Source organism: Ursus arctos, chromosome X (assembly GCF_023065955.2).
Source record: "Ursus arctos isolate Adak ecotype North America chromosome X, UrsArc2.0, whole genome shotgun sequence".
Taxonomy (NCBI): domain Eukaryota; kingdom Metazoa; phylum Chordata; class Mammalia; order Carnivora; family Ursidae; genus Ursus; species Ursus arctos.
In genome coordinates this window covers 102,695,997-102,818,454 of record NC_079873.1, presented here as the reverse complement: position 1 = coordinate 102,818,454, position 122,458 = coordinate 102,695,997, and the positions used below count along the sequence as shown (strand labels likewise).

At 51.8% G+C, this 122,458-nt stretch overlaps 2 protein-coding genes, 1 long non-coding RNA gene and 1 pseudogene across 11 annotated transcripts; 1 reads left to right on the top strand and 3 right to left on the bottom strand.

The window, feature by feature from the left end:
- Positions 1 to 4,180: 4,180 nt before the first annotated feature.
- On the bottom strand, positions 4,181 to 14,346 carry LOC130544131 (uncharacterized). Its single transcript, XR_008960147.1, has 2 exons — positions 14,063 to 14,346; positions 4,181 to 6,913 (listed from the first exon to the last, which is right to left on the bottom strand). It is a non-coding gene; the product is annotated as an uncharacterized LOC130544131 (long non-coding RNA).
- ELF4 (E74 like ETS transcription factor 4) lies at positions 6,025 to 52,993 on the top strand. Of its 5 annotated transcripts, none has more exons than XM_057314410.1 (9): positions 6,025 to 6,090; positions 38,938 to 39,219; positions 43,088 to 43,259; positions 43,680 to 43,772; positions 45,152 to 45,343; positions 46,252 to 46,335; positions 46,411 to 46,603; positions 47,150 to 47,527; positions 48,428 to 52,993. In XM_057314410.1, the coding sequence occupies exons 2-9, from the start codon at positions 39,148 to 39,150 to the stop codon at positions 49,230 to 49,232; spliced, it is 1,989 nt and encodes a 662-aa protein (XP_057170393.1). In that variant the 5' UTR covers positions 6,025 to 6,090; positions 38,938 to 39,147; the 3' UTR covers positions 49,233 to 52,993. The 5 variants fall into 5 exon arrangements, with proteins under 5 accessions (XP_057170393.1, XP_057170396.1, XP_057170394.1 ...); XM_057314411.1 differs by lacking the exon at positions 6,025 to 6,090 and adding an exon at positions 6,745 to 9,508; XM_026520576.4 differs by lacking the exon at positions 6,025 to 6,090 and adding an exon at positions 13,853 to 14,161.
- Positions 27,588 to 29,095, bottom strand: LOC113270998 (40S ribosomal protein S11-like; annotated as a pseudogene).
- Positions 52,994 to 58,470: 5,477 nt separating the features above from the next.
- On the bottom strand, positions 58,471 to 119,439 carry BCORL1 (BCL6 corepressor like 1). 5 transcript variants are annotated; one of them, XM_057314396.1, is made up of 15 exons: positions 118,632 to 118,771; positions 118,001 to 118,080; positions 100,561 to 100,690; positions 95,817 to 95,907; positions 92,253 to 95,531; positions 86,965 to 87,130; positions 85,615 to 85,695; positions 83,230 to 83,619; positions 79,108 to 79,331; positions 74,804 to 75,025; positions 72,567 to 72,733; positions 71,512 to 71,657; positions 64,086 to 64,163; positions 62,970 to 63,123; positions 58,471 to 59,201 (listed from the first exon to the last, which is right to left on the bottom strand). In XM_057314396.1, the coding sequence occupies exons 3-15, from the start codon at positions 100,644 to 100,646 to the stop codon at positions 58,919 to 58,921; spliced, it is 5,367 nt and encodes a 1,788-aa protein (XP_057170379.1). In that variant the 5' UTR covers positions 100,647 to 100,690; positions 118,001 to 118,080; positions 118,632 to 118,771; the 3' UTR covers positions 58,471 to 58,918. The 5 variants fall into 5 exon arrangements, with proteins under 5 accessions (XP_057170379.1, XP_048069652.1, XP_026376356.1 ...); XM_048213695.2 differs by lacking the exons at positions 118,001 to 118,080; positions 118,632 to 118,771 and adding an exon at positions 119,351 to 119,439; XM_026520571.4 differs by having other exon boundaries at positions 118,001 to 118,765.
- Between the last annotated feature and the right edge of the window lie 3,019 nt (positions 119,440 to 122,458).

Genomic DNA, 122,458 nt, shown 5'->3' with positions numbered 1-122,458 from the left:
TGGCTAAACCTGGAGACTGACTCCTTGAGGGATTGTGATCGCTCAACTCCGATCTCCACTTCTCCATGCACTGTCCCCCAAACTAGAAATCTGCTCTCCCCTCACCCCCTTCACCTAAAATAGGCTTATAGATACACCTCACTTTACAGATGATTTCCCCGAGAACAGAAATCAGAGTTTCATAAATCAACTCATTTTTTATATTTCAAATTAACTTTTAAAAATCAAATCTTGGGGCGCAACTCTTGATCTCATGGTCATGAGTTCGAGCCCCGTGTTGGGTGTAGAGATTACTTAAAAATAAAATACTTAAAAAAAAGAATTAGCTGCACTAGGACAGATTCTTACTATATGTATACAGGTTTAGTGAAATATGATCTGATGCATGGCACATCCAAATCCATACGTAGAAAACGCACCTAGCATCCAATGAAATAAGACCGATTCTGCAGTACTCATTGCTGCTTACAAAGATGGCGGTAGTTCTAAGACCCTGAAGCGTTTCACAAATCATGTTTTAAAAGATGAAATTGTGATTTGTCTTTTTTTAGTGGTATGTGCAAGGTAGCCTAATTTTTTTGACAGTTGTTATCCTTGTATAGAGTGTCACTGTAATTCAGTTAAGTAAAATGAAATGATATACTCATCTAGTCAGTGTTCGTTGAATGCCCACTGTGAGTCGGGGATGTCAGAATAGGAAGATGGAAGAAACATGGCCACTTCAGGAAATCCTGGCGTCGGTGAGGAAGGCATACACGTGAATGCAGGAGTATCATTCAGTGAGATGTGTCCATAGAAAGACACAAAGTACTGTGGACACGTCAAGAATGGAGCTCAGCCAGAGCGACCGTCCTCAGTCGACCACTGCTGCTAGATCGCTTCCTAAAGCGTCGCTCAGTCCACGTCCTCCCAACCATACCCCCAGCTGAAGAATGTACAGGATTCCTTGTCATCAACCACACCAGGATACAAAGTCTTCCACAGAGCTCCTGACCTCAGGCCCGTCTGCCCCCATTCAGCCTCCTTTCCCACAACAGACCCACGTGCACATGCACACATACACGTCTGGTTTAAATTAACACCTTTAAACTTTTGTTCGTGTTCTCCACATCTGGAATGTCATCCCTATTCCCTTTTACCTATCCCCTCCTGCTCACCTCTCAAGGCCCAAATGAAATTGCACCTTAGTAAGGTGGTACCAGTTGGATCAGTGCCCGTGCATGATTTCATCTCTGAACTCCAATTGCACCTACCTTTGAACTTGATTGTTCATTAAGTCATTCTCTGCCTTATTAACATTCACTCCCTGAATTGATAGTAAGCTGTCCCAGAACAGAGACTTTTTTTTCTCAGAATGAGGACAATGTGCCCCATCCCCCCAAACCCCAGCAGAAACCTGAACAAGTCCTCGGTCGCTTGGTTGGATGATGCTAGATAACAGGGCTTACTGCAAAAATGACCCTCTGCCTTGTAACCTCTGTTCTCTGTAATCCAGGTTATCAGACCCCCATCACTTCACCCACTGCTGAGACTTGCCACAGATACCCAGCATGCATTTGATCTCTCCAGGCCCCCAAGGATTGCAGGGACCTATTTCTAACCAGACAGACAAGGAGCAGTACCAGTTGAATTCTGGCCCTTGAGAGCTGGTCTGGGAGCAGCTGGGCCACAGCACAGTGCGATACAGGGCCAGCCACACCCTGCAAAGAAGGGTGGGGGCTCCGCCAAAACACTGGGTGTTGGGAGCCCACCCACTTGACTTCAATTTCACTTTTCTTTGCCATTTTACAGATGATATCCGATGGCACCTCAGCACCACATCATGGTGGTACTAGCCTTTGCCTGGCCGCCTGTAAGGCACCCAGGAGATGTCCTCATACTTTAGCTGGAGAGATGGACCTGAGTGAAGGAAGCACGTGTGACTGGAAAGGAGTCAGAGTAAGCCTCTTAGTGGAGGATGAGGTCAACATACATGACTTTGTTGTCGTTGTTCTAATCAACAAGGCTCATTTGGGAGACAAGAGGCCTAAAGCAGAAGGGGATGGGGGTGGGGAGTCACAGTGACCTACTGCAGGCTGCTTCCCTGAAGGAAAATCAGCAGCTTCTCTAGAGACCCATTTATACAAAGGAACTCTCCCCTCCCTTCCACCACTACCCCTTCCCTTTCCCGCTCCTCTAAAGTTTGGCTGCTGCAATATCCCCTCTGTCCTTCCCTGACTCCACCTAAAGCAGGGCACCCTTGCTTCCCTGGAGATTGTTGGGACTCAATCCCAGTGCCTTGCTCTCTCGGCAGAGGGGAAGTCCTGCTGGGCCCAGAGGTTGAAGTAGAACCGCCTCTGGACTCTTTCCCGACTTATCAGGGAATTTCTGGCGGGCACAGGCACATGTACACAAAACCACACACATAGACACACAGCCCAAGCCAGTGATGACGTTCCCTTGCCTGGCTGGTTCTACAGATGGGTGTGACCGGGTCAGAGTACAGGGAGGGTCGAAATATTTAGATACTGGACTGCCAAGCCCTGGTTGGAAAACAGGGATCGTCTCAAAACAGATAGTTTGAGAAAGAGAAATGCAGCCCCTGACATCCGGAGGCTGACCTGGGACTGTCGGGGAGGCAGTGGTGTTGCTACAGAGGGCCTGGCACTCACTGTTAGGCCCGGGTATTCTGTTTAACGTAAAAAGATTCACAAGACGTTAGCATCACACATGGCCACTCTGACCATGGTGGATGCAGACAAAAACAGGATCACTTCATAATCATGTGTGAATACAGACAAAAACATGAACGTTGCCCAAACCACAGAAATGACCAACACCCGCCCACCCCCATCCTGTCTAATGTGAGTGATCCCTGCTGCCTCACCAATTACAGCCTGAGCCTCACTCTCGTCTGCCCTCCTCTAGGATAAAATTTATCGAATAAGGCACCCAATCGTTGGATTATTCGTGCTTCTTGACAGCATCCAATCCAAAGCAAAGTCCTGCTTCCTTCAGCCCTCCTCCAAATCACCCAGCCTGGCCCAAATCCTCTAATAAATCCTTTTTAGTACCCTTTTCCTGACACACCCTGTCGTTCCCCATGTGCATTCCCCGTCAGGGCAGTGAGCAGTAAACCTAACTTGTCCAACCCCAGGAGTGTCCTGGTGGTCTTTGGCTGCTGGGTGTTGGCAATTTGGAGACAAAAAGCCAAAATATCTGCCAGAAGCCCACTACCAGGCAGAGACCCTCATGAATTTTGCCTCGTCTTGTACCTTTCCCAAGACGCCCCAGTGGAGCCTCCAATGTCTGTGTGTCACTTGGGAAAAGCCCAGGAGTCACATCTGGTGTCTGTGGACAGAGGTGCCTGGCTTCCCAGGCAGGCTCCCACCTATTGCGATGCCTTGGCACTTGGCACGTAACACAGAGATGCTTCTGGAGGAGCCCCAAACATGGGCATTGAACTTATAAATACACAGACTCCTACATGGAGTTATTGGTCAGCTAGCAAACATGTGCCGCACGGTTACTGCATGCCACAGTACGATAGGCCCCGGAGATAAGAGGATGAGTAATAAGTAAGAGGACTCCTGCCCTCATGGCCATATAACCTAGTGGTGGTCGCAGGCAGAGCAGCAGGAACCATCAGTGCAACACTGGTGCTGGGACTACGCTGTGTGAGTTCAGATCGGAACTTTGTGACTCCTCACAGTGCTTTACTCTCCTGCTTCTATCTAGTCTAGGCTTTTCTTTCACTGACCAAAGCATTCCATCCTATAGTTGTATCCTGTCATCTCTATGAACAAAAATACGAATATGTTTACTATGCTTAAGTGAACATGTGTAAGATGCTTATTACAGAGGATGGAGCTGATGTTCTTTGCTAAAGAGAATACACCTCTTTCTCTTCACTTTTCCTCAGCCCCTTCCTCCTTCCTTCCTCTCAGAATGTCTACAGTCTCCCCCGCTTGTTTTCCTCCTTCTTGTGGGTCTTCCTCAGGTTCCAGTAAGTGCTCTCTGCCCATGGTTTGTTTTTTTTTTTCTCCCAACAGTGGAGCGCAGTGGAAAGGGCACTCCTGGATGTGAGTCTCAGCTCTGCTGTTCGAGCCTGGATGGCCCAGGGCAGCTACTTACCAAGGTCTCCGTAGCTTCATCTGTAAACTGAGGGGAACAGAGTAGATTACCCCTCCACCCTCAGTTCTTTTTTTTTTTAAAGATTTTATTTATTTGACAGAGACAGCCAGCGAGAGAGGGAACACAAGCAGGGGGAGTAGGAGAGGAAGAAGCAGGCCCCCAGCGGAGGAGCCTGATGTGGGGCTCGATCCCAGAACGCCAGGATCACGCCCTGAGCCGAAGGCAGACGCTTAATGACTGAGCCACCCAGGCGCCCCTCCACCCTCAGTTCTAACCTCCTGCATATGGAAAAGTCTCTCAGGTGCTTGTTCACCTTGCAATGGGCTCAGTTGCCTTTCATCTCTAAGGTCTAGAGCAGATGCTAATGGGACTCAAAGCTTTTGGCAAGTGTCTCCCCATATGGCCTCTGCTCTCCCTTTGGCTCAACTAGATTAACAGGTTTGGTTTTTTGGGTTTTGTTTTTTAGTTTATGGCTTGTGATTCGTCTCTGACCCGGCAAGTTACAATCAGAACCCCTACAATCCCTAGAAGTTGCACTTTGCCTTATTTGCTCTCCATGGAGAGGTTGACAGCCTGAAAACTGGGATCCATGAAAGGTGGCATCCTTCAGCCCCTAAAAAATCTTGACTTCAAGCCCAGAATTTCCCCAGGAAAGCTTTATGGCAGGACTATTCTTAGCCATGATCCTACCACATACATCCCTACCCAACCATTTAATGGTTCCCAATCCCCAACAAACACACCCTGCAGAGCTGGTGGCTGGATAGCCACCATAACCCAGGGCAGCCATCAACTTGATGCCGATGGAAGAGCTCACAACACCGCCCCTCATGCCACATAAGCCCTGAGCCCCTAGACCAGCCTGTACACCCACTTCGCTCTTGGTCCATGGCCATTTTCACATGGTTATGGCCTTGGCAGAAACCTGCCCTGAAGTGCAATGACAAGCAAGCCAAGAAGCTTGCAAGTTTACCACCCAGCTCTTACCGTAGAGACAGCTGGAAACTGTATATACAGGGAGGGAAAGAAAATCCAGTAACATGATTTGCTGGGTGGACAACTACCCCTCCAGAGGGGAAGGGGAGCTTTAGGTGTTTCAAAGGAGACCAGCAGAGCTCCTCCAGCTTGAAGCCTACCCTGAGCAGGCCTTGAGGCCCTCAGCCACCTTGTTAAGACTAATATCCAAAGCAACTGGTGTGGGATTCTGGTCTTCCACTCCAGCGGGAGTCCTCAAACTAATGGCACAGTGGGGGTGGGGGGGAGAAGGGGAGTGCTGCAAACAGGGTATCCTTGGTCTCAAAGTCACTGCCACCTCAACCTGGACTGGCCAGTACCAAGTCCTAGGAGGAAGGGCCACAGTGACCTTTCAGGTGATCAGCTTGATTTAATGCAGGGGTGGAGGGCAGCTCAAGGCTCAGAGCACTCTACACTTGTCCCTTTGGTGGCACAAGCCCTTGTGCAGCCATTCATTCCAACAGGAGGTTCCAAAGAGACCTCAGCTATCAAGGAACTCCCGGCCCAGAGGAGGTCCCCAGACGCCCCGCTCTCAGCAGGTGTGCACTGTGTGAGGTGGATAATTGCCAAAGAATACCTTGGTGGGAATTTTGCCGGAGGTTGCAAACATGCAGCTCCCCCAGGGCACTCCCTGTGCGCCCCAGAAGAGCGCGGAGTGGCCGGGCTGGGACAGAAGCGCGGAGGTCTCGGTGGGAACTCTCGCCCGCCACTTCTCTCCCAGCTGCCCCACGAAGTCCTCCCCGGGAGTCCTCCCGGAGCCGCCCCTGCTCGCCAGACGGGACGGGAGGAAGGGGGGGCGGGAGCAGGAAAGAAGGGATTGAGGGGGAAGTTTCAAGGGGTGTGCCGGGGAGGGGGGAGGATTCTCATGAGTCAGCGGAGCGGGCTCAGTGTGACTTCATTGCTTCCCGAGAAAAGGCGCCCGGGGGCAGGAGGCCGCTCAGAGTGCAGCAGCAGGAGTGGAAGGTCGGAGCCCCCGGCCGCCTGCGCCGGGCAGGACGTGGGACAGAGCTCAGGGATGGCCAGGTCGCTCGGGGCTGGGGTGGCGAGGGGAGGCCGCGCGCGGGCCAGGAAAGCTCCGGGCAGAGGAGCGGACCTCTCCTCTCCTCCTCCTCCACCCTCGCGGTCGCCAGTTCCCGCCTCGGCCCGAGACGCTGCGCAGCACGCGTTCCGCCTGCAGGTGGCGCCGCAGAGGCACCTTGGGCGCACTGCTGGGGGTCGGGGGTGGAGCTCAGCCCCAGCGGGGATCCGGGGCTCGGAAGGCGCGCGAGCCCAGAACCGGGGGGAAGCGAGGGAAAGGCGGGAGGGGCCGCCAGAACCTCCACAGCCCCTCGGGCCCTGCGCTCCCACCCAAGTGGCGGGAGAGTCCGGAGATCCGACCTGCTGCGCTAGCGCCGCGGCGTGGGGCTGGCTCCTGCGTGCTTCTTAATAGTCCCTTGGGCCACCTCCTGAGCCCCGCAGAGCTTGGGGCGGCTCACCTTCAGCAAAGAGATTGTGGCTGAGGGGCCGGCTTTCCTCTTCGGGGATGGCGCTCTTGACCCGCGGGCAGTAGAATGGAAACTTTGAGTCGCGTCTCGGGCGTTGGGGGTGGGTTTCCCTGAACAGCCACTCTCTAGCCTGGCTCCCCTGAGACCCAGAATGCATCTCCTGAACAGGGGTAGACTGGGGCTGGGGCTGGGGTGCAGTCTGGAACCAGGGCTCAGCCTAGGTGAGGGGCAGGGGTTCAGCTTTGGGCTGGATGTAGGCCGATGGTTAGGGATTCCGCGCGTCTCAGTCCAGTTTTTGGCAGCTATAGAAGGAAAAAAAAAAAGCTAAGAGGCCCATTTGGGGCTCAAACTTGCAACCTTGTTCTCAGTAGATAGGGCTTTGTGTTCTACCTCCTTGCAGGCCCTAAGCTCTAGAAGTCATGATACTGCTGACCTTCCCGTGTTGGTTGATGGTTATGTGGTGGCTCTTTAGTTAACATATTGAGAGTATCAAGGCACAAAAATAACCTGTGGCCAGACACCTTTAAGCTGAAAAAAAAAGAGTTGTTTGGGGCTCCGGCCTCATCCTTTCCAGAGGCTCCAGTGGCTATTCCCATGATACAACTTCACATAGAAATCTATGGGTAGAGTGTGTCTCCCATTTCTGTGCCAAGCTATCAAAGCTATGCCCTGTGCCAGGACACCGCTTCTCCTCTGTCAGTCAGTCCGGCTCCCCTGCTTTCAGGATGTCCAAAGCCATCTGAGAAAGTTATCCTTAGGATTTTCCATAAAGAAGAGGAAAGGGGTAAAAAAAAAAAAAAAACACCAAAGCATCCTAAACGTTTCATTGTGTCTCACTGTGTGCCAGGAGAAATACCATCTGTCTCCTGCCCAGACCTCAGAGCCGGGGCCTCCTTCCTACTGGGCGGTGCCCAGCTATTCCTGGAAACCCCCTCCTTTGGACTAACCCCCTCCCCAAGGTGTCTCCTCCCAGAGCACGACCTAGGAAAAGGATCATATTGTCAAACTTGGTGTCTCCAGCCCCTCTTTGGGTTCCTAACCTGACCTGTGGCGGTCCTCAGCCTGCCCACTCGCTTGATGCCCTCATGCTGGCTTCTCCTCTGGGGAGCAGGGCCTGAGCTGTGGCCTCTCCCTCCAGCCTGGCCCTGCGCCCCACTAGGTGACTGGGAGAGGATCTGATATACTAATTTGTGTTAATGTGATAATGGGCGCTAATGGGGTCACGTGCTAACCACAGGCCAATTTCTAGCCCGGCCTCACAGCCTCAACCCGGAGTCGAGGCTGTGGGGATGGGAATTTCAGGCTGACTAATCTCCACAGCCCACTGGAGGGGGCGGGGGAGTGGGAGGAACCGAAGCCCTGGGAGGAACCGAAGCCCGGGATGATCCCAGAGTGCTGGTGCCTCGGTTTCAGTTTCATCCTTGGCTGACACTTTCCTCCGACGAGTGGAATTGCTTTGGTTTTCCTCCAGCCCCTCTCCCCTCCCCAGCTGCCCCCCTTTTGGATCACTAGCTTCCCTCGGCCAGCCCTTCACTTTGGAGGGGAGAGATGGGAAGATAATTTGGCAGTGATGAGGAAAAAAATGTACACGTAGACACCCTCAGACACACAGACTCACATACCATGCAGCCTTGCAGACACACACACATGCGCACGCCCTCCACAAACACACACGCACGCATGAGGGGACTTGCCACTCACATCCAAGAGTCAAGCTCACATGCGTGCATGGGTGCACACACACACACACACACACACACACACACACACCCTCCCTGCCATGGTTGCACCCTCACTCATGTCTGAGAGACCCACACGGACACACACATAGGCCGGCAAGGCCCCACAGAGACCCGTTCCACACACAGACCCACACACACACACTCTCACACACTAACCAGCAGCAGCAGCCGCCGAGTTGGATGGCTTCCTCAAAAGAGGGCTGGAAAGTTTGTTTGCTGCCAACGAAGGGGCCTAGACATTCCGTGAAATGACTCATACTGCACCTTTATAGACATTAAGTGTTGTGTTTTTCTGGATGAAACAACAACAACAGCCCTCGACCCCCGTTGTGATGGCAGGGTGGGGAAGCTGCGTGGCTGCGTTCCTGTTGGGTTTCCTTCTGGTGCACGTCTCCGGCTTGCCCTTGCCTCCTGTGGGATGGGGCAATCCCCAAAGAGCAGAATTCCCTACCTCCTGATACAAAGCTCAGCCCCGAACCGCCCCTTGGCAGGATGTGGAGTGGGGGAAATTCGGGCTCTCCAGGCCCCCTCACAGCCTCTCCCGACTCCTCTACTTCATCCCCAGACCCAAGGATCTGGTCTGGCCTGGTGCCCCCATTCTGATGTCCCAGTCGGAGCCCTTCCTGATCTCTCCTTCCATCCAAGCACCCCATCCCCACCTCTCCTGGGTCTGTGCGTACTGCCACTTCCGAACACAACTCCAGGGGGCGCCATTCACCATGTGTATAATATGTAGCACCCCATGCCATGTGACTGGTGCCTCACTCCCTCCCCTGAGCCTTTTCTCCATCTGAGAAGGGAACACCCAGCTTAATGGCTGCCTGTTCCCTGTCCCCCAGCACACTCAAGGGGCCACAGAAATCAGTTGGTGCCCTCCTCCAGGAAAGACGTTCATGTTGACATCCCTCTGCACCCCCATCCCAGTCTCTGCCCCCTAGCAGCAGCCCCTTGGGCCAAGGTCCCCTTAGGCCCACTCGTTTTTCTCTTGCAGGCGGTGAAGGGAGGCTCCAGAGGGCTATGGAGTACAGTGAGGCTGCCAGCCACACAAGATGAGTGTTGGCCTAGCAGATGGCAGAGGTTGAGGAGTTAACTCTGGCTCACTGGACAGTGCCCCAAAACTCCGGATGCCACGCTGCCTCTGATAGGTGCCCCAGAGTAAGTGCCTGCCCTTGGCCCTGGTCCCAGGGACTTTTCCATGCTGATTCCTGGCTCCAAGATAGGGGCTAGAGGCCAGTAGGATTAGACTTCAGGGAACTTGTCCTCATTTGCTGAACTCTGCTCGAAGCCACTTCTTCCTTATCTTTGGCAAATGAATCAAATGATTGGGTCCCTCCTCCTCCCCCCACCTCAAAAATCTCCCACCAACCCAAGAGCGCTGGCCTGAAGGGCATTGAATCTCTTTCCCAAACACTAGGCCCACTCCCAGCAGTGCATGCGGTGCGGACAGCGCCTCCTAGCAGCCACTGCATCCAGGATGGACATACGGAGCCCTGACTCAAGGCCCACAGCACCTGCTAGGTCAGGTTGTCATCTCATTCCAGGCAAACCACCGGAACTGCTGTCCAGCCTCCAAGAAGTGAAACCCGGGGGTCCTCTGAAGTTTTGTAGGGGATCTTATGGTGTCAGAGCCTGTCCGGGCCAAGGCCTGGAGGGGAAATGTCTAACTCTCCATTTTAATGAGAGCAGCGTGGGGGGGGGGGGACCAAGTGACTTTCCAAGAGCCTCAGCCAAAGAAGGTGGCTGGCCAGATGAAAGTCATTATCTGGGAACTCGCTCCCAACTACACCTTCCCATCTGCATGCCTGTGCTTTCGCCTGGGCACAGCAGCTCCCACCCCCATCAGCTCCCATGATGGACCTGGGCAAGAGACGGCCATCTGGGGAAGGAGCACTTTGGTATAACCTATCTCAAGGAATTCTTATCTTTTGCAGCTACCCAACAATCTTTTTTTTTAAGATTTTATTTATTTATTTGTCAGAGAGAGAGGGAGCACAAGCAGGGGGAGCGGCAGAGAGAGAAGCAGGCTCCCTGCTGAGCAAGGAGCCCCATGTGGGACTCAATTCCAGGACCCCGGGATCAGTCCTGGAATCATGACCTGAGCTGAAGGCAGACGCTTCACCGACTGAGCCACCCAGGCGCTCACTACCCAACTGTCTTTTTAGGAGAAACACTTTCTATGCTGCTCAGTCACAACCTGGAACGTAGGGATTTCTGTTTCCCATTTGGAGCTTTCTAGGGCCTTTCCATGTAAGCCCAATAGAGACAAATCCGGAGTTATTGAACATATCAACAGAGGAATGGTTGCTGTTTGCACAGAAAGGATTATAGGGGGCTTCTCAGCTTTACAGGCGGGAGGATTTTTTTTTAAACTATAATTTCTCTCCTGGCTTTTGAATATGCATCTCATTCTGAAAGTCTGATTGATGGGTGACTTTTCTAACTTGTGTCTGTGGTGGAAAGTAAGGGCCATGGCTACAGAGGCTGTGGCACTGTGGTATTTTGTTCCAGCACAGGTTTGAATAGAATTTGTTGAGGCCGAGGGGTTAAAGGAGGGGGAAGCAAACAGCCACCTTGTCTGTAAAGAACCTGGGGTGATGTGCAGAGGAACATAGGCACTGCTTGAAAGAGGGGACAAAGAGGGGCTGAGAAAGCTGACAAGGTGGAAAGGCAAGTTGAACACAGGAGTGACGAGCGAGCTAGCCCGGCACAGGCTATGGGCAGCCAGGAGGCCCTCTGCTCTTGGAAGGACACAGGTTCTGAGGCTTGAGAGGACTGAATCAGAGTTGGAGGGTGGGGGTGGGGGTGGGGCAGGCTGGAAGCAGAGAGGCTGAGAGTGCACACACTGGATGGTGCAGCATGGCCTGGGCATCCACGGGCAACTCGAGAAGGGGAATTCCTGCCAAGTCAGGGAATGAGCCATTGGCAGAGACAGCATGGCTGTCGTCAGGAGTAGTGATCTCAGTCCGTGGGCCCCACCTGGCTGGGGCTCACCCAGTGGGCAAATGGAAGAGCTGAGAGCCAGGTGGGGAAGGGCTGGCAGGCTGGGGAGCAGCAAGGTCATGGAGAAGGGCAGCCTGGCTGACCTGGAGCCATGGAGCCGGGGAAGTCACTCCTGTGGACCATGGCTCCCCAAGGGGAGGTCAGCACAAGATTTTCATCAAGGGAGGGTGGGGTTTGCTTTGGCAGCAACTCCGAGATCCTGGGGCTGTGGTTAGTTCCCAGCGTCTGGGGAAGGTAAGAACTTATGGGATTCCCACTAGTGGGCTCCAGATCATTGGCAGGTATTCAGGCCAGTCACCGGTTAGCTGTTAGCTGGTCGGTACAGTGCCCTCTCCCCCTGCCCTTTCCAAGAGGAAGACCTCTCCTCTGGCTTTTCCATGCCTTGAGGCTTCAGCTCTGGTTTAAACCACAAACACTCTTAGGAGGGATCCACCATTAGTCTTCAGCAGCTTCTGGCCTGGCCTTATCAGCCTTTCTCCTGGAGAGCTGGGGTTGAGAAATTTGAAATGAGGAGGACGATGCTGCTGAAGGCAGCTAACATGGACTGAGGGCTCACTAGGTACCAGGCACCACTGCCATAAACATAGGTCATCTCATTCAGTTGTCACCACAGCCTTTCTTTTCTTTTCTTTTTTTAAAGAGGGATAGCAGGGGTTGGGGGCAGAGAGAGAAACTTAAGCAGGCTCCATGCTCAGCCAGGAGCGGAGCTGGATGCAGGACTCAATTTCATGACTCTGAGATCAGGGCCTGAACCAAAATCAAGAGTCTCATGCTTAACTGACTGAGCCACCGAGGGGCCCAATCACCATAGCCAGTGTAGGTTCTTATTATCCCCAACTTAAAAATAAGGGAAGTGAGGCTCAGAGAGTTTAAGTGACTTGCCCAAAGACACACAGCTGGTAAATGGTGCAGCTGGAATAGGAAACCAGGTCTGTCTGATGTCAGGGACCATTGAACTCATTGCAAAATGGAAAAGTGTGTGTGTTTGTATCTATTAGTGAGTCTCAAGGTCAAGATAAAGGGAGCTTAGGGATGGCTGGGACCTACCACGATTTTGAGAGGGGAGCCTCACGGACAAGAGACCAGCAGAAAATGGTGTGGCTCCAGGATCAGGAATCCCCTGGGGAAAGCATGGCCACTTAGAAAAGAAAAAATGGAAATCTGCTCTTGGTGCTTATTCCAGGGACTTGATGTAGGTAGGCAAGAGATCTCAAGGGCCAGTGCCCCAGTCCAGCCCCTAGGTTTTTCCCTCGGAAACCTATAATCTGCAGCTGCCTTCACTGCCATCATCCACCACCATTCCTGTCCCCCAGTCTTGTGCCAGGGACCATCCTTTCCCAAGGCTGGGGAAGCAGGCTGATGCTGGTGATTGAGCAGGTCCCTGAACTTCAGGCCCTTTGGCCACCCCTGCCATTCATAGGGCCTTCCTCCTCTGAGGGCCCCTTCAGCTTTCCTGCTTTCTGCCAAGGAGCTGCCAGGGCTGAGACTTGGATGGGCCCTTCCTCCAGACCATGTAGAACCATAAGAAGTGACTATTTCTAGCCATCTCCCTCACAGAGCCTCCTAGCTGTGGGACCAGGTGGAGTGTGGGGGCTTGTATGGATGTGGAGGCAGGTCAGAGGAGAGGGTAAAGGGGAGATAGAATGGGAGCCTGGGGTTCATGTGGATGCCTCAAGCAGGGCAGCTTGGCTTTGGAGAGAAGGGGGGCACCAGCTTTTTCCCAGCACCCCAACTCTGGCTGCCTCTGCACCTGCTGTGGCAGTCCCCCACCCCAGCCCTTCCCCTAATTCATATCCGCCTAGTCTCCCCCACCAGGAGCCCTAGGATCACTTCCCTAAGAAGTCCCCCAAACTCTCCAGTCACCCCCAAGCACACGATGATACATTTGGCCCAGGATTCCCCAGTGTTTGGCATCTTGCTCCTGAATTGTACCCTCTGGGCATCTCCTGGCCTCACCACCCGCTCCGCCCGCCCCTGCCCTCCTGTCAGGTCCGCACACAGCAGGCGCTCAATAATCTGGAGTGCAAGGGTGTGGGCCAAAGGCGTCAAGCCAGTGGCGTGTGCAGGCCGAGCGGGGCCGGACATAGCCATCCAGGGTCCCCGGGGAATAGATTTCTCTCCGAGGCATTGTGTGGGGGCTTCCCGCCGGGAAGGGCCCCGACAGGGAGCTGAGAGCCCCGGACCCGCCGCCTGCTAGTGGACCGAGGGTCGCGGGCCAAGAAAGGGGTGCGCGACGTGGGCTCTGCGGGGGCCCTACTCTCGCGGTCGCGGGGGGCGAGCGAGCCGCGAGGGGAAGGAGAGGCCGCGCGGGCCCCTGGCACGGCTCCCCCTGCCGTGCTGGCGACCGCGGCGGGCCGGGGGTGGAGGGGCGCTGTTTCCACCAAGACGCCTCGTCCCTCCCTCGCTCCCTCACCCACCCCGCCCGCCCGCGGTCCCTCCCGTCGGTCCCTCCCTCCGGCTCTTCCCTCCCTCCCGCCCTGCCTCCTTCGCGCCCGCCCCAGCCGCCGCCTGCGGGGACGTGTGTGTCTCTAGTGCAATTTCCCCTTTCGCTCGGGTGTCTCAGTGCAGGTCTCCGCCAACTCGCGCCCCCTCCCCGGGCGCCCCCGCCGCCCCCTCCCTCGGCTTGGCCCTTCCCGGCGGCCACCCAGCTCCCCCCTGCACTCCACCCCGCCCCCCGGAGTCGTTTTATCAGGGGCGCCGCCGTCTCACCTGGTATTTGCATCTCGCCCTCCAACTTGCCATTGGCGGCGCGACGTGTGGGAGAGCCCTGCGCCTCGCCCGCCCGGACCAGCCTGCCCCGGCGCCGAGGTGAGTCACGGGCGCGGGGCCGCGGGGGCAGGCGGGCAGGGAGGAAAGAGGGAGGGAAGGAGGGAGGGGGACGGTGGCCCCGGCGGCCGCGGGGACCGACCGGGCGCCGCGCTCAACTTCCACTTCTCCTTTCGCCGGCGCCGAGAGCCCGGCGCCACTGGCCCGGCCCTGCTTCCGAGGGGAGAAGGCGGGCTGGGGGAGGGCGGGAGGCGGCTGGGGACCCTCGCCTGGGCCCCCGGAGTGGGGAGGGGACCGCAGCTACTGACCCCAGCCCGGCGACCGAGCCCGCTTGGCCTCAGGTACGTCGATGGCGCCGGTTCTTCGAGCCTTCGGGGACCTCGAAAAGTTTGCCTGAGGGCGGGATCTGGGACGCTGGGGCCCCGCCGTGTCGGGGTTGGGGGCCCAGGGAATGGTGGGAGAGCCGCGGCGTGTTGAGTCCCGCCCTTGCCTCGCCCCACCGCGTGTGTGTTGGGAAAACCGGGCTTCTGAGCCGGGGTTAGAAACGGAATCGAATTCCCGAGCCAGGGTGGGAGGCCAGTTTTCCCGCGCCCCGGGCCGCGGGCGTTCCGTGACAGGGCCGATCGTGACAGAAGGCCCCCAAAAGCTCGGTGCTCGAGGGCGGGAGGTCAGACCGTGTGGTGGCGGGGCTGCCAGATTGATCGGGCGGCCCCTAGAGCCTCTGGGGCCAGGCGCCTTAGTGTAAAACACACACTCACTAGTGTAAAAGAGACGCGCGCGCGCGCACACACACCTATGACTTGGATGATTGGATCGCCAAAATAGAGACCTCTTGGCAGGGGCCAAAGTTTCCGTGTGAGCAAGAGTCCAGCCTTCCCGCTCCCGCGTTCCCGCTCTCCCGGTTTCTCCCGCCTCTCCGTTCCCTCCTCTGCTGCGGGCGAGGGGATTTAGCAGCCACGCAGCGCGGGGTGCCATGCCGGCAGCGCCTTGCTTTGGGGAACTGCTGAGGCGGTATCCGTTTTATGAATTTCTCGTCTCTCCGCCGCACCCTAATTCTTCTGCTCTTTCCTCGGGACTGTGTGTAGGTACATGGCCTTCCTGACCAGCGTCACCTCCTGACCCCTTGGTACCTCAGCTCAGTCGCGTTCTCCCTGGCTACCCCCCCCCCCACACCCCGCCCTGGGATTTGATGGTAGTTTGATTCCTGCCCCTCATCCCTATGCTCGAGATAGAGGCCTGTCTGGTCCTGCAGCTTCTTCTGGTTAATGTTTGACAGTTCATTGTGGCTAATCATTTTAATTAGCTCTTAAAGTGGGGAGGAACAGTTAACCTTGGACTTCTCGATTTTGGCCTGGTGGGGCCTCAAATGGGAGGAGTGCTAGGGAGGTGGGGAGGTAGGAGCGGAAGTGAGGTCACCACCCCAGGGCCTGAGCCACCACTGCTTGGCCCCAACAGCTGGTGGGCACGCCCATCAGGGACTCACCCCCTGCAAGCTGACCCCTGGCCTGAGTGCCAGGTTGGAGAGGGGTGAAGGGAAGAGATCTAGATCTCCCCCTGGGGGAGACAGGACACTTTGGCACTAAAAATACCTAGGGAACACAGACGCCCGGTGAGAATGCAAATCCCTCTTCCCAGTTAGTTGCACAGGGTTTTACCGGTTAGAAGGCACTTTCTCAACCAATGATTCAGTGGACCCAAAGCAGAAACAGCCTAGTGAGGGAGCTGTCTTGAGTGAAGTGAAAGACTTAACAATCTTGGAGGACTTGTTATCCTGGCTGGTGTGGGGAAGAGGCTGCCTTGCATGTGGTTGTTTCTGGGGCCGGGTTCTGTTCAAAGCCTGGGATGTTTTTTTGGGGGGGGGTTGTTGAGCAGGCTCCACGTTGCCACCCTCACCCAGCCTCTAGCTGTGAGCCGAAGGAGTGGCTTGTTTGCAACTATGTCTGGCATTCCTCCCACTGCTGCACTGTTTGCTCGGTAGTTGCTCTGGAACTGGCGCCCACCCCTGGACAAGCTGGGGGCCTGAAATCCACTTTCCCCCTGCCTAGTGCTAAGTGGTGGCACAGTGGCTTCTGTCTTCTCCGTCTTATGTTGGGATCTAAAAATGAGGGTGCTGTGGTCTGTCATTCACAGACCTGATTGATAGACTATCGAAAAATGCCCCTAGCCTGCAAAATTCAGGGCTTTTGTCTCTGAAGAGGCCCCGCCAGGCGCAGGCTGAGGGGATTGCTTTCCCCGGGAAATCCCTGCTCCTAAGCTTGGCCTTGGCCCTTGCCACCCCCCACCCCCAACCCCAACTTTCTCATTTTACTTTCCATCCCTAGAGCCAGACTGTCTGGGTCTAAAACCCAGCTTTGTTATTTACTAGCTATGCAATCCCAGGCAATTGTATGCCTCAGTTTCCCCATTTGTCAAATGAGCCCTACCTCATAAGGTTGCTCCGAAGATGAAATACATCAATACACATAAGCTGCTTATTAGAACAGTGTATGGCGCATAGTGAGCACCAACCAGCATTATGGTATTACCTAATACAGTGCCTAAAACTCATTCCACTCAACAAACATTTGCCAAGAGCCAGTCCCCATAGCGGGCATCAGTGAAGTGGCAGCGAGAAAATATGGAGTTGAAGAAGATGCCACATGCCTTCCAGGGTTGCGTATAGCTTCTGTTGTAGGCCAGAGTTGGGGTGCAGGGTGTGGGAGGGAGCCAGGGAGAGCGTCTAGGTCATCTATATGAATAACCATAATTCTTTTTTTTTTTTTGACAGAGAGAGAGACAGCCAGTGAGAGAGGGAACACAAGCAGGGGGAGTGGGAGAGGAAGAAGCAGGTTCCCAGCGGAGCAGGGAGCCCGACGTGGGGCTCGATCCCAGGACCCTGGGATCATGCCCTGGGCCGAAGGCAGATGCTTAATGACTGAGCCACCCAGGCGCCCCATGAATAACCATAATTCGAAGTCAGGCTGGAATACATGAGCTAGTGTGGGGATCCAGGCATCCCAGACTTGGAGGCTTCTCCTTGCCTGGGGACCCTAGCTGGGTTCTGGTCTGGATGCACCCTTTGAGCTGTTTTGGAAATTGGATAAATGGTGGGGAAAGGGGGACCTGGTTGCTTCATGGGCTGCAGGTAGCATGATTTGTTGGGTCCCAGGGCAGGACGGCATTACTTAGCACACCCCCCAAACATCCCTCTAGCCCTCTGGCACACCCCCACCACCTCTCGGAGGTCCCCTGCTGAGCTGAGAAGGGCTTAGGGCAGCCTTCTCTTCTCAAGCTTGGGCCAGACCCCAACCTGGGCTTGGTTATCTCTCCAGGATTCCTAAGCTGCAAAGAGGTTTTTGGTTTCACTGCCAATTTATTCCCTTTGTGGTTCTCAGACTGAAAACTAGTTCTGCAGGGGAGAAAGGAAGCTCATCCGAGGTACCCAGAATCCCATGGGCACTTTCCTAGAGGTCAGGGGCTTTTCTCATCAACACCAACCTGCCTACAAATCTCTGGCTGCTGAGCCTCGCATGGCCGGTAATAGTGGCTGCGCCAGTAATGCCCTCTAGCTCAGGCCCCAGTGCTGGTTGCCAAGGAACTGCTGGTCGGGGTGCTCATGAGGGTTCTGACCTCACAGGGGCTGCTGAGTTTCAATTCAACAGCCATTTATTAACACCTACTGTGTGCCCAACCTGTGCTAGGCGCTGTGGAGGAGACGAAGGAAGGAGGTGGTGGGGGAAAGATGACTAAGACACTGAAACAATCAGAGGCGAGGACAGGCAGCCAGATCAGTGGCTGGTCAGGTGCTAATTGTGCTTCTCGGAGCAGGGGCCAGAGGCGGCCAGGGCTCTGAGGCCAGGGCTCTGAGGTTGGCGGTTGGAGGAGGGAGGGAAGGCTTTGTGAGGCGCGAGCTAGACCTTGAAGGAGGGGCGGGGCAGTGCGGGGGAGATTTGGCTGGGCAGAAAAGGGAGAAAAGACGCCTTTCTCTGTCTTCCCTAGCTACAGACTGACCTTCGAAGCCTGAATAATTGTTTGGCAAATGCATGTCACATAAAGGACCAGGTCAGCCAGTGTGGGTGGCTCAGAGCAAACCCCCGATCTCCACTCCAGGAGATAGAAAGTGGCCAGCCCAAGCCCGGAGCCCAGGGAGCCCAGCATGTATTGATAAGACACAAAGGATAGGCAGGCTTCCCTGCCACCCAAGCTGAGGGGATTTCATTTTGAGCTCCCCACCCCCACCAACACACACACACACACACACACACACACACACACAGACACAAGCCCTGGGGGAGGTGGGTGGAGAGAGGGGAAGAGAGGTAGAGGGCACTGAAGGAACTGGAAAACTGACAAACCAGTGGTGTTCACAGCGGGCATGGGCTGGTTGGGTCCCACCTTTCCCTAGGGTTCTGGGATTTCTCTGAAAGCCGGGAGGTTCCGGTGGAAGACAGATTTTCATTTCTTCTGTCAGTTGGGAACCCAGGAGTCTAGAGAGTCCCACATATTTCTGCTCAGACCACCTGGGCAAGGGCAAGGACTAGCCATATATTTGTTCCACTGCTTCTGTGTCTCCCATGGCTGAGTGTAGAAAGGAACCTATTTTTTGCTGCCTTTAACTGGAGAAAAACAGCCGGACACACACATATCCTTCCCTCCCCCGCATCATTTTTCCTCTCTCACTGCCCTCTTTCCCTGCCCCCTCCCCGGCACGTTGCAACACCACGGGGACACACTAGAGTGCCCTGACTTCTTGGCTGGGAAATCATGTCCTAAGGTGAGTTTTTTGGCAGAGACCCCAGCCTTCTATAGGAGGAGAAGGAGGCTCAAAGAAAGGTGTTTCATGCAAAAGGGTCTGCAACGGAAAGTGCTGGAACATTTCTTAAACCAACAAGAAGAAAGAGGTTAAGCAGCTTGCCCAGGTTGAGCAAGCTTTGCCTTAGGTTCCCACCTTCCTGGTAGACCATTTTATTGTTCCAATGCTGGTACTTCCTGCTTCTCAGTCCATCTGCCCTTCCTGAAGCTTCCTTTCCTCTTCTGGTCTAACCCAATATCCTTCCAGAGAAGTGTGTTGTCTAGAAGGGGGGACAGCACAGGCTCTCTGTGTTCTCATTCTAGACCTACTGCTGACTGACTGTGTGAGTATGGGCTAGTCACTTCACCACGCTGGGTTTCAGTGCCCACCTCACAAGTTCGCAATGAGGATTAAGTGAGATACTGCATGTGAAGCCCTCAGCATGGTGCCTGGGACATAGTTACTGTCCCACAGGTGTTAGCTGTTGTTATTCCTGTGGCTGTTGTTGTCGTCACTTCCCTTCACACACCCTTGACTTTGCCAACTCCAGGGATCAACCACTTCTCTGGCAGTGTTGGCAGGGCCTGCCATACCCATTCCTAAAACTGAGAGGGAGATTTTCCGTACCTTTCTGCTAACGCTTTGTTAAGTCTGCCATCACACAGAGGAAGGAAGGGACGTGGAAGAAGATGTGTTTGTGGAATAGTTTTTCCGAGTGGTGGGCAGTGGTCCTTAATGTTTTTATTAACATTGCCATCTTTATCTCTTCGCTACTCTCCTCTTGAGTATCATTTGCTGCAGGAATAAGAAGTTAGTTCCTTTGAGAGAAGGCCTCATGTTGCACCCCTGACAAGAATTTAGCAACCATCGGTCTGTTGTTATTACCCTGCTGAGTGTAGAGTTCTGGGAGCCAACTGACCAGCCACTCCTCACTTTCTCCTTCCTTTTACTAGAATTAGATGATGTGTCCATTCTGGGCCAATGCCCAGAGGCCTCAGGTTGGAGCTGGGGCACTGTGTTTGCCTAGAAGAGTTCCCAGGGGGCTGTGTGCCATCCCCATTCGAGGCCTCCCAGAAAGTACTTTGGAAGTTCCATCTGCCATCAGTTGGATTGTGTTTGCCCAGGAAAAACTGGACCACCCATGGACCACCCCTGAGCTACTTACTCAGTCCCTTGGTCTCCGCCCCTCAGGTTAGAACTGCTAGGCCTTGGGGGATGGGAGAGTGGGCAATTAGTCTTAACCTCCCCAAATTCCCGATGACCTGATAGCAAGGAGGTACTTAGACATAGATTTAGGAGATAATTTGTCTTTTTCCCATAATGCCCCCAGAGGATAAAAGAGGCTAGTTCAGCTCTGCCGATTCTGTGAGAATCCATGCACAGAAAACACCTGTCTCATTACATTAGGTGACCACTTTCTTGGTGCCACACTGATCAAAAACAACAACAACAAAAACCACCACAGCAGTCTCAGCCTCCTGCTCTGAAGGATCTAAACCCCAGTTCTAGATCTGTAGTAATACACATGCACTTAACCCCATAGTGGGCTATTTGCATACTGTAATATGGTTGCCATTGTAATGATAATTAGCACCTCTATCTCGGTACATAATTATCCTTTCTTTGTAGTGATTAAAGAGCAATTCAAGACTGTGCAGGATTAAGAGACTCTAGTCTCCTAGCAAGTTTGATGATTATAATACAATATTGTTAGCTATATTTACTATTCTGTTTATTAGAGCTCTAGGGCTTATTTACTACTCATTGTAATAGTTTGCATCTTCTAGAGTTTTATGTAATGGAATCATATACTACGTACTCTCTTTTTTCTATGGCTTCTTTCATTCGGCATATTTAAGATCCGTCCGTGTTGTTACATACATCCATATTTTATTCCTTTTTATTGCTAGGTAGCATTCCATCGTATGGAGCTACCACACATTATTTATTCATCAGTTGATGGACATTTGGTGCCTTTCCCCCCCATGTTTGGCTATTACAAACAAAGCTGCTATGAACATCTGTGTACAAATCTTTCCATATAGCTACATATGTCCTTTTCTCTTGGTTAAATACCTAGGAGTGGAATGGCTGAATCATACAATAGTTGTAGGTTCAACGTTTTAAGAAACTGTCAAACTTTTTCCAAAGCGGTTGTACTCTTTTACATTCCGGTCAGTAGTGTGTGAGTTCCAGTTGCTCTGTGTCCTCACCAACACTTAGTGAGTCTTTTTAATTTTAGCCTTTCTAATAGGTGTGCAGTGGTATCTCATTGTGGTTTTAATTTGTACTTCCCTGAAGATGTACTTACTTGTCACCAATATATCTTCTTTGGTGACGTATTTGTTTAAATCTTTTGCCCATTTTTAAATTGATTTGTTTGTTTTTCTTGTTGAGTTTTGAGAGTTCCTTTTAGATTCTGGATACAAGAACTTTATCAGATGATACGTGCTTTGTAAAGGTTTTCTCTGAGTCTGTGGCTTGCCTTTTCATTCTCTTCATAGTGTCTTTTGAGGAGCAGAAGGTTTTAATATCGATGAAGTCCAACTAATCAATTTTTACTTTTATGGATCATACTTTTGGTGAGGTTTCTAAGAAGTCTTCACCTAGCCCAAGGTCACAAATATCTTATGTTTTCTCTTATAAGTTTTATAGTTTTAGGCTTTACATTTTGGTCTTTGGTCCATTTTGAGTTAATTTTTCTATATAGCAAGAGGTGTGAATTCACATTCATTTTTTTCTTTTTACATATGGATATCCAATTATTCTAGTACCATTTGTTGGAAAAGCTATTGTTAGGCTACTGCAGTTGTCCTTATATATGTGGGCTTATTTCTGGACCCTGTATTCTGTTTGTTTTTTTTTTAAGATTCTATTGATTTATTTGAGAGAGAGAGAGCACAGGAGCAGGGGCAGAGGGAGAGGGAGAAGCAGGCTCCCTGCTAAGCAGGAAGGCTGATGCAGGGCTTGATCCCAGGACCCTGGGATCATGACCTGAGCCGAAGGCAGAAGCTTAACGGACTGAGCCACCCAGGCGCCCCTCTACATTCGTTCTGCTGATTGATCTGTTTATCTTTCCACCAGTGCCAATTTTTTTGATTACTGTAACTTTATAATCATTTTTGTTATTTTTCAAAGTCGTTTTTGCCTATTTTAATTCTTTTGCAATTTCATATGAATTTTAGAATGAGATTGTCAATATCATTTTCTTTTAATACTCAGATTTATCCTACTTACAATAATTGTTATAACAGGTATGTTTGGCTGTGCTTTTGTGATCTTATTTTATAATCATGGGTGACCCTGATGTAACTGTCACATTAGAAGATGCTTAATCTTTTCATTGATATTCTTCAGCTAAAGAGTTCCATAAGTTTACAAAGTTATGTATTTGCAAAATAGGACTGTATTATTTGCCCTTCATTTATGAACCACGTTTGGTGACTGGGTCCATAATTATCTGCTCCAAAAATCATTTTATAGATGCTAATCATATCCCTTTCCAACCTTTTCTGTCTAGACAACATAACACCTCTTTTTTAAAAAACCTGGGTGCCTCATTTGGTTAAGCATCTGACTTCAGCTCGGATCATGATCTTGGGGTCCTGGGATCAAGCCCCATATTGGGCTCTGTGCTCAGTGGGGAGTCTGCTTGTCTCTCTGTCCCTCCCCCGGCTAGTGCTCTCTCTCTTTCTCTCTCTCTCAAATAAATAAATAAAATCTTAAAAAAAATAAAAAAGGTTTTCTTCATATAGTTACCCTCACACCCCATTCTTTTTTTCTTTCAATATTTATTTATTTATTTATTTATTTATTTATTTATTTATTTTTGAGAGAGAACGCAAGCCAGGGGTGGGGGCAGAGGGAGAGGGATTGAGAATCCCAAGCAGCCTCTCTGCTGAGCATGGAGCCAGTCTTGGGGCTTGATCGCAAGACCCCAAGATCATGACCCTAGCTGAAATCAAGAGTCAGACTCCTAACCAACTGAGCCACCCAGGCACCCTACATACCCTATTCTTCTGAATTATTTTAGGTCTTAGACCTGATCCAGGATCATGAAATCTTTCCAGACAGTCCAGTGATGAGATCAGCACCTAATATTCCCAGGGTGGAAACACCAGGATTTTGTACAAAGGGAGATGAGCTGATTGATCATCAGCTACCTTCTCGATGCAGCTTGGAACAAATGACTCTAGCTGGTGTATGCTTCCCCAAACAGAGACAGGGAGCAAGAGAGGCCAAGTAGTATTTGAGGCTGGAGACCTTTGTCCCCCAACTCCATCCCTATCTCCACCCTTAGATTATAGCTCTCAGATCTGTCAGGACCTTGGGTCTCTATTGTAGAGATCTCACTTGGACAGACACTTTATGTGAACTTAATTCATGAGTGCCCAGATCTGTGCTAGAATCAGGAGAAGAGCTAGGTCTTGGTCCCATGGATTTGACTGCCTGTTGGGGAAACAAGTTACACACATGAAATAATTAAAGAACAGTTCAAGCCTCTGTGGCATTAGATCTTGTGCTCAAATTTGGGCTATCAGCATTTAGAAAAGGGGGCTCCATAGGTGTGCACTCTACTTATCAGGGTGCAACCAGCTCCATGGGTCTGGGGACCTTGGTTGGGACCTTGCTGGATGGGCATTATTTGATTAACCAAAACAGAGCAGCAAGGGCATGGCTGGCCTGAGAAACTCCATGAATGAGCCTGGAATGTTCCCTCAGGGGACCATGAGGAGACCACTGGGCTTCAAGCCCAGGCTTGAGTTGGGAAATCATGGGAAACAATGCTGAGTAGGTAGGGTGGGGTCAGACTGTGAAGGACCTTTGGAAACCAAGCAGATGAGTTTGGATTGTAAACCTCTGCCAAGTACGGCTGGTATGGCCACAGCCATAGATCTAAATGTGTGCCCTGGAGTAGGAGTTGGCGACAGCTCAAAGACTGAGGGAGGAGCTCGGCAGAGGCAGGGCCACGACTGGAACTTCATCTTCCTTACACCCAGTCAGTGGGCTTTCTGCTGCACCAGGCCTGGTTGTTAGCTTTTCGAAGGCTTTCACATCCACTCCATACAGCTTCCTAACAGGGACCACAGGCAGGGGGAGTCGGTGGTGAAGGCCAGATCGCTCCATGGCTGATGGTGTGAGGGGAGGCAGAACCCCTGAGAAATATCCACCTGGCCCCAGAGCCACTCTCTAGACTAAGGCAGGGTAGCTCCAGATGGCCTTTTTCAATGAAAATGTGTTAGGAGAGAGGTGATGCATTAACCTAGTATCACCCACTAACACATTAACACTAAATGGTTTGTGATTTTTCAGAGTGGTAGTGAAGTCATTCCTGGGGAGATGGGATGGTGGCCTATGGAGTCCGGGCTGCTACTAGGGTCAGTCAGAGAGCTCTGGGTAGCATGAGGTCTATACTGGAGAAGGGGACAGGAGGTCCAAGGCTGTGGGAGCCATGTGACTTGGCATGCCTGTGGTTACATAGCCCATTAATGGCAAAATTGCCTTAGCAGAGGTTTTCCAAACTTGCCCACCCAAGAGCCCCAAACTATTGATTTATATCCTAGAGGCCTAGAAGGACACAGTCTCATAAATTTTTTTGAAGTATGGCATTTTATCGTAAGTGTGACTGTTGCAAACTACTGCCTAAATATATTTAAATTGACTTATCAGCAAGCACCATGGAAGCTGCTGAAAGACTCACCGGGTTGCCTGCTGTGTGGCTTGGTCAGCTTTAGCAAGCAGGCCCTGTCTCTGTGTGACCTGCTTCTGGACAGATCAGAACTTACACTTTCAGGATCTTTGCCCAAAGTGCTGGAAGGCATATCCGCCACCTGCAGCGTGTTCATTTGCCTGCTGTCCCCATCCCTGTCCCCCTCAAACTTACTTGATGGAAAAATCTAAGCCCTTGTGTCCCTGGGGAAAGTCGTTGTACTTGCTCAGTGGTTAGCTCTGGCCTTATCGCAGCCTTTGGTGGGTGAGTGGATCCCAGGGTGGGATGGAGACAGTGTGGAGCTCATGAGACTCTGAAGTGGGTATGGATTGGCTGAGGCTGTGCCCACAGATTCCCTAGCCTTCCCTCCTCCACCACACTCCCCCTGTCGCCCCTCATTCTGTCCCTCCTTTAGCTTGGAGTGTTTACAGTACTTCCAGTTAGAAAAAAGAAAACCTGCCTGTACTCTCAGAGCCTAGGGTTGCCCCTGTTCATCTCTTGGTGGCTGAGAACAGAAGAGCCGTCAAGGCCTCCAGGCCAAAGTTATCCTTCTCAGTGACCCAAGCATCTCATTCCTGTCCCCATAGCCTGCAGATAGAGATGATGACAATATACAAAGAATGCATGCCCTCCCCCAGCTTGGGCAAGGTGGAGAAAGCGCTATGAATATTCAGATTTCACTCCGGCAGGCAGCAAGCCTTCATCCACACCCCCAGCCTGCCAGAGGTGCAAGGGGGGGTTCCAGGCTCGAGTGCCTGTAGTGACGAAACCACAGCAGGTAGGGCCCTGGGCAGGCTGTCTGGGCTGGGCGGGGCGGGGCAGCCGGCTGGGTGAGGCCCAGATTCCCCAGGCTGATAAGACAGCCTGTAAACACCCAGCAAGGGGAGGGGGCAGAGGGCAGGCGACCAGATGGCAGGAGAAGGGGGGAACCGGAGCCCAGGGCTAGCGGCAGGAAGTGGGGCTTGATGTGGAAACATCCTGTCCAGCAGGGGCTAGACCAGTGGCCATCAGCGATCACTCCCTCCACCAAGGAGGCAAGCTCAGCACAAGGTGGGGCTGCCTGGGCACCAGGCCAAGAACCTGGTTCCCCACATCTCCAAAGGACATGATCAATGGGTCTCTATTATGGGTTATTCTACCACCTAACACTGCTGGTGGGGGGGAGAAATCAGGACCGAGCTACCTGCCCCCGGCTCCCCCACCCCAACCATGGAGAAACTCAGCAGAGAATTTGACTCTCACAGGGAAGTCCTGGTCATCACTATCAGCGAGAGCATCGATTGGAACACCTAATTGTGTCCAAGACCTCCTGCAGCCCTCTGAGAAGAAGCACATATTTGACACGCCATTCTGTTTCATCTTGTAGTACTTTATAATTAGAACCTCAAAGGGTCAGAGCTTGTGGGGACTTCTGCAAGGGAGCACCAGACTCATTTGCTTGACTTTACAGATGGGAACACCGGGATCCAGAGAGGGCCAGGGACTTGGTGACGCTATGGCAAACCTAAATTAAAGCCCCTGGTCTACAGCATTTCCCACTGCCTACCCTATTGCTTTAGGCCCAACCACCAGCCCTCATGCATGCGGCTGGTCCTGCTTTGCACACTCGCTCAACCTCAGCATTTATCCTTGCTCAGGGTTGTGGGGAGGCTGGTAGGAGGAAAGATCCTCAAAATCAGAAATCAGAAGTCTGGAGTCTGCCCTGAACTGCTCTGTCAACTAGCACATGGCTTTGAGTGAGCTGCTGCCTCTCTCTGGGCCTCATTTTTGTTTGTTTTGTTTGTTTGTTTGTTTGTTTGTTTGTTTTAAATAAGAGTTTAATTAGGGGCATCTGGGTGGCGCAGTTGGTTAAGCGTCCGACTCTTGATTTCAGCTCAGGTCATAATCTCAGGGTTGTGAGATTGAGCCCCCAGTCAGGCTCTGTGCGCTGGGCATGGAGCCCGCTTAAGGATTCTCTCTCTCCCACTGCCCCTCCCACCCTCAAAATAAAAAAATAAAAATAGTAATAACAGTTCAATTAGATTTAGTTCATTACCATACAATTCATTATACACTCAAAGTATACAATTCAGTGGCTTCAGTATAGTCAAAGAATTGTACTTCCATCACCACAATCCATTATAGAATATTGTCATCACCCCATAAAGAGACTCTATACCCGTTAGCAATCACTCCCCATTTTCTGCCATCCTCTGGGCCTCAGTTATGAAGAGATACTTGCTACAGATGTATTTTGGGAGAAAAACCCAGCAATATTGATTAGGTAAATGGGCTAACCCAGCTTACTGGGAATTTAGATAGGAAGAGAACCTACCTCAAGAAGAATAGGGTGGGCCTGGTGATAAGCCCCTGACCATGGGCCTGCCATCTATGAGGTGCTTAGGGCTGACTTTCCATAAATATTTGAATGAACATGTGAATCAATACCCCGAGATAAGAGCCCAGACTTACATTATGTGTAAGCTGAGAGCAAGTGTATATTTATGGGGCAGGACCATGACATGGGCACTCCGGGTCTGGATCCAGGAACTCTCTGGAAACTGTAGGCTCCTTGAGGTAGGTATAGGAATAGAGTCAGCATCCTTCATCAACAGATCTGGAAGCCTCCTATTCCACTTCCTCTTCCTCCATAGTGGGCCACAGGGGCTCAACTTGTCACCATTTGGGTGCAGACATGGCCCAGAAAGTTAGGATTCACTTATTAGATGGAGCCTTGGTTGGGATTGAGGCCCTGAAGTGGTTGGGTTACAGTCCTGGGAAGCTTTTGTTGAAGGAGCATCACAGAGGTCCTGAGCCTTCAAAGTTGTGTGTTGTGAGTGAGCCCTGAACTAGGGATCTGAGCAAACGGTCACCAGCATGGGACAGTGGGAAAGGCACAGACTTTGAGATCAAGGGCACACAGCCCGGGTTGGAGTTCTGCCTCCATTCTTTTTTTTTTTTTGACTGGGAAAATTATTTTGTCTGGAGGTATGGACGGATGTCTAGTCTCAGAACTTCTGGAGTTGCTTCTTGATGCTGGCAGCCTTGCTGACCCTAAGCATGTTGAAGAGCACAGTCTTGCGCAAGGGCTGGCACTCATCCACTGTGACAATGTCACCAATCTGGAGGTCCCTGAAGCAGGGGACCGGTGTAAAGACATGTTCTTGTGGCATCTCTCAAAGCAGTTGTACTTTTGGATGTAATGGGTGTAGTCTTGGTGGATGACAGTGGTCCTCTGCATCTTCATCTTGGTCACCATGCCAGACAGAATCTGCCCTCAGATGGAGACATTACCAGGCAAGGGTCATTTCTTGTCAATATAGGCACCCTTAGTGGCCTCCTTGGGTGTCTTGAAACCCAGACCAATGTTTTTGTAATATCGCGGGAGTTTCTTGCCAGTTTCTCCAAGCAGGACCCTCTTCTTATTTTGAAAGATGGTCAGCTGCTTTTGGTGGACACCCTCTGTCCGAATGTCTGCTATCTTCTCCTCCTGAAAAAAGGTCTGCCTCCATTCTTGACAGGCGGTGTGACCTTGGTCATGTTACCTAATCTTTTCTGAGCCTCACTTCTGCTGTTTTTAAAACGGAACTATTAAAATAGGATTATTACTAAAAAAGATTTCACTGAAAATGAAGTTCAGAGAGCATAGTAGTTAGAAATAAATCTAGGTTCTAACCCCAGCTCCGCCACTGACTAGCTGCTTTGTAAGGATGTTGTAAGAATTAAAGGAGATAGCCTAGGTGAAGTGCCTGGCACAACGCCAACCCCCTAGCTCATACCCAACAAGTGTAAATCCCTGCCACCTTCCGTATGCACCACCCTGTCACCCTGTAATTTTTACTGTTTGGCCCCTCTCCCCAGATGCAGAGGGAACAACTTGGAAGTGCTATCAGAGGGCACAAAAGAAAATCTTATCCACATTTAAACAATACCCACACCCCTCTGCTCCTCCCCCAGTGGGCCCATGGCGAGGCCACAGTGGCCACACCCTCCATCCCAGGCCCAGCACTAGCTCAGATCGGTGCCAACCCCACAAGCACTTGCCCTGAGCTGGCACTGACCTCAAGTGCTTCCACACTCCACCCAGACTAGATGCGCTTTCCAGACACGTGCCACCAGCTTGGAGTCAGGCTTGTAACCAAACCCTGGCCCTGGGTTTGCACTGCAGATGTAGGGAGGGGCTGGCAGAAGCCCAGGTGCACATCCAGATGTTGTCTCCAAGGCTTCCTTGGTGTCCCCCATACCAGCTGTGAAGCAGTATTTACTCCGAATTGCAGGGGTGGAGAAGCAGGCTTGTGTGGGGCGCTATCACTGGGCCACTGGGTCCTATTTGCCCTGGGTGGGGGGTGGCGTGGAGGGAGAGGGGACAGGGAAAAGAGAGACTCTGTTCTCTTGACAGGAGGCCTGGCTGGGCAGGGCTCTCAGCCTAAGTCACAAAAGGATGACCTCTCAGAACTGAGAGAGGTATCAAGACCTCTTCCCATCCATTTTTTGTTGGCTCACCCAGTACCATCATGTCTAGGGGTCCCCTTAACTTCTCCTACTGCTGCTTGGACCTCATGGAACAATATCGTTACAGGGGGACCAACGAGATTGTGCCTAGCCATACACGGCCCCCATCCCAGGCATCGGGGCTTCTAGAACTATTATCATGTACTTGTAACCTGTCCTCAGGAGGACCGGCAGCTAGGCAGAGGTCCAGGGCCTCAGGCTTCTCCTGCTCCTCTGACCCATTGCCTTGGGAAGGCCTGGCAGAGCTGGTCACATGCCTGCAGGATCCCTCACAGGCACATAGCCCCAGTGCTAGGAGCTCCACCTTGCCAGGGCAACTGGGAGGTTTTTACAAATACAAGTCACCACACCAAATCAGTAGCAGCTATGGAATGTGATAGCTTCCTGTTCCATCACCCAGAAAATGCGGCTACCCTTGACCCACATGTACTATAATACTTTGTTCTCCATTGTTATCTCTGTCCATTGGTGCTGGGGACAAAATTATGCAAAATTGTCAAGGAGCATTGATTTCCGTGTCACCAGCCCCTCCCAGTTAACCCTTATCGTCAGCCTGCTTTCCCCAAGCTCTTGCTTCAGCCCATCACGCCATCCTAAGACCCCTGGGGCTGCTCCTCAGCCCTGGTGGACATTGACCTGAGCACATAGTCCAGTCTTTCATCCCATCCTCGAAGGCCAGGAGCATTCTGCACCCGGCCCCTCAAGGTGATAGCTAGGTAAGGTTGATAAACCCACTTCTCTTCCAGTAACAGGAGAGGGTTTGGCAGAGACAGCCGCAACTCCCTCCCAGTCCCCACGCCCCCCAGCCCAAGCAGGCTGGCAGTGGAGCTGTTGGGGCGTCCCCTTGTGTAGACAGCTGTCTCCTCAGCCTTCCTGTGAGGGATCCTCCCCTCTTCCCCTCAGGGCCCCTCCCCTCCCTGCACTCTCTGACTTGTGTGGGGCAGGGGCGGGGCGGGAGGGCCTGCAGGCCCTGAAGGGGAAACTGCTGAAACCCCTGGGACAGGAAGTGGCAGAGAGGGGCTGTTTCCTCTGGCAGAACAGGGGTGCGGTGAGAGCTGGCCCTAACCCCTACTTGACTGCCTGTCTGCCGCGGGCCCTGGGAGGCTGGGGAGAGCTGAGCGCCCTTCTTTCCTTGGCTCCGCCCCCACAAAAAAATGGATGCTCCTGGCCCACGGAATCGGAGGGGTGGGGGGCTCTCAGAGGAAGCCATCTCTACTTTGATGGGAGAGGACTTTAGAGAGAAGGGTAGACAGGTCAGCTAGAAGGGTAGGGTGGGGCGGGGCAGGTGAGTGTGGGGTGAGGGGGGCCCACAGTGGCAGCGGAAAACCACAGCTGGGCAGGGGGAGCCTTCTGTAAGCTCTTATGCTGAGAGAAGACGATCGGGACCGTGTCTGCTCAAAACTGTGTGAGTTGGAAATGCAACAGATTGCTGACTCTGAATCATAGGGCTAGAAAGGACCTTAGAGCATCCAGTCCAACCCCCTCACTGTGCCGCAGAGGAAACTGAGGCCCACAAAGCAGAAGTGACTTGCTCAGGGTGACACCATGGGCAGAGCCGGGGCCAGGATTTTCTTTCTGATGAAAATCTGCCGAGTTTGTGTTTGGTGTTCCACATCTCCTTCCTGGCACCTCTGAGTGCTCTGTGACATTCTTCTCAGAAATGAACTTAATCTCTTCACACTGAAGGGGTGTGAAGCCTTTAGTCCAGGAGCCAGTAAACTTGTCCTGCAAATAGATTGTAAATATTTTAGGCTTTGTGGCCCATATGGACTCTGTCACAACTCAACTTATAATGCAAAAGCAGCCACAGACAGTAGGAAAACCAATGAGCCTAGCCGCATTCCAATAAAACTTTATTTGTGGACACTGAAATTTGAACTTTGACTAATTCTCATGTGGCATGAAATATTATTCATCTGTTTATTTTTTCCTAATCATTAAAAAATGTAAAAACCGTTTTTAGCTCATGGGCCATCCAGAACAGACAGTAGTCTGGATTTGGCATGTGGGCCTTAGTTTGCCAACCCGTACTTTAGTCTAAGAAGTCAATCTAAGGTGTCGGGAGGAGGGGGAGAGAATATACTTGGTGGGGAGGAAGCAGGTAAGGCTGTGAAAAGGAGGTGACATTTGCTTCAGATCTTGACCTCTGTGTGGGAATTGGAGCTGCAAAAATTGGGGAAGGGCACAGCAGGCCTAGGGCATGGTGTGAACAAAGGCACGGAGGTGGGGAAGTTGCTGCAAAACTTAAATGTGTTCTGCACATGTGTGGCCTCATTGTTATTTGCCAGCCCTGGGTCTTTGGCTGCTGTCTGTTCTCACCAGAGGAAAGGGTTGGCTATATTGAGGATGCTGAGAGACAAAGAAGAAAGGTCCCCTGGGAGTCATAGCAACTGGCTGTGTGACCTTGGGCAAGTCATTTTTCCTCCCTCAGGAACTTGGTGTCTGCAGTTGGACGATAGGACGGGTAGATGCCATGATTTTTCAGGTCCCTTTTAACTTTGCTATCCTGGGACTCTGAGTCAGGAAGAGGCTTTGAGTAGTGTGGGTGAGGGGGAAGGAGGAACCCCAGGAGTTCACAGTGACATCAGAGCTCAAGCTGCCTCCCTGACTGCCTGAACCCTGATAGGCTGTCTTTCCACCTCCGCCCTGCACCCTCCTGTCCGTGCAGGGAACACTGGACTACCCTTTGCTTTTGCTGGCTTGGGAAGTGGCCAGTGGCTGGGGAGTGGTGGGGGTGGGGTGGGGAGGCATTTGGAAGGGGCACCAGAGCAGGCAACGAACTCAGCCCAGCCCCTGCCGTCTGGGGGAGTCCCAGATCTGAGCAAGGAGCCTCCGCGTCAGTTTCTAGGACACGGGCTGGCAGCGGCCTTGACAAAGAACATTGTCCCTTCAATAAAAGTTATCTGACTTAATATCCTGTTGGTGCCGAGTCACAGATTACCCCAGCTTCTAAAAAAACCCACTAATGAATTTAATTAGTCTCTGGTCAGTGTTTCTGTTACCCCCACGTCCCCCTACCAATGGAAGCAGGCAGGCCTTCCTGGGGGCAGGGGTGGGGTGTGTGCCATTTGAGGCCACCTTTCATTCATCACATGCCACTTTCTGCCACAGTCTTGTATCTGGGTTGCCAGCTTCACCAGCCAGGCCTGCTCCTTTGGCCACTGAACACCTGTAGAGGTCCCTCCTGCTGATGGGGTTTGTGTGTGTGTGTGTGTGTGTGTGTGTGTGTGTGTAGCAAAATGACTCTCCAGGTCCTCTTCTTCCACCTGGGTTTTTCAAGATAATCCCGACTTCAAAATGTCCAAGGCGAGCTCATCTTCTTGCCGTTATTTCCTGCCCCAATCACTTCGTATCTTTTAACAGTCTTTACAGTAAGAACAGGCTCCACATCTTGGGGTCCCTACAACTACTGTATTACCCCATACTCTGTCATTTTATTCCCTTGGGGTGGCTCTGGGCTTCACCTTCTGGGTTCCAGCTGCCCCACTGGGTCTCCTTCCATCTACTCCACTCATACACTCACACCAAACAGATCTGCCTAAAAAACTGCTTGCCTTAGGCCCCTCCCTTGCTCAAGAATCTCCAGGAACTCCCAGTAGCTATCTGTGTTAAGTTGAAATTCCAGCACCTGGTGGATCGTGGGCCTATGCACTTATCCATCTGATTTCCCTGACCTCCCAGCCAATCCCTCTCCCCCATAGCCAAGCTGGTTTCCTCTCTGTCCCGTGAGGTTTACAGTTGTTGGTTATGTCCTCCTTCGCCCTCATCTCACCCCACCATCTCCATGTCCCTGTCTTCCTACTCATCCAGGTAAAGATATGCTATTTGTCAAGTGACTGTAGTCAGAAGGACACAACTCAGACCAGGAAATTGAAAAACATGTTTGGGACATAAGGAGAGTTTTTACCTACATTAACTCACTGGCCTTGCACGACAACACTTTGAGCTAGGGAGGATGTCCCCATTTCACAGAGGAGGAACGTGACCTGGCCAAACCCCAAGGCAAAGCTGGATCTTCTCACGGGGAGGCTCATGCCCTTATGATCTGCAGGGACTTCTGGGGTCCCTTCCTAAGCTGTAGCTGGCAGCTCACCATACTGGGGTTCAGTAGCTGCTCTGGACTAGGCCCATAGCTTTCTTTCCTTCTTTCCTTTAGTGTGTTCTCCTTGTAATTGGCCTGTCCTCCACTTCCCAGAAGAGCTTAGTGACCCTCTTGGTGGGTCCCTGGGGCGGTAGAGATGAGGATGTGGATGTGGCCGCAGGCACCTCCAGGGGGTGCTCTTTTGGCTTTCTCAGGCAAGGCCCCTGGGAGTCAGGGCGGCTGGGGAAATAGGTTCACTTTGTCAGTAACCCTTCCCCCCTGACCCTCCTCCCCTATTGGGTCTTCTGTAGAGCTCTTCTTGCCACATAACCACAACCCCAAGGGCTGGGGCGGGGTGAAGGTGACGAGGACTGGGGACTGGGAGCACCTCTCCAACCAAAGTGGCCTGCCCCTCTCCGTGGGGCCCCCAGCCCCCACCAGGAGCCAGCCCCTTCAAAACCAACAACAAGAAGCCTCCAGCCCCACCCCGTCTATGTTCTGGAGCCAACGGGGACTTCCGGGGGCTTCACGGGGCCCCAAACCCCCTTTGCTCTCTGGGAGGTCACCTGAAACTCATCTTATGGATGAGTGATTTTTAATTTCCAAAATGCTTTCCCACCACCATCTTCATTCACCCAAGCCTCCCCAGTGAGCATCTACTAAACCTGGCTTAACCCTCAGCCGTCCCCCACTATAAGGACGACAGGAACCACAGCCCAGAAAGATGGCTGACTTTTCCCGGGTCTCACAGCTGGTTGGGATACAGCCAGGAGAGGGCTTCCTTCCTCCTCCCTGCAACCTGGGCAGCACACACGGTGGGTGGGGCGAGCTCACCGATCTCCTGGAGAAAGGGGGACCCTGCCACCTCCTACATCCCTAATCGCCCCCTCCACTGGGACACCTCAGGGCCTGGGAAGGTAGAGGCTAGACTGGAGCTACGAAAGGACAAGGGCAGTTGGAGATGAGCTCTGGGCCTCACTTACCATTGGAGTTGTGGCAAGCCCTACACTGGAAGCAGGCAGTGACCCAGGGCCGAGGAAGGAAACTGGGTTTCTTGTAAATAAGCAAAGAGAAACCCCAACCAACAGAGCTTGCAAAACCTTTATTTTTTTCCTCCCTCTTCCTGATTTCATTTCGAATGGAGGGGGTGGTGAAAAGGAATAGAGGAGAAGGAGCTGACAAAATAGTTGTGGCTGGGGCCCTTTTGCTGGGCATTTGCTCAAGGAGGAGGGCTCTGCTCGCTGATGGGAGTCAAGGCTGTGGGGGAGTCCCACGGACCGATTACTTCTGCTCGTCCATGGCTACAGACTGGACCCCTGGCTCTGGCCCTCTGACTCTTACATACCGCTGGTCACGTGGGGCAACATGCAAATTTGCTTCTGGATGACTATTAGCCAGAGGAGGGGCTGTTTTTAAGTAGAGGGTACAGCTGTTCCTGGGGTAGTTTCCATTTTGTTTGTGGTTGTGGGGGAGGGGCGTTGAGAGAGTGGGAAATGGCATGAAGGAAATTGTCACTTCCTTTCCAGAGAATTCCAGAAAGGTTTCATGGAGGACTGGGTATTTCAGGAGTGAGGGCTGGCTCTGAGAGGATGAGGAACTGGAGAAGGAGAACTCCGCTTTGTGGCCTGGCTGACCATCTGGCCCCCATGTTTCCTGGCGTGCGTGAAAATACCACGGGTGTTACTAGCAATTCTGTGAGAGCCATTGGCTTAGCTGAATGGGTGTAGATTTAAACTCGCTCCACGGAGACTGTGGATGTGGCTTTCACATAGGGGCTGCTTCCTGTATGCAGAGGAGGCCCAGATGGGTGGGTGCTGGACACCGCTTGACGTGCTCCAGTGACAGCCCCAGCAAGGGTCTGTACATCTGAAGGGGGCCCAGCTGTGATGACGCAGGAGCAGCCCAAACCACTTCTATTTTGCTATTTTGGTTTTGAAATGCAGTCAGAACCACAGTGAGCCAGAGGTGTGCATTTGCAGCCTGGGGATGTAGGCGCCTTCGCTTGCTTGCTCCCTCCTGTGGCACACATTCGCTCACACAGAGTGTCCGGGGCCATCTGCTCTCCAGACGCTTTGCTTTCAGCGCAAGTAGGACAGGCCCTGGGAGCCAGGGATCCTGCCGTGGCCTCCAGGGGAGTGAAGGGAGTGGAGCTCTTGCCACCCTGGGAGCTGACTCTAACTGGAGCCAGCTGTGATCTGTACAGTGATGGGGTGGGTGGGGAACTTCCCAGGCAAGTCTATGACTTGAGCCAAGTGTCTGTGTGTACCCACCTAGCGCCCCGCTCACCGTCAAGGCAGTGTCCGGGGCTCGCCACCGAAACCGTGTCTCAATGTGTCTGTAAGGACATCAGGGAGGAGCGCCCCTGGTGTGGGCCTCTCTGGCCTCCAGCAGGGCGGGCCTTCTGTGGTGGTGGTTTTTTTGGTTTCAGGTTCCTGGGAGAGAGAGGTTATTTTGAGGGACTTGGGGGGGTGGTTCACTCCTCTGCTGGGGAGAGTGAGTGAACATGCAAATGAGCCTCTCCCCACCTCTCACTTTCAAATCCTCAAACATCTGAGGGGGGAGGGGCAAAACTTTCTGGACTGGAAGGTTCCATGGTGGGGCTGGGATGGGAGTTTTCCTAGCCTCGGCCAAAAACGTAGGACAGCTACTTCCTCCCCCCTAGCTGGAGGCTGGAGCTCCGGCAGAACAGGACATCAGGCTCAGCCTTGGGTCCTGGGTGCAGCAGCCTCGCAAATGCCCCCAGTCCTGGGTCAGCAGAACCCGCACCAACCAAGTCCTGAATTTAGGTACTTAGACGTGTGGACCCTTAAAGAATGCAATTGGATTCGTCTCTTCTTTTATTTCAAAGCTCTCTGCATCGATGGCCAAGGATTCCATCTAGTACAGTGCGGGGCTCCCTTCCCTCCCCCACCACCTCCATATTCTGCGGCTGACGTTTTCTTCCTGGGAAACATAGGACTGACTTTTCCGTGGCCGAGGTAGGGGGGAGCCGCGGTGGCAGCCCGTCCCAGCCCCCGTGGCCGCAGACTGCTGGAGCCAGAACTAGCTCGGCTTCGTTGTTCTTCTTCTCACGAAGGCAGGAGTGGTGGAGGAGGAGCCCACGACAGAGCTTGTGGCACTGCTGGCCCGACCAGAGACCCTCGTGCACAGACCCCAAGCTCGGAACGCACGAGCACACCCTGCACACAAGTAAATCTGTGTGCACACCCACAGTGAGAACTGCTATTGTAAATTACAGTGCAAAAATATACAGTAACACACACACACAGAGCACACATTTCTCTCTCTCATAAGCCTGGGTATGCAGCACGCACCCCACAACCAATGTACGCACGGGTGTTTTTTTAGAGAGGGGCTGAGCAGGGAGAGGCTGAGGGGGGGAGAGAATCTTAAGCAGACTCCCTGCTGAGCACGGAGCCTGCCGCGGGGCTCGATTTCACAGTCCTGAGATAGCGACCTGAGCTGAAATCAAGAGTCAGATGCTTAACTGACTGAGCCACGCAGACGCCCCACATGGATATACTTCATGCCCAGAAAATACACCTCACTGGTACTGACTGATCAGTATCATTCATTCATTCGTTCGTTCGTTCGTTCATTCATTAGTTCATTCATGTTTTTGTTCTGCAAACATAAATTGAGTGCTACATGCGAAGCACAGTGCAAGGTGCTAACGTTTCACTGATGACCAACACAGTTGTCCCTGCCCTCAAGGAAGCCACTGCCTAATGGGAGAGGTCAGGAAGGTGCACAGAAGGTCTGCAGGCAGAGAGCACCAGTGAACTCACAAACATGAAGTGCTGTCTGTGAAGAGAAGCCAGAGATGAGCAAACCTGGAGGGAAGGGCTGCAGCGGAATGACCTCGTTGGGGGGAGAGGGGGCAGACACCGGAGTTTCGTGTTTAGACAAAGTGGGATTAGGTGAAAGTGATCCCTTTCATTTGATTAGTATGAGAATGCTTCCTGGGGGCAGACAGCGGCTTGAGGGAGGGCGGGGAGCTGCGGAATGCAGGCCTTGGGGCGCTTTGGCTGGAGGAGACAGACCTTCCAAGCATAAATGGCCCTGGGAGGCTTCTCAGGCGGTCCACAGGAGACCGGGTCACAGGCAGGGCCGGGTGGGGGTAGGGTGGGGTGGGAGGGGTGGAGCTCAGGCCAGACGATATTTTCCCCAGGCCTCCTCTTCATCCTAGCAGGGCTGTCTCATTGACCCAGAGGGAGACTCAGACCTGACAGGTTGAGTGGAGCGACTTCTTGAAGTTTTGTGTTGGGGGGGTGGTGGAAAGGTACGGGGAGGGGGGTGAGGGTGGGGGTGGTGAGCGGGCGGAGCCAGCCCTGTGGGCTAACGGAAAGGAAGTGGGAGAGGCCTGGGTGTCTCCTGTGGGGGAGAGCGGTCATCAGAGAGGTCACCCATGGTCCTCCTCCTTTTCCTCCCCTTTGCCCCTCTCTGAAGTTCCTCATTTCTTTCCGGGCCAGGAGAAGGCTTTGCCACCCTGGCACTGCCAGACCTGGAAGGAAGGTGTGTCAAGGAGGTAGGAGTCAAGTGTGTCGCTCCTGCTGTGGTGCGTGGACTCAGTTTTTCAGGTATTCGCGGTTGAACCGGGCTGTTCGGAGCCCCACCGCATGTCCGCACACACGAGGATACCATTAAAAACAACCTGAAGGGCCAGAGCTGTGGTACCTGCAAGTGGCAAAGCCAGGGTGCTCGGGAGGCGAGGAGCAGAGCGGGCCGGCAGGAGGGCCGTGGGGGTGGGAGCGAGACACGCGTGACACCACAGCAAACAGCTGGAGGCCCGGTGCACGCTGTCAGCACCAGAGGCACTGGGGAGAGGAGAGACATGTGGGCTGCGGCAGACAGGTTTCCTGGAAAAGTGAGGGGGGACTGAGCCAGCCCGGGAGGATGGGGAAGCTTCTGTGGGCCCCTCCCCGAGCTGGGGCTCTCCTCTCAAGTTCCCAGGGTGACAGTTCAGTCTTGAAATTGAAAGCAAAGCTGAACCAAGAGCGCAAGCCCACACAAGGCACAGAAGCCATCTTCTCCAGCAGGTGGCGGTGGTGGCGGAGCAGCGATAAGTGCGCAGGGCCTGTGGCCCACCTGTCTCTCTGTCTCGGGGCTCTCTGGGGGCGTGGCCAATTCCGAGAGTCTCCTCCCCAGGAGCAGGGTCAGACCTGCTCACAGTGAGACGTTTCTTCCTCTATAGACTCTGCCCTTCAGAGCTAAATGGCCCCCACTTCCAAGGTAGACGGAGCCAGGCAGGGTCTGGAAGAGCACCTGGTACCCATGTGTCCCTGACCCACACCCTCTCACACAAGATTTTTTCTGAGCCAAGGGAATTTTAAGGATTCTTCATGCTGCTGTCCCATCTGTAAGGACGGTTGGGGTGCCCTGATTTCCCCTGTGGCCACACCCTGGGGATTAATCTTCAGGGTGGAGAGAGCCCAGAGTCCCTCTATCTGTTACCTCCAGAGGAGGCAGGAGAGAACAGAAGGAGGATTCTTCACGGCCAGCTCAGGTGCAGACAGACAGCTGCTGACAGACTGACACTGAGGCTTGGCCATTTCCCACTGGATGCAACTCAGTTAACTTCCTCTTTTTCCTTTTTTTTTTTTTCTTTTTACCTGCCTCCTTTCTTCTTCTCCTCTCTTCTTCCAGCATCCTCCCCTTTTATCAGTCTGCTGGGTGGCAGGGTCCCTGCTGTTGGCTAGCCGTCCTGGGAACAAAGCTCAAAACAGGTGACTTACTCATTGCCCCTGTCTCTCCCTTCTCCCTAGGTCACTCCCATGGTTGGCCCAGCCCAGCATGCAGCCTTGAACCTGGCATAGGCCACCACCTACTCCAGCTCTCTACACCCCCTATTTGACTGTGACTCGGGGTATAGGCTCTAAGTTCCAAGGTACCTGAATAGCATCTCTTTGTCAAGAACACCCCCGCAGCTCCAGAGGGCCCTGCGAATCCTGCTGTCAGCTCTCTGAGAAGACAGCATGGCTATTACCTTGCAGCCCAGTGACCTGATCTTTGAGTTTGCAAGCAACGGGATGGATGATATCCACCAGGTATGGCCCCAGAGAACAGAGCCCGGTCAGCCAGGCAGACGATTAGATAGACGCAGACAGGCCAGCAGACAGCAAGCCACCCAGCACCCCCAACTAGCCAGGCAGCAAATATTGATCAAGCACCTACTAGGTCCAGGCCACTGGGCCCGCATGCCAGCCAGACTGTGCGCCGGCTCGTCACTCTTGCAGCCAGTCCGTAGTCCTCGGGTGGTCACTCCATGTGCAGTCACCAAGCCAGCCGTGCGGCTACGAAACACAGCAGCTGGGCTATCAGTCGGTCAGCAGTGTGGGCTGAACATGCAGGTGCGCATGGACCCTCATGTTCACGTCTGTCCCCTTCCCTTCACCTGCAGTGTCACAGTGAGAAAGCTGCCGGGACAAACACACAGCAAGAATGAGCTCTGCCAGCTGGCCTGACAGGGCAAAGACCAACCCCCGGCCCCTTCAGACTCACGTCTCTAGCCTGGTTGATGGGCCCTTCCATAACCATCTTTTCAGCCTCGATCTGAGGATTTAGATCTGGAAATGGGGTTCTCTGGTGGGGGAAAGGTGAAAAAGAGGACAGAATTTCAGCACTTGGGTCCCCACCGCTCCGTATCTTGCTCTGTACTGGGGCCGAGAGGGCAAGTTTTCCATGCACTGGGCTGTACCCACTGGATGGTGTCTTGGCACACCCATCGCTACCCTCCACTGGTCTCCTTCCACAAACTGGAGAGGAGGCAGCCAGGTACGGTAGAAAGAAGATTAAGAGTCAGGAGTCCTGGTTTCTGATCCCAGTTTGGCCACACTGTCACGTGGGCAAGTCCAGTGACCTACCCTATCTGGCTGTCGTCTTCCCCTCTTCACCAAGAGGAGATCCAGTTGGATTATCTCTAAGGGCACCCTAGCCTAGTACTGATGCTCTCTGTGCTGAATCCTTGTGAGGACAGAAAACTTCGTCCAACCTCTAGCAGCCTACCCAGGGCTGCCCCCTAGTGGGCATTGAGCACATTGTACTTTCTGTCCCTCTGAGTCTTAACCTCAAATTGTGCTGTCTTACCCAGTACGTGTGGTGTGCCTAGGCTCGTGGAAGGCACCATGGGAAGAGAAGGGAGGAAAAATCTAACCATACCTGGCTCTCGATACTACTAGTCATTTTTGCCTGTTTCTGGTCAGCTCAGCAACTGTTACTGTTCTTCATGGAGGCTGTTCTTCCCTCCCAATCCCACACCTGCCCCTCCACCCTCAGCAGACAGCTTCTCCTCCAATTCACAGAGAAGCTCAAAGCCAAGGACACCCTCTGTTCCCCTCCCTCCTCCTTTGTACTGATAACATCACTGTTACTGTTTCCTTCCTGCTGATCCGGGACAAAGAAGTATCCCTCTTCCTTCCAGCGGTATCTCCTACCCATACGTAATCTCTTCTCTCCTGCCTCTGAGACCTCAACCCATTGGTCACCTCCAATGTCTCTCTCTTAAATCCTTCAGATCTTCCAGACCTTTCTCCTCAATCTAGAACATCTTCAGGTCTCCCCAGCCCTAAAAGAAACCCTTCTCTCCCTTCTACCCACCTCCTTCAAGAAACCACCTTCTTAACTCCTTTCTGTTCATCAGTACGGTCTCCACCCTCTGTGCTTACGTTCTCACCTCCTTTCTCTCCCTTTTTAGGAAAAAAATTTGTATTGAAAAATGTATCATTAATACAAAAGAGTGTATAACTCATATATATATATATATATATATATATATATATATATGAATAATTATAAAACGAACACCCATGAACTCACCACCCAGGTTAAGAAATAAAAGCATTACTAGTCTCCTAGAAGTCTCTGATACCTACAACACTGGATGAGAGCGGACTCTACACCAGGCCTGTTCTATGTGCTTTTTGCACATTGATCTGTTTACACAACCCTATGGGGTTGTTTAATATGACCACCCCAGTTTTATAAATGAGGAAACCAATGCACAGCGAGATCAGTTAGCTTGCCCGAGGTCCCACTGCTGCTAAGTAACAGAACTTGCTTTCAAACCCAGGTTGTCTGGCTCTAGATCAGGACAATCCAGTGGAATTTTCAGAGATACTAGAAGTGTCCTGTATTTGCCCTGTCCGGTACAGGGCCACTGGTCACCGGAGGCTGTGGAGCACTTGAACTTTGGCTAATGCAATCGAAGGACTGGACTTTTAATCTTGAGAAAGTTTTACATTTACATTGAAATAGTCACTCATGCCTATGAGTACCATATCGGACAGATGGCTCTCAACTCCGTGGCCTTCATCACTACACCCGACTGCCTGTCTCAGTCCGTCCTCTCTGAGATCCGTTGTAATGTGCCTTGGGACCCCAGCAGTCCCCTGAAAGTCTAGCCAGGGTGACTGCCCAGTGGTCAAACCCAACGACGTTTTATCAATTTTTATTTTTCTGCATCCTTCGGGAACATTAGGCAGAACTGAACATTCTCATTCTTTTTTCATGAAAAACGAATTAACAGCCCCATGAAAGAAAATTTGGAAAATACAGAAAATTTGAAAGAAGGGAAAAAAGTCACCCAGAGTCCCACAAACAAAATATAACTATTATAAACGTTCTGGTATAATTCCTTCTATACATAATTTTGAAAAAGAGTTGCAGGGCGCCTGGGTGGCTCAGTGGGTTAAGCGTCTGCCTTTGGCTGAGGTCATGATCCTGGGGTCCTGGAATCGAGCCCTGCGTTGGGCTCCCTTTTGAATGGGGAGTCTGCTTGTCCCTCTCTGTCGCCCCTCCCCCCTTCCACTCATGGTTGCTCACGTGCACTCTCTCTCAAATAAATGAATAAATTAATCTTTTTTTTAAAAGACAGTTGCAGTCACACTCCTTTTTTTAAAAAAGCTTTTATTTATTTATTTTAGAGAGCAAGAGCACGAGCAGGGGGAGGAGCAGAGGGAGAGGGAGATGGAGAGGGAGATAATCTCATGAGCACAGAGCCCTACACGAGCGCCCGATCCCAGGACCCTGAGGTCAGTACCGGAGCTAAAGCCAAGAGTTGGACACCTAACCGACCAAGCCACCCAGTCACCCCAATCACTCTCCTTTTTTCATTTAGGTTTGTTTGATTTGAGAACAACTATGTCCTCCAGGGGGCAAATTCTCATCCTGATCATTGTGTCCACGCTAAGGGATTTAGTGACCACCCTTTTGAGCTCTTGGACTCATATTTTTGACTCACCGATATGTATCTCCGTGTTAAATATCTCAAAGGTACCTCAGACTCACCATAGCCAGACACTGTTCTCCTTCTCTTTCTCCAAAAAGCTGTTTCTCCTTCACCTTCACATGAACAGTGTCCCCTGCACCCAGTGAATCAAGCTGGAAATTGGAACCCTCTCCCCCATCCAGACAGGGACTGGGCCCTAACCTTCTACCTCTATAATGTTTCTGTTCTTCTGTCTTCATTGCCAGAGACTAAGCCTTAAGATGTGCACAGTCAGAGCCTCTAACCCTGGATACCCAACCCTGACTGTAGGCTGAGTCCCTCACCTGGCTATAGATTGAGCCCCTCACCCTCACCATTGACTAATCCTTTCCAACTGGCCTGAGAAGGAGCCTAACCATTCTCATAGACTGAGCACTAACCTTCGCCATGGATTAACCCAGAACTACAACCAACTAAAGATGCCCGCCCTTGATTGAGTGCAGGTGGTACAGAGCTAGCCCATCTCTGTTAATCAAGAAGCCACTCAAAGCATCACCTAGTGAGGTTGGACCCAGAGCAATGTCATCCCAGACAAGGGAGAGCCTGAGGGCTCCAAGAATTAGGAATTGCAAGAAGGGCCAGATTCTGGTAGGGAGGGCTTCCTGGGAGAGGCAGGTGAGCCTTAAACCGGATCCCTGTCTTGTCCATAGCTGGAAGACCCCTCAGTGTTCCCAGCTGTGATCGTGGAGCAGGTACCCTACCCCGAATTACTGCATCTGTACTCAGGACTGGAGCTGGACGACGTTCACAATGGCATCATAACGGATGGGACCTTGTGCATGACGCAGGACCAGATCCTGGAGGGCAGTATTTTGCTGGCAGGTTTGTTTCCTTCCTGGGCAGGGAAGTGCAGAAGAGAAAGGGGTTCTGTCGTCAGGGAATATCGTAGCCCACAATGGCTTTCCATGACCCCACGCAGCAAGGGCAAGACCCGCCAGAGTGGGAAATTAGATAGGGTGGTTAGGACAAGCAAAAGGTAGCACCACTTCATAGAGGAGGAAACCATCCAGACGGATCCGTGGTCTTTCAAGATGGAGTGGGACTAGGAGTGGAGACCAGCTGGGGTGAGTGTAGAGAAAAGGGGGAGAGTTACAGTAGGTAGCACGCTAACCCCTTCCAGGTCCCTTGGCTCCTTAGCACTGTTCTCTGGCCTGGCCCCGATGATGGCTCTACCCCTGCCCTGAGCCCTGAGGGAACTTTTTTTCTGCCCCCTGCACCCCACACCGTGGAACCTGGAACCAGATGACAATGAAGCAACCTCACAAACCATGTCAACCACTGAAGTCTTGCTCAATGTTGAGTCTCCCAGCGACATCCTGGATGAGAAGCAGATCTGTAAGTGTGAACCCTGGTGCCTTAACTCAAGGCAGCAGAAGATGCCGTTTAAAAATATCACATCCGTGTACTGGATTCGCAGGCACATGTGTGCGCAGGCATGTGTACTCACAGCCACTGACAGCCGTGTAAGCGTGCTCTTGAGCTGGGGCGGGAATGGGGGGGGGTGCAGAGGGGCACTGTAGACAGGGGAGAGGTGGCCAGGGGTACTTTACTTTTCCAATTTTTAAATTGTAGTAAAATACACCTAACATAAAATTGACTACCTTCACCATTTTTCAGTGTCCAGGTCAACGGTATTAAGTACATTTGTATTGTTGGGCAACCATCACCACCGTCTATCTCCAGAAGCTTCCAGCTTGCAAAACTGAAACTCTTTGCCCATTAAACACTAACTCCCCATTCCCCCCTCCCCTCACCCCCTGGCAGCCACCACTCTCTGTCGCCATGAATTGGATTACTCTAGGGACCTCACAGGAGTGGAATCACACCGTAGTGGTCTTTGGGGACTGGCCTATTTCATTTAGCATAATGACGTCAAGGTCTGTCCATGTTGTAGCATATGTCAGAAATTCCTTCCTTTTTAAGGCTGCCTGCGATTGGCCAGGGTGACTCTTCGGTCCCCTCTGCTCTCTTGCCGGGCCCCCCAGGAAGACTGTGCAGGGCTTGGCTCATTAGAAGTATGCCAGGCTTGGAGCTCAGCCCCTGTACCTCCCCAGAAGGCCCCCAAGGTGGGCTCCTGCCCCAGGCCCCCCTTAGGCCTTTGCCCGACTCATGGACAGGAGGACCTCTGGCCCTAACTGTCCTTCCCCAAGGGGGATGCTGGGATCCCACGGGGTGGGGCGGGGGAGAAAGCCCGAAGCTGCCAGTTAAGAGTCCCAGCACTTCTGTTCCTGACCCTGTCACTAATGTTCACTCAGGCTTCAGCAAATACTTACTGAATGCCTACACGTACCAGGCACCAACTTGCTGTGTGACCTTGGACACATGCCCTGCCATCTCTGAATCTCAGTTTCCTTATCAGGAAAGCAGAGGAGTTGGGCTAAGTGATATCTAAGGTGCCTTCCAGTTGTAGAACAAGTGAATGACTAAATCGAGGTGGCCCTTTACCCTGGGTGTTGCCTGGAACTCCCCCACTCCCAGCAGTGGCTGTAAATGTGGCAGCCGTGATTGGGGCCAGCTCATGCCCACAACCCTGCAGATGTTTCCTCTCCTCATGGTGTGAGACACATGAGGCATTTTCAGGTGTATCCTGTATCTGGGGCTGCGGGGACCAGCTCCTCCGCCCTCCCCAGGAGACTGCCATTCTCTTAAGTGCCGGGAGACCACACTCCCACCCTGCACTGGGCCTCAGGCACCTCAGGCCTTTCTCTTTGCAGTCAGCACCTCCGAAATGCTTCCAGACTCAGACCCTGCTCCAGCTGCCACTCTGCCCAACTACCTGTTTCCTGTCTCTGAGCCTGATGCCCTAAATGGGGCAGGTGACACTGATGACCAGGAGGGGCATTGTTTGGAGGAGAAGGTCCCCAGAGAGGAAAGTGCCAAGAAGACTGGAAAATCAAAGAAGAGAAGTAAGAGAGAGAGAGAGAGAGTGTGTGTGTGTGTGTGTCTTTGTGTCTGTGTGTCTGTCCATCTTGTCTGCCTGCGGGGGGTGGGGGTGCGGTAGGAGGGGGCGGGTCAGGGAGACAATAAGGGATGAGTGGGTGAAGGCTCACAGACACATTCAGAGGACAGCTCTCTGGTGTGACAGGGATGGATGAAAAGTCCTCCCTTCTGTACAGCCTGGCCTCATCGGTTGGCCTGCCCATGCCTCTCCTGCCAGCCCAGCATATATGTAAACGCTTGCAGAAATGCCAATGATCCCAAATGGGTTGAATCCTAGTCTGGGTGTTCGGACACCAGGCTTGGCCCCATGGCCAGGCGCTGGCCCTTTGGGGCCCCCTGCCTGTAAAAGACGCCTTATGCGGTGTGCTTATCTTCCTCTCAGACCTTGTGGAGCTTAGGCCATTTGTGGGAGAGGACTTTGGGCTTTCCCAAGCCCAATGTTATTGATTTCCTTAGGCAAGGACTGCTTGATAGTGCCTTGTCGGTGTGGCAACCAGAGCCCCAGTCTCACACTTACCTGTACAACAGCTGCACCTTTAGGCCGCCTTCTCATTTCCAAAATCAGGCTAGGCGGATTGGGTTCTTCGAAAGCTGACTCATTTGTCAGCACTACACTGGTTGGCCACATCGGCGGTGGTGTTCTGGTGTACCTTTGGGGCCTGAGCGTGAGGGTGGGCCACCAGGCGGGTACAGGAACCTGAGGGCTGTGGTTGCGGAGAGCGATCCTGGGCCTCTGGCCCTGGTGACCTGGTTCTTCCTTGTCTGCCGTGGCACCCCACTCGGTGAGCTCCATGGCCCTCCCTCTTGGGAGCCTGCCCTGGAGCACTCCGTGTGCTCTCAGCCTCATCACGCTCCCCCTGCCTTCCCCTCGTAGTCCGGAAGACAAAAGGCAGCCGCAGTACCTCCCCTGTCACTGACCCCAGCGTCCCCATCCGCAAGAAATCGAAGGACGGCAAAGGTACAGCTGGGAGTCAGGCCAGGTGGGAAGGGGTCGGGGTGCCCGGGCTGCTCCTCATCACCTGCCGCTCTACAGGCAGCACCATCTACCTGTGGGAGTTCCTCCTCGCGCTGCTGCAGGACAGGAACACCTGCCCGAAGTACATCAAGTGGACCCAGCGAGAGAAAGGCATCTTCAAGCTGGTGGACTCCAAAGCTGTGTCCAAGCTGTGGGGGAAGCAGAAAAACAAGCCCGACATGAACTATGAGACGATGGGGCGGGCGCTGAGGTAGGAGCTGCCGGGGCAGCGAGTCCCCACCTGCGAGCTTTGTCAGGCTCTTCTCGTCCAGCACGTCCCTCCTGCTTCGGGCCGGCTTGCCCCTAAGCCCGTCCCCAGACCCCTTCTGGGAGGCACAGTCCCCTCCCTCTGAAAGATCTGTGCTAGCCTTTTCTCTTTTTATAGCAGAAGAGCCTTTTAGGGCCTCCCACCCCCACGAAGGGCATTCCGCCGGCCCGAGCGCTAAGGAGACAGGCCCGAGTTACCCATCACTAATCCTGCAGGCTGGGGGATGGCTGGGCTCCCCACCAGCCAACCCCGCTCATCCTTCACTCCCCTTTGTCCTTTGCCCGAAAGCAGGGTGGGGCTAGCATTTGAAACCCCTTTTCATGGCCCTTTGTGTCCTCAGGGCGAGATCTCAGAAATTTCATAAAAACCTTCCAAGTCTAAGAGTTGGCCTTACCCCTTCGCTTGATCTGGGGCTCCCATCTGGCTGCCTGGCCCTGGAGGGCAGTGAGTCCCTGCCTCACTCCCCACTCCCCGCCCCTTGTCCCCCAGATATTACTACCAAAGAGGCATCCTTGCCAAAGTGGAAGGGCAGAGGCTGGTGTACCAGTTTAAGGAGATGCCCAAGGACCTGGTGGTGATTGAAGATGACGAGGAGAGAAGTGAAGTCACGGTGGCCTCCCCTCAGGCCCCCACTCCCTCCACCTCCTCCACCGGCAGCACCCGCCGAGCCAGCTCCAGGGTCTCAGCCAGAGCTGCTCCGCTGAGCAAGGGAGGCCCTTCCTGGGAGAAGCCAAAGGTTCAGAACGTTGGCTTACAGCCGTCTGCGAACCTGGAACTGGGACTGTCTGTAGATGAGGAGATCCCCACTACCTCCACCGTGCTGGCCTCTCTGCCAGAGAGCCAGGCCAAACTCACCAAAGCCGGGAGGTAAGGGCCCCAGAGTCATTGCAAGGCTTCCTGTGGTACCTCATATGGGAGGGTGGGTGTGGAGTTTTCAGTTTGCAACCTCTTGCCAACTTCTGCTGTGTCTCCAGTCTCACGGGAACCTGACAGAATCCCTGGGAAGCCAGTGGGGCGCTTGTTGGTCAAGAGAGGAAAAGTGACTTGCCCACAGTTGCACACCAAAATAATGGCAAAGCCAGCACTTGACCTGGGCGGCATCTGTCACCAGCTGGGGCTATTTCCAGTGATCTCAGAGTGCTCCCCCCGCAGCCACCAGGGACCTCCACATTGGGGCCCATCTCCCCAAGCCTCCTCCACTCCAGAAAAGAGGCAATGGAGAATGTGACAGAGATGCCCATTCTGCTTCCCTCACGCCCTCCAAGCCCCCCTGGAAAGCCCTCGCTGCTGCTTGTCCATGCCAAGCGTCTCCACATTTTCCCTGAGAAGGTTGGGTTTTGAGTTCCGTGTATGTGGCTCTCACCACACTTGAGGGTGAGGTGCCCTTCTGAGGAGGGAAGGTGATAGAGCCGAGTGGTGAGGAACAGGAGCTCTCGGGTCAGAAGGCCTAGGTGTGGGTCCCTGAGACTAGCTGTGTGGTCTAGGGTAGGTTACATAACCTCTCTGTGCTTCCCGTTCCTCAAACTGTAAAATCAGATTATTAATCTCATTCAGTGCGCGGGCTGTTTGGAAGATGGAGGGAAACACCGCATGCCAGTCCTTTAGGCTGACTCCTGACTTGTACTAAAGTGCTCAGCAGATGTTCGCCGATGCAGCAGCAAAGACAGAGAACGCCTCCAGCCAGCTCTGTTCCTCCCGTGCTCTCCTCCCTAGCCAGCTGGGAGACGCCTCCTGCCTTGACCAAATCTGTGTTCTGTTTCTTCTCAGTGCTTCTTCACTGGCCAGCAACATCCACCTAGGAGTGGCCCCAGTGGGGTCAGGCTCAGCCTTGACCCTGCAGACAATCCCACTGACCACAGTGCTGACCAGCGGGCCTCCGGCCAGTACTCCTGCTTCAACACAGCTTGTTCTCCAGAGTGTTCCGCCTGCTTCAACTTTCAAGGACACCTTCACTTTGCAGGCTTCCTTCCCCCTGAACACCAGCTTCCAAGAAAGTCAGGTGGCAGCACCAGGGGCTCCGCTGATTCTTAGTGGTCTCCCCCAACTCCTGGCTGGGGCCAACCGTCCGACCAACCCGGTGCCATCCTCCGTCGCAGGGGCTGGACCGGCAGGGCCCAGCTCTCAGCCCCCTGGGACTGTCATTGCTGCCTTCATCAGGACTTCCGGTGCCACCGCAGCCTCTGGGGTCAAGGAGGGGCCACTGAGGCCCTCCTCGTATGTGCAGGGCATGGTGACTGGAGCCCCCATGGAGGGGCTGCTGGTTCCTGAAGAGACCCTGAGGGAGCTCCTGAGGGATCGGGCTCACCTTCAGCCACTTCCAACCCAGGTGGTTTCAAGGGGTTCCCACAATCCGAGCCTTCTGGGGAACCAGACTTTCTCATCTCCCACCCGCCCCACTGTTGGGCTAACCCCAGTGGCTGAACTTGAGCTCTCCTCAGGCTCAGGGTCCCTGTTTATGGCTGAGCCTAGTGTGACCACCTCTGGGAGCCTGCTGACCAGATCCCCAACCCCAGCCCCCTTCTCCCCATTCAACCCCACTTCTCTGATTAAGATGGAGCCCCATGACATATAAATGAAGGGGTCGGGGGAAGTGTGCCTCACCAGGCCAAGTTGAGCAGCATTTTTATGTGGACTTCCTATAGCAGAGACTGACTGAAGCAGGACACTTGCCCTTACTTTTCGGTGGGATCTCAGTACACCAGATCCCCTGTCCCTGACCCCTGCCCAGTGTCACCATGGCCAAGCCATGCCCAGTTTGAGTGTCCCTGGCATCAGACCATGGCCTTCAAGAGCACTAGGGGATATGCTCTTGTCAGGGTAATGGGCTGACTGGGTGATGGAGGGAGTACCTCCTGAGAAGTTTGTGGCCAGGGTTGATGCAGGGGCTCCGCGGGGGCAGTCCTTTTGTGGGGCTGTTTCACCGTCTGCGTTCCCTCCACGGGGAATTTCCTATCCCATATGTGAATATCTCTGTATGTATTTGTGTGTACTCGTGGGTCTGTATCTTGGTTTCTTTGGGGAGGACGGGGGTGTAGCTGTGAGGTCTTCAAGGGTGTGTGTCTCTGTGGGTCAGCTGCAGAGATGGGGATTTTTTTTTTTAAGGGAAAGCATTCTCTAGTTCCCTTTGGACAAACCATTCAGTTGCCCTGAGGCTGTGGGGTACAGGCTGGATACCCCAAATTGGGAGAGATGTCACAGAGCTGGAGCAGATCCAGGGTAGGAGAATTTCTATGGGCATGTGTGCTGGGGAAGACGGAGTTCAAAGGGACAGGGTCAGACCCGGATACAAAGTCCCCACACAGGGCTGGATTAATTGAATGTTTGTGCCAAGGGCCTGAGCTGTAATACCAGCCTTCACTGGCACATTGGCCTATCCCCCCTGATCCGGGGATCCCTCTTGATGAGTTTCCCCCCAGTATCTCCCTGCTGTCTGGCGTGGCTGGGGTAGTAGTGTAGCAGTGGACACTGGGGCTGCCTCCCTTCCTGCTCATGCATGCCTGCTGCTCAGCCTGCCTTCTACTCACCTTGTAGGTTTGCCAACCCCCACGATGGCTACCACAGACCTCGAGTGGACCGTTGGCCCTCATCTCCAACTCTTGCACCTAGCCCTCACTCATACACCGAGAAGACAGGAGCCAGCAGATGTGAGCCCCCATGACACTTCTGTCTCTACATGGTTCCCTGCTTCCCTCTTTCCTCTTTCCGAGGACGTTTCAACCCAACCTCTCTTAAGTGAACCCCTCGGCTTCACTCCTCCTTCCCCATCTTGGAATTAGCTTGCCTCTCTCCAGCCATATTTGGGGGCAAGGCTAAGAGCTAAGGCATGTCAGCCTCAGAAACGATTCTGTGATCTGGTGAATTTGGTTAATGTGAATCAGTGCCCCAGGACCTTGGCTATGTTCTCAGTAGAAAACCAACCACTTGACCCAACTACCTCCCCAGGTTGTTTGATCTCTCCTTCTGGTCGCTGCCTAGCCTCCTGTGTTCTCTCCCGCTCTTTTCTTGTTCTTCCTCCTTCTCTCCCTGGAACGGAACCATTTTTGGGTGTGCAGGTGTATTTATTACATGTCTCCAGCACTTGGCATTAAAATGACTTTTTCTAATCTAATCTGTTTATGATGACAAATTCCTGATGGTGGAAAGTGAAACATCCCGTGAAAGAGTCCCCTTCAAAAAAAAAAAAAAAAACATTGCACAAAGGCACTGCATGGGTTAGGGGTGGCCCTGCCCCCCCCCCCCAATTTCACAGAACTCATCATCTGAAGGTCATTGATACCGTTACCGTGACATCAAATGTCTTCTTCACAGTTCTCAGTCCCCGTGAGCCCTGGCGGCTCGTGACACTACTTGCAACCCCACTCCTGCAGCGGCCGCACCCTGGTGCCATACCTGTGCTGGTGCCACACCTGCCGCTTTAAGTGTGGGCGCCCCCCATGGCTCTCTTCCGTTCTTCTGGCTCTGGCTTGGCTCTTTGGGGACGGGTCTGAAGTCAAGAGCGGCAGCCCCTACTTTTCTCCTCTGCTCCTGCTTCCATTTCTAGCAGCCAGCTGGACATTTCCGTCCAGATGCCTATCGTGCCTCAAAGACAGCCCCTCTATCAAAAATGGATTTAAAAAAAATGGATTTTAAAGTCTTCACACACACACACACACACACACACACACACAACCTTTCCCCTCAAAAAACAAACAAAAAGCTGTCATGACTTGCCTATTTCTGTTCATTGTACCACCATTTTCCCGACCTTCTAAGCTTGACATTTCAGAGCCATCTGATGGCTTCCTTCATTTGACCCTGTCCCCTCCCCCATCTCCTGAAGTCCAGGCCGTTTGTCGTGTCTCTGAATCTGAAATCTCACCTTTCTTCCACATTCCGGGAGCCTGCAGACCAGCTCAGACTTACCTAGAGCTCATCCCCCCTCCCAGACGCATCAGCACGCACCACCGTGTGACCTGTCTCATCCCCTCCGATCTGCCACGGCCCCAGTTCTGTTCTTTCTCTGCTAAAAAGCCTTCAGTGGCTCCTCATTGCCTGTAGGTAGGAGTGATACTCAAAATACTGAGCCTCCCATCTGTTCTAGGCAGCTGGGCATTAACCCTGTATTTGCTGAATCTCGAGGCAGTCCAGGGGTCCTGGAGGAGGGAGGAGGGAGCACTTTATGGCTCAGAGCTGTAATTCCAAAAGCAAGGTCCCAAGTCATTGACCTGGCAAGGCCTTCACCATGAGGTCCCAACTGACTTCCCCAGTGGTCGCTCACTTTGTTTCCCTGACCCCCAAAGTACTGCTCCAGTCAGAGTTAGGGATTTGCTGGCCTTTCAGCTTGCCTCTGTTTGAAGTTTCCCACCTTTGAGGTTTTGCTTTACTTGGTTCTGCTCAACCAGAATGCTCTGCGCACCCTGCTAGTACTGATTAAATCGTATCCATCCTTTAAGACTTGATTTGTGGAAGCTGCTTCCCGAGACCAGCCCTACCCTTACGTGAGTTCTTCATTTTAAATTCGTGGCAATTGCCACTCTTTGGGCAACTGATTGCGAACAGCCTGTGACATCTCCTCTGTTATAATCACAAACTGTTACTTAAATCTTCAATGACCTGGACCTATTGTGTCTCCCCAGTTCGTGTGTTACCTTCTGAGGGGCGGAGGGGGGGCGTATCACCCAAAGAGCAGGGCACACAATGAAGCATCTAGTGAGCACCAGCGAATATTACTGATTGAGCTGGTGAGAGATGGGGACCATCTGAGGCTAGTGACCTCTGACCTCCCCTCTGCACAGGCACTCACCCCAGGTGCTCCACTGCCCAGGGCCAGCCCTCCCTGGCTCAGTGCCCTCATGGTACCCCCACTCCCAACCTTGCACCCAAGAGTTGTTACTACTTTGAACATCCCCTGACCCTAAAGAAACTTCCCTGTCCAGTTTCTTTTCCTAATTCAAAGTGTTAAATTAGCTAATCGGGTCAACTAACCTGTGCTGATCTAGTTATGGGAGAGGGCTGGAGGAGACCCTCAGGAGACAGGCTCGTGTTCACCAGAGTCATGTGGCAGCAACATCCTTGCCTTTGCCATGGTGTAATGGAGTCAGGAGACATGCTCCTCACCGCCTAGCAGCCGATGTATTGCTCCTTCCTCTGGGCTCCCACAGCACTTTGTGTATACCTCTTATTGTAGCACTTAGCACATGGTAGCTCCTTAGCTGTGTGTTTATGTATGTTGCCCCTCCAATAGACTGTGAGCTCCTCAAGGACAGGGACTGTGTGTTAGTCACTGATGTATCCCCAGCGCCTAGCACAGTGCCTGGCACACAGTAGGTGCTCAATAAATGTTTATTGAAAGAATGAATGAATCTTGTCTCTGATCATGGGGATTTCAGCCCTAGACTGTGGCAGGCAAAAGGGGGAGGAGAATAGTCCATACCTGGGGGCTTTCACAGCCTTTGGACCCCTCAGGTAACACTGCAGGCAACACTGCAGGCAGCTGCTTCCTTGCCCGGGTCTATGCTCCCCCCTCCCAACAAGGATCCACGAGGCGCCCGAGCCTGAGGCCGCTTCCAGCTGTGCTGTGCTGTGCAGTGCTGTCAGCGGGAGCCGCGGGCGACTCCTGAACTCCCGCCCTTTGCCCCGCCCCCTTCCCCGGGACAGCTTCAGCAGTGTTTCCTCACCCCTGGGTGGAACCGAGTGGCGGAAATGTCAGGCCCGACGGAAGGGGCGGGGGACAAGTTATTTTCACCATCAGAGGTCTTTCTGATGCCATAACGTATTTTAAAGGCGGTTCGGTTGTCGCTGGTTCCAAAGCTGCTGGACCCGAGGTGGGTGAGCTCATTCTCCTCCCGCGCTCTCAAGCCTGAGAGGCCCAGAAGGTCGCAGCCTCCTAGAGCTTCGGCCCCAGGCGCGCCGGACACGGGGACCAATGTCCAGCAGGTGGCGCCGTCGAGCTGGCGATGGAGGGCTTGACGGCCCAAGAGAGCCCGGGAAGGGAGAGGTGGCTGGGGTGGGGCCGGCTTCTGCCCGTCCCTCCATGCAGACTCTGCGTCCCCGACTGCCCCTGGGCGGCTCCGGCCCCCACCAAGGCCTTCCAAGACTCCGGAGCTTCGAACTTATCCTCCCCCCCCCCCACACACCCCACCCCTCCACTTTCCAGGGGGAATTGAGCAGGACTCTGAACGCCCTCTCCCCATTGGCCCGCCGCTCCCGGCCCCGCCCCCCCCGGCAACCCCCTCCCCCAGCCTCCTGGAGCGGCAGGTGAGCACGCTGCGGACCCTGTCTGGCGCGCCGGCCGCCGCTCTTCCCCGGTGGCGGGGGGGAGCCGCCGCCGCCCCCCACCGCAGGGCGCCAGGCCCGGCCCGGCCCGCCTCCCCACCTTGGCCTGCCTTTAGCTGCACGCCCGCGGGGCGCCGCTTTCCACCTGGAAATCGGAGAGCGAGCGCGGCGTCTGATTGCCAGCAGAGGGCCCCGACCGCCCGCAGCGTGAGCCCGGGCTCCCTGCGGGGCCGGTGCGGAGCCGGGTAGGCGTCCACACCCGGCGGCCCGACGCCACGGCGTGCCAGCTCCCCTCGCGGTGGAAACCCGGGTCTAGAATACGTGGAGTCCTGGCCCGCCCCGCTGCGGGGTCCAGAAGGCCCGAGCACCGCCCCTCCCCTGGGCAGCTAAGTAGGCCGCCCTTGGGGCGGACCCCGTTCCCCCTAAAACACACACACACACCACACTCACACACACACGTCTTAGCCGGGGCGGGACACAATAGAACACCGAACAAGCTTCCCTGTCACAGGTTAGATTATGGAAGGGGCAGTTTACTGCCCAATTCGCCCCCCTCCAACTCAAATGCGGATGCGCGGATAGCGGATGGTCCTTTCGCCGGAAATACAGAGACTTGAACAGGGCCTCCCTTTAACCCTGCACCCCAAAGAGGAACGTTCTGGTAAAACCATCATTAACTGTAGGCCCATGACCTCGGCACGTAGGAGGAACTAACTTCAGCCAAACAGCCGTGTTTGCTCAGTACGATTCTCCTCCTTCGTGGGTAAATGGAGCCCTATTTGGCAGACGGAGGAATGAAGACAGAATGGTTAGGTTCTCACCCGAGGTCAGCCTAGGTGCTAAGTGGTGGAGCCGGCTCCTTCCCCTAGGCCGCATCAGAATAATGAGCAGATCCATTTAATAAGAGGGAGGCCACCGCCCTCAGCCCCGTCTGGAGCAGGGATGCAGACCATATCACAGCCCATACCCCCTGCCTTGGTCTTCCCACCCTGGCAGAGGGGCAGTGAGGGGTCTCTAGGAAAGGTGTGGGGAAAGGAGCCCAAAGGCAAGAGAACAAGGAACTGCTGGTTGGTTTTGCTTTTAACTTGCCTCCTTTCTGCAGGGAAGTAAAGGGCTGTGTGTGTCCACACAGCCAAACCCAGATGCCCATGGCTGTCCACGGCTCCCCAAAGGCCCCTCACCTATTCCTTTGGGGTCATTCTGACTCTGCCCGCAGCATCTTCCCTCCTGCCTTAAATGGAAAGCCTTACAGTTAAGTACCCTCACCACTCTCCCTTCGTCCTTTCTTCTGAATCTCAAGCGATTACCTTTCTTCCCCTCCGTCTGGCCCACCTCCAACACATTTTTACCAGTTTATTAAAACAAAAGCAAGAAACCCCTCTATCGTTACCCAGTTTAAAGTTTTCCCATGGTTCCCATCACCTAAGGCAAAAGTCCAAGCCATGCTCCTTGGCATGCCTGGCAGGACTCCTGCACCCTCCCTCCCCATCTGTCCTCTCCAGCTGCAGTGACACTCAAGCGGGTTGTAGTTTCCTGCACATACTACCCTCTTATTTGTCTCTAAGCCTTTGCTCTGATTGTCCCCTCAGTTCAGAGACTCTTCCCTGCCACCCCTAATTCCTATTTTTTATAAAGATTTTATTTATTTGAGAGAGAGAGAGAGAGAGAGAGAGAGAGAGAGAGAGAGAACACAATCAGGGGGAGCGGCAGGCAGAGGGAGAAGCAGGCTCCCTGCTGAGCAAGCAGCCCAACACAGGACTCCATCCCAGGACCCTGAGATCAAGATCCAAGCCGAAGGCAGATGCTCAACCCACTGAGCCACCCAGGTGCCCCTAATTCCTATTTTTCTACTGAAGTGTCAACTGGGCACCCTCTCTCCCAGGAAGTCCTTCCAACCACCCCAGTGCTCCTGCCTATGCACTGAATCCTTGCACTCACCATATAGCTTTCGTGACCTACTGACATATCTGATTTCTTAACTGCAAGTTCCAAACAAAGGACTGAGCTCAAATCAGTGCAGTTATATGGTTATTTGGGAACATGAGAAAGCAACTGTTCTAGAAGCATCAAGATCAGCAAGGGGGTAAGCAAAGGCCAATAAGGATTAATGCTGTGGCTCAAAGGAATGGATATTCCTCCATCTGGGCAGAAAGACCTGGGTTGAAGTGTGCTCCTAGGGCTTGAGCAAAGGGCAGCTCACAGTTCACTCCTGGGGTTGGTGAACCTCCAGCTGGCCAGACCCACAGATCCCCTCACCTGTACACTGACAGGGGTCTTCAGAGACTTAGGCCACAGTGAGAGGTCCTAAGAATATAGCTTAAACATCCCAGGCCTATCAAACATCTCCTTCCCCTCAACCAGTAACAGGCCCATTCTGGAGCCAGCAGTCAGAAGGAATTGGAACTTCTACCATGGTTTTTCAGAAGTGGGAAGAAAAGGTGTAAAATCCAGGATGGGCATCTTGCCTCCATAGTAGCTGGGTCTTAGGAAGCCAGAACCATGGAAGGACTGCACTGTGCAGGTGGGCAGGGGGAGCACGGGCACAACAGTGAGGGAGTAATAAGACTGTGGGGTCAGATGCGGGTGTGGGCGGCCCAGGGCAAGGGAGCCGGCAGGCAGGTGATTTCCTTGAGTTACAGAGGATCATTCCTTATAGCCACCTACGAGGCCTCCTCCTTCCAGTCCTGCTACCCCTATGGCAAACAAGGAGCACACACACACACACACACACACACACGCACGCAGGTACTCCATTCTCCCCACCGCTCCCCACCCCCCCAAGGATGTGCCCCTGCCTTGCCTTTTCTTTCCAGCTCTTGCCCCAGTGGCCCAAATGTTCACTAGCCCCGCCACCTTGTCCTCATTCGTTGTACCCAAACTGCAAGGCAGGATCAGGGGTTTCCCACTGACTTCATCAGGACGCCCATCTGCTTTGACCACAGAAGAGCCAGTACGGGGAGAAGAGTAAAGACCGGAGACAGAAGCCCTGACGCAGGTTTTCAGTATGCAAGTGTTTTTGACTCCACAGCCAGTTGCTTAAAATGAAACATAAAGGGCAGCCAGAGTACACACCCAAATGCAAAAAGGTAAAGGCAAACATAAAATAAACCACATAATACCATGAACCCCCACAAAACCAAAAATTAAAACCCAAAACCCCTCAACTTTATATATATATATATATATATACATATACATATATATACATATATATGTATATATATATATATATATATTTTTTTTTTTTTTTAAAGGGAGAACAACTGTTCAAAACCAACTGGGCAGTATGGTGGGGGTGGGGAGCAGTCCTACAGAAGGGGGCCTAGAACTTCCCCCTGGGAACAAAGAACAAACACAATACAAAGAAAATAACCACCAATGCTCCTGCATGGGTCAGGAGTCTCCAGAGAACAGATTGTCCCATCCTCAAACTGGCTTTTTTTTTTTTTTTTTGCCTTTTTTTTGTCTTTTTTTTTTTTCCATTTTCTTCTTTTGTTGTTGTTGTTTTAGCACCTGTACAATAAAACTGTACCATCTCCAACCAGAGCCGGCCACAGCGAGGCCCTCCTGCCTTTGGATGGTACATACTCTCTACAAGGATTGTTTGGAAAAAATAGCAATTGGTAGAAAAATAAGAACAACGGTAGGAAAGACAATGCCACAGATGGGGCAGGGGCAGGAAACGGCCCAAGCTCCTCCCTCTCTCCCTCTTTCTCCCAGAACAGACCCAGTGCTGGAGGCCAGGAGGGAGGCCTGGCAGGGCCACACAATCAGCCCCAGGTCCCTTAGTGGGAGTGGAGCCCAGCTGCAGCCCGGCCTTCTGCCCTCGTCTAGGAAACAGCTGGGGCCTGGAGCTCACATCTGGCAATCCATCCCAGAGCCCTCTGCAGATTCCGAAGGAGAATGGGGGGCAGAGGGAGAAGCAGGGAGGAGAGAGGAAGGGGGTGCTGAGTCTGGCAAGGGGGAGAGGTGAGGGTCAAGGGCTGGGAGCTGAGGGGCTCAGCATCCAGAAAGGGTGAAGGCAGGAGAGGGTGGGTGGCTGGAGGAGGGGGTGGAGATGCGGAAACAAGCCCATATTGCGCACTCTGCGCTCTGAGGGAAGCAGTGAAGGAAGTGTGAGGAGGGGGCGACCTTAGTCTGCAGGCCCACTCTGGACTCTCCCCAAACAGTCACCCATTAACCCCCCACCCCTCACAATCCACCCCTCCCCAGACACACGAATCTCAAGACAGTAGGGCTGCTGCAAAGAGGGGGGTAGTGAAACAAAAACATGGGGGGGGAGCACCAAAACCTCAGGATTACCCTCAACCCCCAGCTCCAGGCCAGCACCAGCCGCCTTCATTAGTCACAGGTTCTCGCCGCCCCCCCCCCCCGCCCCTCCTGCCCCCTCCCCAAACCCGGGAGTCACTTTGTCAGAGGGAGGGAGCAGCTCCAGAGCTGATCAAGAAAGACAAAGAAAGGAGGTGAAGAAGAAAGTCCCTCAATACAACAAGTTGTCTCAAATCGTCACAGTGATACAGACTTATCAGAAACCAATGAAACAATACAAATTAAATACTAATAAAATAAATACTATGGAAGACAGAAGAACACAGGGGAACGGAGGGGGTGCTCAGAGATTTGGGCTTTTCTCATTTCTCCTCCAGACAGGCCGAGGCCACCCAGGGCCCAGGTGTGGTCTTGGTCACACACAAAAGAGGCCAGTCCAAGGCACCCTGGCGCCACCTCCCACCATCCCCGGGACCTCTTGTCCTCAGACGTGGAGTTCAACTTTCCACCCCCATCACCAACCACAACAACAAAGACGATGACAGGGAGATGAGAACTAATCATAACGGGAAAAAAAAATCCAGTCACTAATGCTGGCATTGATAAGGCGGCTTCTTGTTGGTCCGTATTATTGCCTCATTCTGCAGTCTGGTGCTCGGTGGGGGAAAGACATGGGAGGTGGGGAAGGGCGAACTTGGGAGAAGAAAGAAGAAAAGGGAGGGGCTGTTTCCCCGGTCAACTGTTCCAAGGCTGGAACTCCACCTCGGACCCCAGGAGCCGAAGGAGCTCTGGCTCGTACCGCACCAGCTCCACAGTCTCAGAGGAGCCTGGGGCCGATCTGTCGTCCATGCCTCCGGGCCTCTCAGCTGGGGTCAGAAGCTGACTGGAGGCCACCTGGCGGTAGAACTCGGCCTTGGGCAGGGTGGCAATTTCAAAGTGCGGGAACCGAGCCTGAAAGATCCTGGAGGAAAGCTTCAGCCTCTTCAGGACGTCGGTAAAGAGGAACCAGTTGCAGGGCCTGGAAGAGGGAAGAGTAGGAGTTAGGGAGGGGGTGCTGGCGGAAGCAGTGGGTTGCCAGGAACACTCCGGAAGGCCCAGGAAGGCTGCCAGTCTGGCTAGCCCCCCCACCAAACTGAACCCTGGCCTCCTTGGGTGGCACCAAGGCAAAACTCTCCAGCTCCAGCACTCAACCCGTGACTGACCTAGTCCCAAAAAGTGGGAGCAGGAGGAGAAGGGACCTTCCAGAACCTAAAGCTCAGAGCAGGCATCCCCAGGCCTTCCCCCGCACCACACAACCTGGAATTTACCATCTATTGGGACCAGTTCTTCCCCTGCAACCGACCCCTGCTACCCGGTCTGGTCTGGTTTCCCTTTCCTGTTCTCACTCCTGCTTCCCCTGCCTCCTTGTTCTCCGAGACCTTCCCCAACAGACGGGGAGCCGTGGAGAAAGGCCTAAACTGCGGGTAATCTAAAAGGCATTTCTCTTTGGCTCTGGAATGCATTAGACAAGTTTTTTCTCCAGCGGCAGCACCGTCCTTTCCGCAGGGCTGGAGCTCACATTACAGCCAGTCTGACTTTGCTGAGCATGGCCAAGGCGGCAGCCTGGGGACAGCTGGGAGGGGTGCTGGAGAGGCTGCTCAGGGGCCACACGCTTCTTGCTTTGACCAAACCAGGAAGACACGCTGCATCCCCACGTTAATGGTCCCCATTCCACGCCATTCCCTCCTCCCATGGCACTGTCCTGCTCCCAGTGGCTGCACTGGCCTCCGAACTGGCTTCCCTCTGCCAAGAGTCACTCTGCTGCTCCCCCACCCGCCCTCGCTGGATCCTCTGTTACTATTCGTTTTCTAAAAAGAAAAAGCCAACCTTCTCACTTCCTGAACTGCTTTCCATGGATTCTCAGTACCTCCAGCAAAAAACAAAAACAAAAAACTCCAGAAAACAAAATTAAAAAAAAAAAAAAACCTCCAAATTCTTTACCATGATATTATGGCAAGACCTTTCAAACATGACCCCATCCAACCTCTTCAGCCCAGTCTCCCCCCATAACACACACACACACACACACACACACACACACACACAGAGACACACTCACACACAGTGTATTCCCCCCCCCCCCACCCCACCAAGTGCCAGCCATTGGATGAAGGACAAGCCCTGTTTTCTGAACTTGCCAAACTTGTGAGCCTTTGCTTGTACCACGCCCTCCATCCGGCTCTGGGGCCCAGCTCGGATGTCGGATCACTGGTGAGGCACCCCCCCCCCCGGGAAACTGGCTGCTCATGCCATCTTCCACAGTCGCATGGCACTTGGTTCACACCCCTTTTATAATACTTCTAACACAGCCCATTTCAGAAAGGCTAAAAAAGCAATGTAAACTGTGGTTCTTGCTGTGGCACAGGAATGGGGCTCAGGGTGGATGGGAACGCCTGTTAGTCACTTGACACCCTGCTGAACTGTGTGACATTTTTGTAGTAATCAATCTGCTTTGGACATTTTGTCTTTTAGTCGAGCTAACTGTATACTCGTCTGTCTCCTCCACCAGACTGGAGAGGCTCTGAAGGCTGTATTCGGGCCCTCGGAGTTTGAGCCGGTGCGCCTGCTGAAGACACGGCTACAGGACGGCGTGTTCTGCACAACACACACCACTTCTACCCAGACTTCTCCGGAAAATGCAACGCTCTTCCCAGTGAGGGTCAATGCGCTTCTTGCACCATCAGGAAATGGAGAGCTCTGGGTTCAGAGAAAGGGACTAGAGGTACCATACACATGCACCATCGCTTCCAAAGAACGGAAAAGAACCCTCAGAACATTAACAGTCGGCAATCTGAATTCAGCTTTGCTCTGATGATTCGGAAGGCAGTTCCGAACCCTGCAGGGCCTCACGGTCATCACTCTACACCCTCCCTACTTCTTTTTTTTTAAGATTTTATTTATTTGAAAGAGAGAGAGAGAGAGAGAGAAAGAGAGAGCACAAGTGAGTGGAGGGAGGAGCACAAGGGGAGGGAGAGGGAGGGGGAAAGAATCCCAAGCAGACTCATCACAGAGCCCAACTGGGAGCTGGATCTCATGACTCAGAGATCATGACCCCAGCCGAAACCAAGAGTCAGGAGCTTAACTGACTGAGCCACCCAGGTGCCCCTACACCCTCCCTACTTCTTGGAGAATCTGTATTTCCCTTTGTGTTGCAGCTGTGGGGAAGCGTAGGTTCCGAAGAGGCACGGGAGGATGGGAGGCCAGAAGGTCAGGAGAACCAGCTTTGCCCGGACCAAACTCTCAACTTAAAACCTGCTCGCTGCCTGGCTCACTGTGTGCCTAGTGGCTCTTGGTCACCTCGCGTTCCATCCACACCTGACACACACTACCCTGGTCCTTTTACTGCCTAGGGCCCAACATCCTGTTTCAGAGAAGGAGGTGCTGAATACTCTGGAGGAATTAATTAACTGTGCAATACTAGATCCCAGAGGCCCTGCCCCACCCTCAGGAATCAGCTCATGCCCAGAAGAATAAGGACCAAAAGCCCCTGAAACTTGATCCCTACCACTGTCATCATATCATATAGGCTATTTTTATTCTTATCAGGCCCTGGGGGAAGGGATGCACAGACACTTGTGGCCCAATGGTTAGAGTCGTCAACTTGTGGGACTCACTTGAAGGGCTCCCGATCCCTCGTCCTCCCCAATCTCTGCCATGTGCTCTTCATGTGCTTTCACTTTTTATTTTTAAGATTTTGTTTATTTATTTGACAGAGAGAGAGACAGCCAGTGAGAGAGGGAATACAAGCAGGGGGAGTAGGAGAGGAAGAAGCAGGCTTCCCGCCGAGCGGGGAGCCTGATGCGGGGCTCGATCCCAAGTCCCTGGGATCACGCCCTGAGCCAAAGGCAGATGTCCAATGACTGAGCCACGCAGGCGCCCCCATGTGCTTTCACTTTTAAACAAAAACAGGGTCTGGTATTTTAAAAATAGATATCAAAGGAAAAGTACCCTTAAGAGTGTTTGCAAAGGTATTTGAACTATGTGAAGACACCAAGAAGAAGAAAATACTGAATGATGGAGGCTAAGAACAAAAGGACAGGTCATCCAGCATCCTCCTAAGCAGCACGGCCACATGCTACCACCAAGTGAAAGCCGACCAGAACCACGGCCCCGCGGGCTGTCCAACTCCCTTCCGGATCATCAAGTAAAGATTAAACCGGGTTCGGTCTAATGGTGTCAGGTATATTCTAGTCTTCAGAAATGGGTGACGCCTGTTAATAATATACACAGTAATCTGAGATGACAGCGCCTGTGCCATCATGTCACCAACATGAAGGCTACAAGAAAGCAGCCCGTGGATTACTTAAGGACCCCAAGCAGCCCCTTAGCTATGGCAACCATATGTCGTGGCTTTTCCAAGAATCTCAATTTCAAATATTCTGTCTGGCTGTTCCCAGAAACCACAAAAATGTTTCAGAGATTCTAATAGTTCATTAGCCCAAATATCTCCCAGATCATCTCTTACACCCAGGAACAGCAGCAGAACCCTTCAGAGAACGAATCTAGATTTAGGGTTTGGGAAGAACATACAATCAATATATCTAGAGCTTACAGCCTCTGTTCCGAACATAACTGAGCAGGGTGGGAAAGCCAGGCTGGCCTTGTTCATATGTCAGCTTTCCCAAGCTCCAGTGTTTGCTCACCAGGTCTCTGCTTCCTTCTGGAGAGCTCCACCCTTCCCAGGGAGGCAGGCCAGGGGTTGCCAGGATCCTGGCACTCGGTCCCTGTAGATCTCTTAGACACTTACCCGCGGGACACTGACACTTGAAGGTTGTAGCAAGGGAGAAGAGGCTTGTCTGAGAGCTCAAACATAAAATCATCCTCTTCCACATCATCTCCTTCTTGATCAGAATTCCCGGGAGGATTATGTAGGAGGTCACAGGCAAAGCCATCTTTTTCCTCTGTAAGGACAGCACATAGGATATTAGGACTTAGCTACATGCACAAAACTGAAGAAAAGAAATGCTCCAACAAGAAAAGGGGCCTGAAGGTGGATGGGGCCCAGTTTTGCTGATCCTATGGCTCCCACCTTGGGAGAGCCCATGGAAGTTCTATCCCTGGAAGACATTATTTTGTGGCCAGAAATTCATTATACTCCTCCACCTTTCAGCTGGAAAAAAGCCAGGTGATAGGAAGGGTGAGCTGCTCGGCTGTTGGAGATGAAGCCTGTCGATACTACCAGCAGTCAAAGACAAGGTAGAAACACCTGCCTGGCCTGCTGGGCTCTCCGAAGCCCAGAGGGGCCGCTCAGCCAGTTCCCTTCCCCAGCCAGCATGTCTGGGTGTGGCTCACTTCATTCCATCCCAACCTTCTCCTGCTCCAGCCTCCCCAGGGCTTCTGGGGTGGGCACCTCCCCCAAGCTGCAGCCCTGGCCCAAGGGGTGAGTGCTAGCTGACGGTCACAGATAAAGACTCTTTCAGGAGAGGAAAGCCTGGGTCAGAGGTTAAGGGCTTGGGAGAGGGCAGCTGTCTCAGAAAGTGTGCACGGTTGGGTAGGGCAGGGAGGGAAGGAGAGCAGCCAGGTGAGGGGCTGGGCCAGAAGAGAGGACGATGCACAACAGGGGCTTCTGGCAGGGTTAAGACAAAGCGAGGGAGGAGAACGCCCCTTGGGGGACAGAGAGGGGAAACAACACCCAGGGCAGAAGTGGGAGAGGGCTGCTAATGAGGGGTGGCTTTGTGGCATCTGAGTCTTGGGGGAGCGTGGGCTACGGTTTGGGTTGCAAGGGTCTGTAAGTTACTAACAGGTGGAGAACGGCTGCCTCCACAGGGTCACTCCTGTCTTTGAGAAGAATCCATGAAACCCAAACCAATCCCCCATCTCTGAACCATAGACTAGCATGGGAGGAATCCAACTCCAAGCTTACCCAACACAGAACTGCTGTAAAAGTCCCAGGACACACCAGGGTCACCCTCTGCCCGGCCCTGAAGATCCGAGAGGTGATCTGATGGAAGAAGAGAACGCAGTGAGACGAGGGTAGGCTGGAGAAGGATCTAGAAACAAAGTATGTCCATAGAAGGTTAGGAGGACGGGAGAAGGGAAGAAAGGACCACAAGAGGGCCTGGGAGCTACCATAGAGAGATACGTTTCCTGCTGTTAATCAGAGGTTGCCAACCAGTAGCCAGGAGCCAAATCTAGCCCACTGACCACCTGGGGTTTGGCCCAGTGTTTTAAACCAAAAAAAAAAAAAAAAAAAAAAAAGTTAATTAACATTGAAGTTCTTAAAATTGAGAGATTTCACCTAAAAATCCGGATTTCCAACTTTTCTTGGAAAAAAAATCAGAAAATCTGGCACCATTGTGTCCCACATTCCTGCATGTCAACAGTTGGACATGTGCGCTCTCTGCTCCACTGTCCCCACCCAGCCTGCTCCCCTCTCCTACACCATCAGCCTGAAGGCATGTAGGTCTGCGATCCCTGCTCTCAGTGGTTTAAGGAACAGACTCTGCCAGCAGAATCTTAGACCTTTCCCAAGATTTCAATTCCCTGCAGGTCACAATGTTCATATAGCCAATCAGGATCTCTCCAATTCAAAGTAAGATAAGGAAGCATAATTCCGTCTGTTTCATCTTTGGAAAACATGGGGGAGAGGGCCAAGTTTATCCTCATAAAAACCTTTTGCTTCCAACTCCTAGGTATAGACTCAAAAGAATTGAAAACAGGTGTTCAAACAACTTACACACAAATGAATGTTCATAGCAAGTCTACTCACAATAGCCAAAAAAAAAAAAAAACAAAAGAAAGAAAGAAAGGAAGAAAGAAAGAAATTAAGAAAAAAAAAGTGGAAACAACCCAAATGTTAAGCTGATGAAGGGATAAACAAAACACGGTCTAGCCATATAATGGAATATTATTTAGTTATAAAAAAAAACAAAGTACTGACGTATGTTACAACATGAATGAACCCTAAATACATTACACTAAAAGAAAGAAGCCAGACACAAAAGGCCATATACTGTGTGATTCCATGTATATAAAATGTCCAGAACAGGCAAATCTAGAAAGATAAAAAGCAGACTGGTAGTTGGAGGGAACAGGAAGTGACTGCCTAATGGGCACACGGTTTCCTTTTGAGGCGATGAAAACGTTCTGAAGCTCAGCGGGGATGGTTGCACAACGTTATGAATGTACTTAATGTCACTCAATTGTACACTTTAAAATGGTTAAAATAGTACATGTTTTGCTCTAAGTAGTTTGCCACAATAAACACATTTTAAACCACCTGCTGCTTACTTGACCTGAGGACTGACAGCAGGTTGCCGCTTCGCCTCCTTATTTCCTGGCTAAGCAGCATCTATGCAGTTGTCTCACCCCACGTGGACAAAAAGCAGATTTTCATGACAAACTCAACTGCGTCATCTGTAGGCACGTGGCCCGGTGGTTGCCAACATGCCACCTAGCACCGCTGGCAAGCTGACTTAGCTCTGTATGCTTGCTACCTGCCCTCAAGCGACACCTGGGCAAAAGGACGGGCCAGAGTCTAAAGGGCACAAACGACGTGAGGGTGCCCTTGGGAAGCCAAATCCCAAGAGGACGGTGGCAGCCCCTCCTAAAGGCACGAAACTAGTTTCCCCCTATGAAAGGCACCACCGCACTCCAATAGCCTCTCCTTTTGGGTCACACAACCTATCAGCAAAAATGCCTATTAGCTGTTGTGAGCTACTGAAAGAAATAACTTTTTAGCAACCTTCTAGGAGATGACGGCTTTCTTCTGGCAGGAAAAAGCAGCCAGAGAGAGCTTTCAAAATAATGGCTGAACAGTTACAGTGGAAAACCTTTAGTCGTGTACATTAGATCTTTTCTATGGACTCTGCAAAATAACTCTGAGGTCATGACGGGCAGTTTGGGCACTTTTCTGTACCCTGTGCCCCTTGAGCCTTGGAAGGAGTTTCTTCCAGAAGCATCAGTTAGGTAGGTGCCCGTTCTGTGCCTGGCCTTGTGCTAGGTGTCATGGGAGATGAAGGCGTGAGATCGTCAGTTTCCAGAAGGCGGGCACCACGTCTGTCTCGTTCATCATTGTCTCCCCATGGCCTAAGCCCAGGTTCCTGGCACATCATAAGAGCTCAATAAATATACAGGGAAGAAAGGGAGGGAGGGATTACTATAAGGTGAGACCAAAAGTAGTGTGCTTGCTTAACCAGCAGGCTGAAACATGCCGGGGGGGGGGGGGGCCAGGAGGTCACACGATGACTCTGTCAGAGCAGCCCTCGCTCACCACATTCCTGGGGCTGCTCTCTAGGGACTGCCTTCAGAGCCCCCGGCTTGGCACAGGCCACTAACTTTCCTCACCGACAGCTAATCTTGGTCATCTGCAGGTGAATCTGCCTTTCTGAGGCAGCCCAATGTGAATCGGCGGGAGCAGAGAGGCGGCCGTCGGAGCAGGCCCACAAGCTGCGCACCAGAAGCAATTGCCCGGCTTCTGGGATGCTGCAGCTTCTGGTCCCGCTGCCTCACAGGCCTCCACGTACCGTCAGGACGAAGAGTGCCTTTCCTTTCCCTCCATCGGCTCTTGCCCACTTTCAGTCCTTTACTCTTTTCCTCTCCTCCAAAAAGTGCCCTCAGGCCGGCCACCCTGCTCCTGGGCATATATCCACAGGAACTGACAACAGGTCCTCACAGCACTATACGCGCACACGCGTTCCCAGCAGTGCCAGTCACCACGGCAGGAAGGTGGACAGCACCCCAACATCCCTCAGCTGGTGAGGCACTGAAGACAATGTAGCAGAGCCACACGATGCCATACTATTCAGCCTTCAAACATGCCACCACGTGCATGGACCTCGAAAACGTGATGCCATGTGAAAGAGGTCAGACACAAAAGGCCCCGTGTTGTACAAGTCCATTTATATGTCATGTTCAGAATGGGCAAATCCACAGAGACCGGAAGTAGATGGGTGGTTGCTGGGGGCTGGGGAGGTTAGGGGAATGGAGAGCAACTGCTTAGTGGGTGTGGGCCATTTTGGGGGTGATGAACATGTTTTGGAACCAGATAGAGGCAGTGGTTGTACAATATTGTGCATGCACGAAATGCCACTGAATCGTTCCTTTCAAAGTGGTTGATTTTAGGGGCACCTGGGTGGCTCAGTCATTAAGCGTCTGCCTTCGGCTCACGGCGTGATCCCAGAGTCCTGGGATCGAGCCCCACATCGGGCTCCCTCCTCCACTGGGAGCCTGCTTCTTTCTCTCCCACTCCCCCTGCTTGTGTTCCCTCTCTCGCTGGCTGTCTCTCTGTTAAATAAATAAATAAAATCTTTAAAAAAAAAAAAAAGTGGTTGATTTTATGTTCTGTGAATTTCGTCTCCACAAAAGAAAATGTTAAAGTACTCAGTGTAAGCATTCACCCTGGCATCAGAGTTTCTCTCTTTCTCAGGGTCCCACCATACCACTCCCTGTGTCCTCCAACCAAGTCACCAGCTGAGGGACATGAAAGGGGAGAGAACCAAAAACAAGTGGTCTTCGACACAGGGTCATATGGCAGAGGTCTCGGGCAGGAAAAACAAAACCTGTGATTCCGTGACCTCGAGGGGTACACTGCTAACCCTTTCATCAGTGGAAGAAAAAGCAGTCCCATCCTTCCTCGGATGCCCCAAACCAAAATGCAACAACTCCCCTCGGCCGCCACATTCTTTCTGACAGAGGAAGGACACGAATCTGTTTTCCCTTGACTAGCCTGGATATTATTCTTTTCTTCAAAGGGTCAAAGGCAAATCGGTCACATGCCTGCCTGTAATTTGGCCCAAGGAGGAGGTCTTCCAAAGGCCTCTCCAAGAGTCTGGATGGCTTGGCGCTCCAGCCTGAGGACAAGAGGGAAAGGGCTCCGCTGCCTGACCTCCAGTACCCAGTGCCCTACCTGAAACCCAACAGGAGTTCAATAAGCACACAGATGAATGGATGGATGAGGGGCGCCTCCATACCCTTCCTGATCTCAGGAGAAATGGGCCTCACCTTAAGCCAACTCAATACAGAAAAATCTACACTTACAACCCAGATGAATTGCCAGCATCTTCTGCTTTGCCAAAGGATTCACTACAGGATATTTGTAAATAGTGACATTCCTTTGTGTATTTAAAAGAAGATTGAATTCTCAGACTTTTCCAAAACAGGGGCCTCGCACAAAGAGAGGGAAGCTGTACACCACCAGCAACACTGAGGCTCTCACTCGTCTTTTCCACCTGCAGAAAATGGAGCCCTACAGGGATTCGCCTTCATCTTCTGCCCAGTGGGATCTCCACGGGGGGGAGGAAGAAGACAATTAATCTACAGAGAGTCTGGTCAGGCAAATGCTTGGGGATGAAAAGCAAAAAGCTTTTTAAATACCTCAGCCAGCCAGGTAAGGTTAAAAAAAATAAATCCAGAAGTCCACCCAAATGCATCCAAATTTAGAGGCTGGGGAGGTGGGGCAGTGAGGGAAACGCCTCCCAAACTTCCAACCCCATGGTGCCTCCTGCAGCCACTATGCAGCCCTATCCAGTGGTTCTGTGAGATTCGCTGGGGGTCGGGGGGGAGGGTGTGTCGCAATACAAAAAGAGAGAAAATTACTCGTTCAAAGAATTAAGCTCCTGGCGATGTGCATACAATATTGTGAATACACTAAGTACCACTGAACCATTCACTTCCAAATGGTTATATGAGGTGAATTTCACCTCAATTAAAAAAAAAAAAACCTGAGTACTGTCTTCTCATCCCTCTAAAACAAACTCTGGGCCCAAGTCCCCTCTCCCAGGAGCCGCTGACCGCTGCCAGTGCCTGCCTCCCTGGGGTGTTGGGCCGAGGCCCTAGGCCTGGCTTGCTAGCACTGTCCCAAACAGCCAGCCAGAGATCTGCCTTTGATGGGCACTTGATATCTTCGTGGAAAAGAGGTAGCCCTGTTCTGACACTCCTTACTGTACCCCATTATGAAGCTAAAGCTCTATGCCTATGAATTTGAGAAGCAATGTTAAGATTTCAATGAAGGTGTTTAGCCTGGACAGGCAACCAAGTGCCAGAATTAAGAAAAGTCTTCTCTTGGGGCGCCTGGCTGGCTCTGTTGGTAGAGCATGCGACTCTTGATCGCGGGGTGATGAGTTTGAGCCCCCACACTGGTTATAGAGATTACTTGAAAATCTTAAAAAAGAGAGAGATAAGTCTTCTCCTGACTCTGCAACATGGGCTGGCGTTCGGGTTAGTTTAAGGAGGCATCAAAAGGGTGGCTAGTAGTTGGGATTAGCTAATGGAAATGAGAAGGAAAAACGTGTTTGCTTCTAAATTTTTAACTACTGAAAATGGTTTCAACATTTGAATCCCTTTGGGATTTTGGAGAAGGGGTCAGGGAAGAAAAGAGTTTGTCTGCTCACAAAGGTGGTCAGAGGTAGCTTTATTTGGATCCAGAGGGCCCCGAGGCCCTCAGAAGGGCAGTTTCTAGCCCTAAAAGAAGCCCCTGGGTTAAACCTATTGATCAGAGACAGAGCTTCATGCAGTGTTTTTATCATATTGAGAAGTTCTGGGTGTTCATCTGTGCCAGCTTCTTCTGGGAATCGAGTGCAAACAGTATGTGTGTATGTGTGTGTGTGTGTGTGTGTGTGTGTGTGTGTGTGTGTGTGTGTATAAGATAGTGCACGTAGCACATGGTATGGGAGAAAAGGCCACAAAGGGTGGCTTGCCCTGAGCCCTGTGCCCCCATGACAGTGCAGCCAAAGTGAACAAGAGTCATCACTAGTTCAGGACAAATGACTAAATGAGCATCCCCAAGCTGCTCTACCTTTCCTGGACAGGGGCCCGGGACCCCAGGGCTAGGAGGAGGGAAAAGGCAGTACTGCCCCTAGCCAGAAGGGCTGGGTCCCAAAGGGAGGCCTGAGGTTTGTACACGGTGACCAGTGACTGCAGGGTTTAGTTGGTTTGACTGGGGACTGGATGGAGGCTGGCTGAGCAGGAGTCAAGGCCTCCCTCCACAGCCTCCCATCACTTCCCCTTTGCCTTTTATTAGTATCCAGGTGGTGCTTCCCATCTAGTCCTCCTCCCATGGGGACCTTTAGTTCATGTTCCTTTGTGTCTCCCTCCATCATCGCTACCTAGTTAACCTTTGTTCGAAAAATAAATGATCCCCTGATTGGGAATCCAGAAATGCATCTTCAGGGAGGTGGGGACTAACAAGGGCCAGGCAAGAATGAGTGGCCTTGAGCAAACCCTTGGTCCTGTGGGCTCCTGGTCTGAGAAGGGCTCAACCACAAACACGGAAGCCTCCACAGAGGGTCAACGAGATGACTGCCAGCTGCTTCGCCTGTCCAGCACTCTGGCAGTCTGAAGAAGAAACTGCTAGAACAAGGGCTGAGCTGTGATGCACTAAGGAAGTGGGGTTCCTTCATTCAGTCAAGTCTGAGGAGATTCCCACTGAGCATGCGCATTCTAGACTTCCCTCCTTCCCTCTGCCCTGCTGCCCAACTCGGTAGAGCTATCTAACTGCAGACAGACAGTGGCTATCCACTCATGAGAAAATAAATGCACATCTTCTTGTGGCCCTTGCCATGGCCCTGAACACCGGACACTTTTCCAGAGGGGCCAGGTGAGGGAGGAAGAAAAAGGAACAGGGGGGTGCAGAGGAACGTCAGTTACCACAGGCAGGGGCTGTGAGAAACAGAGCATCAGGGGGCGCCTGGGAGGCTCAGTCGGTTAAGCAGAGTCTGCCTTTGGCTCAGGTCATGATCTCAGGGTTGTAGCACTGCACCCTGCATCGGGCTCCCTGCTCGGCAGGGAGCCTGCTTCTCTCTCTCCCTCTGCCCCTCCCCCCTACTCATGCGCCAGCACGTTCTCTCTGAAATAAATAAATAAAATCTTTAAAAAAAAAAAGAAATACAGCATCAGGAGGGGTCCCAAGGGTTCTACTCTGATCATCAACAAGGAGAAAGTACAAAGACAAAAGCAAAATGCTAAGTATCATTTCTTTGTAACGAACATCCCACTCAGAACAGGGGTCAACACATGTTGCCCCTAGCTCAATCTATTAGCAGGGTCGCTGTCTCCCAAGGAGGCCTTCCCCACATACCTCGCTGGGAAATGGGTCCCTGTGGGCTGCCATGGCCCTGAAGAGGATGCGTGCGATATGGACACTCATGGCATGGGAACAAGAGGAAGTGGACCTCTGGGCTTTTTAAAGTGCATAGAGATTTCTGAGACAATTCAAGGAAAGCCTGTAAAGAGGGCTGACGCCCCTCATGGGAGCTGTTTGAGATGGAGGGAGATGAAGAATATCTCCTCAGGAGTTCAGGAATGAGAGGCCAGCCCCAAGGATGATGGCTTCAAGCCTGGGCTATGCTTACCACTGAGAAAGCGCTTCATGGTGTCGCTGCTGGCCAGCTTCATGGCTGTCTGTCCCGAGTAGGTGGCCAGTGTGGGGTCAGCTCCATAGGACAGCAAGAGCCAGATGGTCTCCAGGTTGTCATTGACCACCGCGTCATGAACTGGCCTGCGAAGGTGATACAGGATGAGGACAACGGGGCCCAAGTGGGAACCTGGGTGTCTAGCCTTGGGCTACTTCATCAGGGGAAAGTAACATAAGATGAGCCTAGAATAATGTGGGTAAGAGTTAGGGCAGAAGAACCACCTCTGGACTGCACCCCCCATCAGATCTCCCCACTTCCTTGTCCTCTCTCTGCCTCTTTCTCCTCCCTCCCGTTTCTCTCTTAGGTTCTCCCTATATTTTGGGACAGTCCCTAAGGTACCCTTAGCTGCACTGGTTGCTCTGGAGTTTGGGAGAGAACGGGCCCCCCTGACCGAGGATAAACTTAAAGCAGATGCTGGGGGTATGAACAGAAAGATCTGGATGACTGCCCTGGAGCCAGGATCAGTGGAGTGGCCTGCATCCTCTGACCCAAGTCCCCTTACTTGGTAAGCAGCTCATGTCTCAATCTGGCCCAGGAAGTAGGCCCTCCGACAGAGGTGAATGGGTGCAATTTCTTTAAGACACAGCAGGTGTCTTTTGTTTTTAAAGTGTACAGACATCAAATCAAGAATCAAATCTGGGACGTTACCCTAAGGTCAGCCTCCCAGTTCCTAAAGCCCAAGACTCTGCCAGAGACAGATGCACCACCAGGAGGATGTGAGGGACGGCTGAGTGGTGCTCCTGGTAAAGCTGTGTTTGACAGGATGATCCCTAGATAACCCCAACCTCTCTTTAGTAACCAGTGTGGGCTGGCCGGCCAGGAACTCGTCCACTCCTGCCCTAAACCGCTTCCCCCTGCAGTCTATAGCCGTCTTCCTGAAACACTTCCTGATGAGGCCTGCTGTGCTGTGAAGGTCCAGGCTGCAGCAAGTTCTCTGGAGTAAGGGGCTGAGCTGGGGGGGTGGGGGGTGGGGTGGGGAGTGGCCTTCTTGCCTCGTGCCATCCTGCGCGCTGCAGTTCACGTTGGCCCCGTGCTCCAGCAGGATGTTCAGGATGTCAGTCCAGCCTCTGGAGCAGGCCTCATGCAGGGCCGTGTAGCCAGCGTTGTCACGGTGATTCACGTCTTCGCTGTCCTTCTGGAGGCAGTAGAGAACAACGTCCTGTAGGAACAGGGACAGCTCCATGAGCAAAGAGAGGCCTAATTCTTGAAATCACCCGTTAGGCTTGAAGCTCTCCAAATGTCCAAAGAGGAAGTCTTAGAGCTTGCACTTTATTCCAGGGACTAATGGGCAAGTCTCACAATCTTTCGTCAACAAAGTCAGTCCTGAGGTGCCATGGCTAGGGCCTTGGCTCTGAGCTATTTCCTTTGCATTGGTTAGATGTGTCTTATCGCCAAGGATACTCACTCATCCGGTTGTGGGTTGTTGGGGTGAGGTCCGCAGAGGCTCACCTGCCCACGTGGAGCTCAAACTCTCAGGTCTCAACTCCCCGAGCACTGGTTACCTAGTCTGGAGCTTTGCAAGACAGCACCAGACCAGAGAAATGAGGCATGTGGTGGCAAACACAGCCTCTGGTGTTAATTGGAGAACAAGGAAGAAAGAATTGGTTGAAGTCCTATCCCTGGACGCTGGTTTTAATTGTTTTAAGCACTGTCCCTGGATGTTTATCCCAGGGCAGGCAGTTCTAGCCCTCCCCTCAAATCAGGATTATTCTGAATACAACCCAGTGTGGTCATTCATTCACATAGTAAATGATTAGCTTCCCTGGGCTACATGATAGGACCAGAGGTGGGACTCCGGGATGAGAAGCACCCCAGCTAGTTGGGGGTGAATAAGCTGAGGGGGAGGGGAGAGGCAGCCCCTCTTCTGAGGGAAAGAGGCAGGCCACAGTACCAGGGGCCTATTATCCGCCCTCTCCCAGGCCCTGGGGACATGGGCGGCTCAGGCATCCTGACTGACAGCCAGCTCACAGGCTGGCTGGCTAGAACAAGTGAGAGAACAAGCAAGCAAGTGTGTGCCTGTATTGGAGGTATAGGAACTATCCCGCTCCCTGTACTCAGGAGAGCGCAAGGCCCCTACCCTCCTCACCAATGCAGACAATGTTCACCTCTTCCCTCAGGCCTCAGACTCCTCCTCCCTCCCTCCCCTGACGGGCTGCCCAACCTGCTCCTGTCCTGTCCTGGGTGGTTCTCCTAAGGTCTCCTACTTGCTGGTTTGGCCCCAAGTAAAGGAAGATTAAACTTGAGGGCAGGGGTTGGTCATCTTTTTTCCTCAGATCTCCCTTGGCACCTACCCCGGCCCCCAAACTAGGCACTCAAGAAAGATGGGCAGTTTGCCAGTGAGACACTGTCAAGGCAGTTCTCCTGTGCCAACCAGCCTGGCTGGGAATGCAACCATCTTTAAGTAAGTCAGTTATAGGGTTCGGAAGCCTTAAATCAAGGCCTACTCTAAAACCCAGCAGCTCCACCCTTAAGAGCAAATCCTTGGAAAATAATTGGGGTGGTGGGCAAAGATACATGGTCAAGGAGTTCATATCAACAAAAATGTCTAACAACAACATTTTATTATGGTCACCAAGTCAGGCTTCCACCGTACCCTGGCACTTGGAAATCAAAAAGACCCTGGTGGGAATTCAGATTCCTACATATGTAATAGTTGAATGGTCCTGGACACATCATTTAGCATTGCTATCCTTGATATTCTCACGTGTAAAATGGGGCTAATAAAACCTACCTCCACAGGTCAGTGGTGAAGATGAAATAATATGAAGCAATCAGAGCTCTTAACATGACAAGATCGGTCGGTGCTCAGCCAATGCCAGCTTCCTTTCCCGCTTGCTTTCCAACCCCTAGGGAAGTAGTGTGGGTGCAGGGAGCCCAGCCCCGCCCCGCAATGCACCAGACTCTTCGGCTACTGGAAGCCCAAATGAGGGCAAGCTGGAGGGTATGAAGTGTGAGCCATGATCACCCCTGTTCCCCTCTAAGTGGGGGAGCCACCACAAAGGAAAATTCAAGACGACATCAAAATCCCGTTTCTGGCCTAGGAATGGGTGGGATTATGAATGTTTCAATTCTTTTCATTCCCACACTCCCTGAGAGCGGCTAGGCGGCCCCAGAGGCCAACTGGGCAGTAGAAGTCCAGTGGAGGTTGAAGCCCCAAACAAAGCCCCACCCAGGCCGCAGAAGAGCCAATGGGGAGAAGCTTCTCCACCGATGCTCGGGCTCTCCCTACCTTATAGCCGAGACGCGCCGCCCGCTGCAGGAGGGTCTCGCCCGCGTTTTTGTTCACTATGAGCCGACGTGCCTCTGGGGGTATCTGCCGGGCTGTAGGTGACTCAGAGGCCTCCTCTGGGCCAGCACTTCGGGACTTAGAGGGTGTGCATGGTTCTGTGGGTTTCACTGGGGTGGGAGATTTGGGAGATCGTGTCTTCTGTTGGCTCCAACGACCTTTGCCCTGGAAAGATGAGATGAGGTCCCGGATCAGCTCAGGTTCCCATCCACTCCCAGCCAGACAGCAGATGCTGAGGGGCTCAAATCCTCAACCACATAAGCCAACGAATGACCAAGGGATCGGAAATCAGAGACTAAGGGAACTTCCCAGCTTCCCCTAAGCACTCCGCATGCCTTCTTTACGGGCCTCAATCCCCATTTGTGAGGTTTTGATAAGTCCTATTTCTAAATGAGTGAAGCAAACTGAGAGTAAAGAAAAGTGGAGACAGGTATCTTTGACTGAAGAGGCACAGCTGCTAAGGCCTTCACTCTTGTAGCAAAAACCTGCCTTCTAACCTGCCCTGGCCTCCTCCCACCTTCCTCCACACCACGGCCCTAGCTCACATTCATGCCCACCTTGGCTGGTGGAAAGGACTCGGGCTCAAGAGTCAGACAGACGTAGGTTTGGAATCTTGCCTCTGCCAGCCACTAGCTACAAGACCTGGGTTAAGGCCCAACCTCTGTGAACCTCACTTTCTCCCTTGTGGGTTCTTCACATGGGGAAGAACTGTGTTCGAGGAACTGTACTCAAGGAACCAGGCCCAAGGAGCCTCATTTGCACCTGGACCTAAGTTAAATGATGAGATTCTAAACTGGGAGCTGGGGACACCTGGGTGGCTCAGTCAGTTAAGCATCTGCCTTTGGCTCAGGTCATGATCTCAGGATCCTGGGATTGAGCCCCGTGTCTGGCTTCCTGCTCAGCGGGGAGCCTGCTTCTCCCTCACCCCCCACTCCCCACCGCCTGGCTTGTGTTCCCTCTCTCGCTGTCTCTGTCAAATAAGTAAATAAAATCTTTAAAAAATACAAACATAAACGAATTAAAAAAATAAACTGGGAGCTGATGTAACTGGATAAGACTCTGGGGGGCCTTGGGAGAGGTGGGTCTGCCTTGCATGTGGGAGGGACATGAATCATTGGGCAACCAGAGGGCTGACTTTGTCCTCATCAGATTCTAAGATGGCCCCTGATGATCCCTCCTGGTATTTGGGCTTTTATATAGCCCCTCCTACACTAGACAGGGCTGACCTATGGTAGCCAACAGGAGAGTGCAGAGGAGACAGTGTTTGACGTCCAAGACCACTTCCTAAAAGACAGTGTGGCTTCAGTCTTGCTCTCTTTTGGACCACTTGTCCTGGGGGAAGCCAGCTGCCACCTCATGAGGACACTCGCAGTCCTGTGGAGAGCACCCTGTGGAGAGCACCACAGGGCAAGGGAAGGAGGTGTCTCCTGCCAATGACCAGGCATGCGAGGGAGCCCCGCTGGAAGTGGACCCTCCTGCCCCAGTCAAGCCTTCAGTTTAATGGAGTCCTGGCTGACACCTTGACTGCCACCTCATGGGAGACCCCAAGCCAGACCCCAGCTAAGCTGCTCATGAATCCCTGAACGCCAGAAGCTGTGGGAGATAATATGTTTGTTGTGTTAAGTTTGAGGGTAATCTGTTAGACCACAATAGACAACGAATACATACCACTTATCCAAATCCCTCAGAGCATTACCAAGGTCTCATGGAAATCCTATGTCTTCTATAACATTCTACAATACTCTAGTGTTCCTTCTCCGCATACCCAGGGCACCTAGCCTGAAACAAATAATCTGGTTCTTGATGCCAGACTTTTAACTTCTTTCCACTATTTCATGGACAAGTCTCCCCCCCCCCCCGCCCGGCTAGGTTTGAAGCTCCTTTGGGGCAGGGTTTGTATTGTCATCTTCTCTTTTGTTCCTTACAGCACTTCACTCGGGGCTGGACACATCATCACAACAAATACTTGTTGCCTTGATTCAAGCCAGCTCTGTGCAGAGCCCTGGGCAGACAGAAAAGTTACCTAGAAAATCATGAAGCCCAGAAAGGGATGGCAGCAGGGAAAAGACCAGAGCCCAGGGCATTTGTCCCCTCTGGTAAATTCTAAGACAACCAGAGCTGCTACCCATCCACATCCCCATCCCCAAAGGGCAGAGAGGTCCAGTCACCAGCAGAAAGGTACTGTCGATGAGGGTAGCGTGCCGCTCTAACGGCAATACTGGAGGGTACTGGGTAAAGTGCCTTGGCTTTCGCTAAGCCAAGCCAGGAGCCAAAGCGTGACTCTCCTTCTGAGGGCAAGAACCACCAGAGACAAGGGAGGCTGCCTGGGGGGGGGGAGCAAGAACAAACGGGGGCCCCCACCCCCTCCCCTCTGCCTCCCTGGCTCAGAGCCCCTGTGGGAAGAAGCCTTTGGCCAATGCCCCAGCTTTAGTGTCACAGGCGCGTCCCCCGCCTTTCCCCCATCCTGCTTCCCACTACAAAGCATCGTGCCATGGGGGCATCCAGAGCAGGTGGTGGTGACTGGGAGAGGAAAAGAGGCGGGAGGGAGAAAGGGAGGCCCTGTGAAGGGATAAAACCTCTCTGGGAGGAACATTTCAGCAGACACACTGCCAGGCGGAATAACCAGACACAACTATCAGCGTGTGCTGCTGACTGTCAGGCAGCCAGTCACCTTTGTGTGGGACGGGGCCATCTGAGTGTCTGGGGAGGAGCGGGGGGAAGAAGAGGGGGATGCCCACCTTTCACCAGAGCTGCTCAGCATTGGAGTGTGTCCCTGCCTGGAGGCCCCCACCCCCAGCATCTCCGGGATACAGACAGAAGCCACCCATTGACAGGGTGGAGGCACATGAAAAGAGCCAGGGTAGTGAGACCTGCTTCACGTCCCCACTCTGTTACTCGTGACCACTGAGTAACCTCATGCCAGCCCCTAACCTCCTGGAGCCTCGGTTTCCTCACCGTAAAACGAGGACAGCAGTACCTACCTCTAACAGCCACTGTGGAAATTAAGAACGACCACGGGAACGGAGTACTCAGCACAGACCTGACTTCTTTATTCTCCCTGCCCCGCCCCCTCTTGGGGTCTGAGGGAACGGTCACTGCTACCTTGCCACTCCGTGCCTCTGTCCTCTCATCCCTGCCTCGACCTGAAGCTCAAGGATGTATACCAACCTCAAAGAGCACTTTACCATTATCAAAGCCCTTTACATCCATTGCCTCCTTTGTTCCCCCAAGCACCCTTGTGAGATGGAAAGGACATGGAGTATCATCTCCATTTTTAAAGATGAGGAAATAGGCTCAAGTACCTTGTCTGAGCTGGAACCAGATTCCAGGAGGGGGAAGGGAAAAGGAGAGGGAGACAAGCACCTGGGTCTCCCTCCTTGTGCCAGTGCCACTCAGAGATCCCTGCTCTGGAGCTGGAAAGAGCTGGAAAAATCACAACCACCAAATGAGCCCACTGTGACCTTTTTTTGTGCGTGTGTGTGGTAGCCAATGACATTGGAGCCTGGATCTTTGCTTCTCTCAAATGTAAAGCTCACTGAGGACTGAGGACCGTGTGATTTTTTTCAAATGGTATGATGTGGAACCCAAAACTAATGATGTGAACATCAGACCCCCCAACAATGTCAATTATGAACAGGGATTCTAGAATGCTGTCCTGGCTACTGATTGGTGAGTGCCCACTTACCTGCTCCTCTGCTTCCCTGAGAAGCAAAGGAATTAGTGAGTTGGCAGTGGGAGGGCAGCTATAACTCCTTCAGTCCTACCCTCAAGAAACCTTTGTCTGGACATCAACATCCTTGCTTCTACAAGTTGTTTTCTACCTTGACTGATTCAGAAAACTCTGTATGACTGGTTTCCAGGGAGTTAAGCCCAGACAAAAGCTTCTTGATTGGATGTTAACAAGCTATTCAGGCTAACATCCTGCCATATTCTTCAACTGTTCCTTAACTCAACGGAGATCCAAGGGCTGTTGAGGAAAAGCCATTAAGAACCAAACCTGAGAGTTTGCAGACTCTTATTGTTAACTGATAACTTTCGATCCCATTCTGCAAATGTAACCCCCAGCTCTTCTAGAACTACTTCAAAATACTTTAATAAATATGAGTTAATTTGGTCCTCCCCATCCACTTACTCACTCACTCACTCACTCATTCACTCACTCAGATGACTGTTGACCAAGGAGCCTGTGGAAAGCCTGCAGCTCCAGCCCGCTCCCTTCCCATCAACTCCCCTCACTGGCAACGCACCTTGGCCTCTTCTGAGACATTTGCCATGTGCTTGGTCTTGCACTTTCGTTTTCCTGATGGCTTTTCCGAATTTTCAAGGCAGGCTGGCTCCTCCAGGTTATTTGGGAGGAAACCGTTTGGTGAATCCGAGATCCCCTGGGCTTTGTTGGGCAAGAGAAGGTTCCTGTTCCTGAGGCGGTGCTCCGAACTTTGGGAGGAAGTCTTCTGCTTACGGGCCTTTAAATCTGAAGGCAAGAAACAGGAAAGAATGGATGTCAGGGAAATGGAACACAGAAAAGCAATGCCTTCCTCTAAGAGGAATCAGAAGGCTTTGGGGAGTCAAATCTCAGTGCCGAGTTGTGTAACAATCAGCTACCCATGTCTAGTGTGGTGCCGATAACCCACTAAATGCTTCTCCAGTGGACACTGCTTCAACATCCAAGTCCCTCCTCTCCAAGCCAGTGACGACTCCCAGCCCGGCCAGCAGGGGGCAGCCCATCTGGTAGTCCCCAAGATGAGGGTAATTTTAAAAGGATTTCCCCATAGCCCAGAGCAAATCAGAACTTTTTCTTCAGCCTTTCCCCCATCCCCTTTGTCTCTTTCTCCATTTCAGTATGAAAACAAATTTAGCGGCTCTGCTGAAGCGAAGTATGAAGTATACTGGGGTGGGACATAAACAGGAAGTCTTCCTTCATCGCCTCCGCTCACCCACCTGACTGCCTGGTTGGTCACTCTCTGAGGACACCAATATCGAAGCCATAGAAACTCCCTGAAACCAGAAGGCGCCTTGGGCATACATAGCTGATGTGCAGTCCCAGAAACCTGCTGCCTTCCCTGGTTGGAAATCAAGTCACTGGGATACACTGGGCAACATCTCTAATTCTAGCCACAGCTCACTAGACAAAGCACTTTCTAGTTTCAAAAAGCGTGGCTGTGATTCAAGGGGCGCCTGGGGGGCTCAGTTGGTTAAGTGGCTGACTCTTGGTTTCCACTCAGGTCATGATCTTGGGGTGGTGGGACAGAGACCTATGTCAGGCTCCACGCTCAGCACGGAGTCTGCTTGAGATTCTTTCCCCCTCCTTCTCCCTCCCTCTCTGATCCCCTCCCCAATCTAAAATAAATAAAATCTTTTTTTTTTTTTTAAGTGTGCTGTGATTCTTACAGCTCTTTACAGACAGATCCCTGAGTGGTGCTGGGAACTTCATTGCCAATAGCCTCATCCCACAGGTCAGTCTTAAACCTCAGGTACAGGGGGGATAGATTGGGTTTCCTCTGACTTCTTCACTAATATTAGTGTCACGTGGTTTTGCCACTAGCTGTGTAATTGGCTGGAGGCAAGTCATAATCTCCCACAGCCTTGGTTTCTATGTCTGTAAAATGGAGAAGGTATATTCCACATCAGAGGACTGGTATGAGAATTCAACGAGGTAACATATACAAAAGCCCTTTATAAGATGTTATAAAGAGGGAGGCATCTTTATCATATGATCACAGTGCAAGTTCTTTAGGGAGAGCAATGCCCACGTGTTCTTTATTTCCCCCACAGGACTGAGCACATGGCAAAAGATCAGTATGTCTAGGAAACAAATAACTGCAGCCTCAGTTTCTCCAATTTGTGAACCAAGGGGGTTGAGCAAGATCCAAGAGTTCTTAGCTGGCCTCCCTCGACCGTGGCATGTGTTCTCACATGTGACGTTACCAAGGGCAAATCCAGATGTGGGAGCCATCACTAGAGTATGAGGAATTGGCTCTAGGTTACGCACAGCTCTTAGAAGGCCAGCTATCATACCAGCGCTTTCTCCCAATTAGCCCCAACCCACCAGTGGGTCCCCACACCTGTCCAAGAACTGCTGTGTTAGATGGCTTCTAATGGCAATTCCAACCAGAACATTCGAAACTGGGGCTTTTGATGCAACAAGTCTGGGCTGAGGCAAAAGAGGAAGGAACAGAACTGTGCCTTGTGAGGGAGGACCTCAGGAAACACAGGGAAGCCATATTACAGCATTCGCGGCCACAGGAAAGCAGCAGCTCCCTACTCCGTTTACCCAGGACAGGGCAGGCTCCGGAGTTTATTCAATTGCACTGGAGCAAGAACTTCATAGTAGCACAGAAAGAAACAGAGTGGAAGTAGTAGCTGGGTAAGTGGAAATGACTCTTCCTATCCTCTCTGCATGTCAAGGAGGGAGAGACCAAAGTCTAGGACAAAAGGAAAGGTCCTGAGGGCACCTGGGTGGCTCGGGAGGCTAAGAGTCTCACTTCAGCTCAGGTCACGATCTCAGGATCCTGGGCTGGAGCTCTGTGACAGGCTCCACGCTCAGTGGGAAGTCTGCTTCTCCCTCTCCCTCTGTCCCCCCACCCCCTTACCCTGACTCGTGCTCATGCTCTCTCTCAAATAAATACATCAAATCCTTTAAAAAGCCAGAATGGTCACGAGGCTCACAGAGAAGTACGGTGACCTGTCTAGTTTGGCCTCTGCCTGACTCCCTCATGTCAACCTGAAAGATAGGTAGTAATAGGAAGGATCAGAGCTTTCCTGACAAGAGACATGTTTGCCAGGCAATCCCTTCATGAAGATGTCACCATTGGATCTAGACGAAGGTAACCAAACCATAAGCCAAAGCCAAAAAGCTTTGATTCAAAACCCTTAGACACAGGCACGGAGGGAGAATGACCTATGTTCCAACACCTGCAGCTGCCCCCAGTCAAACAGGACGCCTTGCCAAGCGGTGTTCCCCATGCTCCCAGAGGTGCTTACGGAAAGGCTACCTGTCCACAGTGCTACAGAGATCTCTGCTTTGGGTGGAAAATGGAACCAGGTAACCTTGAAGGTTCTTCTCATTCCAAAACGGCAAGTTCCGCGGGAAGCATCCAAGCTTGTAGGAAATCAGCTCTCAGTAAAGAAGACTGGGCGACACAAAAGCTCCTCTTCATCCTAACACAAGTGGCTAAGACTAACGGCCTGACGCCTCGTTCCTGACCAATCCGTTATGGCTCTGATAGGAAAAAGGGAAAATTAACCCCACTCTCTCCCACAGTTGATGATTAGCTCCATTACCGTCTGCAGTGTAGGGATGGTATCGTATACATCTCTACTTCAACTGAGCTGGAAGTGAGGTTTAGCCTTCTTTGCATTATAGCAAACCCAGAATCTACTACCCCCTCAGAAGGCAGTTACTCTGTTTTCAGTAACAGGGAGACTGTAGATATTTCCCAGCGGCTCAAGATAAATACATTATCAGAGACAATCAATTGTTGCTTCAAGGGCAGAAGTCAGAGAAGGAGAGATAGATATGCTCTTACAGAACCCAGAGACATACTTTTTGCTCATCTATAAATATGTTACAGAAATGGCGCCCCCCCTCAAAAAAACAACCAGAAATGCGTCCAAACAGTACTTAGCAGAACATACGGATATTAGCCTTGGTGACAGTCTGTACCTCCGTGATTACATATTATAGCATCTGACGTAGCCAAAGAAAGCCTGGTTTTCTCCTTGGTCTGCCTGCTCTTCCAACTCGGGTCCAACAAAACTGTTGCCACCTTGGGTCACCTCAAAGCTTCACTCTGCCTCTTAACAACCTTTGTAGCTTTAATTGAGAAAGCAAAGTTGTGCTGCTTCTACTTGAAGTTCTTCTGTTAAGTTGAGGAAACATTGTACTTCTTTTTAGTGTAGGGGCTGGAGGCATCCCAGGAAAGGCAGCCAATGCCTCTTTCTTCTTGAACCCAGGATTCTAGGAGACAGAACCCAGCCTCCCAAGACCCAGCTCCCTCAAGCCAACCGGAGAACTCCTTGGTATCGAGTTGTCCCATGCCAAGGATGCCACTGTGGCCTTGCCCAGAGGTTCAGACTCTTATATGAAATCGGAGGGCTCGGGCCTTCATGTCCTCCGCTCCCCTGCAGGTCAGTCCAAACTCATTCAATCTGAACCCCAAGCCAAAACCTGGGGCCTGGAGTTGAGTGACCCCCTCTGGCAGCTGGAGCTCACAGCACCAGGCTTTTATGGGTGCAGAGGCCTGTGGCTGGCGAAGAGAAGGCACAGGTGGGAACACCCAGGATGCCCGAGGGTCCCCAGGAGCCAAAGTCACATGGCTTGGGGATGAGTGACAGCAGCTCGCTGGGCAGCAGCCCGCAGCCAGCCTTACCTGCTCTCCCTTTCCGCCGCTGCTCTTCTTCTTGCTCTGTCAGGTACTCCCCAGTCTGGTATTTTCGGCTCTTCTGTCGTCTCCGCTTCTTCCTCTTCACCAGGCCCTCCTCCTCATCTTCCTCCTCCTCCTCATTGGTGTCCCACATTTGCCGGGCAGCCTCTGTCCTCCAGGGCATTTCTCGGGCTCGCCACAGGTGCCGGCGGCCCTGGCTCAGCAAAGTCTTGTCCTGGGCATGGTGGCTGCGATACTGGGTGTCCCGTTGGGTCTTTCTCACCTTTCGACGCTTAGCTGGGGTGGGGGTCACATCTTCTTCCTCCTCTGTGGGGAAGACTTCCTGGCTTCCCATGTCACTGTCTGCCATACCAGCAAAGGAGCTACAGATGCTTCCTGTGGACGGGATGCACAGAGGACGGTCAGGTACCTCTTCAAAGGACAAAGAGTATGGTGTCGAAGCAAGTGCCCTGGATTAGAAGCTTGAAGGTCTGGGTTCAAGTTCAGGCTCTGCCAGTTATTAGCTGTGTGCTCTGGGAAAGTTCTTTCATTTCTGTTTCCTCCTCTATAAAACAGGGAAACTGTTCTCTGCCTTACTGGCCTCACAGGACTGTTTGCAGGCTCAAATGAGATAATCGGCCCATAAGCACTTTACAGAGTCCGATATACCACACAAATATCGAGCATCCAAGCCACACCACACACCCTTCCTCATCCATGTTGCTGTGACTTTAATTCATTGCACGAACTCTTACTTAGTGCTTACGAGGTGCCAAGCACTATGTGAGGAGCAGGAGGGGGCCACAGGTCCCTGCCCTTTGAGAAATTAGGGTTCAGTAGCAAGTGAGGGAGGGCAGATTGGCAGGGCACCCCCGCCCCTGCTCACTATGTGACCACCAGTCTCACTGACAGAGCCACCCTGGGCAAGCAGAATCATCACAAAAGAAGAGTCTCAGGAAAAGCAAAGCAAGGAGTCCCTTTCCTGTGACACAGTCTGGGTTAGTCCCGCCCAAATGCTCCTCCTCCACCAGTCCCTCTTCCCTTATGTTGACCCCACCTACTATTAAGTGGCCAAGAGTCCAGGGGTGGAGCTCTCTCCCTGCTCGCCCATCTCCTCCCCACCGCTGCTGTTCCTCACTGCTGGGCAGGCACTACCCTCCCCTCTCCCCACCACCCCTGCAGGATGGTACCTTTCCTGCCCTCCTCCACCATCTTGCCAAGAAGCCATTTTCATCCCCACTCCTTCCTTTAATTCTGCTAGCCACAAAAGTATGACAATAAATTGGCCTGGTTTAGTACAACAGCAGATCTGATGATCTTCTTCAGAAGCAGCTCTGAGAGACACCACCATCTTTCTCCCAAGGACTTGCTATTAACTTGACAATCCCCAAACACAAGCGAGGTCAGCAGAAGAAAGAAATTTTTGAGGCAACACAGCAGTCCTTAACTAAATCTTCAAGTCAATCAGACCGTTTAAAGACAGCAAATATCCAGCAAATTTTCCATATACAGACCAGGCAAGGAATGAAGTGTTCTGGTTAATCTAATAGTCTAGTTAATATGGAATCACCATAGAGATCACACAGGGATCACCAATTTCCAAAGAATCAAATACAGTACAATGTGTTTAACAGTAAAACGAGACTGGGCGTAATGTAATCACTCTTTGATGATTCAGAGGACACTTCAGGATTTTGCGAGGCCTCCAGGCCGTCATTATGAGCCCCAATTACCACAGCGCTCTCCATGTGCTGAGGTGCCAGTTAATAGAATGTCAGCTAGCCGAGTTTACATTGCGCCCTGCTTCCCCGTTCTATCCACTTTGCATGGAAATACGGGTGAACCAGGGCAAACACTCCTAGCACTACATACCAACGTGGAGACAATAGCAGGGGCTAGAGAGAGCTATCTTTTTTTAGACACCGAATACAAACTCAGGGGACCAAATGTGATTCTACCGGCCCTGACAATTCAATGACCATATCCGATTTTGATGATGCCTGTCACATTAGGCAGTAAGTCCAAAGGTTGTATGTCCGTGCCTGAGACTGGCCCCACTAATCACGAGATGCCAAAGTTTGGAGTAGGCCAGTTTTCCTGAGTGGCACAGGCCTTTCCTCTTTCCACCATTGGCTGCCAATAAGAGACGTCAAATCCCTGCTTGGAAAAGCCCCGTTTGGAAAAGCAAAGCAAGCAGTCCTAGCATCGTGGGCCGTGTTCCCCTTCCCCACCCTGGGCTCTCTTGTCTCTGCAAGGAGCTGGGTGGGTATCTTAGCACCATGAGTCAAATTCTCAACTCTTCACCTGGGCCAAGGGCAAAATCGCTCGGCCAGATTTCTACCTCTCTCTGCAGAGAAGGGCCAAGATGGGCACAGCTTCAGATTCACTCACCAGACTGACTGCGCGTCCGCGTGCTCAGAACCACAGGGATGAAGTCACGGAAACTGCTCTTTGCTTTCTTCTCCAAGGAACCTGGAGTGATGTGCGGTTTCAGGGCAGAAGGTAGAAATATCACAATCAGGAGTCCAAGGACTGAAAGCCCCCGAGAGTCTCAGGTGGAAAAATCAAGGGAGGGTTTGTGTTTTCCCCGGGGTTGCATTCATTGGCTCTCCTCATGCTGCTCTCACCTATGTACATCTCTTGGAGAAGGAGCACTTCCCGGTGGTTTCTGAAACTGGGAGTTGGGTCATTTTTGCTGACACCAAAGAAAAAGGCTGTGTACAGAATCAATTGGCCAGCATGCCAGCAAGTTGAAGGCCTGGCTGCCTGCAGGACTACGAGACTGCTGCATCTCCACAAAGTTAGAACTAAGCCGGAGCAGGTCCCAGGCGAGGGCAACCTCAACGGATTGTAGAGGACTGCACAAGGCAGGAAGATGGGAGCAGGGAGTAGTGGACAAAGGAAAACTGCCGTATAAGAACAGACTAGAGGGGCGCCTGGGTGGCACAGCGGTTAAGCGCCTGCCTTCGGCTCAGGGCGTGATCCCGGCGTTACGGGATCGAGCCCCACATCAGGCTCCTCTGCTATGAGCCTGCTTCTTCCTCTCCCACTCCCCCTGCTTGTGTTCCCTCTCTCGCTGGCTGTCTCTATCTCTGTCAAATAAATAAAATCTTTAAAAAAAAAAAAAAGAACAGACTAGAAAAGGGCAGGTCATGTCGGACGGGCGAGGCCATGAACACAGGCTACTGCGCGCAGGAGCACACTGGCGTCTCTCTCGGATGAGGGCACCAGGGAACCAGCAGCAGAGCACGCAGGTCAAGTACACACCTGCCTACTCCAAACACACTGTGTGCACCTCGATACTAAGGGTTCAGGATTTCCCTAAACACTTCTGGCTAGCTAGCTGCATATTAATTTTTTAACTTTTTATAATGGGAGTTTTTGGATATACCAAAGTAGAAAAACGGGTGTCATGAACCCTGTCCTGCTGTTTTGGTCCTCAGGAGCCCCATTTCTTCTCTGAGCCTAGACCCGCTGCAGGGTAATGGGTCGGCTACTCTGTCGTAGGAGTGACTTCCATTTGTCTGAAAACCACCTTCTTTGACCCTCAGAGTGTACCTTATTCTAATGACCAGGGTAAACAGAATAAGCCCCTTCCCCCTCTCCCTTGCCTTTGATTTCAGAGGTGTCAATTTTATCTTCCTTCCATAAGGAGGAAGTCTCACTTTTCCGGACAGTGCAGAGCCACCCCCAGCCCCCAGCCCACCACTGACCTGCCACGGGGATCCCTGAGCAGCCTACCTTCCTCATGGCCATCGGCTCGCTTTCCTGGAGACTGGGAATCTGGCTTCGCTGCTTTCCGGTGCTTGTGCTTTACCCGGACTCCATTGTGCTCTTTTCCTGAATCTGAAGCCCCCCTGGGGCTTTTCTTGGTGGGTTCCTGGGGGTCACTAGGCGGCTTCCGGCACTGTGGAGAGGTAGGGACAGTCAAGTCTGAGATCAGTTTCACTTCTTAAGAAAGCTTTGCCAATGGTAAGTCCGGTGCCCCGTTTTGACAAACGGACAGGAGCTGCCCAGGTGGGGGCCCGGGGAAGGGGATTTCTGGGCCTGAACCCCTCACCCTAGCTAATCCCCACAGACATCCACATGCCATCATTTTTCCAGGTCTATGGAGGCTGCATTCACAAGCCACATCAACACCCAAAGTCATTTTCAAAGGTGCAAAGTCGGCCCGTGCTTTCTACAACCCAACAGCAATAGAGACAGGCAGAAAACAGAAATGGCTCTTCAGCAAGTCGGGGGGCCACACTGGTCAAATACCCTCACTGTGAATGGTATGGACACCAGCAACTGAAAACAATTCTTAGCCCAGGCCAACTCCAGAAAAACAGTCTATCTCCATGTGTAATAAAGTCAATGAAGGCGAGAAGAAAGGCATGACATGGGAGCAAACTCACATTGCCCCGTACTTATGGAAGACAAGGAAAAGGCCGAGGCTTTATTAATAAGGCCACTTGATACTCTGCAGTACTTTCAACATCTCACAACGTTCTCTTCTCTGGTATTCGATTTGATCTTCCTGACAACCCCGAGAGCAGAAGCTGATATCATCCCCACTGAACAGACAAGGAAACTGAGGCTCCAAGACTAGATGTTAAATGCTTTGTCCAGGGCAACACACAGCCCCAGGTGTCCACACACTTGGGGGCGGCTGCCATTTACCAGGCAAACCTGCAAATGAGCTCATTTGTGCCTGCAGTGAGAAAGTGGCAGAGCTGGGACTGAGACCTACAGCTCCTGGCTTCCCACTTGGGCCTCTCTCTGCAGGAGCTCTCACTTTTCTCCTTCCTCACTCCTGTCCACAGTTTTTGCTCAGCCCCACTCACTCGGATAGGCACAATGGCCGTGCTGACACAGTGCAAGGACACTCTCAGCCTCACAGCTGCATACACTCACAAGCTTTGAGGTCTCTCCATGCCACCAAACAAGAAATGGGCAACGTAGGGATTTCCAGTATTCTAGCATCCAGGGAGTGCAGAATAAGCAAAACATTTTATTTATTTATTTTTAAAGATTTTATTTATTTGACAGAGACAGCCAGCGAGAGAGGGAACACAAGCAGGGGGAGTGGGAGAGGAAGAAGCAGGCTCCCAGCGGAGAAGCCCGATGTGGGGCTCGATCCCAGGACTCTGGGATCACGCCCTGAGCCGAAGGCAGACGCTTAACGACTGTGCCACCCAGGCGCCCCGAAGCAAAACATTTTAACAATGAAAGCAGGCCCTAGGAAGAAAGGAAGAGTTGTTTTCCACCTAAGCAGACCCACATGCACCTTCCAGAAGGTTATCACTGTCTAGGTCCAACTAAGGGGATAGCCGATGTCTTATCAATAGAACATTTTCTGGGGTGTTGGGGGGGGGGGTGTCTCAATTCCCCAGGGATAGGGAGTGACTGTTTCCCACCAAATTCCTAGGACTGCTTGCTGGTTCCTATAAAATCAAAGTGTTAAGAAAAAGAAAGAACCGGGGAGGAAAGAGAAAGATGGGGAACTGTTGCTTAAAATCTCACCTTCAGGAATGGCCAGAGAAAGACTACTTGAAGTCAGGGGAATAAAGTTAAAAGCACATAAATCTGAACATGTCCTATTTATTTCTGAATATCACCTTTAGCTGGCTCTTTCAAGTGCAGATCATTAACTTTTATTTCCTAAGATAGACAAAAACAAGTAAAACAGAACATCTAGAAGGGATTTCTGTCGGTATGTTCTGCAAGGGCAGCACCGAGGTAAAAATGTATTTGCACGCTCTAACTTAGGCAAAAAGTTGGGTGGATGGGGTGACTGTGTAAGATGAATGTTCTGGTTAACAGAGTTTTGAAAGGTTTTCCAAAGAATTTTCCAAAGGATGAGAAGACAAGAAAATAAACCCAAGTACCAGATGAAGCAGAACTCTCTTTGCTGATGATTCAGCCAGCCCTTCAGGATTCCATGAGGCCTTGGGGCAGGTGGTATAGGGGACAGGAAACTATTCTGATTCTTGGCCATACCCTGAAAGGGGCTGTTTTGAATTAAGCCCTGATCTGACTTTGCTTATCAACAGTTTCTTTCTCCGGAAAAATGGAAGATAAGAAAAGAAAGATCTAAGTTATTTACTCTCCCCCAAAAATGGACATTTGCTAAATCACTACAGGAAGCTGCGAAGGGCTGCTACAAGGCCCCCGATCTTGTAACTTTATTCTTTGCCCTCGGCATCTGTCAGTGAGCCCAGTGAACTCTTCATCTAATATAGTAAAGGGCAGTGCCTGCCTGTCATCAGGTCGCCTGCAAGACATAAGCTCCATGAGAGCAGGGAGCATGTGTATTTTGTTAGCAACACTAACAATAACCACCAGCAGCCACAAACATTTACTGAGCACTTACTACCTGCCAGGCACTGTTCTAAGCATTCATATATATCACCTCATTTACTTTTTATTAACATCAGCTTTATTGACATGTCATTTTTTGAGATATACCATACAATTCATTTGATCAAATTTACAATTCCATTGCTTTTAGTATAGTTGCAGAGTCGTATAACCATCTTCAAGTTCCAGAACTTTTTCACTGCCCCAAATGGAAACTCCATACCCATGTCCCTACCATGATTCTACTTTCTGTCTCAATTTGCCTATTCTGGACACTTCATGACATCATCTCATTTAATCTTTACACAGCCCTACGAAAGAGGTACTATTACTGTCTCATTGTACAGATGAGGAAACTGAGGGCTGGTGAGATTAAGCCACTTGACCAATAGCACACAGTTAGGAAAAAGCAGGACCAAGATTTAAACTCGGGCACTGTGCGTGGCTCCGGAAAGCATCATCCTCACCACAATGCTGTACCGCCCTCCTGAAGATGTAGCTCACTGCCTGGGAGGGACTAGCATGTACTAACCACTCGCAAACACTTGCCGAATGGCCTCCGAAACAGTTATACATAAGGAGAGGAAAAGAGAGGGTGGCACAGCTGAAGATGGACATGAACTCTGGAGCCAATGACCAGAGTCTGATTTCCAGCTCTGCCATTTAGCAGCTGTGTAACTTTGGGTAACGTGCCCATTCAGTCTGTTTCCTTCGTTTTCTTATCTGTAAATTGGGTACAGCATTCACCTCATAGGGTTATTGTAAGGATTAAGTTAGATGACGTCTGTAGAAAGGACTTGGCATATAGTATATAAGCTACGTGTGTGTGTGTGTGTGTGTGTGTGTGTGTGTGTGTGTGTGTGTAGCATACAGTACATGTAATGACATGAATTATTATTCTTTTTACCACCAAGGACAAATCACAGTCACTAAAGCAAATGCTATATATATGCTCTACTACGTCATGACCTGTGATCCTACTTGGCATGTCTCTGCCATACAGAGGTGGCTGTGAGATCATTGAGAAAACCCACCCAAACTCTATCCCTGGGGTTCTTAATTTGGAGCCCATGGTCAGGCTTTGTGGAGGGGATGGGCCCATGAACTCCTTGAAATTACTGGCAAAATTCTGAGGTCATGTTTCTATGGACAGGGTCTTACAGTTTCCCAAAATGCTCTATGGTCCAAAAAAGAGTAAAAGCTTCTGCCACAAACCCAAATTCATGGTACTCTGGCTAGAAATCTGTTCATTAATGTATATCAACATTCAATTTGAAAACGAAAAACCTTAAAAAAGAAAAGAGCATGGCTGCATTCCAATAAAACTATTAAAAAAATGAAAATGAAATAAAATATTGCAACCAGCAGTTTGAAAAAAAGGTGGGGCAGCTGGGTGGCTCAGTTGGTGAACCATCTGTCTTCCGCTCAGGTCATTATCTTGAAGTCCCGGGATTGAGTCCCACGTTGGGCTCTCTGCTCAGCGGGGAGTCTGCTTCTCCCTCTTTTCTCTCCCCCACCCCTCTCTCTCTCAAATAAATAAATACAATCTTTTTCTAAATTTTAAAAAAGATTTTATTTATTTATTTGACAGAGACACAGAGAGAGAGCACGAGCAAGGGGCGGGGAGAGGGAGAAGCAGGCTCCCACCAAGCAGGGAGCACGACGCAGGGCTCAATCCCAGGACCCTAGGATCATGAGCTGAGCGGAAAGCAGACACCTGACCAAGCCACCCGGGCACCCCTAAATAAATACAATTCTTTAAAAAAAACATTCAATTTGAAGGCTTCTTAACATAACTTCAAATCACTCCATATTTTTTATAAGTTTCTTATTTACTTAAATAATCTCTACATCCAACACAGGGCTCGAACTCATGACCCCAAGATCAAGAGTCACATGCTCTTCTGACTGAACCAGTCAGGTGCCCTTAAATTGCTCCACATTTTTGAGAAGCCCTATCTTCAACTGCTTTGAGAGTCTCCTTGGATCACCAGCAGTTTCTGGATCCCCTCTGAACACCACTGGATTCAAGTTGAACCCTCTTGGCCCATCTTTTTGCCTAGATCCCTACCACCACTAAGAACCCAGATCCAGATGCCCACCTGTCTTGCACACCACATTCCCAATGGGCCTAAACACAAAGCTGCCACCCCAAGCACTGGGCGGATAGGAAACTGGCGGCTGAGCCCAGAAGCCAAATTGGCCTTGGCCCCACAAAACTCCAAGCATATCCTGAGCAGGCTCCTCCAGTGGTGCAGAGAACAACCCTGTCAAAGGCCCCTTCCCTCCCCTTGAGAATCCCAAGTTCTCAAGGCCAGCAGTCATCTCAGAAAAGGAAAAGGAAGAATGGTTATGTGGGGAAGGGCCTGTTATTAATTGATTTCCCTCGTCAATCCCTTCTTCCGCTTTCCAACCTCATCTGGGACAATGGCTTCCCTGGCCTCAGGGACCAAATCATTTCCCACATCCTACAAAATACAAGCCAGCCCCTCCTCATGCTAAAACACCATATATGGACAGTGTAACTTAGAAAGGGGACAGCAGGTCATTATTCACTTTACACAAGCCTTCCAATCAGTTTAGTTCACAGAGCTACTCGAGAACACCGCCGTGGGAGGCTGACATGTGCAGGATAAAGCAGACCTCCGGTGTCCGGGCCCTGCCCTTGACCTCAGCCCCGCACTCACCTTGGGTCCATGGGAACTCCGGGCTATGACCTTGGCTTGTGGCTGCTGCTCCTCACCGTCCTTCTCTTTGCTGTATTTCATTTTCTTGGGCGGCAGAGATTCCGTCACCCCATCAGTCACCACTGAGTCTGGCTGCCACTTGTTCTTGCAAGCAAACACACCTACACTTTCCTGTTTCACTCGAGCCTGCCCGGCCTTATTCCGAACTTCAGCTTGGCCCCTCTGGGGAGCTGCTGGGAGGCCATCCGCCCGGAAGCAGGTGGCTAAATTGAAGACCACATCACCATCCACCTTCTCCATTTTCACCCGCCCCAGGTCCACCTGGCTTCCAAGCTGTGAAAGCTCTGTGCTGGAGCCCCTCTTGCTGCTCGGGACCACATCCAAGATGAGTTCCTTGGGGCGGTTGTCATGAGGTAGCAAAGGCAGCTCGGGCATCTTGTGCAGGTTCTGGGGGGTGGCCAGGACCAGCTCATGGGACATGTAGGTGGCCAGCACTTGGTTTTTAGGCTTCGTGTCTCCTGCCAGCTTCAGGCCACAAGCCCCCTGGGGACCTTCTATCTTAGGAGTGCTGTCGGGGCAGAGGTGGCTCTCTGATTCCTCGGGCCCCTGATTCACTTTTATGTCCCCACTGCTAGGCTGCACAGACAGTGCCAAGGTCCCTGTCTGAGGGCTGAGAGTCAGGAGGACAGGGTTGACTTGTTCTTCATAAGGCTTGGCAGCAATCCGGCAAGTTTTGTTCTTTGTGCCAGTGTCCTGCTCTGGAGCAAAGGCGCCCCCAGGCCGTGGCTGCCCCTCGGGAAGTCCATGCACAGCTTCGCTGGGGCCAAGAGACGGCACACCAGAAAACTCAGAAACAACGCTGGTGGGCCTGATGGGCACCCCCTGACTGGGGGTCAGCTGCCCGGCACTGGAAATGCCAATGGAAAGCAGAGACGCTTGGTGGTATGGTGACCAGCCAACAGGCAGGACCTGGGTGCTGGTGGGTTTCCCGTTGACTGAACACCGTGGGTAAATATTTGCTGGCCCCGTGGGCTTCCACAGAGAGACCTCCTTGGTTTGGCACCCCGGCAGCCCAGGGGCAATGCGGGCTGGGGTGTAACGTTTGACTGTGCTTGGCTGTCCCTCAGTCCCAGCCTGGCTGCCCTTCTTGCCACAGGGGGGACCGGTGCTCTTAGGCTCTCCTTGATCGATGATGGAGATGGGCTCCTGCTTGGGGAGATGGCGGGGGTCTCGGTTGATGCCCAGGTTAGGGTCTTTGTTCAGCAGCAGGGATGCAGGCACTGGGTTGGCCACTCCCACGTAGGTGCCAGGAATGGTGCTGATCAGCGCAGTTGAATTCTTCACCCAGGTGCTCGGGTCCCCATTCCTCACGATCTCGGGAAAGATGACAAAGGGCGAGGAAGTAGAGCCCAGGCATGAGGTGACATTGCTCCCAGCAGCCTGGGTTGTGCGCTGAGACCTAGACAAGACCGTGGAGAGGAGGGCCTTGCTGCTGGTGTGCACAGGGGTCAACACGGGCATGGGGGGCGTCTTGCGTTGGTTCGGCAATGGAAGCTTCTGGCGGTTGGACTTGGAGGAGAGGTCAAGGGGCATCTCACTGCACTCAGGTGGAGAGGCCATCTCCCGCTCCAGCTGTGGAGGTGACTTGAGGGGAGAGAAGGTGACGGAAGTCCCTTCTGTTTGCTGCTCGCCGCCACTTGGCATCTTGGCGGGGTGCGGTGGGGCCGAGCTCACGCTGGGGGCTGGCAACAAAGGCTGTGGGGTTGGAAGCACCTTGGCAGAAGCAGTAGAGAGGGAAGTATCTGCCAAAGGCCCGGGGACCCCATCGGGCGCAGGCTGGGTGCTGGTGCTGCTGGATGGGGACGCACAGGGAAGCCTGTTCACCTCCAAAGAGACCAGTTTGGAATCTGAAGTCAGAGGCCGGGCCACAGAAAAAGCATATGGGTAAGACCGGAGCTCTGGGGAGGCCAGCACACCAGGGAGACACCTGTCCTGAAGGTAGGAAGGCAGGACAGGCAGTGTAAGAGTAGAGGAGACCCCCAAGGTGGTTGGCAGTGTGGCCACACTGAGCGGCTGCCCACAGCTCGGAGGTGGGATATATACCAGCGGCTGGCTTGGGGTCAGTACCGTCCCTGGCTGAAAGGACAGGGGCACTTTTTGCATAGCTGGTGCCTGAGCTGCAGGAAAACATACTCGACTCAAACTAAAGGAGGCTGGGATGGGTGCAGAGGTGGGAATGGCAGCTGGCGTGGCAGCCGGCATGGGCGTGGGGGCCGGAGTAAAGATCGGGGCCGGGGTGGGTGCAGGCACCGGCGTAGGAGCAAAGGCAGGGATGAGGGTGGGGGTAGAGGGTGGGCCAGAAGATGGAGTTGGGGTGGGCATCGGCACTGACGGAGGGGCAGGAGCTGCTGGAGGCGTGGACGCCGGCATGGGAGCCAAAACTGGTGTGGGGACAGGCGCGAGGACCAAGGTTGGAGCTGAAGGGGGCACAGGAGCCTGGATCAGAGCCAAGGGAGGAGCTGAAACTGGGACTGAGAGGGGGGTAGGGGCCGGAGCCGACAGGGGAACGGGACCCGAGGGGGGAGCCGAAGCTGGCACAGGCACCAAGACTGAGGCCGAAACTGAAAGGGGGTTCGAATCAGAGATGAGTGTGGGCACCGACGGTGGTGCTGGGGCCAGAGCCGGAACCGGCGCTAAGGGAGGGGAAGGGGCCGGAACCGAAGTGGCAACCTGGACGGGAACTAGCCCAGAGTGGGGCACCGGGGTGGGGACGGAGAGGGGAACCTGGAACGGATCCGGAACAGACGGGGGGACAGAAGCCGAACTGGGAGCAGGGGGGCAGATGGGGGCTGGCAGCGGACTGAAGTTAGTGGTAACCAGAGGCAGGGTTCCCTCCACAGGGACTCCAGTTCCCAGAGTTGCCAAAATGAAAGTATTCTTCTCCCCCACGCCATGCCGAGAGTCCAAAGCCTTCACCCCAGCTGCTGAGCAGTCCACCTGCTTGCTCATTTGGGTGCTGAGGGGAGCCCAGGAGCAGTCGGCCCTGCTGTCACCAGCCTCGGAGGCGCCGCTGTCAGGAGCAGGAAGCTTGAGCCCCTCTCCTGCACCGCTCAGCGGCACCAACAGGCCCTCAGCCTCCGCCACATTCCCAGCATAGTCCATTTGTGGCTGGGGGTCGTCAGCCTTGTCTTCTGACTTGTGCCCAAGTTTTTCTGCTGTACTGCCATCTGGGTCTGCCCCCCGGGCATTGCTGCCACTTCCAACTGCCGTGAGCTCCACCTGCAACGACAGAGCAGCGTGCCCGTCTTAGCTAGCTCTCTGTGCTTGGTGCAAGTGTCCCGAGGCCCAGGAGAGGTGGCTGCGGGTCCTCTTTGCAACTCGACCAACCGGGTCTCAGCAGAAGCAAAGAGCAGCTGGCCAATTTCTGTCTCACATACAGCAACTCCTGGGAAATACCCTGTTCCTTCCTGCCCCCCTTCTTGGGATGGCAGACTGGGCACATCGCCTGGGGAAGTTCAGCTCCGCCCTTTGGTGGGTGACATGTGGCTCCACATGGCCTCTTACCTTGGAAAAACTGCTGCTGACACAAAACTCCTGAGATCCAAAGCGCTGGCAGTCACCTGTCGTGGACTCCTCATCAGAAAGAGGTGCTCTTCTAGCATGGGAGACACAACCAGAGAAGGGCCATGAGGCCTAGTCTTTGGGCCACCACTACCTTTGGCAGAATACTTCCTGCCTGCCTGGGTTCCCATAAAACCACTTCCCTTGGTGGCTTGGAGGAAATCACAAGGAACTGGGGGGGACAAGTCAGAAGCCAGAGCCTCCAAGCCCAGCTTTGCAAATCCCTGCAAAGGAGCCCAATTTGACTAGACTCCCCTCCTTGGGCTGTGTATCCTGTTCTCTGGGGCTCTCACCAGGAGTGTGGAGGATGGCCCAGCACCTTTGCTTTGTCCCAAGCTTACCTGTCAAGGTGACCATCCAGGAGGTACTGGGCATTGCCAAAAGGGGAGAAGTGAATCACAGAAGATCTCAAAAGGCATGCAAACCAGTCTTCTCTTAAGTGCAATCTTATTTTAAGTCTATAATGGAAGCTGGCTGCACGTATCATAAGGGTAATCCTTTTCTAAAACAAATAGCCACCTCCATTGTGTGTCATGTTCTAAATCTGAATCATCACCTATTCACCTGATAGGGTTGCCTAGAGCGGATACACATTTATTAGTGCATATAATGATACTGATTCGAGGCCACTGGGTCACTGGGTGCCGAGGGGCATTTCAAGGACACGGCTTCTTTCCCTCCAGGGTACCTCTTCCCCTATTCTAAAGTACCACCGAGCTCCAGCCAGCGCCTGCCCTCCTGCCTGCATCCCATGCCCTGCCAAGCTCCCCATTCTCCCCTTGTTCTCCCAGCACTGGCACACTCACTCCCATCCCAAAGGGAGGCCTTCAAGGCCACGGACCCCAAATTCAAGTTGGTATATTGCAAAGGGAAGGGCCCAAGGCCAGAGAGCTGGGTCGCAAAGGAGAAAAACCTAACTGAACCCCAACCTACTCAAAAAGTCTTCTCTAAGTTTTCTGTAAGAACCTTAGGGGGGGAAGAAAAAGACTAGGAGGGTGAAGTTGGAGAGAGGACAAACACCCACTAAAAGTTTAGTTTCTTGGATACAGCAGAAACCCCCCACTGTCTGCCCAAGGGAGGACACCGATGGGGCAAGAGCCCAGGTGAGCGACTGAGCAGAAGGTCTGGGTAGAAGAACGAAGCTGCAGCAGAAGCGCTGTGGTGCAGTTCTGAGGGGGCAAACACGGGAATGCTCTGTGTGCCTCCGGGGAAGTGGACCGCCTTGGAGTTTGTCTCTCTTCCTCGCCCGTAGCTCTACAACAGCCCGGGAAGAAGCCAGCATCTGCCCCACCAGCCACCCTAGCCTAGGACAGTCCGGGAGCCTGCAGCCAACCCCCACAAAAACGGGGAGGGTCCTGCTAACTTCCTCCCTCTCACTGGAACAGGGCACCACTGATGGACTCCAAAATTGTACCTGGGCCAAGAGAAGCAAAAAAGGCAAGGGAGATCACCGCAGGCCTCTCCCCATCGTTTCAGGGCTCCAGGAGGGACTAACAAGGGAGGGGGGGATGTAGAGATCTGTTCCCTTTACAAGGCAGCTAGGCTGGCGGAAGTGGGAGGGTTCCACTGCTGGCGATGACTGTTGGTGACAAACAGAAATGACTGTAAGGACAGGCACAGGCTGGAGAGGCAGTCAGGGGTCTCGAGGAAGGGGAGGAAGGGGAGGAAAGGGAGGAAGGGGGGCCCTGAGGGAAAGGGAAAACATACTTGGACATCGGCTCCTGGGTGACCAGAAAAGCGAGCCCTACATCCAGCCTTGGGCCAGGGAGAAGCATGTTCCTATGAGACTGGCCAGCAACGGTTTTGGGAGAAAGGCCGTGGCAAGGGCAACGAGTGGCACTACACCCCCTTCGCCAATCCCACCTGAGGGGCTGTGGGGGAGAGATGTTAGTTATTTCCATTCTTTCCTCTCCTGACCACATGGAGGGGAGCAAGCTGCCCTTGCTGGGCTCCCACCCCACATAAAATTACCTTGAACTGAACACAGAAAGCCCGCCCCAAAAGCAGCCACCTGCCTTCCAAGGCAGACCAGCAGAGCCAGCTGGCCCAGGGACTCTGGGGGCGGCAGCGGCAGTGGAAACAGCAGTCCTGGTTACTCCAGCCATGCCCGGGCCCAAGTGCCGATCCCCGAGGCTCTGGGGAAACGTCGTGTGGCCACATTTCACATTCTCTGAGGAGAGGGGTGTGCAAAGCTAAGCAAACATTAAATTGCTCCATGGAGAGAGGAGCCTGGGACAGGAATAGCTTGCAGGGGAGGGGTGCACAAAGAGAAGTGGGTCAACCAGACAAGGTTAGGAGGGTGCAGGCGGCAGGGAGGAGGGAGCAGGGGTCAAAGCAGGCTTCAGTCAGGACTGAAAATCAATCCCACCACTTCTTCCCAGCAGAGATGACCCTAGGCTGTTGCGCTTCAGGCTTTGTTGAACTTAAACCAGAAATGACGATAACCTTTCAGGGCTGTTTTCCTAATTATGAAGGGCTAGCACCACTGTCAAACCAGAGCTTTTTTAGTGCCCATTGGGCCCTGACCACACCACACACATCAGGCTCCTTATATTCCAGCCCCTGCAGACTTTCCCTTCATTCCAGCCAGGGTCTTCCCCAAACATACCGTGTGGGAAATACCAACCCTCACCTCAAACTCCTACCCATTCTTCAAGCCCCGGCTCTGACATCACTGTGTCTGGAAAGCCTTCCCTTATTCCCCCAGGAAGTCTACCATTCTTGCATCTAGCCTCCCACAGGGCCTTTACGTGCCACTCTGTAGCACTCACCATCAGTGTCCCATGACTGCTGGTTTGCTCTTACTGGATTTAGTAAATGTTGGTTGGATGAAGGAATGAATGGATAGAACAAAGGAAGCAAGCAAGCAAGAAAACAGAGAGAGTGAGCCAGAGGTGCGACTACAGTCAGCCACCTGGGGCCCGCAGAAAGCTCCTGTCCCTGTCCCTGCAACTGCATCAGTCCTCCACTGCATCTCCCGAAGCTGGGCAGTTTTCTCAAACAATTTTAAGAGTTAACCCCCATGTGCAGCTTTATACCCAAAATGTGTAAGTTCTACAAGTTGTAAAGGGCTGAGGAAGATGGTTTCTAAATAAGGTGAGATCACATTTCGGAAAGCAGCTCTAGCATGGCCTAGACTGTAGAGGAAGGCGACAATAAAGGGTAGATGAGATCAGAAGTGACAATGCTTAAAAGGTCATCTTAACCACTAGGCATATTTGGTAATTTAACATCCCAAGAAAGGTCCATAAAGAGGAAAAGGCAGGTTTGGGGCTCACTTCCTGTTCTTTCTCAGCAGGGATTTAGAATGGACAGTGAACCAAGGCAGCTTGTGCACTGATCTGTCAAAGGCTCTAAGTCCAGATCTCTGCATCGAAGGCTCAACAGCCTGTACAAGTTGCTGTTGCCGTGTTGCCAGTGAATGCTTACGCAAATCAATACCACCACCCTGCCTTCCCCCAGTCCGCCTCTTGGTCATTGTCTAAGGCCATAGCTCACATGCAAAGGAAAATATCTTTCTCATGCAGATCTGAGAGGAATTCTGTCTTATTTTCCTTAGTCCTGACTTTTATATTCTAAAATCAAATTCTGTCCATCTCTAACTTGTTCCTCAGTATAGAGAACATTAAACTATTAGTCACTAATGGCTTTAAAAAAAAATAAAAAGGTCTCTTCTCCTAACCTGAACCTCAGACAAGCACACACTTCTCCAGTTAAGAGTAGAAGAAAAAAGAAGATGCCCACAAAGACACACTTTCCTTTACCCTTCAAAATTACCAGCCTTCCCCCATGTGCGCACGCAGCCACACACACATTTCCAAGATTCACCCAAGGAAACACCGGATTTGAATCCTGGGAAAAGCTGTAACGGTCCGTGTTCTAGGGGACTGATCTGATGCATTTGGATTTAAACAGTCGATGGACTGAAACAACAGCTAAACACCAGCAAGCATGCCTTTTCTAAAAACGAGAGAGGCACTGCAACCAACACAAAGCTCTTTCTGTGGCCAAAGGTCATGGGAGTCAAATATAAAATCTGAAGGCCATTTTGGGTGTCCTTCCTACGGAGCATGATCAGTACATGGCAGAGCTTGGTCAACCAAATATTTTGGTGAACAGAACATTTAAAACACACACGGATTGGGCAGGCATCACCAACTCTCAATTCCATATGACAACTACATTAAGCAATTGGATCTTCCTGAGATACTTCATAAGGATCGCACTGCGAATCGTCATTAGCCTCGTGAGGCAGGAAAGCGCTGATCACCAGAATACCCACTAACAGTTCCCAGTATACAGCTGAATAATAAAACTGCCTTTCTTCCAGGCTTAGATCAAGGACCAAAAATATCTTATGCGTATCCTTGAGCACTGAACATGGATGCAGCAAAAAACTGCAATCGCCTGAGCTTCCCCTAACTCCACAGTCTGACAGTTCTTAATGAGTAGACAAATGTTAGTTGGCAAAAGGTCATCTGTTGGCCTCCTCACCTTCATCTGAACGGGGACAGCATGGCAGGGCAGGCCACTCACACGGCCCCAGCTCCAACCCATCCCAGGAAAATTAGAAACAACCGAAGCCTCTTCCCCAGGGTCCCTCTCAGGGCCCTGCCGCAACTGCCTCTCTAGTGAGTAGGGACCGCTCACTGGGGGCCAGCAATGGCCACCTTCCCAGCCTCCTCACCTCTCCTCGTTGATGCCACACATGCGAATCCGGTCAGAACTGGTCCAGTTGTGCACGCCACTGTAGAGCGGTGCTGTCGAGATCATGACAGCCACTCACCACCAGATAGGACCTGCTGTGGCCGCTCCCCCTGAGGAAAAAGAACTCCAAAAAATCAAAACTCCTAACAGGGACAGCTGCTTGAACCACCTTTAACAGGGAAACATTTAAATAAAGGCAATTATAGCACCCAAATGGTAACACAGTCTCTCCCACAAGCCAGCCTGCTATGGAAAATTAAGGTCCAAATGGGGATGAGGGCACCGGCTTTCCAGGAATCCATAGGTTTTGGGATGGAGACAAGGATGCTGTTAATCACCTAGAGTGATTTTTAAATTATCTTAAAGACAGATATGCTTGAGTGTTCGAGGAAATTCAATCTATTCCAGACAAACGAGATGACAGTATATTTTTCCACACACATTTAGCCTAACCAACTACAATTAGAGGGTTGTTCCCATATATGAACAATGCGTTGAAAGACTACTGGGGATCTTTTTCTCGTCAACTCTCTAATCCATGGGTACTGAAGTATTTGAGTGACGTACCAATTTAAGTTCTCCAGAGGAAGCACATGCTTTCTTTAAGAGCCCTTCAAAAATACCCTATTCTGATTTCGATTTAGAAGTTATATAGATATAACACACATATTTAAGCTGGTTTAAACTCCCTCAAAATCAGATGCAATACTCCTTGTACTCTGACCACACAACAAGCAAACAAAGAAAAAACAATGTTCCACCACAAACCACACATTGCTGTCCTTGTCCCTTTCTATCAGTCTTGTCATCCCCATGGCCTACCACCCCCTTCAGCAGCTAATGTCCAGCTGTTGCTGTAGACAACCACTGCACAGCTAATTCACCTTCTAGAGAAAATGAGGCATCAAGAAGAAGACGTTTACCCAATGAGCTTGTCTTGAGACCCTTGAACTCCCGAGTTAGCTAAAAGTCTTCTTCATCGAAGCTCAACTGAACAGAACCCTCCAGTGATCAGAATCTTTTGCTGTTCTCCACTTTCCCAAGAAGTAAATCAGCACAATATAGTCATATCCTGGGTCTGTTTCGCTTATTCTTTATATAATTTTCAGAGACTGTCCATATTCAACACAAGAGCACTTACTCATCCAACAAATACTTATTGAGCTCCTACTATGTGCCAGCACTGTCCCAGGTACTGGGGATTCAACAACTACCAAAAAGACCCCAAATCCCTGCCTTCATGGAACTTATATTCTCGTGGGATGAGACAGACAACACACATGTTAAACGACTCCTGTTATAGGAGGACAGAAGATGGTATAACACAGGCAAAGGGGCATGGCGATGGTCAGGGGGGCGCAGAATGGGCTACAGTTTTGAAAGGGGGTAATCGGTATAAGCCTTGCTGAGAAGGAAACATTTAAACATCCTGAAGGAAGTGAAGGGGTGAGCCGTATATCTATCTGGGGGAAGAGCATTCCTGGCAGAGGGAACCATCTCTGCAAAGGTCCCAGGGCAGGAGGCTGCAAGCTAAGATCAAGAAAGAGCCAGAGGCCAGGTGGCTGGTGCAAGGGAGGAAGGCAGTACCAGGACAGCAGAACCACAGCCCCCCATTCTCTTCCTGGTCCTCACCCTCCTCCCTCTCTCCGCAGCACAGCTTACTGCTGCCCGTGCCTTTCTTTGTATTTGCCCCTCTCTTGGCTTTCCTGACCCAGTGCCTGTTTGCTTCTCTAGGGCCTTCTCTCTCTCCACCCACCCCAGAACCCTAGCCCTGGTCTTGCTTGGTCTCTCCTCACCTCTGCCAGCCCCCATCTCTTCCCCCTACCTCTTTTCCTCCCTACCTCCATCTCTCTCTCTCTTTCCCTTCCCCCTTCCCTCTCAATTTCTTTCCTGTTCCTCTCTATTACTCCTCCTCACTTCCCTCTTCCCCCTATTATTCTCCCAGCTGTCTCTCTCTTCCCCTCTTCCTTGCTTCTCTTCTCCCTCTCTCCCATCTCTCCTGGTGCAGTCTGCACTCCTCCACCTTCCTCCCCTTCCCACCTTTCTTGCCCTGATCCTTTCTCCCTTTCTTTCCCCATTCTCCGTTTCCCTCTGGCTCCCTTCTTGCTTCCCTCTCCTCCTCCTCCTTCCCTTCTTCCTTCCCCTTGTGCCCCTCTCCCCTCTACTCTTTGTCCTTGCCTCAGCCTTCAGTCTCCTTTTCTTGTCTTTCTGTCTCCTTCTGTCTCTCTTGCCCTCCTTCTGTCTCTGTCTCTCTAGCTCAGTCTGGCTCTCACTGGCTCTTCCCTACCCCACCTCTCTCAGTGTGTGTGTGGGGGGGCACGTGAACCCTGCCCCTCCTTCTCTCCAGCTCCGGAGCTCCCCCAGTTGCAACTCTTCCCTCCCCGCACCAAAGGCTCCCAAATCTGTATCTCTAGCCCTGACCTCTCTCCTTAGACCCAGACCAGAATTTCCAGCTGCCAGCAACTCACTGTTAATTGGATGTCCACCGAGCCCCTCAAACTCAATGTGTCTCAGACCGAACTCATTATCTGTTCCCATAAACCTGCTCCCCACCCCCCACGCCCAGCATGTTTCCTATCTTAGTTAATGGCACCACTATCCGCCCCCCCCCCCGAAATTTCAGCAGTGTCGTTTTCAACTCCTTCTCTCCCCCCACCATCGCTGCCCACAGCCAATCAGGAGTCAAGCCTTAATAATGCCATCTCCATCCTCTCCTTCTGCCCCTCTTGCCACCACCCTGATGCAGGCCCTCATCATCTCTCACCCAGAATATTACAATAGCCTCTTAACTGGTCCCTCTGCCTCCAATTTCTTGATTTTACAATCAGTTCATCTTCTAAAGCACCAACTCGATCACGTCACCCCCTCCCTCCTCAAAAGCTTTCAGTAGCTTTCCTGTCTTCAAAATCAAGCCCAAATTTCTTAGCACAGCATTCCAGGCCCTCCCTGACCTGGCCTCAAACCTCCTCTGGCCTCCTCTTTGGCCACATCCTGCTATCTCCCTGTGGCCTCTGCCATCCCAGCTCCTGACCCTTCCCTGAACAGATCATCCAGTTTCAGGACTTTGCTGTTTCCTCACCCTGAAATGGCTTCTCCTATGTCCCTCCTCCTCTCTGTCACCCCTCAAAGCCTGGCTTAAATGTCATCATGTCAGCTCCCCAGCCCCAGCCCCTAATTGGTTAACTCTTCCCTCTCTGGTTCTCCTCAAATGTTTCATTCCTACCTCTCCCACAGCACCAATGACCCGACCCATACTCTTCTCTGTGGTGTGGTTAGCTGGGGGTGTGGCATGTCGGTCTCCCCCACCAATCAAGCTACTTAAGGTAAGAAATACATCTTTTCTGTCTCTGGTTCCTCTGCAATGTCTTACTGATAGTTAAGTACTCAGTAAATGAATCCTGGATGAAGAATTGAGGTGATGACCCTGAGAAATTACAAGAAACAAAATCAACCCCCCCAACATGTCCGCCAAGCTTAGTTACCATAGAAAAGAACGCTGTCCTTCACTGAAAGCACCACGCATTGCCCATAGCACACCCTTCGCAGCTGCCCCATTCCAGCATAGTTCATCTTCTCTGAGCTACTTTGCACCTTTGTAAATTGCAGGTAACTGATGGATATGCAAACTCTGTCTTGTCCCATACAGTTTGGATTGACTTCCCTCCCCATTGTGGAAAAACCAGTTTGCCTCCATTTGCAATTCAATTCCTCCACCCCATATAAATCTGTGCTTTTGGACTTTTTCTTTGAATTGGCTCTAACATCTGTCTGGTTCCCTTGTTGATTAACGAGTAAAATAAAATCTTTAACTCGTGTTCATTTTTATATCTGTACGAGACTCATGATTTTACCATTTTCTGAAAAATTATCCTTAACATTCCTAAGACAGTTATGTGGGTTAACACATAATTTTAGAAAGATTTCAGCAAGGGGTAAGACAAATGGATGGACTGTCTGCTTCAAATCAGTTCATTGATTTGATTCCCTGAACATCCTGGTCAATCAAGTTTTGACTTTTTCTTAGAATATCTTGGAATATCCCAGTTCAAGAAACAACAGCTCAGGGGCACCTGGGTGGCTTAGTGGGTTAAGTGTCAGACTCTCGATCTCAGCTCAGGTCTTGATTTCACAGTCATGAGTTTGAGCCTACATTGGGCTCCACGCTAGGCATGGAGCCTACTTAAAACAAAACAAAACAAAACAATACAATACAAAACAACAGCTCAGCCTGTTGACCAATACACCAGGTACTTTTAAAAAATCTTTTCTCCCTATGAAGCATTAGAAGAGTGAAGCAATGAAAGGGGTCATACTCGCGTAAGATGAATTTTAACACAAAGTATAAGTTTTAGTGCCTATCTGAATACTTGTAGGCAGCAGATATAAGTCAGTCACCATTGCTTTTTCACTCTGGGGTTTATTTTTGTTCTATTTAGAGGGGATTAGTTGTTTGTAGGGCCTGGGACAGAAATCAGAGTTGGGGGAAATGAATCCTGGCATATGAAAACAGAACATATAAAATATCACCACCTAGATAAAAGAGTTTTTAGACCCCCCGAAAACCACAACAACAACAATAAAAAGAAAACGAAGTAAAAACCAAAATAATTACCAGACAATACCACACATTTTAGGACTACCTGGAAGCACCCCTATTTTCACGAGATCCTGAAGATAGAATATTTGCTTCACCTTGGCTTCCCACTCTTCTGTTAGAAATTTCCCAGAGTAGCCCCTCTTCCTATGTAGAGCCCACTACTGCTATTAACAGTAGCCTCTGCAGAGAAGGGGAGGAAAGAGGTAGATATCACAGATAAGAGGACACTGAGCTAAGTGGTCTACATAGGAAGGCAAGACTGGTCCTCCTGAGCCAGAGAGTAAGCAAAGGGAACTTGAAAGAGGCACCGATGGTGTCAATGTCCACACAGGATGGGAGGAGTCAAGACGGCCAATGTACACCAATGTCTCCCAAGCCAGAATCACCAAGGAGCTCATTCAAGATACAGATTCATTAAGTCCAAGCCCTGGAGATTCCGGTCTAGGAGGCCTAGCGTTTTGTTTCACCATTAGCATGTCCAATCAAATTAGCAACCACTCTTACTGTACACTCCTTCTCAGGAGAGGTGAGCAAAAAGGAAAAACCTTACAGACACACCACACTTGGTAGGTTCTGCTGGTGTGCACACTCGTGTACTGACTTCCTTCTGCTCACAGAGCCTGCACTCACGTGTGGTGTGCTTTCTCAATCTCTCCCTTGCTCTCTCCGATGGGAACTATCACATCAAAGGCTAAAGGCAAAGTTCCTAAAGGGAACTTCGAAGAAACCTGGTAATCCTGAGTGACCCAGGAAGCATGGGCACAAAGATATGGAATACCTCAAAGGATTTTCCCACATATCACAACCATGTAATTGTTAAGAAATGAACAGCTGCATGGCCCCTAGAATCAAATGCTGATCACTCTCCGGAAGGCAGTGGGACCACTGTGAGCTATCCCACTTTGGGGGGAAAAAAACTCGAAAGACACATTCAACTCAGTGAGAACAAAGGAGAGCACATGCTCCACCAGCCCAACCTGGTGATCAGCAGGGCTTTTAAAATAAAGAAATACAATGTTTCAATTCAGCAGGTACATGTACACACACTTAAGTAGAGGGACTGACCAATGTGCAAGGGGATGAATCCAGGGAGCAGACAGCAGAGAGCAGGCAGCCAGATACAATCAGCACACTACAAAACAGGGGAAACCAAAAAGAAAATGGACTAACAGGAGAGCAGTAACTTTAAAATGATGAAAATAGCAGCTAAGCTGAGGGTGAGCAGATAGAAGACAAACCATAATGAAGCAGAGATCTTTCCCCCAAAAAATCCAAAAGAAAAAGAATAGCTGCTAGAAGACAAGGGCAGGTGTGAAAGGCATAAAAGAGAAGCCCACAGAATATAAGAACCAAAAGAGAAAAAATGAAATAGGGGAACCTGAAATATTTCACCATCACGGGCCAAACTGAAACACTGTGGGGAAGCACTGAACACAGACATTTTAGAAAAGTTTAGAGAGAATATGTTATCAAAAGGGGAAGAACATCAAATTATAATCCAAGTCAGGGTTAGGGGGAGCTGGTAATAGGGGATGGGCAGCACTAAAGGCTCAAGGAGATTTTGCCGATTGGGTAGACATTTTTTGTTTTGTTTTGAAATGAAGATGCCAAAACAAGCAGATTTCACAACAACTACAAGCAAAAGTATGGTCGTCGTGCGTATGAGAAAGGGAAGGACACGAAAGGAGATAATACAGCATCTATCTGACAAAATGTCTCTACCTTGGTAAAATGTTAACCTTGAAAATGGCTGGACAGGGTGTTTATCCAGTGAACGAGTTCCCCAGAATCACGTAGCTTCCTCTGGGGCCAAAGACCCCCTATGTGCAGAACAACTGGCACTGGCAACATATGGAATACAACTAGGCCCTTTATGCGTAGCATGAAACCTGCCCATTTATTCATGGTTGGACTCTTACCATCCAGCCAATAAATTAGAAATTCAAGATTAAGAAAGTCTCAGTTAAATCTGGTAGTACTCCCCCAGGCTTCTTTTGGTTCACATTGTCTGGTGACCTGGAAGCAATTATGATTTTAAAAAATGAAAGAGCCGGAAAATATTCTTCTTGAAGCCTGGCCCTGAATCTGTCCTCAAGAGAATAGGCGTGGCCAGTAGACAGTTTAAGGAGGGTTGGGTCAGCAATGACTAATGTGTAAAGAAAACCAACTTCGGGACCTATTGCTCCAACAGAAATCCAGAGCTCTGGGTAAAGCTCCCATGAGACAGAGACATTCACATTCAAATCTCACAGAATCAAAGGAGAGGCCAGTCCATTACCCCACTTTGGGAAAAGCAGCATCTAAGGCACCCCCAAGGAGATCCAAGAGACCACTGACATTTAGATCCTGGGGCTGAAGGGAAGAGGCCAGGACTACCACCTAGTCACTGAAGTGCCTTTACAGAGAGGTCAAAACGTCTCAAAATCAGTGTTTTCAATAGGAAAGTGTATACAAACCCAACAAGGATAACTTTACCTGGCTTTAGATATGGAATGCTGACCACAGACCTTATTTACCCTCCCTGTCGCTCTGCCTTCTTCCATGTATACTCAACAGGAGACTAATGCTCCTGTTTTCCCTACTTAATCATATATCCCAAACCTCACCCCCTAATGAGGGAGTTCTCCCAATGTAAATTGTCCTAATTTAATGATTTCCCATGTAAAAGTATTCTAATATTCTCCACAGGCTTTCCCTCTAATATCTACATCCACTCACCTCTTCCTATCATTAACCAAGTATCATTCCTTGAAACTCAAGAGTCCCTATATATGCCCCAATCACTTTACTTTGCCTTCCTTCATGCAAACAGATTCCTCTACCACTACATACCACCACACCCACCCACCCACCCACCCACCCACACACACACACACACTCACTCAACTGGAAATAATCTGCTGGGCAACTGAAAGGAGGAAGGAGCCCTCTGCACTGTTCATCCCAGCCTTCTGCCTGACTAATCTACTGTAGCACTTTCTAGTTCCCCTGGGGTTTTTTTTCTACCAAATATTTCTACTGGTTCTACCCCAAGGGATAAGTCTTATAGGAGACATTGCATCCTCTTCCCAGATACATTTTATTCTTCTACTTACCAAGAAGACTAAGTAGTTGCCTACACACGGCTCTAGTTTGGACACCTTCATAGACTCTTCGGTACCTCCATGTTTAAAAACCTGGCCTATAAACATTTATGAGACTGGATACAAAAGAATTTTAACTATCTGTTAAACACATGAGAGCTTACTCATTCAAATGAATGTAGTTACCTCCAAAGTAGACACCTTGGGAGGCTAGATGTTCATCTCAATAGAGCGGCCAGGGCTTGCGACCTCCCTGAAGCTAGCTCTTCTGTGAATATTACCACCCCAACCCTTTCCAACCCAAACCATACCCTTTCTCAATCTCCTCACTAGTATTGGATCCCCACTCATTCAGAGACAATTTGATGTTTTAAAACTGCCAAAATCCATTCAGAGCCATCTAGTCACACAGCAGCAACACCCTTGAAGAGTGATATAGTCTACTATCCACAGTCTAAACTGAGTGTGTGTGTTGGGGAGGGGGTTGGGAGAGCATTTTCAGCCCCTGCTTGCCAGCCATCTCAGGTACCTCATTATGTCCGTTTACTATGTGATCTGCAAAATGGGAATAAATGAGTTCTTACTTAAAGTTGAGAATAGGAGGCACCTGGCTGGCTCAGGTGGGAGAGTGTGCGACTCTTGGTCTCAGGGTCCTGAGTTCAAGCCCCACATTGGGCATACAGCTTACTTTAAAAAAATGAAATGAAATGAAATGAAATGAAATGAAATATAACATAATATAATATAATATAATATAATATAATATAATATAATATAATATAATATAATATAACTGAGAAGAGCACAAATACCCTTAAAAGGAACAAAGGTAATCAATTCCAACAATGAAGGTGGCAAAAAGCAAAAGTTTTAATCTCTCACTCACATTTTCATACCACCCATTCGTTTTTACCCCTGCCATAGTTTTTTCCTGTTATTACTTCCATCTCCTGCTGTAAGGAAGGAATTTTGCCCCATTTAAGGCAAACACCTAATCATAGCTTTATACCAGACCTAGGATCTAGCCATAAGATTTTATATAACTTCTAGATGTCACCGATATCTAGAAAACCTAAGCGATCACCACGAAATTAATCAGTCCTTTTCAAAATGCAAAGCCACCTCAAAATGGCACTCTAAGTTACTAGGGTCATTTTGGTTTTTTAGCACTTCTCATTTCTCCTAGATCAAAACGAAGCATTGGCTTTCCGCAGGCTTGGTCTTCAGCAGAACCATGTGAGTATTTGGTGTGTCTTTCACCCTCCAAAGTTGAATCACTGCAATCTTGAGACCTGAATCCCTTCTGGGATGCTTGTGTGTCTTCCGTGCCATGGACTGTGGTGGTGGCCCTCGGGCGTCTCCATTTCAGTACACGGGATTCGTGATAAGGATTTTTCATCTAAAGAGAATTCCTCCTCACCGAACTTTTACCTTTTTTTTTTTTTTTAAGTCTCCTGGACCTCTCACACAAATATTTGGAAAGGCCATTATCAGACTATTTTTTCTACTCTCTCCAGACTATGGGCTCAACTCATTTTGTATAAATTACTCATATATATATATATATATATATATATATATATATATATATATATATAGCATAATGTATGTATAATACATAGTATGTACACACACACACAATGACTTAACAGAGTTTCAAACTCTCAGTACTGACTCATCCTCCTACCCATCTATAGGTTCCCCAAGGCTAGAAAGAATATTTTCTGCTTCTTTTAATAGCCACTCCCAATAGTGTCTAGCATGATACAAGGCATACAATATGTGCTCAGTAAATACTTGTTAAACTACTGGGAAAAACGGAAATTCTCTCTAGGTCACATGGAAAGCAAGAATCCCATGTAAAAAGCACTGGGTCTGTGGATGCCTTTTACTTCCCTTGCTCTCTCATAAACTTTCTCTTCTTTCTTTTCCTTGCTTCCACAACAAAGACAATCATAGAAATAAAATCGGGCCAGGACAAAACAACAAAGTCAACTTCCAATTATCTAAGCGTAGTTTAGCCACAGCTAATTTTTAAACCCAGCCAACTTATGGACTGCCTTCTGCCACTTACAGGAGATGTGTACGCAGGGAACAACTCATTTTAATGTCTGCCTAAGCAGAATATAAATAGGAAGGTGAATCTGCTGGGTAGGGGGGGCAGGTAGAGAATAACAATCCAACTCCAAGCCAAAACGAAATTATTAATTTGTTAACTTATCTACTGTTTTAAATTGGCCTGCTATCACTCTCTCCCTATATTGGCATAGCTGCTTGTTGGCATCAAAGTCCACTCTGGCTGCAAAAAGGATCTCTATTTTATAGCCCATATTTTTTTTTGGTGTTCAGAAGTTTGGTTTGGTGATACCTGAGCTATTCAAAACATGTTTTCTCCCATCCAATCGCTGATGAACATCCTTGTCATAGAGCCATACAAGACCCAGGCTCTATCTACCAGCCTTTGTGGAACTTCCAGATGTCAGAGACATCTGGAAAGCCCAACCAGTCGTAATTAAATACAGCAGCCCTTTCCAGAAAGCAATGGTTTTTTAAAATGTCACCCTAGTAAACTACACTTGGGTCATTTTTTAAGCATGGCCCAAAATGTCCCCTGAAGTTTCAACTGGATATACAGGCTTCAGTTCCTGCCCTAAAATACTGAGCAGAGTTACAGCACAGCTGTTGAAGAAGCTGCCAGTTCCACCTCAAAGGTGGATGCAATAATGGAGTGATGAGCCAAGCCATTTCTTCCTACCACATTGTAAATGCTAATTATGTACTAATACAACAGGAATATGGAGAAAGAGCACAGAGAATCAAGATACATGGGGAGTGCTCAGGAGCCATTGATAGTTCTAATTCTGCCTCCATGTTTACTGTAAAGTAATATAAAAGGTCACAGGACTCAATGGAATCAGAAAAACTAGATTATAATATAATAAAAGATGTCATTTATTGGGCTCCTGCTATGGACCTGGTCTGCCATGTAGATATCATCTTGTGCAATCCTCATAGTCCTGTGAGACTGGGATCTTCATCTCCATTTTATAGATGAGAAAACAGAGGTTCAAGAGAGTTGAGTGATTTGCTTCCTGTCACGCAGCTAGGAAGTAGAAGAGCAAGGACTCTAACTTAAGGCAGTATGTCTCCAAAGCCCTCCAGGTAATTCTGAGACATGCTAAAGTTTGAGAACCACTGCAAGATACTAACCTGTACAAGGAGCGACCAAGTTAAACTGAGTAAAGCCTCGTCATCACAAGACACCTAATCACCTCATGGATCCAGGTAGAGAGTACACTGACTCATCCTGGGGATCACAGTCATGTACAATACACTTCTCTATAGAACTTGGAAAAATGAAAGTCGGCTTGTTTTCCTTGTCCCCGGACACCAACATTATAACAAAACTTGACTGTACCCTTAAATGGCCCTAACACTAAGATTTCTAGGCATACCTTAGCAATGAAGTAACCAAATTTTGTTTCTTAGCCGACAATCGGTAAAGAAGCCTGAAACACAAAGCTTTGCTGCCCCTCAGTACTCTTAATTCTTCACAGACGCTTAATTTAACATCTTCTTAAAAATCCAAATGAAGACGTATCGTGCCTCACATACTCTCAAAGAATAAATCTGAAAATTACCACATTTTACAAATAATAAATCATCGCTCTTCAAATTCATCACAATTCATTGACCAGGGAAAATATGACTTTGACATGCAGCCTGCAGCCACTTTTTAAACAATTATCCATTTTTAAATGTTTTATGGGGAAAGGGTGGCTTTGGCTTAAAAAAGAAAAAGAGGGAAACAGAACAGCATATTTGAATTATGGGGATAGAAGCAGAGTTAAATTTTACTCTTGACCAGAATTCAACTTCAGTTCACCAAAGAAAGTTTTCATCATGAAAGACCGCTTTCAAGTTATGAACAGTGGGAAAGGGTACGATTTAGAAAGAGAACAGTTTCTACATTACTTTAAGGATAACCATTCAAAAACCGGCATTAAGAAAGCCTAGTTAGTATGTGAGATTATGTAAAATACTGTACTAGCATCCTAGTGGCCGAAAGGCAGATTACCTATTACCTCCCTCGTTGGTTATCCTGACGCTAAACCTTCTGGCAAGCATAGACTCATACCTAACTGGAACTCCAGCATTAAAAAACTTCCTTTCCTTCTGAAAACTCGAAGGTCTTGGGTCTTCCTTCTCCCGTTATGTAATCATCAGTGGCTTGTCCCCTTTCCCGTCTGCTTTATCCCAACAATGCCCACTTTCCCCAGGGCTCTCTGTTCCACTCTAGTTAGTGTTCATTTTCCCACCCAACTTAACCATGAACTCCTCCTCTCTCCATCCCAGATGTTGGCTGATGCTGGAAAACAGCTCTCTACCCCACTGTGGCCATTCCATTCCATCTCAAATTAAGCTCAGCCTAGAATCAATGAACCAGTCCAGATGCCCAACCCCTGACTAGCTCCTCTCCTCCATGCGCCCACCCCACCCTCCAGTTCTGGCCCAAGGCTCTAAGGCCACTGTTCTTTATCCTGTTTCACTCTGGAATTTCCATAATTCACCTCCCTATATCTAGAATTCCTTCCACTTGCAGACTGGAAAAACTGGTGTATTCCCACTTTCAACTTCTTTCAAGGCCATTCTACTTAGGTCGGTAAATTCCTTCCCCCATCCAGTACACTTATTTTAGTCTGAACTTTCTAACTAATGCTTTGACTTGTAAGCTCTGGATCTCAGCTCACCTCTGCTTCCTGGGCCCTCCCAGGACAAGAGCTATCAAAGGCAACTTTTTACCTTCCCTGACACTCACTCCACATGACATGTAAGTAAACACCTTCTTCCTTTGGCTCCTTACTCCACCCTCTTCCACATTCTGCACTTTTTTAGCCTATATACTATCTCTAAATTCTCTATTTCCCTATGGGTAAATATATGTATATTCCTTCCTACATACCAGTTTCTCTCCAACCCTATTTTTACCCAAGATCATCCTTTCTCTTGCACCAACCGTAGTGATTCTAGCATGAAAGTGTAAAGAGCCTTAAAGGTTCTTCAGACTTTACTTTGGAAAAACTCAGCCTGGAATTTTCAGGGTTCCACTATTTCCTTAGTTGGCCCTGACATGAGACCAGTGATGATCACTTTTCTTCCCCCTTCTCTGACTAAACAACCCTCTTCCTGACTTTTCTTTTCGCTTTCCTTCTTCCTAGTATTCAAGTCCTTTTCTCCCATAATTGTGTTCTCCTAAAAGAAGCCCCTCTCCAAAACCCATAATCCAGACTCATCATGTGAGATTCTCTGCCACCTGTACTAAACATTTTTTCCTATGTAGTGAACTACAGCATGAATAAAGCAAAAAGACCCCTGGATGAAACCCTTTTGCTTCCCCAAAAAAAGTCTAGGCCCCTGGGAGTCTATGCCCTACCAGCTCTGGGTAATCAGAACAGCCAGATCTCTGAGCGCCCTTGGTGCTGCCACCATTTCCTCTGGAACTCCCCTCCACTCTACCCAATCCAGACTCCAACAACAGAACTTGCCAGGGACTTAAGCTTTCCTCTGTCCTATCCCAGTAATTTGCTGTCTTTTCCTTATAGCCTATTCTAAAGAAACAGTCCCCCTTAACCCCTTCCTCCATCAAAGACTCTCAAAGCCAGAACAGAAAGAACCCTTGCTGCATAGCTAGTAACAGGGTCAGCCTTCTTAAAGTCAATTTGAATCAGGCTCTGTGCCCAATGGCCTGTGCCTCTTGTCCTCCCCATCTATCCCAAAGGCAGCTGCCCCAGTTACCTTATCAAAAGATGAGTCTGCCTATCAATAGCCACATGTCTTACTCAAAACGACCATTTCCCTCCTAAACTCTATCAACCTTCAGATTCTCTTGAGTCACCAAGTCCCCTGCTCCTCCTAGCTCCCCCAGTCCACCTTACTAACTTTGCCTCTCCATCAAAATTTTACAAGTTCCTTCCCCAAACTTTTGCTTCTATTTGGAGCCTCTGGGTGATTTTTGGGATTGGGTTATCCCATTTAATCCCCACTGGAATCCTCGAAATTTCTTTCCTATGTACTGTCCTCTTCAGTACCACATGGTGACATCGCCATCCAATTTGAGTACCCCTAAACCCTCTTCCATCTCCCCCAAAATAAAGATCCCTCTATCCCAACATTCAAGGATAGGTCAGGTAAACAGAATGAGATGACCTTTAAAGTCCCTTCCAACCTTGGGATTTTATCATAAACCTAATCCACTTCCAACACCAAATGCATCCCTTGTTCATTTCCCCCAACGTTTCAGCAGCGTGACTTTGAGAAATAGCCTTCTAAGTTGAAAGAGCCATGCGGCCAACCAGGATAACACTATCCTACAACTGCACCCCTTGAAGTCTCACCAAAGATTTTTGCAACTGTACTCCACCTCTGTGCTGTGGGGACGACCTCCAAATTGCCTTGAGAGTATTCAGCCGTCGCACGAAGTTAGCAGGCCCCCTTCCTACTCTCGCGTAAAGAGCCCCTAAACCCAGGGCTAGACGCGTCCTCGCCAAGCGACGCCTGTCCTTACTGTCTATTCTAGGAGACACCAAGAATGAATAAGTATCACCCCATCGACAGCTTCCTACAGCCAACACTGAAAATTTCAAAACAATAAAACAAAAACAGCGCTTGCACTGAGGGAGGGGGGAGGTGCAGGCGGAATAGAAGGGCACCTCCACTGGCCTGAGCAGTTGGTCTCCCAGGTTTGCAGTGTGCTTCCCTCTCGCCTTTCCCCTAGACCACATCTTTCCCTACAACAGTCTCCCGCCCCTCCATAACACGAAATCCCCAGCCGAGGTGCAGTCGGCTCCTCCCAGTCCTACCCCGGACGTCCCTCCGGCCCAGCCTTCCCCTCGGCGGGACCCCGGTGAGGAGGGCCCCCTCCACCGTCCAGTTCACCTCCCTGTCCCTTCCCGGGCCTCTGGGCGCCCCTGCAGGGCTCTGTCCCGAAGCAGAACCTCGAGGAGCCAAGCCCACGAGGCCCGTCGCGGGACCCACCCCCCCCCTTCCTTCTCCCAGCACCTCGTCCTCCATGCACCCGGCCCCCGGGGCTCTTCGTCGTCGTCGTCCGGGCTCGTACCGCCCCCCGTCGGGGGCTCCACCCCCCGCCTGCCCCCGCCCCCAGGACGGCCCCCTCCCCACCACGCACCGCCTGCGCCCTCTGCCCCGGCACGGGACTCCCTTTGGCCTCCGTTCCCCGCCCAGAAGCGGCGGCGGCAGCGGCAGCAACGGCTGCGGCGGCCCCAGCAGGAGCAGCAGCGGCGGCGGCGGCAGCGGCGGCGGCGGCACCAGCGCCGCCCCGGCCCCGCCCCGCCGCCCGCCGGAGCCCCACGCCCCGCCCGCCCGCCCCGCCGCCGGACTGCTCCCCCCGAAGCCCACCACTAAGCCCCCCCACTGCCCAGCCGCGATCCGCTCGAATCCAGCTCCGCTGGGCCTGCTGTCTCTTCCTCACGCCCCTTAGGAACCGGGGTGGGGGAGCCCTGGGGTTCGCGGCCATCCCTCTCCCTCCTTCAAGGGCTGGGGGATTGCCCCTGATCCCGAAACCTGGCCCCGTAACCGGAGCCTCCCTCCTTCCACCCCTCAGCTTCGCTCTCAGACCCCTTGCCTCCAGGCCTGGCGCGGAGCGGGTGGAGAGCTTGCACGCCGGATCTCCCCCTGGCTTGCTGGGGCTAGTATGAATTGCCCCCATCTCATCCTCGTTCAATTTAAGCCCCCTCCCCGCCGCGCCCGGCCCGGCGGCCCCCGCCCCTAGAGCGAGGGCAGCGGAGCCAGGGCGCTCCGAAGTCATCCCCCGCCTTTTTTCCAGGGACTCGGATAATTGCCCCTGCCCCCATCACAGCACTCCCACTCCCGAACCCAGGCCCGGCCGCCACCTAGGGGTACCCCTTACCCTACGGTTCCCGAACCCCAATACCGGGGAGAAAGCAGCCCTAAAGAGCAACCGTCGCACCTCCCCTCTGAGGTTGTGGGGTATTTTCTCCAGGTCTCTTCAAGACTTCATCACGGACAGCCACCCCCCCCCCCAAAAAACAAGCCCTTTCTCGCCCTGCCCTCCTGGCCAGCCTCCCTTCGGATCATTGGATCCTTGGATGGGGGGGGGTCTTAGGGCCAGGTAGTTAACAAGACCGTAGCCTCCACCTCCCTTTCTGAGGAGTGGGGTAATTCCAGCGGTTCCCCCCACCCAGGATCAACCCGACCCCCGTTTCCATGGAGACCCCCGCCCAGCCAGGAAGAAGACTCTCAGATCGTGGCGAACAAGTCTCACCTGGCTAAGGGAGAAGGGGGTGAGGAGGGGGTAGGGTAGAGCAGGGATGGGGTACGAAGGTGGGAAGTGGAGGGGAGCTGTCCCGAAGGGAGGGGCGAGGACAGAGAGAGCTCCAGGGAGCGCTACGTCCGGGGACACGAAGAGGACGGCGCCCCCGGGGGGCAAGCAGAGCGTCCGCGGGGCGAAGAAGGGACAGCGCTGGGAAAAGGCTTAAGATAGAAAGAAGCGGGTGGGGGGGATACGAGAAAGCCGGGGAGTCAAAAGGGGTGGAGGGGTTGGGGGAGAGAAAAAAAAGACGCACCTGTTCCCGGGTCGGCTCCGCGGGGAGGCTCAGGCCGCCACCCGGGCTCCCTCTTACCCACTCTGAGCCGCCACCCGCCTAATACTGCCCCGATCTGATGCCCCCCTCCGCCCCTTATCGCCACCGACCTCCTTCTCCTCTCTCTCGGCGGCGGCGGCGGTCGGACTCTAGGAACTGAGAGGAAGAAGGGAGGGCTCGGCAAAGCGGAGGAGAGACAGAGCCACACACTGGCAGCAGCCGCGGCCAGCGAAAGAGTGAGGGGGAGAGCGGTGTGTGTGTGTGTGTCTGTGTGTGCGAGCGAAGCCTGGTGGAGTGGGTGCCGGTCGCAGGGCTCGACGGGAAGTGGAGTCCGGCGGGGTTCGCGGGCGGCGCTAGCCGCCGCTCCATGGGACTACAACTCCCAGAATGCCACCTGCCGGGGGGGGAGGAATGGGGAGGTGGAGGCGAAGGGAGGGAGAGAGCAAGAGAGGGAGGGACGAAAGCAGGGAGCAAGCGGCGGCGAAGGGGGCAGAGCCAAGCAGCCCCGGTGACACTGGGAGGGGAGGGGAGGAGGAGGGGATCGCTGCGAGGACCAAGCGGATTCCGGAGAGGGAGGCAGCAGCAGTGGCTGCAACAAGCCGGGCAAAAAGCTAGACTCCCAGGAGAGGCGGAGGCGCTCAATCCTAGGGGCTGCAAGAGCCCCACGCCCCCAGCCCTCAGTGTCCCTCGAATGGGAAGGTTGAGGAAGGGAAAAGATCAGGGCGCCAAGGCCAGGGGTTTCTGTCTCTTCCCCCAAAGCTCTCCACCATATGCCCCTACCTGACTTTCTCAGGCCACTGGTGCCCGATCCAGTGTGCAAATCCAAAGACCCCAGACCTCCTCCCCTGCCGGGCAGCACAGAACAGACATGTTCTGTCCCCTTCTCCCAGGGGCCTGAGGGAAGCTCCCCTTGCTGGCAGGGTGTGACTCCCCCCTTCTTCCCGCCCCCCCCCTGTCGTCGCCACCCCCCATGTCCCTTCCTAGAACGCCTCCCCTGAAACCTGGGCTCGCTTCTCCCTACCTTACAAGAAACGGAGTCCCTCTGGGGGCGACTACCCAGCCCCCTCCCTTATACCTGGTCCCTACCCACCAGTATCTCTTTAGCGTTGCCCCCCTCACCGAAGTAATAGTGGGGGCGACCCGAGTTGGACTGGTGGGTACTTTCCCTCAGAGACTAGCCATCCTTGGCCACGACGACCCTGTGTAGAGATAGAGAAGCACATTAATACCGCCCCCCAAAGTTCGGATCCTCGTGGAAATGGCTTACAAGGAAAGAGGGGTTGGTAGTGGAAGTGAGCTGAGGGTGAATCTCAGTCCTCAACCTTGTTCTAGGCGTGGAAATCCAGGGATTCCTCCCTTTCCTTAAAAGCCATCAAATAGCTGGGGGGGGGGAATGGGGGTAGGTTATCTAAACCCCAATGTCCACAAGACTGGAAGCGACGCTACATGTAGGAATAAGATACGAACTAGGCTGCTGCTGCGGGAGGGAGAGTATACCGCCGCCCCCTTAAAACGCCGTCGTTCACCCCCAAACACATACCCCTAGGAGAGTCAGATGGCCTAGGAAGGGGGGAGGCGGTGGGAGTGCAGGAGAGTGGAAGGGTTGTGGCAGGGAGGGTCCGCGGCCCCCTGAGAGCAAAATCCAGATGCTAAGAGGTGGGGGGGGGGTGCGGCATAATTGCAGACGGTGTCTTTCCTTGCTTTTCCCGGAATCGCCGCCGAACACCGTCTAACACTCGCAGTTGCTTACCAGTCAGTCCCCTAGCCCCATTTGTGCGCGTGTGGCGGCTGGAGCCCGGGAAGCCCGGGCACAAACTCCGCGGAAGCTGGCCTTCGCTGCCGCCGCGCTGCCGCGGGCCTCCCTCCCTCCGCTGGCGGCCCCGCCGATCTACCTTCGCCCCCGGCCGAGGCCAGACCCCGCTCGCAACTCCACGCCCCTACTCCACCCCCGGCTCCCCCCTTCGCCCTCTCCCCGCGGGTCCGGCCCAGCCCCTAGCGCCGCCCCGCCCTACCGCTCGGTCCCGAGCCCAGCAAGTGCCCCGAACTCGCCCCCCGCCCCCACGCCCAGGCCAGTCCCGCGGGGCCTGGTTTCCCCCTCCCGCCGCGCCCCGCCCCCGAATCCACGTCCTACTTCACCACCCAACTCGGCCCGGTCCGGGTTCGGCCCGCGCCCAGGCCACCGGAGTCTCCGGTTCGGTCCGGTGTACGGCCACCCACCCCGCCCTTGCCTGGGTGCCGGCCTGGCCCGCTGCCTGCGCCCGCCTAGCCGGCCCAGGCGCGCGGTCCGGGTCTGGGTCCCGGTGCCGGCCTCGGTCCCCGCGGCGCTGCCGCGTCTCGCCACGAGGGCTCGGTCCACGCAAGATCCGAACCCGCGCGGGGTGGGGACCGCGGAAAGCAAGTTTCTTTATCTTCCCTCCGCCCCCGCCGCAGGGCCGCGCCATCCCCCACCCCCCACGGCGCCCCCTTCACCTGGGCAGAGCCCCCCGGCCGCTGTCGCAACTTTGCTCTTCTCCACGCCGCCGGGGAAGCGGGCGAAACGAGAGGAGGAGGGAGGTGGCGGGGGGTGCTGGGATCAGGCCGCTGGGCTCCGGGAGGACACGTGGGGGAGGAGGGGAAGGAGGAGGAGGAAGGGGGGGCGGGCCTGCAGTTCTCGGGGCTCCCCCTGCCAGCCCCGGGGAAGCCGGAACCTCTCCGGGCAGCCACAGACCCCGCACTGGCCACGGGGGAAGAACGGAGCCACCTTTCCCGGCCAGCCCCCGGCTCCAGGAAGGGGGGGGGGCGAGCAGCGCCTCTCGGGGTCGGAGAGCGAGCGTTTTCGCTGGTGCTTTATGTGTGACTCTCTATCTCCGTTTAGCCTCCGTGTATGGGGAGGCGTGGGGTCTTGCATGCGGGGGGCGCCCCCGCCGGACGCCCCGCCCCTTCCCTGGCCCCCCACTTCCCTAACCCGGGCGACTTCGGTGCAAGGCTCTGGCGCTCGGGCACTGAGGCCGCCCGTGGGCGCAGCCCCAGCCCCGGTGCCGAAGTGGGACAGGTGCTGGGGAAGGGAAAATGCCGGGGCTCGCTGCCTCGCCTTGCGTCTCCCGGGCGGCCCACCCTTCGTGGCAACCTTCCGTGCTGCAAAACCCCTGGCCGCCTTCAAAGGACAGCTCCTGGCCTGGGCGTGGAGGCACATTTTGCGGGGGTTGGGGGGTGCCTGGACCAAGAGGCCCGAGGGAGGAGGGAGGAGGAGGGGAACGAGAAAGGTCTGTAAAGGGGGAATCCTGCATGACTTGGGGCCGATAACCTGGCTCGAGGAAAACTCAGCTTCTGTCCACCCCCCGCCCCGCCTTTCCCGGGCTCCTCAGCCACCAAACCAAGGCCCCTTGACCCTTACCCTTTACCCTAACGACTCCCCGCCTGGCCAAAGGAATAAATCCTTGTATGTGTTTACATCCCAGGCCATCCCTCCATCCCCAGGATTGAAGGGCTGAGAAGCCTGCGGTCCACATTGGAACTCTGATGACTTTACATTAACTCCGAAAAGGAGAGCAGCCGAGCTGAAGCTGCCGGCAGACTTGCTTTCAGTCTAAGGGTGTTTCTTAGCAGCTCCAACTCTGAGCCCGCGGTTGGGACTTCAAAGGCATAGGCTCAGCCTAGTGGGTATTAGGGGAGGTGCCCAGCAGTTCCTGGAGGGTTCAGGGCTTTATAAACGTGGAATGTGAAATGAATAGCAAGAATTTGAAAAAAAATCTTTATGTGCAGATATATTGATATTATTTATTATATATTTATCTATACTGAGGAAGCCAGAGGGTCATTTGGACTAGAAGGAAGCCCTGATGGATTAATGTCTTCCTCCTCCTCCTCCCTGCCCCCCTCCTTTGTCCCAGGCCCAGAGAGCTTCCATCTCTAAGCTATGGGGTGTCTTCTCTCAGTTGGAAGGACTTTAGAGATGGCAGCTGAGACTTGCCTGGTATGTCTCCCTCACCTGGTTTGAAGGAGGAGTATTGCCGAGGAGGGTAAGCCACTAAGGTAGCAGTGGCTTTGCTGTTGTCTAAGGCCTGGTGTTCTATGACCCCTCTGGCTTGTCCTCACCAGCCTCAAAATCTACTGCCAGCAATGTGGACATAACACTTGCCATTTTACTTTGCTTTGGGAACTTCTTCACTAGCTGTCTTACTTGGCCATTCCCACCCTCCTGTGCATCCCCCCGCCCCCAGCAACACACACACTGTAAAAAATGTTTGGCCTAAGTTGCACTAAGGAAAAGTGAAAATTTGAAATGATTCCTTTAAACTAATCAACATACGAATTCTACAGGCATTATTACGGTGTGAGGGATCACCTCCATTGGGCCTGATAATGCAGGCCCTACCAATTCTGCTTTGATTTAAATTGGCTGTCTTCACTGATTTTAATTCATCTGGTAATTACTAAATTTCCACTTCTCTTAAGGGCCTTAGGGCCTTGGGGCTACTTTGCTCTTTGGTTTGAGGCTGAAATGGATTCTGGACACCTCTGTTTCCCACTCATCTGTATCTCACCATTTGGCTGCATCATTTATCTGGCGAAATGAAGATTGGGGCAAGATGGTTATTTCCTGGTTGAAGCTCTAGCTTCTCTGAGCCCTTCCTGTTGGGGGCCATGCTTCCTGCCCTACAGGAGGTGATGGGAAATCAAGGAGCAGGGTGGGGAGAGCTGTGGGAAACCTTGTAAAGAGTAGAGATTAATGATTATTTTATTTGAGGCTAGAACCACAACATAATCATAATAATAATGATACCTTTGTACAATGTCAGGATGTCTATAAAGCCCTTTCACTTGTGTTCTTTCATTTGTTTTCTCACTACAACCTTCGATTTTGTAATTGAGAAAACTGAGTCTATGAGCATCTATGAGTGGCTTGCTCAAAGTCACATGGCTAGTGAGCTCCTGAACCAGGACTCAACCCCAGTAATCCTGACCCCACATCCAGAGTTCTTTTCAACATGGTATAGCACCTCCATTTAATGCCAAATGTTCCTTTTCATGCAGATTTTTAAATAATTGTTTCTTCCATCAATAACAGCTACTTGCCTGGGCAACTCTCAGAGAGTCAGCTTAGTGTGATGGAAAGAGGATTGTTTGGAGAGTTCTAAGAACCAGATCCTAGTTCTGTCCTGTGGATGGCTAGCAGTGGGGCCTCAAGCAAGCCCTAACATTCGAGTAGGGCCCACCCAATACCAGGCACTGTGTTTTGGGTCTTCCTCCCAATTCTAAAATATGGAAAGCAATACACCTGTCCTACCTCTCTCACAAGCACACCCCTGAGCATCAAATGGGATAGTGGGTGGGAAAGAATTTTGTGCACCATAAACTACTGGACTCACACAAGTGTTACTACTATCAGTGTCGGCATCACCAGCCTCCCTAGCACAGAGACCTAGGGGTGACACGGGGCCTGGGCTCTGCCCTTCTGGAGCCACCAGACAAAACAGGGCATTTGGGGTTCATGGGGGGTAATTTAGGCCTCAAACCAACCTCTGACTTAATTCATAGGATAATTGCTCCAATTCTCTGCTTTGTTCTGAAATCAGAGGCCTTCCTTGTGTCTCTGGT

What these genes read in the sequence shown, in the direction of transcription:
- BCORL1 (XM_048213695.2), bottom strand. Translation starts at nt 100,646, where the DNA reads ATGATCTCGACAGCACCGCTCTACAGTGGCGTGCACAACTGGACCAGT. An exon ending in TCAGCAGCAGTTTTTCCAAG is followed by an intron (nt 95,532 to 95,816) that starts GTAAGAGGCCAT and finishes CTGTCGTTGCAG; the next exon opens with GTGGAGCTCACGGCAGTTGG. An exon ending in AGCGCGCAGGATGGCACGAG is followed by an intron (nt 71,658 to 72,566) that starts GCAAGAAGGCCA and finishes TCACCTTCGCAG; the next exon opens with GCCAGTTCATGACGCGGTGG.
- ELF4 (XM_057314410.1), top strand. Translation starts at nt 39,148, where the DNA reads ATGGCTATTACCTTGCAGCCCAGTGACCTGATCTTTGAGTTTGCAAGC. An exon ending in TGGAAAATCAAAGAAGAGAA is followed by an intron (nt 45,344 to 46,251) that starts GTAAGAGAGAGA and finishes TTCCCCTCGTAG; the next exon opens with TCCGGAAGACAAAAGGCAGC. An exon ending in GAAATCGAAGGACGGCAAAG is followed by an intron (nt 46,336 to 46,410) that starts GTACAGCTGGGA and finishes GCCGCTCTACAG; the next exon opens with GCAGCACCATCTACCTGTGG.